The sequence below is a fragment of the Anolis sagrei genome, chromosome 3 (assembly GCF_037176765.1).
Source record: "Anolis sagrei isolate rAnoSag1 chromosome 3, rAnoSag1.mat, whole genome shotgun sequence".
Classification (NCBI taxonomy): Eukaryota; Metazoa; Chordata; class Lepidosauria; order Squamata; family Dactyloidae; genus Anolis; species Anolis sagrei.
Window position 1 is genome coordinate 102,030,137 of NC_090023.1, and position 128,598 is coordinate 102,158,734.

Below are 128,598 nucleotides of genomic sequence, written 5' to 3' on the forward strand. Positions count from 1 at the left end.
ACAAACAGTCCTCGGCGAATCACCTCCCAACAAAGGATTCCCCCAGGCAGTAAGAAGCCAGACCTTGAACCTGCTAGGCCATTACATGCTAATCAAGGTGGCCAATTGAAACATTCACACCTACTTCAGACAAATTATTATTATTATTATTATTATTATTATTATTTACCTTTACTGGCACAAGCCTGTAAAGGTGGTCCCAGTGGTGATCAGCACACAGGATGCAGTCCCTAAAGACCTTGGCCTGCACTTAAACACAATTGGCACTGACAAAATTCCCATCTGCCAGCTGCAGAAGGCCACCTTGCTGGGATCTGCACACAACATTCGCCAATACATCACACATCGTAGATACTTGGGAAATGTCCAACCTGTGATCCAATACAACAGCCAGCAGAGTGATCTTGTCTGCTGTGGACTCATCTTGTGGTGTTTCAAATAAGATATATATATATATATATATATATATTCACATGCTTCAATTATATTTTCTTTAAGCTGATATATATAATGTACCTGTTTCAACTTACAAACAAATTCGATTTAAAATCAAATCTACAGAGTCTATCTTGTTTGTAACTTGGGGGCTGCCTGTATTTCACTTCTGATACTTTTTAAACACAGCTCTAAATGGATTCTATCACACGACATTTGTCCCATTGCATCAGTAATTCATAGGAATGAGGCAGAAGGGAGGTGCATTTTCCAAATAGAAAAAGGCCATTCCACACATTGTGGAGGAAAACCAGCTTATAGATGTGTCACCAAAAGTTTACTACTCAACTAGAAAGTGTCCCCAAGCATGTTTCCTGGGGATGACCTGAATAGTGCTATATTTGCAAACACTGGATTCTATTTATTTATTGCCCTAGGCAGTCATATTTTTAAAATATACAGGCATTTTAAGGTGCTCACTTGAAATCCTCTTTGCGTACACTTTCATAGTGTAATTGTGAACCAATCCTTCATTTATTTTCCTTTGCATCAGCAGTTGATTGGGAGGTGCCATAGTTATCCCTGAATGGAAAGCTGTCTTGCCTCAAAATTCCAGCAACCAGGTTGGTGGTGGTTGCAAGTTTCCTGTTTCCTGCACCCCAGAAAAAAAGGCCAGTTTGAAACAGTTCAGCTTTCTTCTAGTTCTATTTGTTCATATTTATACCACAGAGCTAAACACAACCAAGCCTGCTTAGTACATGGACAGCAGACCCCCCAACAATTGAATTCTCCAGTTAGAGTCAGGAAAGTGTGTGTATATATGTGTTTTTAAGTAGCTCGTTGATTTATGGTGGCCTCACCAATTTCATAGGGTTTTCTTAGGCAAGGCACACTTAGAAGTGATTTTGTTAATTTCTTCCTCTGAAATGTAGCCAACAGCAGTTGGTATTCACCAGCAGACACCCATCTATAAAGATCTTTAAAGAATAATGTTAGGAAATAACATCATTTGGGAGGTGTAGCATGGCAGGGTGACCCAGTCTTTTCTCATTGCCCTTTGTAGTCCCCTACAGTTACCATGTGGCTGACAATGGAGTTGCCTTCCATTTCAAGGGCCAGGGTACACACACACAAAAGGACTTATTGCCTTCTTTGAGATGGCTTTGATTTTGTCCTTTAAAATTACCTCCCACTCCATGATTCAAACAACTCAGCACCATATCACTGAAAACCTAAGGCCCAATACTAGTAAAGGAAATACGCTTCTAAAGCAAACCTGAAGCACAAGCTACTTAACCTTCTTGCAAGGATTGCAGACCCCTCTTTCAAATGCTTTGGTAGTCCTTTGAGGGGCAGTTGGCTTTCTCCCCAAGATAATAGCTTGTTATTATTCTCTTGCTTCTTTTGTATTTGTGCTGATCTTTGTTGTACTCACATCCGTTCATGACTCCAGGCGACATAGTAACTCAGTGCTGACACCAGTGTCGCTCTCTTCACATTTCTGGTTGCCCATGGGGCTCTCAGGCTCACGTGTCCTAAATTAAAAAGCCGCTGCAGGTGCTGAGTGAAGGAGGCTAGAAAAGCACTAGAGATAAACACACTCTAGTAAGCTATTTTTGGCCAGCAGGTCAGAAGTCTTTATTCTAAATCCCAACAGTATCTGTGTCATATATTTGATTTTCCTTCTTCTGAAGTGTGCAGAGCTCCTCGCCAGATCTTTCAGAAGTATTTAAAAGTGGTGCTACACCAGACTGCTGTGAAAGATGTGACTTGTGATCAGAGCACTAGGAGGGAAACTGTTTTTGTTACCTTGAAAAATGGAAATGTACTCAGAGTCAATATGATGCTGAATTTCTCCCCACGTTCTTTCTTGGACACCATTCTTTTTCAAGTTAGGAGTGGCTCAGATACTTAGCAGTTCTTTTCTGTTCTTCATGCTTTATTGAGATGCCATAGGCAACTCAGTTTTGGAGTATTTGGATTACTTTGTTGATGCTTGTTTTATATTTTGTATAATGTTGTTTTATGTTGTTTTAAATTGCTGTGATGCACTCTAATGTGCTATGTTTTAACTCTGTTATTTGGGCTTGGTTCCATGTAAGCTGCCCCAAGTCCCTTTGGGGAGATGGAGGCAGGGTATAAAAATAAAGTTATCATTATTGCTGTTATTATTAGTGTTTAGACAACAGCTAATTTTTAGAGAAGATGCCTGGGAAAACCAAGGCCCTCCTGATATTATTGGATGCCTGGCTAGAAATTATGTAAATCTACAAAAAAATTAAAGACACGCAGGTCAGCTCCACCCAGACCTGTAGCTGGGGGGGGGGGGGGTATGAGTTCAACCCCCCCTACAATTTTTGAGGTTAAAATGCTTGGTTTATTCATGCATTTTAACTGGTTAACCAAATCCTCATGCTAAGTCTATAAGAAGCAAACTCAACTCTACTACTCATTTCCACCAAACGCCAAGAAAGCAACGCAGACCCTGAACAGGTGCCTGTCAACTATTGTGGACTGGATGAGGACAAACACATTGAAATTGAATCCAGACAAGATTGATATCTTTCTGGTTCAGTCATAAGGCAGATAAGGGTATAGAGTGGCAACCTGTGTTAGATGTGGTCACACTTCCTCTGAAGACACAGGTCCAGAGTCTGAGGGTCCTCCTGGACTCATTGATAAGTCTGGAGACCCAGGTGTCAGCGGTGGCCAGGAGGGCCTTTGCACAATTCGCACAATTAAAACTTCTACACCAGCTGTAACTGTGCCTTGAGAAGCCAGACTTGGCCATGTTGGTCCATGCCTGAAGAGTGTTTGGAAACTTCAATTAGTTCAGAAATCTGCAGCCAGATTATTGATAGGTGCTGGATCCACCACCACCACCACTCCTTAAAGCACCCGTACTGGCTGCCAATCTGTTTCCGGGCCCGATTCAAGGTGTTGGTTTTAACCTTTAAAGCCTTAAATGGCTCAGGTCCCACTTACCTATTTGACTGCACCTCCTCGTGCCAACCTGCCCGAACATTAATGTTCAGCGAGTTCTGCAAAGTTTACCACCTGCATCGATGAGTCTCCTGCAATAACTCTATTTGCTAAATGTTTGTATATATGTTTATTTATGCCTTATTGTAAACCTGGTTTTATAGGTTATTGTTATATGTATGTTTGAACTGTATTGTTTTTAAAATGTTGTGAGATGCTTTGTGTGCCATTTAGGGAGAAAAGCAGGATACAAATGAAGATTTATTATTATTTATAAATTAAATAAGGCCCTCCAGAACTGCAAGCACTTTCTCAAGCAAATGTTGACAAATTATTCACACTGTCATTACTTGCAGCAATAGCAAATATAGTGGATGCAACCAAGTTGGCCCACCCCCTAACTGGCAGGCAAAGCCTAAGGCATGGGGCTGGGGCAGGGGCAGGGGCAGGGGGGATTTGACGGTCCTAAGGAAGGAGACCAGATTTGGTGGGGTGGAGCTGCAGGCTATTTAAGGCTGCTGTGCTCTTTGCTTCAGCCTGAGGTAGGAGGCGGGTTCCTAATGGAGAATTAGACCTTTTCCTCCTTGCTCCCTCCCCTCCCCTTCCCTTGCTCTCCCCCCCCCCAAAAAATTTTCTTATCAGGAATATCAGAGATAGATCTGGAAATTAATAAAGAAAACTTTCCAATTATCTTACAACAGCAGCCAGAATCTGCTACGCGAGGTTTTGGAGATCCAAGAAAATCCCAACACAAGAACAGTGGTTGACTAAGATAACAGACATGAATATGGATAGACTAACACAGCAGATGAAGGCTGCTTTATTATGAAGATAATAAAAAGAGATTGGTCCCCGGTTAAAAACTATTTAATTCAGGAAAATTACAAATGGATGATAAATACATAATTACAACTTAAAACAACCGGAAAAGAAGTAAGAGGGTTTGCCGCCCTTTTCAAACATCAACAAAAGAGACTGTGAGGCCAGATACAGAGACAACTGAAAGTTGAAACTACCCCCTTCTATCCCCAACCCCTCACCCTTCCCCCTCCCTGGACTACCCCCTTCTTCCCAATACCCTACTCCCACCCCCGATACCTCCCCTTTCCAACCCTCACTCTCTCCTACACAAATCTAACTTACCCCCCCCCCTTTTTTTTTAACCTTCGCTGTAAAATGCTTAATAAAAATATATTTTAAAATGCTCCCTGTTTTTCCTTCTGTATGCAGAATCGGAGAATGTTTTACTGAGGGTGGTATCAAAAGTTAGAAATGGATCGGGGATTTAAGTAAGGAAAGTAGATGTGATCAATGATCAAGCTGACTTTTATGTAATGATGTTGGGTGTCAGGTTTTGTATATAGTGAGACAGTTTTTAAAATGATGCTTGGTGCCATAAATGTTGAAATTTCTTCATTTAGTCCAAAATAAAGTCAGACAAATCTGGTCTGAAATCAAACTGAATTTAAATAAATTTGTCTAGCAGCTAGTTTAAGCTGGATCTTTGAATTTTAATCTGTTCTGGAAATTATTACACATTTCTGATTCAGAGGCTGAGAATTCTTGATTCTCTGCAGTACTTCTTATTGCTATAGAGTCAGAATGGTTGAATGCTTTGCTGTTTTATTTCTGGTTTTGTGAGGATTGTTGACCTGATTCTGTTGGAAATAGCAGCCTTCCAAGCCTCCACTAGCTGTTTGTTAATACAATTGTTAGCCTGTATTCTATGTGTATGTTGATTTGCCAGTTTGACTTATCTCTTTGATGTGGGAGGAGTTATAGATGTGATTGTACTGAGCATGTGCAAACTCAGGACTCCATTTGTGTGCTCAGTTTACTTTTGAGGTAGATGTATGTTCATGGACTTCAGTGTAGTAAGTTTGCTTAGCACTTCAATGGGGATGGATGTTTGTGCTCATAGACTTTAGTGAGTACAGATAACATTAAAGGCATTTTAAAAAACTATGTGCCTGTATACTGAATATATATACATGTTTGTTAGTAAACAAGGAGACAACTCCTTTTTTTGTCTCTTGAGTGCATGATTTTAAGGGAGCATATATCTTTTGGGCAACTGCAAATTCTACTTCAAACAACCATCCCCTGCTAACCAGATATATTTTTTTAGTAGCCTGTCTTTATTCTTGCCCGTTTAAAGATATGGTTCCTCAGTTTAACAGCTGATCTATCTGTGGTGCTATTACATTAATACTTTATGTATATCACTTGTCTTAAGGTTTGACTTCCAGCAAGGTCACACCATTCTTGACTTGTGGTTTTCAAGCGGTATCTATGTTCATGGAGATTCATATTTTGCCAAACTGAGGTGACATGATTTTTACCTTTGAAATAAGTTTATTGTACTGGAATTTCCAATAGATTATGGACTTTCCAACAGACTAAACTGTGAAAGGTGTTGGTGGAGCCAAGGCCATAGCCAGAAGCAGCTAAATGCTAAATTCAGAGGTTTTACTATAAGATGAATGCAGTGGTCTTTGCTGTAGATTCTGTTTCACAATATGGCAAATCTATCCATGTATGAGAACCTTCCATAATTCATTATTTTCTCAATAAGAAAACACCAAATGAAAAACAAAGAGCTAGTGTGAAAGCTGACTACATTTCAGCATCTTCACCATGTACTTCAGTCAGTCAATGCTGTGCCAAATTCATTGACCTCAAGCCTGTGACGGACATGACTGGAAAACACTCTTTCTGATTTAGAGAGATGAATCATGCCTTTACATGCAAACTCAATCTAATTCAGAATAAAATTGCCATAAGATATGAGTACTGTATTGCTGAAAATGAAATAGATACTTATCATTGTCCACAGCTTCACTACAATCCCATACTTACTTATTCAGACACAAGTTTCAGTTTCATTTTTACTAATTTTATCACCATTAACCATTCACAAAAATATCAATCCAATCCTAAATATGTTTGTTGAGTAGCAGGCTGCACTGTGATCAAAGGATCTTATGCCCTAGTAAAATTATTTAGGATTGATTCAGTAGTAAGTGTGCTAGGTGTTCAACCTAATATAGGTAAATGGTGAATAAAGGATTAATTATAAATGCTATGTAAAAAATCATTATGTATTTAAATTATTGACAGTTACAGGATCTCACACATTTAACATGAATTTATTGATTCTGATAGCAAAAATATGTTCACCACAACACCACAACACCTTTATCACATTAGTGTCAAAATATATCTGACATGGTTTTCGTTTTGCTAAAGTAAAGTAGCTGCTTTTTATTACTGCAAATAAGAATTTAGGATTTGTGAGCTAATTACTTTTGGAGTTGTTTGCTATTTCTAAACACCGTCTTTGCAAAGATACTGCAAATGTACATAGCAACATGGAAATAGTCACAACCTCCTCAGAGGTTGTGAACTCAAAACCTCTGAGGATGCCTGTCATAGATGCAGGTGAAACGTCAGGAGAGAATGCTTCAAGAACATGGCCATACAGCCCGAAAAACCTACAACAACCCAATGTTACAGAAAACCTTTGCACTGCAGGGAAACTCTCTCACTCTCTCTTTGGATAAATTCTGCAAATTTGAGGTCAAACCAGCCCTGATGTAGAAAAATACTGATTAAGGAAGAGCAAGCCTTTTCCCTGCTCAGACATTATGCCCACTGGATGACCCCGAGGCAGTTGCTATCTCTCAGTACAGAGTTTCTCAAACAGTGCTCCTCCAGATGGTTTGGACTTCAGCTCCCACAATTCCTAACAGCTGGTAAAATGGCTGGGATTTCTGAGAGCGCGAAGTACAAAACTCCTGGAGGAACACAGTTTGAGAAACAGTCTTAGGGCTCTTCCATACAGCTCTATATCCCAGAATATCAAGGCCCAAATCAATATCTGCTTTGAACCAGATTATCTGAGTCCATACTGCCATATAATCCAGTTCAATGTGGATTTTATACAGCTGTGTGTAAGGGGCCTTAGTATGGGCCCTTCCACACAGCCATATAACCCAGAATATCAAGGCAGATAATCCACAATATCGGTTTTGAATTGTGTTACCTGACTCCACACTGCCATATAACCCAGTTCAAAGCAGATAATGTGGGATTTTATTCAGCTGTGTGGAAATGTCATCCAGTTGTTGTGAGAACAAAACTGTATAACTTCCTTAGCTTCTAGGGGCCATTCCACACCGCCCCATATCCCAGAATATCAAAGCAGAAACCCCCACAATATCTGCTTTGAACTGGGTTATCTGAGTCCACACTGCTATATATTCCATTTCAAAGCAAATAATGTAAGATTTTCTTCAACTGTGTGAAAGGGGCCTAGGAGGAACGTGCAGGATAGAATTGTAATTAATTAATGATCAAAACAGATTGAATTCCACCGCTCTCATGAAATATCCATGTTCCCTTGTTATTAAAGTGGGAAATAAGTTGTTTTTCATTGTCACCAACATCCGAATAATAAACATTAGAGATAACCTCATAATGCCTCAGATGAAATACTATATGATTTATTAATCTAATTAACTTCAATTAAAGTTGCTGCTACGGCAAATTAGCCCTACGTGGGATATGAAAAAAATGAATAAAATGCTGTAGCTGACATCCCCTACTCCTATGCTGACCAAGAAGCAATATTTCTTTTATGTGTTTGTTTTTTAAAGGAAAACACACACAATCTCAGCCCCCCCCCCCTTAACTTTTTAAAATAGAATCAGCTGTTTGTTTAAAACATTTTTATAATGAGACTTTCACCGCAATCCTATTTACCCATTGCATACCATACTACACAGCACTGTAACAATATTGCTACATAGTGCATTCTGGTTTAACTACCCCAAACGCCATTTGCAGGTTTTGTATCAAGCTGCTATGCAGAGTGACCAGGATATCAAAAATCACTGGTGTAAGAAGTGCATTCTGATGATATCATACAGGATTCTGGGGCAGGAATTGGAGCAATTCACAACTTTGGTTAATCTGGGTCAAGGCCGTGTTAAGGTGGCCTCGTCCCACATTACCCAGCATCAGCTCCATATGGTGTTTGGCCACCATGGAGCAGATTCAGGTGCCCTTCGCAGTAAATGGTCAGTGTAGATATAACCTATAACTTAATAAATTCATTAGGGCTTACTTTTGAGAAAACCAGAGCTTTGGAAAGTAACTTTTTGGATAACAATTCCCAGAATCCTCCAACAATCATGACTGTTGACCATAATGGCTGTGGGATTCTAGGAGCTCCGAGGGTAACTGGCCCAAGCTCTTGACTAAAACTGCATAGGTTTGCACTATGTACATAGGATTGTTGTGAGTTTTTTGGGCTGTATGGCGATGTTCAAGAATGCTTCTGGAATATGGCCATACAGCTCGAAAAACTTACAACAATCCAGTGATTCCAGCCATGAAAGCCTTCAACAATAGTATGTACATACTTTAAAATTTATTTCTGAAAGTGAAGAAAATCAGTGATTAAGAAGTGGTTGGTACTTGTTTAATAAGGCCATAGATTTTAACAAAATCTAATTGGAATCAGATGGACAATAGTGTGACACCTGCAATGGCACATAGAGATACTAGTGTCATAATAATAAAAAAACAGGTACAGCTTAGCTAATGAACTATGACAGACAGCAAAAACTGTCTTTTAAAATAGTATTTATTTTAAAATAGTATTTCTGAAACAATTTCTCTGTAGCTCCATGCACCATTGCTCTACAAGTGTTCAGTTAATAGATTGCCCTGACAGTAAATTATGTTCCGTGATTATAATAAAGCATGAGTCCTTGATACAATAGTACAAGAGCTGCAAAGGAAACAAGAAGCAGAAAATATATTATGCTTATTGCAATGGCAAGAGTTCGCAATCTAACTTAATATAATCTTCCTCCCCTCCCAACCCAAAAAGGCGGGACATAGGCAACCTACAAGATAAATGCATGCACTTCCAAAGATAAAAGAAAATTGCTCTCAGGCTGATGAATGTCGCTGACAAGCAGATTAACATAAATATATCTCATGAATAGACATTCAGACCCAATACATCTCAGAAATAAAACGTTCTAACTACATTATGTCAAAGTAGCACATCACGTTAGTACAACCCCACATTTTTATGGAACAGAATATTATTACCCATAAGGTAGGATGAATAATGGAAAAATGCCTTGTCTCAGAATGTATGCATGGGTGTTTTGATATGCAAACAGCCTTTTTAAGGAAAATGCACTGCCCATGAAATCCTAAAGGACAGAGAAACTTATTTTTCAAATATGATTGTTTTGCTTTATCAAGTTCATTCCAGAGAAGTATTCGTGTTTGTTCCACATGACTCACTCCCCAGGGAAACTGTAGCAAAAATGAACATTTTCCTCCCCTGTACTTATCATCCTAAAACGTATATAACCCTTTTAAATTGCAATTTATTTTATAATTGTTCATTGCAGTCGAGAAGCCTATGAGTTCCTGCAAATGTAAGGGGGTGCATTCATAAGGGATACTAAAAGTCATCTAATCCTACCCCATGCAACTGCAAGAATCTATAGCTAAACCGCCACTGAGAAATAGGATTCAAAGGCCCCTTCCACACAGCTGAATAAATCCCACATTATATGCTTTGAACTGGGATATATGGCAGCGTGGATAACCCAGATAACCCAGAACAAAGCAGATATTGTGGGAGTTTCTGCCTTGATATTCTGAGAAATAGGGCTGTGTGGGATGGCTCTAACTTTGGCTGAAAAGCCATTAGTGATTGAGAGCCAAACACCTTCAAAGCCAATCTATTTTTAAAGTTCTTCCTAATGTTTTGGCAGAATCCTATTTGATCTTATTTGAATTCAGAAAAACGAGCTTGCTCCATCTTCTTCATAAAAGTCCTTCAGATGACAACAATATCAATTGTTAAGTTTTCTGTTTTCCAAATAATGTGATTATACATTTCATTTGTAATCTCTTTTAAAACTGATCATTATAGCCCAAAATTTCTTTCTGAAAATGCAGGCAAAATGCAAGTATCAATAAGCATTGTTTGTAGTAAATCAGAGAACCGTAAATCCCTTTTGCAATTCTGTTATCCCCATTTCACTATTAAGAAACAGATATAAGAAATAATTAGACACCCAAAGTCACGCAATGACAAAATGTTTTGCAGGCAGATTAGCTTTCAGTCCCACAAATGGTGACCACAAAGCTAAATGAAGCCTTAAAGTTATCTCCTTCAGATGAGATATACAAAATTCTTAGTTCATGTTAATCATGATGCCTGGTAGTTTAAAAGGTGTGTAAAATGGTTTTAGGTTTATTTCTCAACCCTTTTGAAATAGATCGGGAAACATTTACCTGCCTAAACATTCTTAATGTAATTTATTCTGGAAATGAGAAAATCATGTGTGACTCTGGTCCCTTCCACATAGCTATATAACCCAGAATATCAAGGCAGAAAATCCCACAATATCTGCTTTGATATTCTGGATTATCTGAGTCCACAGTGACATATATTCCAGTTCAAAGCAGGTAATGTGGGATTTTATTCAGCTGTGTGGAATGAGCCTTAGAGTTGGAAGGGATCACAAGGGCCTTCTAGTCCAACCTCCAACTATATGCAGCCAGAGCACTCCTAAAGATGATAATTCAGTGTCAGTTTAGAGACCTCCACTACATTTTGGGGCAATTTATTCCTGCAGATTCTGCAGCCTTCATCATGTTTTTGGACCGCAACTTTTAGCAACCTTAGCAAGCGTAGCTGATGGTGAGGAATACTGGGGGCTGAAATCCCGCAACATCTACTGTAAATAATGGGCACAGGGAACAGTGGTCTTGAGTCAAATAAATGAAGCTTTAAAATCTATCCATGCAATTGCTAATTCTAAGAAACTGGTTACAGAAAAGTCGTGGACAGAATGAATAAGCTGACATTTGTCATAAAAGGAACACTCTGCATGATACTAATTAGAATTCACTCTTTGTACCTAGTTCTCCTTGTGTGAAATAACCACAGCAAAGAATTGCTGGACTCCTATAGAAAAATGTGTGTCTCAGCAAGAAATGAGAATTATACCAACATTGTGAGTGTATATAAAACAAAACAAAATGATAAACCACTCTGGAATAGCAAATGTCAACATTTTGTATCAAGAAAAGGAAAAATGAATTTAACCCCATAACTCTTCTTTGGATATGCCATAGCAAAGAAAAAACTGCCCATAACCTTCCTAAAAATTAATTATGATCTCTGACATAAATAGTGGTAGGGCAAAATTCACCTGCTTGTTTCAGTGAGGGAACAATATAGCCATTGATTCTACCTCCTTTTAAGGCTTTACTCCTGTGGTTCAAACTAATACCACATAGGATGGCATTAAAAGAAGACCAGCCTTTCTACCAGAGCCAGTAACCTCATGACCCAGTTTGTTTCTGGACACCTAAGGACATCTTGTGCCCCTCATTGCCTCTAATATTTTTGTTGGGAGGGCTAGCATGACTCACAGCAGGTACATGTGACTTTGGGAATGTACACTAAATTGACCAAACTTCTTTTCTGGCAGCATTTGGGCTAATTGTTGAAATTGCAAACAAGTGGATTCTAGCTGAATACAGTGTTTGTTTTGTTGTTTATTCATTCAGTCACTTCTGTCTCTGCGTGACCTCATGGACCAGCCCACACCAGAGCTCCCTGTCAGCTCTAGCCACCCCCAGCTCCTTCAAGGCCAAGCCAGTCACTTCAAGGATACCATCCACCCATCTTATTATTATTATTATTATTATTATTATTATTATTATTATTACTTTATTTGTACCCCGCTAGCATCTCCCGAAGGATTCGATGCGGCTTACAACAGGCCGAAACCCAACACAATACAGCAATACAGTACCTAGCAAATAAAAACAGTCAAGCAAAAACAAAACAATAACAACAAGACAAGACATTATTAAAAACTGAGTCGGCCGGAGTAGGGGTACAGGGTTAAAAGTGCTGATGTATCGGAGGGGTATGGGATTATAATATAAGTGCGGTGTGCAGTGTGTGGTGATCTTGGTAACTAAAGTGCTTCTGGGATTTGGTCCTGGGAGATTCCTAATCAGAAAAGGCACATTGGAACAGCCAGGTTTTCAAATTCTTTCTGAAGACTGCCAGTGTAGGGGCTTGTCTGAGGTCTTTCGGAAGGGTGTTCCAGAGGCGGGGGGCCACCACGGAGAAGGCCCTGTCTCGCATCCCCACCAAGCACGCTTGTGACGCGGGCGGGATCACGAGCAGGGCCTCTCCAGATGACCGAAGTGAGCGTGTGGGTTCGTAGACAGCGATGCGGTCACGCAGGTAGGGTGGTCCCAAACCGTTCAGGGCTTTGTAGGTAAGCACCTGCACCTTAAATTGGGCTCGGAAAATAAACGGCAGCCAGTGGAGCTCCTTAAACAGGAGGGTTGACCTCTCTCTGTAATGGGCCCCAGTTAACATCCTGGCTGCTGCCCGTTGGACCAATTGGAATTTCCGAGCCGTTTTCAAGGGCAGCCCCACGTAGAGCGCATTGCAGTAATCCAGTCTAGAGGTGACTAAGGCATGGACCACCCCGGCCAGATCAGCCTTAGCGAGGTACGGACGTAGCTGGCGCACGAGTCTCAGTTGTGCAAAAGCCTTCCCAGTCACCGCCGAAGCCTGCCCTTGGTCAGCTTCTCTTCCTTTTTCCTTCCATTTTCCCCAGCATCATTATCTTCTTCAAGCTTTCCTGTCTTCTCATTATGTGGCCAAAGTACTTCATCTTTGCCCCTAATATCCTTCCCTCCAATGAGCATCTGGGCATTATTTCCCGGAGTATGGACTGGTTGGATCTTCCAAGGCACTCTCAGAATTTTCTTCCAACACCACAGTTCAGGAACATCTATCTTTCTTCACTCAGCCTTCCTTATGGTCCAGCTCTCACATCCATGGGTTACTATGGGGAATATCATTGCTTTAACTATGCAGATCTTCATTGCCAGTGTGATGTCTCTACTCTTCACTATTTTACTGAGATTGGTCATTGCTCTCCTCCCAAGAAGTAAACGTCTTCTGATTTCCTGGCTGCAGCCTCCCGCTGCAGTAATCTTTGTGCCTTGAAATACAAAGTCTGTCACTGCCTCCACGTTTTCTCCCTCTATTTGCCAGTTATCAATCAGTCCGGTTGCCATAATCTTGGTTGTTTTTTTATGTTTAACTGCAATCCAGCTTTTGCCCTTTTATCTTGCTTATAAGGCTTCTCAGTTCCTCCTTGCTTTCAGCTATCAAAGTGGTATCATCTGCATACCCCACTTATTATGCAAGCTCACTGAATGTACTTTCCTTTATGTATGAAGAGTTTGAATAACATACAATCATTTGGAAAGCTTAGAAAATTCCTAGAGAAGTTAACCATACAATTGCAGTGAAGGCTAGAAAGAACACTAAGCATTTTGTAGAACCTCCAGAATGGTTATAAGAAAAATTGGGTTCTAGACTATGCAAAACCTGTGTTATGTTAAGGGTCATGGGACTGATCCCTCAAGTAATATGTAGGCCTACTATACTAAGAGGAAGTTCCTAATAATAAAAGCTAGTCAGCTAGGGTGAAAGGAGAATGATTGGATTGGCTGTGGATTTTCATTTGTCAGACAATCATTTTGCAGGAATGCTTTTGTTGCAAGAACCTGCATCAAGCAAAGGGTTGGATGAGATGGCCAGCCGAACATACCTCACTTCACTTAAAAAAACTTCTGACAAGGAAACCCCTTTTTGCAAATCCTTTTTACACCCACCCAGCTTCTTCTCCCTCCTCATTTTTTGTCTAGGGTCTCTTCCACACAGCCCCATATCCCAGAATATCAAGGTAGAAAACCCCACAATAACTGCTGTGAACTGGGTTATCTGAGTCTACAGTCAGATAATGTGAGATTTCCTACCTTGATATTCTGGGATATAGGGCTGTGTGGAAGGGCCATAGCTGAAAGTTACTTCAGCAGCAGCACTGGGAAGAGCATTAAGGAGATCTTGACAGATAGAGACTTTAAAAGTTGAATTGCAGCAGTGTCAACAGAAAACAATACAATAAACAAAGGAAAGAATGGGATTCCACTCTAACCAACCCTACTGCAGACTAGTCTGCTTGACTACATGAGGCAAGCTCAAGAACAGCTGTTTCCAGATCTCTTATTGAGCCTTTGTAAATAGCAAAATGGAGAAGCAGGGAAAGCAAATTAGTCTGCCTCAGCATGTTAGAAACAGAGATCTACAAGTCTGGCTACCAAATTTGAAATCAGAAATCAAAGGAAGCTGATGAACGAAAAAAATCATCCATAGATGGATTTTGGAAAAAACTATCCAATGATCTCTAGATTACAAGGTTGGACTGTTTTGTGCGTATTGTTTAATATTGGATAAAAATTTTGCCGAAATATGTTCAACTGCTCTTTTTTGTGGTGAAGAAATCCTTATTCTTTTCATTTTATTTCTGTCTATAGTACCACACTCTCCGAGAAAGAGCTAATGCTCAGGAAACTGTTTACTTTATAATTTTATGAGCATGCTGTTTATTCTGCCTGGCTCTTAAAAAGTGTTAACTTGAGTGGTTAAAATTTCTTCTCAAATGAATGTGTGAAGATGGTAGAGGGAAAAAAACTGAATGCATCATACTCTTCCCTCTTTTGTTGTTTTCATGTAGGAATGCCTTTCTACCTTTCTGTCAGGGCTTTGAACCATCATAGAATCATAGAATCATAGAATCATAGAATCAAAGAGTTGGAAGAGACCTCATGGGCCATCCAGTCCAACCCCCTGCCAAGAAGCAGGAATATTGCATTCAAATCACCCCTGACAGATGGCCATCCAGCCTCTGCTTAAAAGCTTCCAAAGAAGGAGCCTCCACCACACTCCGGAGCAGAGAGTTCCACTGCTGAACGGCTCTCACAGTCAGGAAGTTCTTCTTAATGTTCAGATGGAATCTCCTCTCTTGTAGTTTGAAGCCATTGTTCCGCGTCCTAGTCTCCAAGGAAGCAGAAAACAAGCTTGCTCCCTCCTCCCTGTGGCTTCCTCTCACATATTTATACATGGCTATCATATCTCCTCTCAGCCTTCTCTTCTTCACTATATGGACTACAACTCTCTTAGGCAGCACTGATGTCAGCCATGGTGGGAATTTGGGAGTTGTAGTCTAAACAGTAGCCATTAAATGTTCTGCATGGGATATACCTTGTGCTCTCATCCTGGCAGCCCCCACGTGTGCATCTGACAAGAACTTCTCATCTGCTAGATTTGAAAAAAAAACAAACCTAATCCAAATCAGTCTGCCCGGAGTTCAACTATCCATATTTCACTAACATAATTTGAAGCTCTGAGTTTCAAACCCCTTTCAGAAGGAGCAGGGTGGCTGTCAGCTGTGTAGTAACAAGCTTCAATGTTAATGAGTTGTGGGAAATCAAAGTAACACACAGTAGTCAAATGTTTCTGTCATCTCACTTCTTCCATGAGTTCACAGATTCCTGGTGTGAAATCTAACCAACAGTCCAAGCAACAGATTGATAGGTAGATCAAGCAGATGGTTGGCACTCCTGTCAAGAGTCCTGGTCTCTCTGTGGAACAAGGAGATGGAAATGCCTGTTGTTGACACAGACACTCAGATGCCAGAGAAAATAGAAACAGAAGAGCTCCTACATTGTGTACTAATATAAGTCCCATCCTAGTTGTGTTGCCCACAGTTTAAGTGGAGACAATTACTCACACAGTAGTTGCTCCATATACTTTATATTATGTTCTAATTCTTGCCTGAGGAAACTGTAAATCCGGGGACCGGCATGAGCTTCCGCTGTCAGCCCCAGCTTCTGCCAACCTAGCAGTTAGAAAAAATGTCAGTGTGAGTAGATCAATAGGTACTGCTCTGGGTAGGAAGGTAATGGTGCTCCATGCAGTCATGCTGGCCACATGACCTTGTAGAGGTGTTTACGAACAATGCCGGCTCTTCGGCTTAGAAATTGAGGTGAGCACCAACCCCCAGAATCAGACATGACTGGACTTAATGTCAGGGGACAACCTTTACCTTTTACCTAGCTACATGTTTTATAGATATTTCTTTTTCTTTCTTTCTTGCAGCCCACAGTGCATCATGTTTTAGGGAAAAGGCAGTGCATAAATGAAGTGATAGAAGATAGAGAATTGCTAGAATCACATTAAAGCCTTGCATCTTCATAACTGGGTTTATGTCTGAAGGAATTAGAATTACGCAGTTGTACAATAGCTATTTCCAATAGAGGGCTACTGCTATGTTGCTATATAGCAGAGTTGGCAAAGTATCCAATGTATATCAATGTTGTGGTGCACAGAGTCCGTGTGTGCACAATGCACATCACTGAACAATATGCATTGATATGTAATACTCCCCAATGCACACCAGTCCCTATGCACTCTTGCCAGTGTCCTGTTACACATCTTCAGAATCAAGTTCAGTATTAACACCTTTGCTCTGTAACTAGGTATATGAAAAGTTGTCTAACATAACAGGACATATAGGATTGCAGTCAGTGTTTGTGTCAGGTATTGGGTCAGGGGATAAGCCAGAGATTCTGCAGATCTACTTGCTTCTCAGCTGAGTATACAGGTTCATTTTATCCCCCTGGTTAGCTAAACATATATAAGAATTTACTGAGTGAGGTAATCCAGGGGATTTGTATTTGGAGTAAAGGGTCATTGGTATGTGGAAGACACTTTGCTCTTAGTCATGCAGTGCTTTGGAATACCACAACACACCTGGACACAGTATACTGGATTTATGAGATAAAGACCAAGGAAATGAAGATGAAAATATTGCAGGGTTGTTGTAGGTTTTACTGGCTGTATGGCCATGTTCTAGAAGCATTCTCTCCTGACATTTCACCTGCATCTATGGCTGGCATCCTCAGATGTTGTATTGCAGGTTAGTAGTTCCCAGGACCAGGGAGATGGTGTGTTACATATTGTGTGCAGCGCCTTACCTCTCCTGAAGAAGCTGGCATCATACAGCTTTGGGATGTCCCTTGACCCAAAATCACCAAGTAGCGCCATTATTTATCTTTAGTTGGATTTCAAAGTCTAGCCATGGTGACTTATTCCCTGGCAACCTTCACATTGGATAAATAATACATGGTGTTCTTGAAAATTGATCAGCAGTTTTCACTACAGCAGAAACTGTCTACTATAATTTCAAGTGGTTTATCTAGGCCAAGGATGGAGAACTGTAGCCCTTCCAAGAGATCTTGAACTGCAACTCACATAATCCCCCATCTACCTAGTTATGCTAGCTAGGGAAGGGAAATGTCATTTCTGTGGTGATCACAAGGAAGTATGCCGAGTGGCAACACTATACTGCCAGCTTACTATAAAGTATTTTTACTCGATCAATTACTTTATTTTTTTTTCTTATAGAGCTTTACTTCCCCCAAATTGTGTTACATTTTCAACACTTGTTGTTTCAACAGTTATGTGTTTCAGATTGTTCCACATGCTTCCACATGCGCCCGTACCTTGAGAAGTCAGATCTGGCCACGGTGGTCCACGCTCTTGTCACATCCCGGTTGGATTACTGCAACGCACTCTACATGGGGTTGCCTTTGAAGACTGCTCGGAAACTTCAACTAGTTCAACGAGAAGCAGCCAGATTGCTCACCGGAGCGGCGTACAGGGAGCATACCACCCCCCTGTTGTGTCAGCTCCGCTGGCTGCCGATCCAATTCCGAGCACAATTCAAAGTGCTGGTTTTGACCTACAAAACCCTATACGGTTCCGGCCCAGTGTATTTGTTCGAACGGATCTCCCTCTACATCCCATCTCGAAGCTTAAGATCTTCTGGGGAGGCCCTGCTCTCGACCCCGCCACTGTCACAAGTGAGGCTGGCAGGGATGAGGAGCAGGGCCTTCTCAGTGGTGGCCCCCCCACTCCCTGGGGAGATTAGATCGGCGACTTCCCTTCTGGCGTTTAGGAAAAAACTGAAGACCTGGGTCTGGGATCAAGCCTTTGGTCATTCTGACAGCTAACTGAAGGATCTGACGATAGACAAGGACAAATGGAATGGAACGGATATATGGACTCTGAACCTCGAGCATGAGATTGTTTTATGATTTTATTATGTACTGATGTTTTAATTAATTGTTGAATTGTTTTGTATTTTGTATTGCTTGTCAATTGATTTGGGCATCTAATTGTACCTCCACTGTAAGCCGCCCTGAGTCCCCCCCGGGGTGAGAAGGGCGGGGTATAAGTAAGTGAAATAAATAAAAATAAATAATAAGATCAGATTTTGGAGATCAATATTAATTGTAATATTTATAATGCAGCATGGCATCTCTTTATTCCCCATATAGGGAAAGAGGCAACAGGTTCAAGAGGGATCCTGGGTGCAAAAGGGCATTTGAGTGATGGGAGCCCATGGGATAGAATGGCAGGGCCAATCTGGATAAAAGTTCCACCACATCTTCCTGGTGACATATAGTGTTGCAAATAGAAAAATGCCATTTTTGATCCTAGGTTATAAATGTCATTTCCTAATTGATTCTATCATAAAAATCATGGAAAGAGTTATGAAATCTTGCAGCACATTTTGTTCTAGTTTTTCAATGACTCTCTCATTGATTTCTCGACCAGTTCAACATAGTTTGTGGTAGCCACAAAAAGTTTCTGGAGTATAGCAATTACTTTCAAAGTAAGTACCAAATAATTAAGTAGGAATAATTTTGTTACATAGTGTTATCATCTTCTCATAAACTGCCAATGAATTGAGACTTTTGTGTGTGTTTCAAATATTCACTAATTTGGCAATTTCATTTTGAAATAATATTGAAACAGACAACTATGACTGCATAACAGAAGAAAAAGAAAAGTATGCTGTAGTCTATGAACAATAAAATAAAAATAAAATACAATAAAATTAAAAGGTGCGTCAGGATTTTTTTTTACCCTTGGTATGTGTATTTTCCTTCAATTCACCTGTTGGTTTATGGCAATTCCTTGAATTTCATTGGATTTTCTTAGCAAAGGAGTACTCAGGTGTTTTGCGATTGCCTTCCTCTAAAATACAGCCTACAATATATTCTTTGGCAAATGAGCATCCAGGTACCATTACTAAGACTATCCCTGCTTCACTTCCAAGGTTAGATGGTATCTGCTGGCATCACAATATTTAGGATGTTGTCGTTGTTGTCATTGTATGCCTTCAAGTTGTTTCCAACTTATAGTGAATAGGAATTCAAATCCAGAGTCACTGTTCAACACTCCATCCACTATGCAATGCTGCCTCTATTTAGATCTAGAGAAGGTGTTCATTTTCATTACACAACCTATTTTTAAAAGATCTCCTTACAAAGATCTTGCGGTGCTGCACAATTTTAATATCAAAAGTTTAATATCAAATTAAATTGTTTATTTAGCATGGATATAATGCAGTTTAGCAACTAGTGGCCATTCCCTGCTGCTCCCCTAACTGCCCTGCACAGTTTCTCATTTACAGTTGGTCGGGTGGCCTTTCCTTTGAGCGATGTGGTACTGCTGAAGCCGCCTTGCCAACTCTTCCACCTTCTCAATGCTGGAAAGGGAGGCCTTGCTAGCACTGCTATTGCTGCTGCTTCGGCTACCACTGCTGCTGCTGCTCAAAGTTTTGCTAACCGGTGGAGGGACACTCTTCTGATGGGAGGAGCAAAGAGTCTTCAGGAGCTTATAGTCAGAAGCATTTGAAGACAACCGCTGCTTTCTACCTCTCTGAGAATTACGATGTGGTGAACCACAAGAAACAAGTGCTGTCAAAGAAGAAGTTAGGAAAGATGGTGAAGGGTTTTGGTGAAATCAAATACAACTAATTTTACACATGGAAAAGCAAAAGAAAACATCAGCAGCTATAAAGCAAAATGTGGCAACAGTTTTTAAAGTCATATTGAGGTCACAATTATATACACACTTACCTGAAACAAGACTCGGTTTCTTGAAACTGAAGACCAAATGAAGTAAAATTGTAACTAACATAAAATAAGACACATTTCTTCATCCCTAATATTATGAAGGTCACATAAATGGCAACAACAGAGATCATCATTCAGTACATCTTTTACGCTTTCTGCCAGTGCAGCTAGAAGACAAAGTAATCGTCACTCATCTTTTCAGACAGTTCAATCAAAATTACATCCAAGCCTGATATTAAATAAGCCAAGAATGAGCAGAGATATCAGATTTAGAAATGAAGGTTTAAAATCATGCATAAAAAATGGTGACAATATCTACCTCCATTCAAAATCAACACAAATTGTGGAAGCAATTTCTTTTTGGGAAGTGTTGACTGATGCATTCAGTTAAACACAGAAATATAATCCCAACAGCAAAACATATCACTGGTCAGACTCTATTGAGTGCATGCTCTTTTTCAGAAGGTACCTGGGCCCTCAGAAAATTTTTTAAATTGTATTACACTTCCTTATCTAGGTTGAAACTGAATTGACCAGATAGATGACTTTGCTCTCAACTAGTTGGTACTTTTCTAAGTGGTTGGTTCCTCAGTAAAGCATCAACAAAAACATACTGCACTATTGCTTTTCAATTTTTTTGCGAATATAGAAAGCATGCTAACAAAGGGGAACATAATCAAAGACAAGCAGAGTCCTATTTTATGCTTTCATTCTAGGGCAGTGGTTCTCAACCTGTGGGTCCCCAGATGTTTTGGCCTACAACTCTCAGAAATCCCAACCAGTTTACCAGCTGTTAGGATTTCTGGGAGTTGAAGGCCAAAACATCTGGGTAACCATTGGTTGAGAACCACTATTCTAGGGCAAAAAAAATAGCTAAAGGCATTAACTCCATTGCAGTTGCCATGAATGGCAAGAGCCAAGTTTAAATAAAGCAGAACCATCTACCCATTTAGGAAACCAGCAGATGAGAATGTTCAGTTATCAGCATGATCACAGCCTTGTTCGAAAGCTAAGAGACCTCTCTCATAAGAAGAAGAAATGAAACTGATCACAGTGCAATTCCATGTTGTTGTTCTTTTTTCTTTCATTACAAAACGTTTCCAACTAACAAAACTATTCATGAGCTAGTAAGAAGGAAGGCTCTAGAGATCAAAATGTTGAGAAACCTCTTTCAACACATGACATGCCTTCCAACATTTCACAGATGAAACCAGGGCACAAGTGGGCAAGCAGCATCATAGTGGAGTGAAGGTGATAAAATAAAAACAAAGACAAGTTATTAACGAGAAAGAATACACAAGCTGAGAGAGGCTTTTGACTGACCCTACTGGGAAGAGCAAAACCCTGGCCCTCCTCTCTTCTCTGCTCTATTTTTGCACATTGAACTCAGTCTGAAGTAGGATAAGGATGAAAATGGAAAGACGGAGGAAAATAGAAAGAAACTGGGATATTTTATAAGCAGTTGAAAAAGTGTGATGACAGAACATTAATTGGAATTGTTCTTGCCAAACTGGTACAGTTGGAGAGAATGCCAGATTTTGTTCATTTTCATGGTTTCTTCCTTTCTGTTGAAGTTGTCCACATGCTTGTGGATTTCAATGGCTTCTCTGTGTAGTCTGACAAGGTGGTTGATAGAGTGGTCTAGCTACCCGTATTTTTAGAAACCTCTAAAATCTGGACAGTAAATAAAGAACAACACTCAGGAAACAGGGAAATTCTAGGTATGAAACAATCAAGGCCAGATAATGCCTCCCAACAAAGGATTCCCCCAGGAAGGGAGCGGCTAGGCTTTGAAGCTTAAATGCTATTCAATGTTAATCGAGGTGGCCATTGCAACATTCATACTTGCCTCAAACAGACAAGAGTTCTTTCTCCCACCTTGGACGTTCCACAGATATATAAACACAATTTGCCTAGTTTCCAACAAACCTCACAACCCCTGAGGATGCCTGCCATAGATCTGGGTGAAACATCAGGAGAGAATGCTTCTGGAATATGTCCATACAGCCCAGAAAACTCACAGCAATCCAAATGTGCATATGTTGCACCTGATTATACACACACACGCACACACATATGTGCACTGAGAGGGAGAGAGGGGTCTTCTAAACCATCCTTTTTGTCTCCCCTTGGCATTCATGAAAAGACAAATTGCTCAAAATAGGTCTACAAAATAATTCAGAGGCATATTAGCTGAGCACCAGAAGAGACAGTGGGCAGCAGGAAGTTGGGGAAATGGATTCCATTAAGCCTAGCTACACATACAGACATATTCAATCTCTCAAATATCCATCATGACAATTGATGCACATTGGATTTTTTTTCCATTTGTTTTATTGAACTTATGTCTTACATTATATAGAATACATACAATTTACACTAACAGAAGAGTCATAAGAAAGATTAACACCAACAGAAATAAGCATGGAAGATGCATAGCTGTTCCAGCACTAACAAGAATAAGGAAAATAGTACGATATAAGGAAACTGTTGTAACAAAAGCCTTGGTAGATATTACTCCTAAATAGAAAATGATAAATCCTTCATATAGGTGGAAACTGTCCGCATTAATTGGAAAGTTTACTTTAAGTAAAACGCAATTGGTTTCTGGTTTCAGACTTTCTCAGCATTTCCACAGAATAATTAAAAAGGATAGTTATTGCTTATCTTGACAAAAGTGACGTTTGTTCATCATAATAAACATGGGAAATCATGTCTTAAGGAGGACAGGGCGAATTAAGGGCACTTTTACACTAACATGATAATTCAGTTTGGAACCAGTTGGGGAAGGAACCAGTTTTGCTGCACAAATGATCAGGTTGCATGGTTAGAACTGGTCTGAGGCCAAGCATTTATCTACTCTATACATATATACTACATTTATCATAGAACCTGGCCTTAAACAACTCTGTAGGGAGTTTTTTTTTTTTTCATTTTCTGCTGGTATGCACATCAGTGCACCAGAGGTGAAAAAGGTGAAAAAGGGGGAAGTGACAATTAATCAATTACCCTTCCCAGAATGCCCATTAGCCCCTTTTCCACAGCCCCCATTCTGGATTCTTCACTGTGCTTCAGCAGGGGCAGGTGCCCACAATGCACTCTGCATTTCATGGACCCAATTTTGCCCTGGATCGGGTATACACTAGCATTTACTGTAATACGTTGTTGGCTGAACTTGGACTTTATTGAGACTTATTCTTAATGCATTGTATACCCTTAGATGTGTGCTGCAGTGCGCATTACTGTTGTGGATTTTGTGACCATTTCAGCCTTGAGTTGGCTTCAAACTGCATTAAATGGTCACTGTAGAGCAGTGGTTCTCAACCTGGGGTCCCCAGATGTTTTTGGCCTACAACTCCAAGAAAGCCCAGCCAGTTTACCAGCTATTAGGATTTCTGGGAGTTGAAGGCCAAAAACATCTGGGGACCCCAGGTTGAGAACTACTGCTGTAGAAGGATCTTTAACTTGGTAAAAAACAGCAAAGACTAAAAACATTCAACATCATCTAAAGCTGTCCCTTCAATCCCATCAGAGGTACCTTCTTATGATTGATTTTAAAGTTTGAAAAATAAGAAGTTAGAAAATACAACCCAAGATATTTCTTTTTTGTGTCAGAAGTGACTTGAGAAACTGCGAGTCACTTCTGGTGTGAGAGAATTGGCCATCTGCAAGGATGCTGCCCAGGGGACGCCCGGATGATTGATGTTTTACCATCCTGTGGGAGGCTACTCTCATGTCCCTGCATGAGAAGCTAGAGCTTGACAGATGGGAGCGTACTCTGCTTCCCAGATTCAAACCGCCAACCTGTCATCGACTAGTCCTGCAGACAGAAGGGTTTAACCCACTGCGCCACCAGGGGTTCCACAACCCAAAATAATTATAAATTATTAGGGATCGTTTGTAAAGGGCTTGAAAGAGTTAAGAGATTAATCATATGACTTTATGAAAAGGAACAGAACATATGACCAAACATTAGCATCAACAATAATTCTCAGGATAATCAACCTTTGGCTTGTGCAACAGTGTACCCAAACAAATGACAGCGTTCTCGGGCCCTATTATACTATATAATCATTGTGCTACAATTCTCTTTTAAAGTGAGATGTTGATTCCACTTTAACTGGATTCCACTTTAGTACCTTACAGAATCCTGAGATTTGTAGTTTATGGAAGGGCTTTTTGGAATGAATTCTCAACCAGAAAACTCCAATACCTCGCAAAATGACACATCCCAGGTTTGCATAGGATGTTGTCAAAGTAATTAAACTAGACTATATAGCAGTATAATTGTGAAATATGAAAGGACTCTGAAAAAGTACTAGATGGCCAGAGCAACAGGAAACACAGAGCAGGTGCTCAATTGACATTAAGAAGGTCTGCTTCCATCTGAGGCAAATCTGATTTCATAACCCCACTAAACTCTTTCTCGGGTTTACCGATTGTACCTGCATTTGCATCTTTGATATGAGGAGGTGGCGAGGAACTACTTTCTCTCCGCTTCAGTGGCCTACTAGGAGCAAACAATTCATCAGAATCCGATGAAGCCCATGCTTTGAGATGTTCCTTCTTGCTTGTAGTTCTCCCTTTTCTGTTCACTTTCTTATAATCCCCTCCTACAGCAATTGTTTTTCTCCCTCTCTCTTCAGCTGGGCCTCCTCTGTGGAAGTGCTTTGCAACCTTTACGTTTGGTCTAGAATTCAAAGTAGAAGCTGAAATGAGGGCTGGAAGATATACTGCATCTTATTTGCTTGTAATATCCTTGTTATCCCCATTTCCCATTCCTATTTTTTTCACCTAGACTCTGTAACACAGAGTCCACTTATACACCACACATAAGACCCATCTACACTGGCCATTTAATGCAGTTCAAAGTTGGCTTCAAACTGTGGTGGCCAGGCAGCAAACTCCCACAAAAGCATGCAAAAGAAAGCCCTTAATGTGCAACAATGCTCTGTGGTTTGTGTAATTAACCATCAGGCCTCAAACTGGTTGCAGGATTTCCTATATAATAATCTGCACAGCAATTATTGCACAATACCGGTTTAAAACTGCACTAAATGGTCAGTATAGACGAGTCCATAGTCTAACAATTCTCACTACAGTAGTACTGCAATCTCATCTGTCTCTTCCTGCCATCACTCCAGTATGTCCTTAAATCTCTATGTCCATTGGGATAGCAAGATAGGTGGGTCACACAACAATCCTGCATGCTTGTACTTACAGTTAAGGACCAAACTAGGTGGAAAAATTAATGTACATGGGAAAGGGAGAGGAAGAAGTACAAAGACTTCTGTTTGGAAAGTCCGATTGGATGTTTGCCTTCCAATATGAATAGAGTTCTGATTAAGGGAAGAGGATACTTTTTGTCAGGAACAGAATTCTAACATCAGTATTATTGCTGGTCCACGGCTAGGATGATATATATAACTCATCCTTCAAATGTATGTGTGTCTCCATATTTATAAAAACAAAAAGGATTTGGCCATACTCACATGAGATAATTCATCATTCGTGTCATGTTTATGTAGCAGCAGGAACAGGTATACCTTCTATAACTGATTTTAATAAGTCCATTTCGTACACAGTGTTCCTGCAACAGCAAAATTGTCATAGTCATATAGCCTTTTAGGTTTTAAACTGCCACACCAATTATGCAAGCAAAACATAGAGAGAGAGAGAGAGAGAGAGAAGGAGGGAGGGAGGGAGGGAGGAAGAAACTTGAGTTTATTAAGCAATTTGTTAAAGTGGCACAGTGGATAAAGTAATAATTTACTATAACAGCAGAAGCCACTGAAAAGACATTTGTGGTACTCAAAGAAAAGTAGATTGACAGAATTTTTGGAGAATAAGGTTTACAGGGAAAGGAACAAAATAATGATGTAGACCTGAATGAAGACAGTAATTACATATCACAGGCTGAGTATCTCTTATCTAGAAATCCAAAATGCTCCAAAATCCAAAATTGTCCACATGAGTGGCTGAGGTAATGACATATTTGCTCTCAACTTTGTTTCATCCAGACAATTATCAAAATATTGCGTATAAAAAAACTCAGTGTCAGGTATATATGAAACATAGATGGATTTCATCTTTAGATTTGGGTTCCATCTCCAAGATATCTCCTTGGGTACATGCACATATTACAAAATCAGAGGAAAAAACCCAAAATCCAAAATACTTCTGATGCCAAGCATTTTGGATAAGGGATATTCAACCTGTATTGATACAGGTTTCCTACACTAATTGCTGTATTTTTCTCATCACCTGGAAAAGAAAAATATATTAGCCTAGCTTTTTATGTTTCCAAGGATTTTATCTAATCAGTGGTTCCCAGCCTGTGGTCTATGGACCACCAGTGGTCTGCAAGAACTGAAATATAGTCCGCAACTTCACTGTTACTACATCATTGCAACAAAAGCAACGGGTCTCACAAAACCCTCTTATAGTGCCAAGGCTTATTAAATATGGTTTTCTGTGGGTGAGCCGAGGGCGACTACTGATGTGGTCTATCCAATGCAAATTTCTGAATCAGCATCCCAAATAACTAAACCAAATTTAAAGTTGACTAAAACAGATTCGTAACCCTTTTGGAACTAATTTTGGGAGAGTGGTCCCTGGTCAAGTGGTCCCAGGTCAAGTGGTCCCTGCTCACAAAAAAGGTTGGGAACCACTGATCTAGATCTTCCAGAATTCCCCACATCAATATGGTCACAGGGGGAATTGTGGAAGCAGTAGTGCAAAATAGCTTTAGTGTCAAGAGTAGAATACATAGCCATTTCACTGGTTAATTGGTCTATCTGCTTACCTTTCTGTTGTTATATTTCAAAACTGTATAAAGCTTATCATCTGCTGCAGTTTTATGGGGTGTTGCTATAACAACACCAGGTGCATAATACTCTTCTCCCAATGTTTTCCTAATTCTGACAAATACATAATCTCCTACCTATAGAAAAAGAGAAAAGAGCTGGTTTGTGCACATCCGTTTTAAACTGAAATGTCCCATGGTCTTATAATTTTAACACTATGTGAGATGACAATGTAATTTTATTCTGTGATACATGCACTCAGCATATTCCAAAATTCATATTAGCATAATATCTTTATTCTGACAATTTAGAGGCAGAAGTAGACTTTATAAGGAGAGGCTGTATATTTGTAATGGTGTTTCTGTGAATTCAAAGATATGGAGTTTACTGTGTCTTCGCAGGTTCTAACAGAAGCTTCCCAAGCTGTGATCTTTCAGATTTTGGTGCTAACCCTGCCCACTTCTCCTCAGGGCATTAAAAGCGCCCTTGGCTCCACGCTCCCCAGTTCCAGAGCCATAGTAGCAGCTAGAAAGGGGGAGATTTGAATGCTGAGGGGAGGAACGGGCAGGTTTGCATGAATTCACAGAGGACCACTCAAAGAAACATGGTTACAGCTAAGCAACCTGTCCTTCTTCTTTGTGGTCTCTGAGAATGCACACATATGGAGACTACCAAGCTACAGTCATGGTCTGTGGGACACATGCCAAACCAATACCAATTAAGTGAATCAAAAAGGTATTTATTGCACGTATTAATAATCATTAGTGCATGAATGAGGTACAAAGTAACATCATGGATCTTACTGAAACAAAGCAAGAGCATGAAAGTGCAATCAAACATTATAAACCTGTTCTGACAGAGCAGAAGTCACATTAGAGTTGGGCTGACCAAGAAAACAAGTCTCTATAGACAAAGTGGGTAGAGAGATAATACCAGAGGAAGGAAAGGTGAGAGAAAAAAATCCCAATATTTTTAGATCAACACGTCTATAAGTTTTTGTGATGATGTGTAAGTTTTATTCTTTGGTTATGTGTAGTTTGGACAGTGGTTTAGGGATGGTAAGTATAGAGACTTAAATCTCTTTGAATTGTTCAAACTTGCTCATAAGTTTAAAGGACTTAATGATATTGTAGGACTGATATATGTAAAAATATTGAGAAGGTATGTCAGTAGAGTCACAGGGAAATTAGCCAAATATGTTGCAAAGGAGATGGGAGGAATGTTAGAGATGTGAGACTTTGATATTGCATATATGAATGATATTGAATAACTGATCAATATATGGTTTGTATATAGTTATATGATGTTGATATTATCCAAATTATTTTTGACCATTCTAGTCGGTAGAAAAGTCAAAAATAATCCCTATGGGTTGGGAGGTGTGACGATGTGTAAGTTTTATTCTTTGGTTATGTGTAGTTTGGACAGTGGTTTAGGGATGGTAAGTATGGGAAATTATATTTTGTTAGAGATGGTGGCTAGTGGCTTGAGCTGAGTTGCCATAGCAACGGGGGCGGAGCCAACTATCACTTCACAATGCAGCTTTTTGAAAGTGGCAGTCTGTGGCCGGTGAGCTACAGGAAGAGACTGATTTCTCTAGTGGGAGAAACAGGGAATTAGTCAGTACGCCAGCGAGCTACTGAGTGAACTGAATCTTTTGGTGGAGATTCAGGAAATGTGTCTGTAGCCAGTGTGCTATAGGGAAAGACTGAATCTCTTGGTGGAGATTCAGGGAATCAATTGGTGACCAAGTGGTTGCAGAGAAGGACCCGGTACAGGGGGTTGTTGATTCTGAATTAAGAATCAACATTTGGCTGGGTTTAAGCCTGTTGTGCCAGCTGTGAAACCTTATGAAGTGTTTGCCTGAGTTTACTCATGAAACCTTTCCAATGTATCCATCAAGATTTGTGCCTCTTTTGAAGAAACAGTTAAACTTATTATACTGCTGTTAAAATAAACTTGTTACTGTTCTCCTCAAGTCTTGCCTGATACAGTTTCTTCTAAGTTGAACAGCCTGCAATAATAAAGTCAGCCAGAAACAGTCCCTTTATAAAATAGTTCCTAGGCTGATATTGATCGTTGCCCGGCTTCCCTCATAGATTAGGTGGCAGTGGGTGTTTTACCACTCGCACCTTCACATTTGGTGGCATTCGGTGGCATTAAAACGGTCATCATTACAATTGGTGGCAGCAGTTTAACTACTCCTTCACAGTTTTCAAATTAAATAATACTTGTTATGCAATCATGTGACCCTCTTGCACAATAAGGCTTTGAAAACAGAAGTAGAGTGCATTGCCTATTGTGTCATTATAACACGGAAAATGTGTGTTTATGTGGCCTGATGGCAGCCAATATTTATGACAAGCAAGAGGACAGAATTGACCAGCCAAACGCAGTGTCCGAGTGAGACCTCGAGTCCAGTCTATAGTGAGACAGAAATGTTAGAGGGTTGGCCCAGATTGCTGCCCTGCAATTGGAGTTCAGTGGGGTTCCATGGAGAAAGGCTGTGGAGATTGCCAGACCCCTCATTGCTGGACCGTGGAGGGGTCAGTGAGTGAGTTCATAACAGATTTCAATTGTCGAGGCAATCCAATGTAAAAGCTGTTGACAGCTGACGGGAGACCCACCTTGTACATGGCATAAGACAGAAACAGTCATGGGGATTTTCTCCCCAACTGAGTCCTGTCCTTGTGGTGGTTAGTGATGAGGAATGAAGCCACAGAAGACCATGAAGAAGAAACTGCATTATAGTTATATAATACAGTTTAACTGCATTGAACTGCATTATATGGCTATATAATGAATTTTCAAACTCCATTTTATAGCAATGTAGATGGGGCTTGAGATAGGTTGCTACCTGAGTTATATACATGGTAATATCACTCCCCCTTTCTCCTAGTTTAGTGCTTTAGTGCTAAACTGGAAACAGGTCAGAACACGCAATGAGGTCTAAGAGGAAGATCATAGGTTGAAAGAAGAAGTTGAGGGGAGGGAAATAACATGCAAATATGGTTGGACTTCAGGGCTCTTCTGCTTTTCATTCAACCACAGCTATTTAGAACCAAATGAGGAAACATCTGAAAGAGGAGGCTAGAGTCCATGTGGCGTCAGAGGCCTACTAAATCAACCCAAACATGTCTGAATACCTTTCTAAGGTCCTACGACATGGCAATAGCGGTGGCACAGAAACTATTTCTTGCTGCCAATATTGCATCCGCAAAGAATCATCCAGCTGAGCTATTCCGAGTCATCAGAGGGCTATAAAATCCGCCTAAGAGCGAGATCCCTGACGACTCGGTGGCTCGCTGTGAAGCATTTGCTCATTTCTTTGCGGATAAAGTTGCGTTGATCCGGTCTGACTTTGACGCCATGTTAACAGCGGTGTCTGAGGAAGTAACATGAACACCTGCTTGTCTGGTTTTATTGGATTCATTTCAATTGGTTCAGCTTGAGGATGTGGACAGGATCCTTGGAGAAGTGAGACCTACCACATGCATCCTAGACCCCTGCCCATCCTGGCTGATAAAAGAAGCCAGAGGGGGATTGACGGAGTGGGTAAAGGTGGTGGTTAATGCCTCCTTAAAGGAAGGAAAGATGTGGTGATGCAGCATGTGAGCAGTGACAGTAACTGTATCCCTACATGATAGGGTTCCAGTGAAATGCCTGTCTCATATTAGCCATTAAAAGGAAACTAGTACCAACAGTAGGGCAACTAGGACCAAGGAAAGAAATATCTGATTAGGAATTTTATTGTATATACCTTTACACCAACTCTAGAAAAAAAATTATCTTGCTATGGTCCCCTTGCACATACACAGATCATTAAAATGGTATGTATTGAAATACAAAGCACATTTCATTACTGGGGATATAATTCTACACTAATTTGCTTCTCAAAAGAAGCAATTACTAGTTTTAGTAATTTTTTTCTCACAGTGAGAAAGTCTTTTCAAATATTCTTTCCATCCCCATCCATTACTTATTTCTAAGGAACAGCCATATTAGTTTCAGCATAAAAAGAAGGAAAGAAAGAAGGAATAAAGGAGACTTGTAGTACCTTTACAACTGATTTTGGTTATCTAAGAGCTGGCTGTGTCCATCTATTTTAGCATAAAAAGAAATAAAGGAATTTGGCATTACCTTTGAGACTGACTGGATAGAAGAAATTTCTAACATATTTTTTTGTGCTAGAAATTTCTATTCCCCAGTTAATTTCAAATGTGCCAGTGGGTTCCATATAGTCTGATTTTTTTTATCAAACACTTTTATGGGATTGCAATCAATTTCCTCAGATGATAAAGTACAATATTCAGGCTGTAGAAATCAAAGTAAAATGGGATACAGAAAAGACCATTATTAAACATGAACATCAACCATGATAGAGCTGGCTTGGCATTACAAAAGCATTACTTACATTTAATGTCTTAAGAAACAGTAAATGTCCTTACCTGTAAGGAAGGACAAGGCATGGCACCACCCACAGCAATAATGAATTTCAGTGGAACAATCTCAGTGTGTCCATGAGCAAAGTCAACAAGTGCATAGAAAGGAGTGATACTTCTTATTGCTGTCCCTAGAACAAAGACAGGCAGGGAAAAGGTGCCATATATTAAATGCTATGTTTTACAGTTTATGAAGAAAACCCAAATATCCCTCAATTTAAATCAGATGTAATATATTTATTTGTTTTAATGTATGCCTTCTAGTCATTTCTGACTTAAAGGGATTATAATGCAAACCTATCAAATAGTTTTCTTGTCAATATTTGTTCAGATGGATTTTGCCTTTCTCGGAGGCTGGCTGGCACCAAATGCAATCCAGTGGGTTTCCATGACCAAATGAAGGGGGGGGGTCCAGTCTCATACCCCTTCTACACAGCTGTATAAAATCCACATTATCTGCTTTGAACTGGATTATATGGTAGTGTAGACTAAGGTCCCTTCTACACTACCCTATATCCCAGGATCTGATCCCAGATTATCTGAGGATATATGGGGAAAATAGAAGAGGGCTATGATAACCCAGTTCAAATCAGATAGTGTGGATTTTCTGATGTGATAACCTGGATTATCTGACAGTACAAAAGGAACCCTAAGAACTAGCCCAACACTCAAACCTGTAGACCACACTGCCATTAAAAATACTTATCTTTGTCACATGCTTTCCAGTCAGTATTTATATCCAGCAGTACATTATATGGTCTTTCAGTTTCCAGAAATATTTTAAAATACAAAAATGTAACAAATAATTTAAATAGATTAAAACCATATTAAACCATTTGAAAAGTTAGATGAAGATAGTTAAAATCAATCCAAATTATCTTCAAACCATAACACATGCAGAGGCCCCAAACCCATTTTTAAAGCCATGTTTTTTCTTGGGACCTTATCAGACGCAGTTGTCTCTGAGTCTTCTCTCCATTTTCAGGTACTGGCAAAATAGAGTCCCACGGGGAGGGGGGGGGGGCATCCCGCTATGCACAGCCACTTCTGATGGCTATCACATGGGAATCCATGCTGCCAGCACCTGAAAACAGAGAGCAGACAGAAAACAGAGGAGTCGGGTGCTACTTGACTCGTACTTGCAGAAAACGGGGAGAAAGTGGGAAAAGCACAAGAAATGATGGGAAATAAGTGTGATGGCCAGCCTTCACAGAAGTCAGGGAGATGGTAGGGAACGAAGGAGGATAGTTCCCTCCACTTTCCCCCTGCCCATCTGATGAGGTCCTAAGTAACAAAATGTCACCAGCATTGGTACTAATCAGGTTTCCAAAGTCAGTGTGTTCTACAACTGAGGTGGCACAACAGCGAAGACTTCCTTCATGTTCTCACACAAACCAATTATATATTTCTGTCCATCCTTTTATCATAAGAGCTCAGGGCAGATAGAACAGTTAAAATGACATAAACCAATTTAATAAATCCAAATTGAAAGCAATGAATATAACACATTAAACTAGTTAAGTAGTAATAATAATTTAAAAGGCATAAAAGAGTTTTTAAAACCATGTGCATGCCTAAACATCCATGAAGTCTCAAATGCTTTAATAAATAAGAGCAATACCTCAACTGGGTTTCCTGCTGTGTGACACAAAGGATGGACTCTCCTGAAAATTTCTTTCAAGTGCCAAAGACCACACCTAGTAGTCAGGCTGGAAACAGAGGGGCAGCCTGTGCAGCTCTTTAAAACTGCTATTATATAATCATTCTATATAATGTCCTGGTCAACAGCCTAGCTCTTACGTTTGCTGTGAGCTGGCCACAGAGACACATGTTGTAGTTACATCCCATTCGCTTTACTGTAACATGTTCTATGTCTTTGAAGAATGTTAAAAAACCAAGCTGGCACAAAGAGCTAAAGGTAGACTAAGGTAAAGGTTTTCCCCTGACATTAAGTCCAGTTGTGTCCAACTCTGTGGGTTGGTGCTCATTTCCCTTTCTAAGCCGAAGAGCCGGCATTGTCCGTAGACACCTCCAAGGTCATGTGGCCAGCATAAGTACATGGAGCACTGTTACCTTCCCACTGGAGCAGTACCTATTAATCTACTCACATTTGCATGTTTTCGAACTGCTAGATTGGTAGAATCTGGGCCTAACAGCAGTAGCTCATGCCACTCCTCAGATTTGAACCTGCAACCTTTCGGTAAGCAAGTTCAGACTACTGACTAGTTATAGGAAGCAAAACATTTCCTTATTACAACAGTTCTGCAGACTGTTTCCGGGAATAATTCAAAGTGCTGGTTATGATGTACAAATCCCGTACACTTTGAGTTCTGGTTTTCTGAAGAACCATATCTCCAACATGAGTTCTGCTCCTATCTTGAAGTACTATGGGGAGGTCTTTTGAAGGTTTGAGTTTTGATGAGTCAATTAAAATCTCTCTAGGCATCTCTAGGTCCTCCAGTGCAATTCTACAGTCAGCTTCCAGTTGAAGTTGATCATAGAGTCATGATTCTGGATGCAGAAATTGCTAGAGAGCTATTCTCTCATTTTTTAAAAAACAGCAATTGTTTTATGCACCTTTTTTTTACTTTTACTGAGTTATGTGACCCCATGAAAATCAAAAACCCCAATGATTGTACATTGTGCTGACAGTACCTAAAAGGGTGCAAGATTGAATTGTTTACCAAGGGGGGTGGGAGGGAAGTTCTTTAAAAATGTGCGAACAGTACTAAGGAAAAAGGAAATGTGACTGGTAATTCCAACGGTAAAAAAGAGGATCTCTGCATTCTGCACACTTTTCAAGTCTCACACAAGGGGCAACTTCAGTACACATATAAAGGCTCTAGAGTACTTATTCATTTTTATACTTGGAGATACAGTGCTGGCACAATCCAGATCTTCTGACCGGGTATTTTGAAGCATTGATGTACTTCAGATGGAATTTCAGACAAAATTAATTCTTGCCCGCCATGCAGGGAATATTTACCTGGATAGTAAAATCCAGTACTTTCTGATCTTGCAATTACTTTTCGGCCCTTGAGAACATCAATAATTTTTCCTTTCGGTTGCTTTTTTACCTGTAGATTTGATAGAAAGGTCTGAGTTATATACAGTACATAATTCTCCCCGACTCCACTACTACTGAAATGCATATCATAAATAGGTAAGGGCATCAGTCTTGTCATTATTTCTGACTAGAGCAGTGCTGCATAAGCTATTGAATTTATCCATGTGTTGCGTACCCTCCAGCATTCCAGGGATAAAAATTAGGGCCTGTGTAAGTAAATAGTATCAGAGTATGGTCAAGATGGCAAAAGTTATTAACGAAGAAAAAAAGGCAAACAGAAACAGGGTGCAGTGGTTTGCTTTTGCCTGAAATGGCTGGGAAGGCAAGACTCTATCCCATATTACTGCTGAGTTATTGAGTACAAACTATCCTTTCCAGTTTAAATTCAGTAATGGAAGTTAACCCTAGAACAAAGAAGGAAACTGAGGGCCCTTCCACACTGCCCTATATTCCAGAATATCAAGGCAGATTTTTTTTTTTTTTTGGCAGATAATCCCACACTATCTGACTGTGGACTCAGATAACCCAGTTCAAAGCAAATATTGTGGGATTTTCTGCCTTGATATTCTAGGATATAGGGCTGTGTGGAAGGGCCCTGTGGGAAGGAGAGAGAAACTGGGGCATGTTAACAGTGGTTTTTCTTTCTTACCCTCGATTTCCCCCTTTTTCAGAGGGTTAGCTGAAAACAGTGAGACATGAGAGAATGAATCAGAACTGTTCCTGCCACAGTGAGATGACTTCACTCACCCTTCAACAATTGGTTCAATGACTCTACCTTAGTTGGGATTAACCAACAGTGTTCTAGCCACTAGCAACAAAATACCCTGAGCCAATATGCACAAACCCAAACACTTTCAGCCTAGGGGGATACTAAAAAGAGCAATTTTCAATGTTCAACACTAATAACGAATTATTCTAAAGGGCTCTTCTCATGTCAGAGAGGGATTCTAGTTCTGTTATAGCATGCATCATTTCTATGCAGGAGACATAATCCTCTTCTCACTTACCTGGAAGCAAATTTTACTGAATATAATAGAACTTGCATCAAAATAGAGATGTATATCTTTGCACTCCAAAATACCCAGCATTTCTAATAACAAAACCTTAGTTAACAGGAAACAGAGACTTAAGGAAGACCTCAGTTGGCAACTCTAAGGAGAAAAGCTTGCAAGTCACTTTTTGGGGCTCTTGGGAGATTTGAAGTCCACAAAAGTCCATAAATTGAAGTCCATAAATATGTGAGAGGAAGCCACAGGGAGGAGGGAGCAAGCTTGTTTTCTGCTTCCTTGGAGACTAGGACGCGGAACAATGGCTTCAAACTACAAGAGAGGAGATTCCATCTGAACATTAGGAAGAACTTCCTGACTGTGAGAGCCGTTCAGCAGTGGAACTCTCTGCCCCGGAGTGTGGTGGAGGCTCCTTCTTTGGAAGCTTTTAAGCAGAGGCTGGATGGCCATTTGTCAGGGGTGATTTGAATGCAATATTACTGCTTCCTGGCAGGGGGTTGGACTGGATGGCCCATGAGGTCTCTTCCAACTCTTTGATTCTATGATTCTATGATTCTATGATAAAAGTAACCTTTTTCTTAGATCTGACAAAGAGAGACAATTTAAAAAAATAGACAATTTGGATGTTTGGCAGCTCTCTATGTTTGTATCGTCTGAAACACAGTCTCGTTTGTTTTGTAGAAATAAAAAGAATTGAAATATTGTTGTCAAAGGCTTTCATGGCTGGAATCACTGCGTTGTTGTAAGTTTTCCGGGCTATGTGGCCATGTTCCAAAAGCATTCTCTACTGATATTTCTATGGCAGGCATCCTTAGAGGATGTGAGGTCTATTGGAAACTAGGCAAGTGACGTTTATATCTCTGTGGAATGTCCAGGGTGGGAGAAATAACTCTTGTCTGTTTGAGGCAAGTGTGAATACAACCTACAAACTATCTACAGAACCACAAAGAAAATCCAACAAATACTATGTTCAGCAAAGGACCGCATACCATGCAGCTGTGTTTGAGGGATCCTCAAATGCAGTGCACAAACATGAATCAATGAACATGAAAGGCACAACAGACTACTTCAACCAGAGAAGTCAGCCATAGCAAAATACCTAATGAACCAACCTGGACACTACATATTATTTGAGAACCCAGAAATACTGGACCACTCTAACAACCACCATGTCAGACTACACAGAGAAGCCCTTGAAATCCACAAGCATGTGAACAATTTCAACTGAAAGAAGGAAACCATGAATATGAACAAAATCTGGCTACTAGTATTGAAAAAACTTTAAAATCAGGACAGTAAATAAAGAACAACACTCAGAAAACTGGGGAATTCCAGGCAGGAAACAATCAGGGCCAGCTAACAACTCCCAACAAAGGATTTCCCCAGGCACCAACCAGCCAGGCTTTGAGCCTACAAGGCCATTAAATGCTAATCAAGGTGGCCAATTGCCACATTCACACCTTCCTCAATCAGACATGAGTTCTTTCTCCCACTCCGGAGATTCCACAGATATATAAACCTCACTGGCCTAGTTTCCAACAGATCTCACGACCTCTGAGGATGCCTACCATAGATGTGGGTGAAATGTCAGGAGAGAATGCTTCTATAGCCTGGATGACTCACAGTAACCCAATTGAAATACTGTTCAGATGTGGAGTGAATGTCAAAGTTGCACTAGAGTAGAGAAAAGTATATGAGACTGGAGAGACAGTTATTAGCCACAATTGTCGTGAGCCATGGGAAAAAGGTATCTCAGTAGAGTTCCTATTTATAGGTAGGCATAGCTAGGATAATGTTATGTGCAGAAGAACAGAAAATCTGACTCTATTTTCAAGCTATTGTTCTGTAGCTGTAATGGCACAACAACTCATGCAGCCTTTTTGCCAGTGCTCCCCATTCATCACTGAAATAAATATGTGTGAAGTGCACTGGCCATTTGAAAATGTGCTATATAAATGCTAAGCATTATTTTTGCCTTTATGATTATGTTTTTGCAATTATGAGAATAATTCATTTTCTTGACAACAAAAATGAAGTGATATTAGACAATTTAACTGGTGTGAAATATGAGCTCTTCCTTTCACTGAATCTGGTTCGTTCCAAAATCAGCAATGGCCCTACACATTTCTTCCTACCGAAAAGAATAAATTGATACCTACTAGACATATATAGCCATGTTTACAAACACTAGCAGTAATTTTCATCTGTCAACAGATTTAGTAATACTATTCTTATTTGTTTTTAACAACCAGCATTAATTTACTATCCAGTTTAAACCAAAAATCCATTACTATGGACATCCCATAAGTCATACTGCTTCTTTGTAAGCAGCAATAAGGAATTGCTGGTTTTAAATCGAGCTTTTTAAAAGCATCAATTGCATAAAAATAGCAAAGAGGCTCTATGTATGCTCATTTAAAGGATGAAATTATGAGAACAAAAACCTCGCAACAATTTTGACACATTTGATTTCTTCATGGTGCTCAAGGCCATTTCAAATGCTGCCTGGCCTTTCTGCCACTTGCTCTTAAAGCTTTACAGTTGCAGATTAGCAATTACTGGAGTTGGTGCTCTGATTAGGCTGCTAAAGCAGGTTGTCTCAGGATAAGTGATTGCCCCGGTGTTAATCACATCATGGGCCACAGCATATGTTGGTATGTCAGTAGGGAGAGCTGCCAAGTGCAAGATTGTAAATACGAAATATTTCTGGTCCAGAATAGAGCATACATCAGTATAAACGGATATCAGAAGAGGCAGCCTTATTTGTTTCATATGTTCAGATAAGTATGTATTAGATTTTAAAAACGATTTTAGGTTCCAGACTTTGATAGACTTATTGGGGGCCCTTGGTAACCACTGTAGTTTAGTTCAGGGGCTCCTCATGGATACCACGATCCATGAATGCCAAGTCCTATTTTATACATTATCCTAGAGAAATGATGTCCTCATATAAAATGGCAAAACCAACGTTTAGTGATTTTGGGGGGAAATGGAAAGTGGGAGAATATACTTCTGGCCACAGGTGGTGGAATCCATGGATGCAGAAACTGTGGATACAGAGGGCTGGCATTATTCTCTGTCCAGTCAGAACTTTTCCTTAGTACTTAACAGCAAAAAATCAGGGAGACCAATCTTAAATTTACTTTAATTTCCTCTATATCAAATACTTGACAACTGTATCCCAATCTACACATTAAAGGACTCTAACTCCCATAAACTTATAATCAACTATCCTAACAACTGTGATATATTTGGACATTGACATGTGCTCACACCTGTTCTAGAAAATCCATTCTGGTGCCCTGCTTCTGGATAAGATCCTTACTGTCTAAACTAGGAATGGACAAAATATGGACTGTTTCTATAATACCTGTGAAAACCCCCTAGACCCATGCATGTCCCCACCTTCACCCCAAAAATGAAGATTTTCTGTTCTTGGAAGGTCTGGGAGCAACAATTTTATATTGAAACTTATAGGGCATTTCCTGCATCATGTTTGCCCCATCTTCCCCAATTCCCACAATTAAATCAGCCGTGGACAGCTTGTCACTTTCAATTTTGACTTGAATTTCTGGGATTAGTGCCACCCACAGTGGATCTTACAGCATGAAGAACTGGACCCAGTCCTCTAAGCCATGTCCACTCATTCTGCAGACATGTAAAGAATATGTAAATAGTAAGATTGGCAAAGCAAATCCTGCAAGCCCTGGTAGGAAATGACACATGCGCAAGAAAATAGGGGTACTGAAATTATGAAATAAACCAGAAAGATAATCACCTGAACTAAGGGGTTAAACCTACAAAGAGAAGTTATGAAGAAATATATAGATAATAATCATGCTTTTCTCAAAGTGCAATGCAATACTCAAAGAAACTGCATGAAATGAGGTGGAAAATATAGCATTCCTCCCAACCATTTAAAGCTTTTCTGTAGCAACCAGCCAAAAGCTTGCCTAAATAAAATGGTCTTTACCTGTAATTGAGAGAAGAAATAGAGCAGACATGGGCAAACTTGGGCCTTTCAGGTGTTTTGGACTTTGACTCCCACAGTTCTAACAGCCTACTGGCTGTTAGGAATTGTGGAAGTCAAAGTCCAAAACACCAGGAGGGCCCAAGTTTGCCCATACCTGAGATAGAGGGACCTTAACAGATTGGGGACAGCCACCAAGAAGGCCCTCCTCAAGTTTTTATCAGATGCGATGATGATAGTGATGAGATATAAAGAGTGCTTGACCACAAAAAATGACAAAATCCAGGCAGTTTCATGTGCTATCTTTTGGAGAGTCTGTACCCAGGGCTTCATAAGTCATAGTGCTTGACTTGTGGTGGTCATAGAATCATAGAATCATAGAAGAGACCTCATGGGCCATCCAGTCCAACCCCCTGCCAAGAAGCAGGATCAGGCTAGTATCTCAAAGGTGCATCAGTCTGATGCTACCCTTTACAAATTCTGTGCCATTTTTTAAAAAACCCGTGCCAACAATGTGTCCTTTCATAATTCCCAGATGCTGGTTTGGGATTATGTGAATTTTAGTCCAATATACTTAGAAGGAGAACAAGAATATGGAACTACCTTATATTCTTTCAACTTAAAGGGGAAAGCTTCGTTCCTAAAGCCTTTTAATTGCCTTTTAATTGTTTGGTTGTTTCTGTGCAACACATTTAAAAATATCACACTTCAGACACTTAGTTTTGAATAGATTTTGTTAAACGGTGGAACTTCTAGGCCAATAGGTACAAGATACATTTTTAAATCCCTCCTCATTTAAATGCAATCACTGTTCAACACATTAGCAAATATAAGAGATTTTTATTTTTGGCAGTCTGAAGAAATGTCCAGTTAGAAACCTCCTCAAACTTTGACATTTCTCTTTTATTTCATGTGTCTTAAGGCCTCTTCTTTTCCCTTAAAAGCAGCTTTATTAGCATTTTAATAACATTCTTCTCAATAATTTCTTTGTTTCTCTGACTGAATGGCAGGTTTAGCATAATCCTTCCAGGCAAACGTTTTCATTTATCAACTGTCCATTTCAATTACATCAGTCAATCACAGCAAGGGCTATCACTTCTTTTCCAAGTAAAAGGTGCCCAATTCCTTCAACTGCATGGTATTTTTCCAATATAGTGGATGATTTTGAATTCCATGCCGAGTAAGGTTCAAACCATGATGTTAAAGCTTGTTCTTTTTTACACACAGGTAAGCCCCTGGTTCTCAGTGGACTGCCCTATATACTCAGAGGACCTAGATAACTACCCTCATAAGTCTACAAATGTTAGCCAAAACTTAACCCAAAACCCTGGGTTGACCTATCCGTGGGCCAGTATGAGTACTGTGTTTTAACTCTTACCAAGAAAAGGGAACCACTCCTCTGAGTAGAGTAGCAAAAGGCAAGAGCGTAGTCCATTCCATGAGAACCTAAAAGAAGCCCCAACCCTCTTGGCTCTCTCTGCCACGGTGCCACTTCTGGCCTTTTTGAATGCCTGATTGGGAAACAACAGTGGAGCCAAGAGTGGCTGGCCCTTGAGGTGGGACTTCCCTTCTTTGTGAAATGTGGAGTGACCCTTGGTTTATCCATGGGTTATATTATCAAAATCCATAATTTTGCCTCCAAAATCTCCCTCAATGTATACATGAGTTTGACTTATACCTAATTATATATGGGAGTACGGCATACTGATTTGAGCATTGGGCTACAACTCTGGAGACTAGGATTCAAATCCCCACTCAGCCATGGAAACCCACTGGATGACCTTGAGCAAGCCACACTCTCTTAGCCTCAGAGGAAGGCAAAGGTAAGCACCCTCTGAACAAATCTTGCCATGAAAACCTGGCATCAACTTGAAGGAAAACAACAATAAGGCCATGCAGCTCCCTTTTTGAATGATTGGAACAAGATGCAGAAGGTTTTCCTACTTTGTGCCAAATGCATTCGCTTTTACCTGAGCCATCGTTTGGACGCCTCAGGTAAAAACATGAGAGCTTGCACATTTTGTGAACTGTCTAGATGCGTCCTTAGTGTATTCAAGTTTACATCTTTGAAAGGTGTAGATGTGTCAGAAAGTACAGCTTATCCAGACAATGCATTTGGACTACAACTCCCAGTCTGGCAATTCAATCTATCTGAGGATACAAAGTTTGGGAAGGCTGCTTAGGAAATTATCATCTCGCAAGTATTACATTTCAGAATTCATTTTTGAGAAGGATAATCAATAGTGTTATTCTAGTTGGATTTAGGTCAAGAACTGGTACAGATACAATACAGGTCACATTTACTTTGTACCTTAAGTGCTGGTGTGCTTGTGTAGTGAGTCACTTTGTGTAGTTCTTATTTTTAAAAAGTAAGAATTAAATATGAATGCCATCTACCTCTTTACGGGGACTGATCCGGAGTGGGCAGATTCTCTGGGGTTCCTCTCTCGAAGCTTCCTGAAGTTCAATGGCCTGCTGTAGGTATGTTAATCCTATCAGAATCTCTTCTTCCAACAGCATCACATCCTCATAGGAGATGGGCCAACCTGCATTTCCTAAGGCCTCTAGTAATGATTCCTTACGATCCACATATGATACTGGCTGGTCCTGTTCAAACCTAAAAACAAAGATAACACTTGAATACTGACTTTATTTAATGTGATTTGCATGCCTTTATCAAATATCACAACAGTTCACAGGGAATCTTTAATCCTGAAGCACAGAAATGCTAAGAGTTGTCTCAATTAGAAATTTTTGTAGCAGACAGACATGTTGCCTATTGGGTTAAGAATTAGTTCACTGTCTTTCCTTCTTGGCAGAGTAGCTCTGTATCTTTAAAAATATGGTTTGCCATGCCAATTGGAAAAACTCTGGCTGATATGTTGCTACCAAAAGCACTGAAATCCTGTGATGAAAATGTAATGGCCAGGTTTTCATCACAAAACAGCATCATAGCAACAAATTCATGGGATCAATTCATGTGTTGTAACCACAGTGGCTAAACCAGTGGTTCTCAGCCTGTGGGTCCCCAGATGTTTTGGCCTTCAACTCCCAGAAATCCTAATAGCTATTAAACTGGCTGGGATTTCTGGGAGTTGTAGGCCAAAACACAGATTGAGAACTACTGGGCTTTTTGTTGTTGTTGTTGTTGTGTCAGGAAAACTTGAGAAACTGCAAGTCGCTTCTGGTGTGAGAGAATTGGCCATCTGCAAGGACGTTGCCCAGGGGATGCCCGGATAATTTGATGTTTTTATCATCCTTGTGGGAGGCTTCTCTCATGTCCCCGCATGAGGAGCTGGAGTTGATAGAGGGAGCTCATCCGCCTCTCCCCGGATTTGAACCTGCGACCTGTCGGTCTTCAGTCCTGCCGGCACAGGGGTTTAACCCACTGCACCACTGGGCTAAACAGAAGTGTTTCTGATTATGTTGTGCTACTCTCTAAAAACAAGAATGAAGAAGTTGTCTCATTAAAAAAGGACATGTTTGGGATCAGGGTTTTGAAAAGGTTGCTTATTTTGGACTACATTTCCGAGAACCTCCCATCTAACATAGACAAGGACACAAAACAGTCTCAGAAAAGGTAAATATTCCATAGGTTCCTAATTTGCTACTGCGGCCATGGGAAGCAATATTCCCTTTTAGCCTAAAGTGTTATCTATTACAGCAAAATTCACCTCACCTTTTTATGATTCAACTTCCAGCTATGGAAGTGAAAGAAAAATTATTTTAGATCTAGAGAATAATTTGGTGGCACTGGCTAACAGTCAGTCATGAAAGTTTTCATGTCAGGGTTGGCGACTTATCTGTAACTGATTTTTCAAATGGCAACCTAAGCATTCATACACGCAGCTTCTGTTTGTGTACAGACTCATTGAAACTATTCTAGAGCCTGCAATGACCACACAAATCCAAAGGCCATGGCTCCCACATTTCCAATCAGAAGAGATAGAAACCCCTGTGTGGGAAGAGCCTCACATTACTCTGAGACACCACATAGATTGCTAAATTCATTGAAGATACACAAAAGTCTGCAATTAGAATGCTTAATACTGAAGGGATACTTCCCGAGAAGAGAAATACTAGGAGAAACAAATTAAAACCAAGAACTGATGAAAAAGAAAGGAATGTCTTACTTTTCTTTTTCTTCCTGTGGTAACACTCTCCAAACAATTTGGTCAAGGCGCCTGTTAATGAAAAGACAACAATGGCATGTGTGAGGTCAATGTGCTTAACAGCATTGGGGAAAATGTAGCTATTCTAAAACATAACTGTAACCATCTGTATCCCAAAATAACACTTTTTTGCTTCTATATATTTGGTAATTCTATAAATGTTATTCAGTAAACATGATCAAACAAGAACTCAAAGGAGCTGACACCGTAATTATCATGTTGTTACTTTCAAATATAATTTCCCATCATTCAAAGAGGCTAATTCCAAACTTTACAATTGTTGGTCTGTCCTCATCTGACAATAAAGTGAAATCGTATTTGAAAGTAACAAAATGATAATAAATGGACACCTTCTCCTTTGAATTCTTGTTAGTTTTAATTGATAAAATCTATATAAAGTAAATAAAACATATAACAAAAATATACTAGAAACTGTAAAAAAAAAAACAGGGGGAAGAGAAATATGAAAATTATCACACACCTACACACAGATATATAACAAAAACCATAATTGATAAAATATAAAAAGAAAAAATATGACTTCAAACTATCTAATCTGTTGTTGCACTTTAAGTTTTAAAACCTATTTCTCTCTACTTTATTTAAAAATTACACTTTACAAATTTAACTCATAATCTCCAGTTTGCTAGGAAAACTGAATTACTGTGTTACCAAATAATGCACATCTAAATAGTGTGTCACCAACAGAAAATATTTGGAAAGCTCTGTCTTAGACAATATCTCTAGTACCATGTACCAACAGTACATTATTTGATAAACATCATTTGATAAACATTGTAACAAAGAGGAAATTTCAAATCTTTCAACTGCATCCTTTCTTACTGATCTATTTGTATGTTAAAGGTAAAGGTTTTCCCCTGATATTAAGTTCAGTCGTGTCCGACTCTGGGGGTTGGTGCTCATCTTCATTTCCAAGCCAAAGAGTTGGCATCACCTATAGATACCTCCAAGGTCATGTGGCCAGCATGACTGCATGGAGTGCCATTACCTTCCCACTGGAGTGGTACCCTATTGATCTATTCACATTAGCATGTTTTTGAACTGCAAGGTTGGCAGAAGCTGGAGCTAACAGTGGGAGCTCATGCCGCTGCCTGGATTCGAGCCTGCGACCTTTCAATCAGAAAGTTCAGCACCTCAGCGGTTTAACCCACTGTGTACTTGAGGCACCAAACAACCAGGAACTGTTTCTAGGTTACACATGGCTTTTCCTATTACCCACCTGTATGACCTTAGCTCTGAGTATTTACATTCCTCTCTAGCACAAAATCTATGTAATCTATGTCCCAACAGCCAGTAGGTAAGTTTTTGCCATAAACTGTACACATGTTAACAGCCTACACCCAATGAGGGACCAACATGTAAAACCCTTGATTTTATCACGGAGAGTAAACTAGCATTTCTGCTAATACGCACCACCCCCTTTATTTTAAGTAGCTGTTGCAGCAAACAAAATAAATTTATCAACAAAGTCTTCACAGTCTATAGGATACAGCATTAAAAGGTACGGAGAATCACCACCTGCAGAACGGACGCTTCCCCGGTGGTCTTTTCCTCTAAACCAGCTCTGGTGAGGTGCCAAAGCCTGCAGGTGCAATAAGACTGAGCCCAATGGAATTTGGCAGAAGATCTGGACGAAATCCAACTTCCTTTGAACCACAAGTGTGTCCCTCTGGAAGCCTGGGGTTAGAGTTACTATAGAATGCCAAAAGTGTCAGGCATTCTAGAGCATAAACACTACAGTATAATTTGTGTCACACATGCGCAAAGCCCTTAATTTATTCACGAGCATAAAGTCCAAGAGTGCTGGACTATTTATTTCTGACAGGCAGATGTTGTCTGTTTAGCACCTGCTCATTTTTGTATGCTTGCAATTACTCTGCATCATAATTTTAGAGTTTCTCTTTTGGGTGGGTTGTCAGGGGATTGTTTGTTGCTCAGCAGAAACATTTTCCTTTTACTGGGCATGAAATTATCATCATCGCATTTTGCTTCATTTATATTTCATGCTAATAGCAATTAGATTATTAATCTAGAGAGCAGGTGTTTATGCCATGCAGTATGCGTGTGAGAGAGAGAAAGAGAGAGAGAGAGGACTTTGGCACGTGAACACAAATTGTGCCATTTAGCGGATGTCAAGAAAATTTTTAACCAATTTCAATTCAGAAACAACTTCTGCTACCCTCGCAAATTCAATTCCCAGAAATATAATGCTCTGTTTGTGGCATAATATGACAAGTCTGAACAGATGCGGCAGAGAGAGAGAAATAGAGTTGCTGCTTGGTCATTTTTAAACTCTTTCATACTGAAACTTGGCCTCTTGACATTCCACTTAGCAGGGCCTTGTAGAGTAAAACAGCAACTGTTCTCAATATGCAGGGCTATTTTGAGGCTGGAGGAATTGAAAATACAAAGTTATCCCACACACTAAAAAGACTTGGCTAAACTCAGTAATAAGTATAGCAGTTATATTTAGGTTATATTTATATTTATATAAATTATATTAAATTATAAATTATATTAAATTATATTTAGGTTAGGCACATGAGTTTTATGGCTGGGCGAAGACTTTGCCATTGAATGTTTACAAACATTATTTGGTTCACAAATGAGTTTTTAAAACTCAAAAAAGAAAATATATGACATAATACTAATGCGAATAAACTGCAAGTTTTGAGGGCTAGCTTTACCTCTTGTGTGGGTTATACAACACCTAACATGATGTTCATATACATAGTGGTCATCCAAGGTTACATGATAGGACCAGAATCTGAATTTGTATATGGTATGCAAGCAGAAACACTATCACAAGACCACGTTTGCTAACTGCTGCACACTGGGCTTGCTTGGTTTTAATCAGGGGTTAGGGAAGGATCACATCCTTTCTACTGCCCCACTCCAAAATAAATCCCTCACTTAGGCAGTTTTCTCCAAGACGCAACTGGAATAATCCGGCTCTGGGAATCAATAAGGAAGGAGATATTGCAATCAAGCACCAGCAAAGTATTTTCACCTCCCTAGAAACCAGAACCAATCTGGAAATGCAGACAAGGTCAGCTAGCATAGAAGGCATCATTTTAGAGATGAATCAGTATATTAAAGTCAATTTGCTACAGATCAGATTATCATTGTGATTGTGTGTGTATTTGTTTAAACACATCACTGCAAACTTTTCCTTTCATATATTTGTGATGGCTATCAGTAGTCCATGGTCCAAGCAGTGGCATGCCCCTCTCTCCACCCTACCCAGTATATGAGCCACCAGTAGTTATGATTTAATAACAATAATAATAATCATAATAATAATAATCATCATCATCATCATCACCCGCTCCTTTTGGATGATCACACTACCCACAACCTGGAGCATCCGACTACGTGTTTGGGGGTTGCAGGTTTCCGTATCTCTCCTCAGGGTCTAAATTGATAGATGAGATCCAATACTATCTGGAGGGGGAACTGACTTCATTCCTGCCTTAATCTGTTATTCTCAGCCATGAGTCAAAATAATTTAAAACAGTGTCCTCACAACAGCCACAATGTATCAATCAGCATGGTATCAACACTGGTGTCCTTCATTTTACCATAACATAATTTTTTCTGCATGACTCTGCACAGTAATGAAACATCTTCAATGTCTTTCATGAATGATGGCAGACTACTTTGCTTTGAAATATGTTAGACCTAGTTAGCCTTCCATATAAACAGATAGTATAACTAACACCATGCCTACCATTGACCATATAATCCTGTATGAAGCCAGCTTCAAACTGCAGCACCAACAAAACACAAACCACTAAAACAAGCTGCAGCATTAATCAAGCCCATAAAGCACATGAAGCAAACTAGCAGGAAAGTCCTAGTTAAGCACCTTAGTAAGTCCCAAATGTAAACGACACTGCATGGTGAAATCAGCTTGGCAGTATGCAAAGTGCTTTAACAACAGCCCCAGCCCCTGCCCCCGCCCCGTGCTGGAGTGCTTTGTAATAGTCAGAACATAGGGGAGGGGAAACTGTCAAAAAACACCTCAAGGGCATAGCTGGGCAGCAGGGGGCTAACTGATCCCCTCTGATGGGGTAATTGATCACCACTGCTAACTGTGATTTTCCCTTTTCCCCCACCTCATATGTCTCCAGAGCACTGGTGAGAATCTCTCCAGGAAATAACAAAAACATTATCACATAATGGTTTGAGGCCAGGTTTGTGGTTAATGTAATCACCCACCTGGCCTCAAGTTTGTTCCAGCCATGTCAGTCTAATAATCCACAAAGAGAAAGCAGTTTATGCCATACTGATTCAAAAATGGTTCGGATCCAGCCTATTTGCGTGACCACGTCTCCCGTTATGAACCAACTCAGACCTTAAGGTCTCACGGTGCTGCCACCCTCACAAGTACGGCTGAGAAAGGGCCTCTCAGTGGTGCCCCCACCCCACTTTGGACTCCTCTCCCTAAAGAAATCAGACAGGCTCCCTCTCTAACTAACTTTAGGAAAGAACTAAAAAACCTGGATGTGGAAGCTGGCTTTCGAAAATGATTGATTACTTTTAATTATGATGATGGTCTTTTAGCCTTGTCAATACTGACTGGTCTTAAACTGGCTTTGCCTCCATGGTGCAATTTGTTTTTAAGCCCACTACAATCTTTAATCTGTGTATTTATTCATTGTGATATCGTTTTGTAAATTTTTGTTTATGATTATTGGTTATATATGATGTCTTGACTTTTTGGTTTCTACTTATGTATGTATTGTCGATTGATTCTGTTGTGAGTCACCCCTAGTCCTTGTGGAGAGGGGTGAGATATAAATAAAGTTTATTATTAAAGTTTATTAAAAACCGACCTAAGTGGTCAGCATACATAAACCATACAACAGGTGGAGAAACCTGTGGGTCCTTCAGATGTTCTTGGAATGCAATTCCCAGTATGCATCACCTTTTATTATGCTAGTTATGGCTGCTGGGGAATGTTATCCAACAACATGTGGAGGCCCAAAAGGATTCCCAACCTTGGTGTACACGATGGAGCCAACTCTCCCTTTTCCAGGAGTACACAATTGAGTCTCTATAAGCCATGCTTACACTCAGATGCTAGGAAAAGCTAAAGCCAGCCACGTTCTGGTGAAATAGATTACAGGCTAAACGGCAGTCCACATGGCTAGGTCCACTCAAGATGAATCCAATTCCTGCTGATCAGACTTGCCTTTCATATGTTTTTATTGCTTCTTGCAGCCTCTTCTTGTAGGCATCCAGATCCACTGCTTGAGGATTAATCAGTGTGACACATTTCTTATCACTGCTCACATGGGCAAAGGGGAGAACCTGAAGCATAGAGAACAAACAAGTCTTCAAAATATTGTAAAACTCTGAACACACACAACCACAGACTCTAACTAAACTGAGTGAGGAGCAAAGCTTTGTGTGAGAATAACTCTTTCTTCCTTTCTCCCACAAAAAATGACATTTATTTACGCATATATACTATGCATTAATAGCATTCTTAGCACAGTTTATAATTTTTAAAAGCCAATAAAAATATTATTTAGCTGAAAATAATAACTCATCAAAACAAACCAGTCAGTAAAATTCAAGCTGAAGAAGAGAACAATAAAGCCATGGGAATTTACATGATTGTGAAAATAACATAATTTTTGCCTGGTGATAAGGTGATAAAATTGAGCACGTCTAGAAGGAGCAAAAGGGAAATGCCAATACTGAGAAGGATCTCCTTCTGACAGTTATCCACCAAGCACTTGGAAAAGTTACTTTTGGGAAAGACAGCTTCTTAAGGCCCACCAGTTAGCATGGCCACTAGGATTTCTGGATATTATTCTCAGAAAAGTAATGTTATCAGGCTGTGGACTCATTCTATCACAGACAGAGGAGTACTTACAGGAGATCTTAGAATAATCTACTAAAGATCTTATGGTACCACTATTTCATACTACAGGTGAATATCATTTTTACAAAATGCTTATGACCAAAAGTGTTTTTGAGTTCATTTTTTTCATATTTTGAATTTCCTATATTTGCATATATGTACATAAAGTGATTTCCTGGAATTAAGACCCAAATGTAAACACAAAAATTATATATGTTTCATATATACCTGAAGGAGATATTTTTTAAATGCACAACCATCTTCAATCACTTGAAGATTAGTGTTTTCCTTGAGGTACACGATGAGAAGAAATCATGTACTTCCATCAAAATTGAGTGAGAATCATTGTTTTTAATGAAAAACCATTTCAGTAAACAGAGTACTTCATAATTACTTTTTAATTAATTATTTTGTTTTAATTTACTTACCTTTGGTTAGTTATTATAAGTTTATATTGATGTTGTTTCATTCATTGGTCTGATTTGTTTTTTGTTTTCATTATAGTATTGAATGTTTACCACTTTTTGTTTGGAAACCACCCCGAGTCTCCTCGGAGAGATAGGGAGGGTTATAAATAAAGCATTATTATTATTATCATCATTATTATGTGTTCGCCAATTGCTTCCCATGATAGGGAAAGGAGGGAGATGGTGACCAACATTAATGCAGAGACCTTCACAGCAAGGCAGGGATTTGAGTCTCATTTGAAAACCAAAATTTCTTCCCTCCAGTAGTTCTGATGGAACTGGATTCCATTTGGCTCTTCCCTTTTTTGTTTTGAGAACTATTTTCTCTCAATGGTGATTCCACTTGGTCACTATAACAGAAACGCCACAAGTTGTATCTGTATGTATTTTTTTCCTATTCCCGCCGTATTTTTCTCTTTTAATATTTTACTTATGAAGGTAATATCTTCACTTTAAGCAACAGACCACTATGAATGAGAATACAATCCAAAGAGTGAGCCTACCTCACACACTTATAGTACTGTCGTTCTATTTGAACTGCCATGGTAACAACCTATGAATTCCCGGGACTTTCAGTTTAGGAAGGGTACTCAGAATTCTTTGCCAGAGGACCCTAGTACATCACCAAACTACAAATCCCAGAATTCTAATAAATGTCTTCATAGCAGTTAATTCGGGATCATCATGTTATAACTGTGCAGTATGAAAGGATCTAGTATCGAAATACAGTAAACAAATAATTGGGGTAATCTACAAAATACATTTATCAGCAGCATTATTGAGTTTTGGTACAGCTTTCACATCTACTGTGTCCTTCGTGGTTATTTAAATGCATTCATTCGCGGTTTTAAAATGATTCTGCTTCCAAGGATTCCATCTTCCATGGCTTGAAACTATCCCCACCCGCAAAAACCTTTGAAAAGGAAACCTTCCTTTTGCCATTTTATATGAGGGACATAATGTACAGTGCTATTGTATATAACGGGACTTGAGCATCCAGGAATTTTGGAACCAAGCTTGAGTAGGTGTAAAAGACCCGCTGTATTTTTAAAAATTTCAAAATGCCTCATTAATAAAAGATGGTCATTAAAGTACTTGAAAGTCTAGCATTCTTAAAAAACTTTAACAGTATGACAGGTGCTGAAGGTCAACCTGAATGCAAAGGCCCTTGCCTGCTGATGGATAGAGAGTTGCAAAGTGGTTAGCCTAGATTATTGGGGGAGGGAGGTTTAGAGTCTGAAAGTGGCCCTATATTTTTTCGACCTTATATTTTTCTCTCTCTTGTACTTACTGAGTACAAATTGTGGCATCCTAGTGTGATCATCCACAACGCACTTTCAGCTATTCATAAAAAACCTTGTCCATTTTTGAACCCACAGCAGCTATATACTGTCAGCTACTGGTCAAAGTGGGAAATGCAATTATTTGTATGGAATGGCATTTGTACAAGTGTGGGTGGGTGTATCTTTAAGTCACCTTGAATTTCACAGGCTTTTCATAGGCAAGGAATATTCACAGGTGATGTACCATTGCCTTTTTACAAAAATACAGTCTACGGCACTTGGTATTCCTTAGCAGTTCTCCTTCCAAAGACTAGCCAAGCCAGAATTTATTTAACATCCAAGTTCAGAAGAAATCCAATTCCTTTAGTGCATTTAGGCTTTACAGAATGGGTGTGTGTGTTAAATACTACAAGTAAAGGTGAAATGCCAAAGAGTCTTGAAAAGTACAGAACTTGGAGAGTTAGCATACAAAAAAATAACAAATTTCCATGTAATTTCAATTTACTGTTTGAAAAAATAAAATATTCCTACCACCCACTACAATGGGTAATTTTTAAGCTCTCCTGGCAGCCAATGGAGGCTGCCAATTTTTGCAGTTGAATGCCGTTTTGGACTAATAGGGCATACTTAGGAAACCAAAATAGGAGCCATTACCTTAGAGAAGCTAGAAAAAGCTCTGGAGAGTTTTACTTAAATATCTCACCCTTAACATTCATGCACAAATAAAGAGAAGTACAATACAGCCCCCATATCTGAAGAAAATGCATTCCTGTGGCAATGGATAACAGCAAACCCTGTTGAAATGAATTATTTTCTCCTGAAATTATTATAAAGTCACTTTAGAAGACCAAGAAAATTCCTGGAGCCATATCCTCTTTAGAAATTTGCTATATCCTCCAGGTGGCAATGCTAACTTCCAACATAAGCATCCCAGAGAATTGCACAGAGGACCTAGAAAACTTCTAAAGAGGACATAATTTTTCAGATGCAGGTAGATGAAACTGCAGGTGATGGTTCCATGAGTATGGGGTCAAATTATAGTTGCACAGAATAAAAATGTATTATATCACTCTTTCAGGCTTCTAGAATTATTATATCATTTTCAAAGAATTTGGTTTATTAAACCCACCATAATAAACTCAGTTGATTTTTCAAAAATATTTTCACCAGCCACACATAAAGGATTTAAATATATTTTCAGCAATGCCTAAAAGAATCATCTCCCTCTCCCCTCTCAATTGCCTTTATTTTGCCCCAATGATGTAATCACAAAGTCAAATGTGATTGGCTACATAGCACCATGACATAATTTTATTCAATATATGGTCCTCGGTTGGTTCAGGCCAGTGTTTCCTAAACTCTAGTTTTCCAGGTGTTTTGGACTTCAATTCCCAGAATCCCTGATCATTGGCAAAGATAGCCGAGGTTTTTGGGAGTTGAAGCACAAAACACTAGAATTTAGGAATCACTGCCTAAGGCCATCCATGACTTATCCAGGAAGAAGACAGGAAAGAAAAGAAAAGAAAAGAAAGAAAGAAAGAAAGAAAGAAAGAAAGAAAGAAAGAAAGAAAGAAAGAAAGGTTATAATTGAGATGGATGCAGGGAAGGGAGACATCCTCTACAACAAAGAGTTTGTGAGGCACTTTTTCTGTGGAGCCTGTAACTGCTATTTCCAGCCCCCAAAATCAAACTGAGTGACAATTCACACATTTCCTAAGTCCACATTGTGATTGCAACAGTTGAGAATACAATTATTAATTGACACATTCAGTTGCTAATTTGCAGTTTGCCTAGAAAAGGCACAAAAAAGACACTTACATCATCAAACACTCTTGAAACTACATGTTTGTCTAGACTCGGGATGTATTTAGTTGTGCGGGGAATAGCTGTGGGAGCCAAGGCGTCCATGATGGTGAGCCTCTTCGCAACCAAGCCATGCGTCCTGAGCCATTGCGCAGAAGAGATATCGAAAAGGCTTTTTAAAGAGAAGAAAGGGAGAAGCAATGAGGAACAGGGGTTCAGAAATAATGAGTTCTTAAATATAAAAGAAATAAAAAAGTATTCTCCATTAACGTCTACTTACTCTTTATTCATCCTTTTGTCCATTTTTTGTGTCTTCTGCTCTGTGGATGAAATTTTAAAATGACATTATGCTGTTTTACATATTGCGGCACTGAAACATGGATAGTCAGGTGAGCCGGAACTTAGAAATACTACTTTTGGGGGAATTACTCCCAGAAAGTCTAGGGAAGTGAAAGATTTAGGGAGGTATAATTAAAAAACAAAATACCAAAAGTATTTTGAACTTAAAAAACAAAAACAAAATGGGAATACTTGTATTTGTATATACAGTATGTACATAATGAGATATCTTATAGATGAGACAAGATTTTTAATATTTTTGTGTATGAAACAAAGATTGTATACATTGAACCATCAGAAAAGCAAAGACATCACTATCTCACCTACGTGGGCAAGTTCAAATTCTGGAATATTTTGGATGTTTTGCAAACAGGCCTTGGAAGAACTAAAAGCAGGAAGACTAGCAAATAGATGGGAAAACTACAGGGATTTGGTATATGCTAAGCACCCCTTATCCTGAATCTCAAAATCCTAAATACTCAAAACAACTGAAGTTGTCCACACAAGTGAAATAATGCCACCTTTGCTTTCTGATAGTTCAATATACACAAACTTGGTTTCACCAACAAAAAGTATTGAAAATACGGTATCAAATTACTTTCAGGCTATTTGTATATGAAACAAAAATGATTTAGGTCCCATCTCCAAGATATGTATGTACATGCAAATACAGATATTCTAAAATTGGGGGGGGGGGGGCAGAACACTTCTAGTTCCAAGCATTTTGGAGAAGGGATACTCAACCTGTAGTTAGAAAGCACTTAAGCCAAAATCTGATTGCTGCCAAGGTAACAGATTCAGACCTGATTCAAAGCATTTATACCTGAGCCAAACCAAAGAGAATCCATAACCTGTAAGGTTATGAGATAATAACCTTGATGTGGTAATTTTTTACAGACTTCACCCTGAAGCCTTGAGTGGCTCACTAGAACACCAAAAAAAAAAAACCTTATGTCTCTCTGGTGCTAAATCTGACATGGATATTGTCCCAAACCTGTGCAGAATTCAAACATGCACCATCATTTTGAACAATGCCTTTTCAGACAACTAAAATTGCCCTCTAAGACAAGGATAACAGTTGGTTTGTGCATAGCATTCCTAATGCACAGCTGGACCATAGTGAATTCAGGATTTACATCACAATGGGGAGCATATTTTATTCTCTTGGGAGTACTGAGTATAATTCAGTGCACAGTGAGATTCTGCCATTTTCTGCAGAGACATTAAATTGAACCAAAGGAGGAAATTAGTGCCCAAAAAAATCAGTAATGAAGGGATGGGTAAAGAGTGGCTCTGTGTGTACACCCTCAAGGTCAGTAAGGTCCTGGAAGCTTCCAAGTGAGACAATTCCTTAACAGGTTACAGATGTCCAAATGCCCCATACTATTTTAGCGTTTTTTTTAAAAAAAAATACTCTTTTTTTGAAACCAGGATTAAATTGCTGAAGTAGTTTTGTTTTGTGACATTTTGCCATGCCATGTAGTTCCCAGACAAATTCAGGAAAAGAAAATTGGCTCCTGAACTCAGGACAGTTGCATGCCTTGAAACAATACAGTGATATGCCCCTGGAGCAGAAGATATATACTAGATGAATGAATGGATTTAATTTAGCATGCCAAATGGTCGGAACTGCTGCCTTTCTATATATAATGTCTCCCCAGCCTCAAAGCTTACCTTTTCGTTCAGGAGATACCCTTCCATTTTGACTGTATTCGGTACATTTTGCTGAATAACGTTGAGATCTAAGCATGCTACTCTTTGTTTGTTCTGTAAAGAGAAATTCACTTATGTCAAAAAAAACTGCCGCAACTCTCAAAACGACAAATTAATTTTAATGCTTACAGCCCATTCAGTAAATATAGTCCCAGGAAGTTTCCCATGGATAAATATACAGGGTTAGTCAAAATGAATAGGCCAATAAGAAAATTAATTGTAGCCGAATGTATGTTTACTGTAACCAAACCACAGCTACGTAGCGACAGATAAACTATCAAAGTTTTTTTTGAGCAACACACATGTACGTTAATGTCGCTAGGAGTCGCTGTTTTCAAAATGGCGGAATCAGGCAAAGAGAAGGCGTTTTGTGTGATGACATTTGCTAAAACAATGTCAGTAATTACGGTCCAGCGAGAATTTCGAGCCAAGTATGGCAAGGAACCACCTCATCGACATTCCATTGCGAGGTGGGTAAAGCAATTTGAGGAGACGGGCTGCTTATGCAAGGGTAAAACCACAGGACGACCACGTGTCTCCGAAGACACAGTGGAATCCATTCGTGCATCCTTTCAACGAAGTCCCCAGAAGTCGACAAATCGTGTTGCCATGGAATTGAACGTTCCGCAAAAAACTGTGTGGCGCGTGTTACGCAAACGTTTGCAGTTCAAGCCGTATAAATTGCAAATGGTGCAGGCTTTGAAAAAAGGTGACTATTCGAAACGACACGATTTTTGCGAATCAATGCAGCGAAGACTAGAGGAGGAAGGCTTTGCCAACAGACTGGTCTTCAGTGACGAGGCAACGTTTCACCTGTGCGGGAAGGTCAATAGGCATAATCTCCGCTTTTGGGGATCTGAAAATCCTCATGCCGTATTGGAACATGTAAGGGATTCGCCGAAGGTAAACGTTTTCTGTGCAATAACCAACCGTCACGTGTTTGGCCCATTCTTTTTCGCGGAGAAAACCGTAACAGGCATAGTGTACGCTGACATGTTGTCTGAATGGTTGATGCCACAGTTAGAAGAGAAAGTGCCCGATTTCGTATTCCAACAGGACGGTGCCCCTCCGCATTGGCACAACAGTGTACACGAGTACCTCAACGAACACCTTCCCAGACGTTGGATTGGCCGTGCTGGAGTGACTGATCTTCCATTCCTCCTGTGGCCCCCCAGGTCCCCCGACCTCACACCATGCGACTTTTCTCTCTGGGGGTATGTGAAAGACACTGTGTTCCGACCTCCATTACCGCTGACCTTGGATGACTTAAAACAGCGCATATGTGCTGCATTCGATGCCATTACGTCGGATGTGCTGCAACGGATGTGGAATGAACTGGACTACCGCTTGGACGTCTGCCGTGTCACACGGGGCGCCCATATCGAACATCTCTGAAGGTGAGACAAAACTTTGATAATTTATTTGTCGATACGTAGCTGTAGTTTGGTTACAATAAACATACATTCGTCTAAAATTAATTTTCTTATTGGCCTATTCATTTTGACTGTACAATTTCTATACTTTTTGTTCCCTACTTTTCCAATTTCATAGTGTTTCATATGGTTGAAAAGTACATACTATTTTCAAGCACTTTAACTGCTGGTTAATATGGCTCATCCAACAGAATTGCAATTAATGATGCAACTGCACAGTTGGCCAGACTGGAATTGTACTTGCATTTGAAAACCTGCCCCTTATACACAGCCATATAAAATTCACATTTTCTGCTTTGAAGTGGATTATATGGTAGTATAGACTAAAATAATCGAGTTCAAATCAGATAATGTGGATTTTATGCTTTGATAACCTGGATTATCTGGCAGTGCAGAAGGGGCCTAAGAATCCCCTAGCTAACCATACTATACTAGCTCTGGGATTCTTGGAATTGTTGTCCAAAATGGTGGCTGGGTGGTCTGAATACTTTTTCAAACACTGTGGGAGAGCAAAATAAAATACACAGCAACTTAACCCTCTATCTCAAACCTCTGAATTAAATAAAGTAGATGCTTCAGGCTACAGTTTAAATCTGAAAATTGCAAACATTTTCATATCTGCAGAAAAAGCATATCAGAGGTACATCAAAGGTCACAGTGTTAGCTTTACTAAATACATGAAGAAGAACCTTTTGAAATGTATCACTCTGAACTCTTTTTTTCCATCCTTGTTTTGTCCTTCCATGGTATACTGCAGGCATTTCAGAAATACTAGGACTGCAGTATCTTGCATGCTGTTGGTGTGAAATAATGTGAAGTATGAAGGAGTTTGATTTGACCATATATTGATCAGATATGGGGAATGTTTTACTGAGTAATCTCCACAGTCCCTTTTACCTGCATGCAAAGCTTTCTTCTTTCTGCCTGGACTCTCAAAGCGTGCCTGCCATCCATCCATAATAGGTTGTGGTGAAGCTGAAGCAGGCTCTTCAGAGGCACAATGTGGCCTATTTAGGGATGGGGGATTCATTCCCTCAACTCGTGGGGTTACAGTGACATGCTGCCTGCGATGTCTGTTTAAGAAACAGACAAGTCACCATCTGTGCCAAAGTGCACACACATATATATCAGGGAGAAGCCATTCTGAGAAGTGTGAGGACAGAAACGCTGCATAGTGAAATATGCTGACTATGTTTGAACATGGCGTGCAATAGATAACCAGTGCTTGATGTTCAAAAAGAAGTGTACAATGCTAGATCCTGGATAACCCAACAGTACCTGGACAAACATCCAACCAAAAAAGAGAAATCTCCTTAAGAGCAACCACAGGTATTTCCATTTGGAGTTAAAAGAATATGCTCAAACATTATTTCTGGCAATATGTGTTTCCATGTGCAACCATAAGTATTAAACACATTATGCCAGTACTTCTCGCAGTGACATACCAAAGATGTGCATGTATTTGTCAGAAGAGTAACTTCTCCATGAGGAAAACAACTAATAGTGCCATGTTGCTTTAGATCCTTTGGACATAAGACTCTCTCCTTGTGGCAAAAAAAGATTCTGACCAGCTCAGCAAGAGAAAACATTTCCACAGAATTCCTCAAAACACATTTTCAATGTGGAGACAGGAAGATTGTGCTTATGAGGAGTTAGCTAAATTACAACCCGAGAATCACCCAGCACTAACTAGGAGAAAAGCAATAGAGAGAGACTAGCTTGAAATTGCAGTAAATGAAATTATAGCACTGACAAACAATATATACAGAAGGGCACAATATATTCCATCCTAAACTGGAAGCTTTCCCGTCTTTTTTTTTTTCCTGAGATGACTGCTATTTTCCAATTCACTATTCTTTTACAGTAAGGCTCCTAAGTAATATCAACAAAGAAACCTTTTATTTTTTCATTTTCACCCATAAAAATGAAGTATTTTGTTCCAAGCACAGCAGTGATTTTTTTCTCCCAAATCTCTTGAGTTCAGAGCATAATATCTCTTACTTGCAATTTAGCCCTTCTTGTCCAATTTTCAGTTCAAACAAAAGTTGTTAACAGTCAGAAGATCAGTGCAAGAAGGAAAAGCAATCTGAGTACATACTTATCATGAGGATCTTTTGCTCCATTAAACAAATCCATCAATACTTTGCCAGCGCGGAAGGTTTGTATTTTCTTCAGTTCCTTTTCTCCTTGTTCAATTTCTTTTTTAAGTAGATATATATCCTCACACTGCCAAAACGAGAAAAAATGGGTCATGGAAATAAAATTGGAAACACATTTATCCCCGAAATGAACCCATTCTTTAAAAAACAAATCTGAACTGTAATTTTATAAAGGAAAAACAACTACTTCTGAAATGTATCTCTCCTGCATCCCAAAGTGTGAGTCTTTGTTTTTAGTGCCTATTTTTGCTTACGTTTCTTTTTTGGCATTCATTACATTTCATGTCTAGGAAGATCTTCTCAGTATTTTACTAGTAAAAGTTTCCCCAAGTGCAATTTTAACTCATTCAGGAAGCCATAAAAACAAATACTGCAGAGCAGAAAATTCTTGTCTGAAAACGTAATGCATTTTAGCTTTCACCAAAGTTATAGTGGACAACAATAGATCCAATTTTTGAAGAACAAAAGATAAACAAAACAACAGCAATGTAGCTTATTGGGTCTGCAGTCTGGGGGTCCTCCTGGACTCAGCACTGACACTTGAACCTCAGATTGCGGCGGTGACTGGGAGGGTTTTCGCACAGTTTAAACTGGTGCACCAGCTGCAACCATACCTCAAAAAGCCAGACTTGGCCACAGTGGTTCATGGTGGGCCAAATCAATTTGCTTCTTCTGCCAGTATCTTTTTAGACTGAGTGATTCTCCACAGGGTGGATGTGTTTGCCTTCAAGTTGCCTGTTAAATTATGGTAGCCCCATGAATTTCACAGGGTTTTCTTGCCAACAAATATTCAGAGGTGGATTCCTCTAAAAAGATACCTTACAGCATCCGGTGTTCATTGTCAGTCTCCCATGCAAATACTAAGCAGGACTGGCTCAGGTTAGCTTTCAAGATCTGATGGGGTATGGTGCCTTTGGGGTCATTAGGACATATCCACATGGAGGGACCCCTAGTGGTGCAGCAAGTTAAACCACTGAGCTACTGAACTTGCTGACCAAAAGGTTGGTGGTTCGAATCTAGGGAGCGGGGGTGAGCTCCCACTGTTAGCCCCAGCTTCTGCCAACCTAGCAGTTCAAAAACATGCAAATGTGAGTAGATCAATAGGTACCATTCCAGTGGGATGGTAGCAGTGCTCCATGCAGACCGTAGAGCCGGTCTGAGACCTTCTACGAAGGTGATGGCAACCTGGTATGTTTTACTTTATTTTTAAGGTTTTTCAAGAGGGGTTAGGTGGCTCGATACCATCCCAAAAGTTTTTGGGATGACATAGGACAACCAATGGGCAAAGCCAATTTTCCCCTGGGGTATGGGGACTTAAACCTGTTTTGGAGCGGGTTTCTTAAATCAACTCCGAAGCAGGTTTAGCTTATATCTAGAAACATCCTCAGTGCTTCTGAGGGTGCTTCTAGACATAATGCTGAATGGGAGTGATATAAGTTGTAGAGCAAAATAGGGGGAAGGAAAATTCTAATGTCTTGAAATAAATTTTAAAGACTTGCCTCAAAAGGTTTTGGAGCATCAGGGTCCCTCAAACGAATATGATAGTAATGAAACCGTCCACCTGTCTCACTAGACAGCTCATGTAGAAATTTATTAGCTCTGGTATCATCACAGTTAAAGGAAATGGTGTGAACTGGAATATGTCGTTGAAGTTTCAATTGAGCTAAAATTGTATTTGGAGGCTGCAAGCAAGACAGAGAGAGAGAGGAATGTATTAAGACAGATGTTTTGTTTGCTTGCTTTTTTGCTTTCTTTACATGCCAACTTTCTCTCATAATGGGACACAAAGTAGCTTACAGTATAAATGGAAACAAAATGTATAAAGGCAATATGTAGGTCAACGTTTAAAGTACATTAAACAACAAGCATACAAGAACCAGAAATACTGACACTGTCTAACACAGAAACCCCCCAAAAAGGTTAAAGCCTTAAGTCAAGTATTAACTCCTAACAACAACTATCACCAAAAATAAAGAGCACTTCTTATTATAGAGAATTATATTATATATCTGACTCTATATATTTGCATTCAGCATCTTCCAGCTGCCCATCTCCATTGATGTTTTGTAGAACTGGCATAATGTTATGGTATCATGATCTTCTGTTTCCCCATTTGCCCATATGTCACTAACTCCCACAAATAAAAGGCAGGAATATGAGGAACATCATGCAGATACTGTGGTTCAAAGGCAGAGCATAGATTTTGCATTCATCAAGTCATAGGCTCAAGCCCTGGCATCTCCAGGACCTCTGTCAGCACCGACAATACTGGGCTATATGGCTTTACATAAGCCAGTGTTTGCTGTTCCTATGGTAACACACATGAGGCCAGTTGTACTTGACATTAGAAGAGGAGACGTAAATGCATATGAGCTGTTTTTAGCTGCCCTCTTCCATTTTGTAGAATATCTAAGCTTCAGCTCCCACCCTCCTCCATAACACACTGAAATCTGTTGTGCTTGCAGCTTCTATATCCTGAAAGGGAATCATGCAGCATTTCAGAATTTGTTGGACTGAAGCTCCCAGCATCCTTATCCAGTACAGTCAAAAGGGAGAGGGGGAAGGTTACAGTTTCAGTCCAACCACATCTGGAAGATCACATGATTCCTATCCCTGTTCTGTGTCTTTCTTCTACAATACCATATCTTTTTGGCTGAACACCAGCCAACTAGTCCCTACATACGTTCCTTGTGTTAGTTCCTCTCCTTTTCCTGCTTTAGATGTCTCTTCTTCTCCCTATTTAGACATCTCCCAGGATCCACACTCTTGTTGCTTCCGCTTCCCAAAATAATCCTGATGCCCACTGATGACTCTCTTGTCCCATCACCACTGTTCCTTTCTTCAACTAGCTGAAGCATCTCAACTCTGTTTCTTCTCTCCTCCCAGCCATTTTTTGTTGGTGGGTTTTTTTTTTGTTTTTTAAAAAAGCTTCTTACTTTGGAGGCAGAGAGATCATGCCTCCTCTGCTATCTCCACCATCACTACATCCTTCTCCCAACCTCTCATGGTTCCAATCGGAGGCTGGAATAGAAGTTGAGGAGGAGTCAAAGGCAGTTGTCTTCCTTGAACTGTCAGCTTAGCCCCAGTTTGGCCACCTATGATCTATTTCAAGGCTCTGCTTTGTCATATTGCCAGTGTTACATCATCATACTGCCCTGGCATGATTTACTTCTTCCATAGATACCTGGTCAGGTCTCCCATCAGTAAGAAGGTAAATGGCTTGAGTGTCATAATCACAAAGGGCAACTTGAAGTGCTTGCAGTGTATTTGTAGAGCCTCCAACCTAAACATTAGACAAAGGAAAATGGACAAATTAGTACCAACAAAAGTATAGAGTAGACTGTGAAATCTAGTTGTCAAGTGCGCTGATGAGAGGAACTACATAACTTGTTCAGAGGAACATCAGATCCATTCTTCATACAGTCTACATAACATTATGGGTAAAGAATGGTTGTTTCCTCAAAACCAGTTTAATTGATTACAGCTACAGTAGAGTCTTATTTATCCAACCTTCACTCATCCAACATTCTTTATTATCCAGCGCAGTATGCCTCCTGCCTGAAATAATGTCTAGGGTAGGAGAAAGAAAGAACCCTTGTCTGTTTTGGTGCTAAATTTGTAAATACAGCAATTACTACATAACATTGCTGTGTATTGAACTGCTTTTTCTGTCGATTTGTTGTAAAACATGATGTTTTGGTGTTTAATTTGTAAAGTAATAACATAATTTGATGTTTAATAGGCTTTTCCTTAATTCTTCCTTATTATCCAACATTTTCACTTATCCAATGTTCTGGCAGTCCGTTTATGTTGGATAAGTGAGATTCTACTGTATTTAATTTCTGAGCTAAAACTAAAGTCATTATCACATTTTACATTAAAAGTTATTTGACATTAAGAATTCGTGGCCTGGCTTAATCAAACCATGGTAGTCCTTGCTTCATGGATTTGACTTAGTAAGATTTCCTGGTTCCTTAAACCACAGTTTATTGTTGCATAACAACTGGAAACTGTGGTTTGAACATTCTTACAAAACAGAAGCAAAGTGTGCTTGGCAGTTCTGATTTTGTAGGGATCATTCCGTCCAATTTCCTAGTTCAGAAACTGCTAAAACTTATCATTATAACCAAGCCTGTGGACCTAAGAATAATTAGCAAAGTTATATTTTAAGTTTCTTACCTGCAGTTCTTTTATCCAATTTAAAGCATCCTCCAGATTATGTTCATTAACTTCAGCCAGTTCCTCTTTCCAAGCTACTGCCTCAACATCAAATTTAACAAGGTTAAATTTTGTTTTGTATTGTAGTTGTTCCTGCAAGACATTATCAATTGAATTCTTGGCCACATAAGGAATGCTGACAAGCAATAACTGCAGGAATATATTTCACATCAGCAGTGATATTTGGTTTCCCAGGTACTTTGCCTACAACTTTCATAATCTCTTACCATTCTCTATGCTGGATATAAGTTGTAGAGCAAAATATCTAGAAAGACAAAAATTCCACATCCCTCTTCAAACTAAATTATAATAATACTAAAAAATATATATTTACAGGGATTTTAATTCTGCCTCACTATTTCTTGGAAACATTTGATCTACTTAATAATGTGTCCCAAACATTAAAATTGGAGATAGCTTCTACATTTGGGAGAAAGGCCATAGTTTAGTGGTAAATATAGATTTTGCATGGAGAGCTGCTTCCAGTGACTATACTCAATACCAAGCCAGATGGGCCAGTTGTAGGATACAGCTTCTTACTGGTAGAAATAAATCCTGTTTTGATGCATTCATTTTGCACTCACTTCAATGAGCTGGAATAGTTTCTGTTTCACTACTGGCAGTTTCTCCATCATGGACTGAGATGTATCAATGAGAATATAGATGTGATCTTCTTTAATGTCTCCAAAGAGCGCTCGGCTCCCTTTCTTCAGTTCCTGAAGTCTATACAAAAAAAAAACCTGAAGGTTTCTTGTTCACATACACACACACCATGGCTCATAGAAAGCATTTTTATTCTGATTTAGGAGTCAAATAGGCCCCAGTTATGTCCGTTTTTTAAAAGTTACTACTCGAAAAACTTTCATATATCAACAGTATTTAAAATGCCTGGGGAATACCTATATACAAATAATGCAAACTCCCCATCTCCATGTCAACATAGTAAGAATGTCATGGACCAGAACCGGGAATACCTGGGCTTTACAGCCCCAAACAATCAATAAACCCTTTGTAGTAAAGGGGAGGTGTATTGTATTAATTGAATAAATAAATATAGTAGTAGTTTCTCTACAATTCACAACTCTCATGATAAATTATTCATCTATCTTTGCCCTTCAGAATCTCCAGAATTGTTTTAAAAACATATATAGGTAACTTGAATGCTTAACCTTTCCAACCAAAACATCTCCTGAGCTAAATCCAGGGTTGTGTTGATGTAACTTTGAGAAAATTCTTCCTCTCTCCTCCTCTGTAACCCTTCGCACCATTCAAAACAACAGTATTAGAGGATTTTCCACCCCTTCTCTTTTCAGACATGGGTGCAGAGAAAAGAAATAACTCCTCCCATTCCCAACTCTAATTCCGCTGGATTCCACTATTCCAGCCCTAAAAGTCCACTATATTAACTGGTATGTTTCAGCATGATGAGGTCATCGGTCTAAATGTGAGCAATTCAAATTCTTTTTTTACATGGGATAAACATTGCTGGGGACTGTTGTTGAAGGCTTTCATGGCGGGAATCACTGGGTTGCTGTGAGTTTTCCAGACTGTATGGCCATGTTCCAGAAGCATTCTCTGCTGATATTTCAATCTGATTTATGGCAGGCATCCTCAGAGGTTGAGGAGTCTGCTGGAAACTAAGTAAGGTTTATATATCTGTGGAATGTCCAGGGTGGGAGAAAGAACTCTTGTCTGCTTGAGGCAAGTGTTAATGTTGCAATTCGCCACCTTGATTATCATTTAATGACCTTGCAGCTTCAAAGCCTGGCTGATTCCTGCCTGGGGGAATACTTTGTTGGGAGGTGTTAGTTGGCCCTGCTTGATTCTTGTCTGGAATTCCTCTGCTTTTTTAGTCTTGCTCTTCATTTACTGTTCTGATTTTGAAACCTCACTTACTTCATTTCCAACAGACCCTTCAACTTCTGAGGATGCTTGCCATAGATGTGGGTGAAATGTCAGGAGAGAATGCTTCTGGAGCATAGACATACAGCCAGGAAAACTCACAGCAACCCATGTGGGTGGGATTTTTTTTGAAGGTTTGTGTGCTTTAAAATGCATTTTAATTGCATTTATTGTATTTTAATTGTATGTATAACATAACACACAATACTGTTTAATTGGTTTTTTAAACATTTTTGTATTTGCTTTGTTTTAAATTGATCAAAATTGATGACTGTTAACTGCCTTGAGTCCCCTCGGGGGAAAAGGAGGGGTATAACTAAATTTAATAATAATAATAATAATAATAATAATAATAATAATAATAATAATATGTTTTGATTTACTATCCAGTAATTAATTTAATAGATCCAGTCTAGGTGAAGACATTTCTTGCCCATGGACTATGAATAGCGCTTTTGAATATTGAAGAATGCCTTGAAAATTGAGAAGTTTGAATCTTGGGTGAAATACCTATATCTGGATTTTATTCTAAACCCAACTGCAAATACTGGCAAAGTGATGTCTTTTAAAAAAAATATGCAATTAAACTGTATTGGTCATATGAAGGAAGGAATATACTAGTTCTATACTTATTATCCACTTAATTATTACTTGTACTGCATCTTTTCAAATGTTTATGAAAAGATTTTTAAAAATCAAAATTAGAATACCTGATGGTAGTTTGCAATGCCACCTGGGTATTTTGCAATGACATAATTATGCATGGGATACCTTTTTCATTGCAAAACATACGTTTTGAAAATATTTCATTAGAAACCAAGCCAACCTTCCTTCCATTTGATTGAGAGCATTCTTCATTTGCTCTTCATACTGCTTGCAACGTTCATCATCCAAATGTATGTGAATTATTGAACCATCCTCCAAGACCGTGTGGAGGAAACTGTTACAGTATTTTGCATGGATTATCTTTTTATTGGTCTCCTAAAATGACAAAAGATTGCAGTGAAGAATTCACATTACATGATTTTTATAGGCAAAGTACCAATAGAGAAATAACCTTCATGAATTCAATTTGCCAAAGGAATCAAGGAGAAGCCTACCCTTTCAAAGTAACATATTAACACTGGGGCTTAGGATAATAATAATAATAATAATAATAATAATAATAATAATAATAATAATCTTTATTTAATACCCTGCCACCATCTCCCCAATGGGGACTCAGGTTGGCTTACATGAGGCCAAGCCCAGCAACATATTACAATAAAGTAAAACCAAAACACCCTGAGCTTAATCAAACTTTTATAATAGGACTTGATAAGATTAAACCACTGCTTTAAGCCTCTGTAGTCATCACCAATAGGAGAAAGCAAAAGCATAAAGAAAGATAAGCCTCAATCTAAAAGAGGGCTTCTTATTCCAAAATGCTTTCTTTGTTGGATTTCAACAAAAATAGCTGGATCCAAACTTAGTGCCCTTTCACACTGCATAATTATAGCACAATGGTTCCACTTTAGCAGCTATGGCAACATCCTCTGAAATCCTGGGAGTTGCGGCTTATGACGTTTTGACCAGATAGCTGTACTATTTCACCAAACTGCAAGCCCAAAGTTTCAAAGAATGGAGCCATAGCAGTTAGAGCAGTGGATCCCAATCTGTGGTCCGTGGACCACCAATGGTCCCCAAGAACTAAAATATAGTCTGTGGCCTCACCATTACTATACTGTTGCAATAAGAGCGACTGGTCTCACAAAACCCTCTTATAGTGCCAAAGCAATGGAGATGTCATGAGGGAAGAGGATGACTATCCACAAAAGGTATGACAACAAGACTCCTGACTGCTGCTTCTCCTCCTTCCCCCTGAGCAGAGCCGTTCCATGTGGCACCTGGAAGAGGGGGGCTCCTTAGTGCCTTCATTTTTAGACCTGTTCCTGGTGCTATTTGGGGTGCTGATTCAGAAAATTGCATTAGATAGACTACATCAGCTCTAGATTGTTAAATATGGTTTTCTGTGGGTGAGCAGATGGCAGCTACTGGATGCCATATGTTCTGTATCAGAAAACTAGAGCTGATATGGTCTTTCCAATGCAATTTTCTGAATCAGCACCCCAAATAACCAAACTGAATCTAAAGTTGACGAAAAACTGATTCATAACCATTTTGGTACTAATGTTAGAGAGTGGTCTCTGGTCAAAGTGGTGCCTGGTCAAGTGGTCCCTGCTCAAAAAAAGGGTTGGGAACCACTGAGTTAGAGGAGTCTTTATGATCTAATTGTACAATGTGAAAGTGTTAGTTTATCTTCAGTGCCACTGAAATCAATGGGACAAGAGAGTTATGGCTTAAGAACCATGGATTTCAGTAAGAACTAAAGTTAGTCAACTTATTTGAATCCAAGCCAATTCCCTCTCTAGGAAAGACCATTCAAAAGTTCTTCACTTTCAAGATGTATTACTGCAGAGTTCTGGTTCATTCAGGATTCCTTTGCTTTATAAGCTCAAATACATGTTCAAGAGGCCCTGCCATTCCCCAAAGATTTCTATCTGAAAGTTGCCAGGCAGCTTATAACACCTTCTCATTTTCACTATCTAAGAAGGCAAAATTCTGAAGAAAGAATAAGGATTCTATAATGATAACAAACTAGTAAGTGTTAGAATGGCATCCATAACATCTGTAAAATAAATGGGACAAAACTACAGTCAAGAAAATCGAGGAATTAAATAAGTTGGGTTACCTACAGCATCAGTCTGAAAAGATTCATCTCGTGGCTTGGTTTTTATGTCAACAATTCCATCTGCATGACGAAATGCAGAATCACCAAATGCTTTGGAGATGGTCAGTTTCTGTGCCTTCAAACCATTCTTCTGAAGCCACTCCTTGGAATTCACATAAACCTTGACATTTGATTCATGTAATGAGCTGTCACTTTTGGAAACTGATAGAAAAATGTGACTGAATGAACATTTCTTCGATAAATCTGATATAATCAACCCAAAACATATAGAATCATAGAGTTGGAAGAAACCATAATAGGTAATATTTACAGGTTTTGCGTGTGTGTGTGTGTGTGTCAGGAGTGACTTGAGAAACTGCAAGTTACTTCTGGTGGAACAGAATTGGCCATCTGCAAGGCCGTTGCCCAGGAGACACCCAGATGTTTTACCATCCTGTGAGAGGCTTCTCTCATGTCCCCGCATGGGAAGCTGGAGCTGACAGACAGGAGCTCACCCAGCTCCCCGGATTCAAACCGCCAACCTTTTGGTCAGCAGTCCTGCCGGCACAAGGGTTTAATCCATTGCATCACTCGGGGCTCCTATATCTACAGGTAAAACAAAGTGCAACTTGTGGCCTTCAACAGGATTCAAAAAATCCCCATCGATGCCCCCAAATGCCCTTTGAGGAACAGAGACAATTCTACATTTTCAGCCTCCAATCAAAGAAAAGCTTTGTGCGAACTACCACTCCTCCTAATGTTCCCCCAGCAACAGGAAGAGTATCCCTTTGGACAGCTAACCAGGAAATCCCAATTTTATGGCCACCCAGGAGGGTCTGCCTCCAGGGGCAAACCAAGAATGGGCAAATGGAAGCCTCTGAACAGACTCAGAAGTACAGACTCAGGAGTGGAGTGGGCAGATCAAAAGACAACTTCCAAAGTTGCACTACTTAAAAGAATCCACTACCTTGTGCAACTGTGGAGCAGAACAAACAACTCCACATCTGTATGCTTGCCCACAATGTCCTGCCACATGTACAGAAGAAGAATTGTTTAAATGCAGTCACTGTTGCCTGATTTTGGTCTAAAAATATTTAGCTGCTTGTTCTACTTCTATTTTTATCAGTTTTATACTTACTGTACTTATGCAATGCTTTTGATACAAATTTTTATATGGTCTGTTGTTTAAATTATTTTTATAATCTGTCTTTTAATGAAATTTTAAATGGTTTTAACTCTAAAGAATGTTTAATTGTGTTTTAAAACAACTATAGTTTCACTGATGTTTTTGTATATTTATAATCTGTTTTTCTGTATAATTCGAGGACAAATTTTGGTGCCCAAATAATGTATTTCAATATATAAGACGAGGGCCATTCTGGGGAGAAGGGAAAGCAGTCCTGACGTCTCAGGGAGCTAGCCATCCCGAGCACCTGCAACTGCCATTTCCCTGCCCAGAAATCTAAAGAGGTCAAAAGCAGCACCGCTGACGAGAGAGCACGTGGGTTTGGGGCTCGTTTTAGGTTCTCCAGGGACAGACTACGCTCTTGCTTTTTGCCACTCTAGTCAGAGAAGGGGATGGTTACTTTCTGGTCAACCCAAAATCAACAAGGAACACTGCTACCTACTTGTCAGAATGTAAGCATATACACATAGAGTATACAAATGAAATACCTGGAACAGATTCAGCTTGCTCTAACTCTATCAGAATCCTCTGAAGTTGTGTCAATGTATTCCTTGCTTCTTCCAGTTCCTTCCAGATCAGGTATACATCTTCTCTGACACCTGTTCCTGTGTTTGAGGACATGTACAAAAATGGAGGCAAGGCTAGTTGGGCATATATATGCTTTCATATTGCCCATCAACTTATAGCAACCTCATAAATTTCAAAGAGTTTTCTGAACACTCAGGAATACTTTCAGGTTGTTTGCCATCACCTTCCTCAGAAATATAGCCCTGGGAGGTCTAAAAAGACCAAGCAGAATTGTCCTATGTCTCCTAGAGACACAAAGAACATTTTCAAAGAAAAAAATCTGGAGGTTTTGGAGTGATAAGGACAACCATTCATTTCTGTTTGCTCCCCTTTCTGCCTACACAATATGATTACAGTGCTATTTTCCATTTCATCTGCCATTTCTCCATTCTGTAGAATCCTGGGATTTGCAGTTTAGTGAGAGCAATTTAGAATTCTCAGCCAGAGAACTGTACTGTCTCACCATCAGATGGAACCCTGGCAATTACAGCAGCATCGCCATAATATGAAAGGCCCCGGGACACTGTTGCAACACGTGGCCCTCACCAACAGGGATCCTACAAAGAATGCCAATTGCTCACATGAGCATCGCATGCAGGAATGTATCACTTCCCAGAGATAATGATTCTTGAGCCACAAATACTTATGCAGCATCACCCCTGTGTTCACAGGATTAGCACCTGTGATTTTATTTATCAACATCCAATAAAATATGGCCTTGCTCTCCCTCCCTCCCTCTGTGTGTGTGTGTGTGTGTGTGTGTGGACCTTCTGCACAATTCTATGGTTCTCTGGGTCTAGAAATCCTTCATTTCAATAGAGTTTGCTGGTATCTGTGATTTCTCACAGCCATGCCAAGTCTGCAGATACTGAGGCCATGCTGTACCATATAGGAAATCTTGACATTTGCAACAAGGGTGTAATTTGATACTTCTCTAATAATTCTTCACCAACCCCACTCATTCTAATGCTGGACATTTAGCTCATGAAAACAGAGTGCAGTGAATCAAAGCTGGTTAAAGGTGCTCTCGGGATTCTTAATACAGTTACTCAGGAGACAAGGCACATGCAAAGACTGCAAAAACAAAAATCACTCTTACTGTTAAATATTGAAGAGCTTGTGCTATTAAAAATTAAATGCACCTGAAAAGGTACAAATTCGTTATTCCCACAAAGCAGTAATAAGCTGGATCTCCATTATTACATTTCAGGATCAGCTTTATTTGTCTGTAATATTAACTTAACTCAATTCAGAGCCAAGGTAATGTCATAGTTTATGATGCTGCAGTGACACTGCAGTTGCTGTAAACAACATTAAGGATTTATTTTCTGGCACAGCAAATAATAAAATGGCCATATGCCACACAGCCAAGAGCAAAATGTCCCAATTGTGTTCCATTTAAAAAAAACTTATATCAAACACCGAGGGGAAAAGATCCCAAAACTGCTGTAACTGCTGTTCATCTTGGCTCTTTCACACTGCACAGCTGTAGCACTCTGATACCACTTTAACTGCTCACAAAGCCTTGATCTGTCATTCGCTGAGGTCTCTGGCAAAGAATCTTAAATATACCTCCCTAAACTACAAATTCTCTTGCCTAAAATGGAATCACAGCGTTGTAATTCAGTTGTGTGAAAGGGCTCAGAAACCGCACAAGTATATTCATACACAAACACACTGTTTCTAATAATAACAATCACACTGCCTCTGTCTCTCTCTCCTCTTATTGTGCCATTTTTATGTGCTATTGTATACTGCCATCTCCTGGGAATTTTATTTTTCCTGTAGATGAAGAAGAAAACTAACCTACTAAAATTTAACTTAGTCATATACATTTTAAGACAGTAATATACAACGGTTAAAAATATGATGAAATCTCCATCTAGTCTTACTTATAAGCAAGATGTAATTCACTAGCTAACTTGTTACTACCCAGTGATAACATTACATTAATAATGACAATACATTTGTATTCCTTCTCTTGGTTTTTAAGTTCCAAGCACAAGGTACAAAATAGAAACTTAAACAATGCACATTTCATGGACACAACTCCCTATCTGATATTGTACCAAACATTTGGTCAGCAATCGTATGCCCATTTACTCAGGAGCAAACTTCCTGGAATTTCATGAGAAATTTGTTTCTAAGTAAACATAAGTTCAGAATGACTGGGAGGAACCAAAAACTAGTGATAAAGCAATTTACTAATTTAATAATGACATGATACATTTTTAAAAAGTTTATGCCTGGCACCCAGTGAACCTTCTTGAAGAAAGTTTCCAATACATGTGGCAGCACTGCCACATAAAACATCCTTACTATAGGTAGTAATTGGACAGCATATATGACTACTTTCCTTATCTCCAGTGGGGATTTCCCAATTTCTTGACTTCTTTTGATATCCAGCATGGTAATTCTAATTCTTTTCAGGCGCATTTAAGTTAAAATAGGTTAAGCTCTAAGAGAGTGGTTCTCAATCTGTGGGTCCCCAGGTGTTTTGGCCTACTACTCCCAGAAATCCCAGCCAGTTTACCAACTGTTAGGATTTCTGGGACTTGAAAGCCAAAACATCTGGCGACCCACAGATTAAGAATTTTAGAGTTTGATTTCAGTGAGAGGACCTAACTGAGTCCATTGTTCTCTTTTCCCATAGAAGTCCAGAACTACTAACCTTAATTTTTCATTTCAGCAGCCTCATTGGATGCTCAAAACGTTTTTTTGTCAAATAACTGCAAATCAAACCTACCACAAATCCCAAGATTTCTGTGGATAAGGCCAAGTCTGTCCATTGAACAACTCTTTAATAGGAAATTGGCCAAATAAACACATGCAACACAGTTAAATGTTTTCCCGTGACTTAAGATATTGATGGGTCCAATGTTAACCCTCTTTTTATGTATGTATTACAATTAATTAATTTTGTGCTAAAAATATTTAATACATGTAGACATATATGTACTTCCTATAGCTCTATTATGTCCCTGTGGCTTGAAACTTAAGTGATGGTCAGCAAGGCTAGATCTTACATGTCCTTACTGTAGCAAAATAATTTATACTCCATGGCTAGACAGACAAATGCTCACTATCCATTGCTCAGTGGTCAATGGAGATTTATCCACATGTAAAAATTATTTCACTTGGGTTGCCATAGCTTTGACTTGGTTGAGTTTTACCCAAATTCTAGGTATGCCACCTGGCCTTCATTTTTGTGCCCTAGAATGCCCCTATTCCTTTAAGAAGCGCTCCTCAGGAGGTATGATGGGCAAGGAACCAATCTCTGCATCAAATTGCATTCTAGGATTATCATATATCACTTCCTGCAGGTGGACCATTTCACATTGTTAAACTCATTTTTCCATTTTTTGGCTACAATCATACACCTGCTGTTGCCACAACTATGCAATCAATGTGAACTGTGTTTCTTCCTCGACTGCTTAAACTACTCCAGTCGTTGTTGCATGGAGACAAATAACATCATCCGTAACAATTGCTTACAATGTCAATAATCTTCGTTATCCGTCAACACCCATAATCAAACCAGGCTATTATGCAGCTATGGGAAGCAACTTGGAAAGCAGCAAGTTTCTCTCATGTTAGCTATCAAACTATTGATTATCCCTCTAACTTCTAGCATCTTGCCAAGAAGAGGCTGTAAACAAAAACATTATGCTAGAGCTGGCAGGACACCTATTAGCCCATATGCATACACCCTTAGCATGTTTTCTTGGCAGTGACTCCCACCAAGCAACTCATTTTCTCAGAAGCTCAGCTTTATGGTCTATCAAGATACTAGCTGCAAGCTGTGCTTGCCAGAGAATATAGTCACCCAATGTGCATGTTATTCCAATTGGCCTGAAGGATTTCACACAGTACAGCCCATGCTTTTTATAGAGTGGACAAGATTTGCTCTTCCCACTGCTCCCTTGCAAAGCATTGATAAAAACAACAGACTGAAAAGGTTAATTTTATCAGGTCTTAATCGGAGACAGAAAGCGAAATATCACTATCTCATCTCCTTTGGGCATCTGCAGTTTAGCAACAAACAAATCAAACATTGCCCAGAATTAATTGGGTGTGAAAATGGAATGTTTAAACCTCTTTACTGTTTATTTAATCAACTGCATTGTTAGAAGAAAAACACAGAATGTGCAGCATAAGGTACTAGACTTCAATTTTCTTGCACATGCTGGATATGGTAGATCACTAATAAGAATAGTTTTGTCCATGTTTTATACTGTTTTTCCCCACTGTACAAAAAGCCAAATTGCTGGTGAAAAAGGAAATATGTCCTGCATCATGTATTATTTTGCATGTATTATTGTTGCATCCTAGAAAGCGACAAAGGCAGCCTCACCAAGACACTGGCTGAAGATACACTGGCATCATCCTTGAAGTATGAAGTCACTGTGGACTATACAAGCAATGATACAAGCTGTTAAAAAAACTGGTGATAAAAAAGTACTTTGTAGGTGACAGTAAACCCAGGGACGGCCCGTCCATTACTCGAAGTAAGCGGTGGCGGAATACTTTTTTTGCCAGGGGGCGCTGTTCTGTCCTTAGGCCACGCCTCCTCCTGCAGGCCCCATGCGCCCTCCACAGCCTTCTAATGGAGAAGCGCAGGCCCCGCCCACTAGGCGAGAGGGAAGTCCTCCCTCCACGTGCTGCCAGGAGGGAGGGAGGCAGCCAGCCAGCCAGCCAGGCTCTTTCGCTTTCCCTTTCCTTCCCTGCAGCTGAGCCTGGACCCCTCTCAGGGCAGCAAGGAGGCCTGGTCAAAAGGTACTGCAAATGTCATCTTCTGTACATGCCTCCCCCAAACCCCTCTAGTATTTGGTAATGGAAGTCCTATATGCCAAGCTTGGTTCAATTCTATTGTTGGTGGAGCTCAGAATGTTCTTTGGTGCTTGGTAAACTGCAATTCCCAAATGTCAGGGTCTATTTTTCCCAACCCCCTCTCCAGTATTTTCTGTTAGTCATGAAAGTCCTGTATTCCAAGTTTGGTTCAGTTCTATTATTGGTGGAGTTCAGAATGCTCTTTGGTGCTTGGTGAAGCATTCTCACCTGATGTTTCACCCACATCTATGGCAGGCATCCTCAAGAGGCTGTGAGGTCTGTTTGTAACTAGGCAAGTGGGGTTTGTATATCTGTGGAATGTCCAGGGTGGGAAAAAGAACTCATGTCTGCTTGAGGTAAGTGTGAATGTTGCAATTGGTCATCTTGATGAGTATTTAATGGCCTTGCAGCTTCGAAGCCGAGCTAGTTGCTGCCCAGGAATCCTTTGTTGGGAGCGGTTAACTGGCCCTGATTGCTTCATGTCAGGAATTCCCCCCCTTTTTTAGTGTTGCTCTTTATTTATTGTTCTGATTTTAGAGGGTTATTTTAGAGGGTACTGGTAGCCAGATTTTGGGCGAGGGGCGAGCGAGGCATTCTCTCCTGACGTTTTGCCTGCATCTATGGCAAGCAGCATCCTCAGAGGTAGTGAAGTCTATATTTATAAGGGTTTATATTTATGTGGAATAATGACCAGGGTGGGACAAAGGACTCTTGTCTGCTGGAGCGAGGTGTGAATGTTTCAACTGACCACCTTGATTAGCATTTCATGGCCTGGCAGTGCCTGGAGCAATCTTTTGTTGAGAGGTGATTAGATGTCCCTGATTGGGTTGTTGTAGGTTTTTTCAGGCCATATGGCCATGGCCTAGAGGCATTTTCTCCTGACTTTTCGCCTGCATCTATGGCGAGCGAGAGGGGCGAGCGAGGCATTCTCTCCTGACGTTTTGCCTGCATCTATGGCAAGCAGCATCCTCAGAGGTAGTGAAGTCTATATTTATAAGGGTTTATATTTATGTGGAATAATGACCAGGGTGGGACAAAGGACTCTTGTCTGCTGGAGCGAGGTGTGAATGTTTCAACTGACCACCTTGATTAGCATTTGATGGCCTGGCAGTGCCTGGAGCAATCTTTTGTTGAGAGGTGATTACAGATGTCCCTGATTGGGTTGTTGTAGGTTTTTTCAGGCCATATGGCCATGGGCTAGAGGCATTTTCTCCTGACTTTTCGCCTGCATCTATGGCGAGTGAGAGGGGCGAGCGAGCGGCGAGCGAGAGGGGCGAGCGAGGCATTCTCTCCTGACGCTTTGCCTGCATCTATGGCAAGCATCCTCTACTAGTGAGGTCTGTTGGAAGTAGGAAAAAGGGTTTATATATTTATGTGGAATAATGACCAGGGTGGGACAAAGGACTCTTGTCTGCTGGAGCGAGGTGTGAATGTTTCAACTGACCACCTTGATTAGAGGGCCCGCCAGAGTGAGTGCCTGCCTTCCCTCCTTAATAATAATTTAATTTCTCCTCCCTATTCTACTAAATTAATAATTAAATTTAAAAAATATTGAAAAAATATTGAAAAAATATTGAAAAAAAGGGCGCCATCTTTACAAAATGTTTTGTAAATATTTACGAAATTTCGTAAATACCGAACTTTTTTTTTGAAAATTTTGTAATTATTTTAAATATCGAAACAAAAAAAACCCCCAATTACAAAACGATTTTAGAAACAAATTTTTGCGTTGTTACCCAGGCCTAATAGATAGATAGATAGATAGATAGATAGATAGATAGATAGATAGATAGTGATTGGTTTTGGGGGGGGGGGCGCCAAAATACTGTTTGCTTACCATTGAAAATTACCTAGGGCCGCCTCTGAGTAAACCTTACAGCCACAGCATGAAAGGAGTGCTGGATGCAGTTGGCAATGCCTGTAGCAACACAACTAGATCCAAAGAAGCTAGACAGATCTTTATGTATGGCTCCTCTTGATCACAGACAGAGCAGTCAAGAAGTTGGTTCCCATACTATGCAATTAATATAAGGCTATAAAGACTAAAAGGCAAAAAATAAGCATGGAAATTGTTCCTATTTCTCATCTATTTAAGAAATGAACTTGTTTCTGATTAAATTCATATTGCAATTGCACAAGAAATCCTATTTCCTACTGCACATTTTATTTTCCTACTTCACAAAATGTGTATTTGTGCTCACAAGGAGGCTGAAAAAGAAGGTACATTAGAAAGACTTTGTGAAGAGCACAAGAAGTGACATTTAGAGATAGCCATAGTGTCAGTGAGGTAAGGTTGCTCAAGAACATTAACTTTCTGTATCTGTATACGTTTGTGGACACTTAAGGTCAGCAACTGCTACAGAGAAGAAAGGACTTTTCAAGACAGGTGGTCAAGAAGCCCTGCTTTGAGTCAGACCATCACAAATGCTGGATTACTATTCACATATTTGCACTCAGCTTTTTGTGATGTAGGAGATGACCTTACATTAGCATTACCAAACTGAATACCTTCCCTGGAGCCTTAGTAACGAATGCTTTTTGGAGGGATCCACCACTTCTTCTGAAGTCTGCTTTAGTCTGCACTATTCCTGCAGCTCATGTTTGTGCACTTTAAAAATAACACTTTATTTCTCTCTCACACACACACACACACACACACCTTTTCTTGCATGCAAAAACTCAATCACTATTTTAAAATAAAATAATAAAACCATTGGCTCACTACACCCTTTCAAGAAGAATTCTTATCAAAAGCCTTTTTAAAAAAGCAATTCAAACATATCACTCCGGTATCTTTTCTGCGGTCAATAATGCTCTCTTTCTCTCTTAGAGCAGCCTGATGGATTTGGAGCTCTCTAATTGGTTAGCTATGACGTCACATGGCCACCGCTATAAATGCCCAAGACTAATTGTGTTCCCTTTTAATGTGTAAATGCTGCTCTGTAAAAGCAATCAGACACGGCCCACAAAGCATTTCGAGGAGATTACTGCACTTCTGGCCTGATTAAAATCACTCTGCAATTCAGCAGAAGCACGAAGGGCCATCGGCATAATTTGAAGAGCCGCAGCAGCTTTCAGTCTGCCCATTGAAATATAAACAGGATGCCTAGGGAACAGAATAAAGAAAGGTCCCTCCTCACAATGCAACTGAGCGGAGGAGCTGGGTAAGATGTGAGCAATTACTACAATGCAGCTGAACCAAATTAAAGAGTAAGGAATTAAGAGAGCAGCCCTTCTTAGAAACTTCACAGTCTGAGCTGACCCCTGAATAAAAAAAACAAGAGCAACTTCCAAGAAAGGAGGAAATACTGGCATTCTCCTTCTTCCAATATTTCATGCAATTTAGAAAATAATATATTCGTTATTTTCCAGGTTCTGCATGATATTCCTGCAATCCCCCAGTTTCATCTTGACCCCTACTCTGCTTCAAGGGCTTACATTGATTTAGTTAAATATTTGACTGACTTTGAGAGTAATTAAATCAGATTACAATTTAAAGCATTTTTCAGAAACAAAACAATGCAAAACAATGAGGCATGTATTACAAAAAAACAGCAGATTAAAACACACATATAGTACAACACTTGTATCCACAAGATTTAGATTCCTGAACTTATGGAGATGGAAGACTGTGGATGATAGCAAATTCTATTGAAATGAACAACAACGTATCCTTTCTAGGAATTTGCTATGTCCTCCATTGTGACTGTACAATATCTTCCGGCAGATTCATATAATGCAATCGCCTGGAGGGCTAGAAAATTCCTAGACAAGACTTATTTTGTTGGGTGCAGGTAGATGAAAGCACAGATACCAGTACCCAGGAATGGGTGTTGGACTACATAGTCTGGAAATAACAAAAGCTTGGCAGAATAACAACAGATTCAAGACCACAAAGGAAGGTATAACCAGAGTTATTTGAGCTGGAATTCCACCAGTGTGAGGTGCTCTCTCTTCACCTTCCTCTCCACTATAATCCAGAGGATAAACCCAGAGCACCACTATACATGATGATACTCTTTATTATTCATTCAAATATTCACAGAATTCAAGGGTGCATATGGGCCATCTAGTCCAATCCTCTTCCAGTGCAGGAAGAATAAGCAAAAGTAATCTCAGAACCAATTACTATAATTTTGGAGAATTCCTGGAGGAAACGAGACGTCTCACTGGATTAAATGCTACTTCTGGAGAGAAGACACCAGTGGGGTGCCACAAGTCTGTCCTGGGCCACTGCTATTCAACATCTTGATTAATGACTTGGATGAAGATATTGTGGATTATTGGCCTTGATATTCTGGGCTATATGGCTGTGTGGAAGGGCCCTGAGTTCTGCTGGAGATAAGAGCACTAGTAGGAAGTGGAAAGGAATTTGGGAGAGCTGCAATTTAACAACATCCAAAATGTGCTACAGAAAAGTCTGGGGGCTACATGTGATAGGTTATCAAATGGGCATGTAAAACAGATGTACTGATGAGAATGGTAGACAGAACTTTTAATACTTCATGTGAAGACCTCACTTTGTCCTGTTTTCTTAACCAGTGTGGATCTAGATTCCTTTCTTCTAGTTTTTGTAATCTGCCATTTGTAATGTAAGCACTAAACTGTAACAAACTTCAAGTTAGCCTGGATGAAGGTACGGCAATGGCACCTGAAAAATTGCTAATGCATTGATGCTGCTCTTGAAACAAGATCATGTTATCTGGGAGCCTAAGATTCAGATAAAATATCAAACAATAATTCCAAATGGGTTTAAAGCAGGAAAGATTCAGTTGCAGGAAACAAGTTCTAACAAAGATCTTGCTTGAGCACTTCTGCAATCCAGTTGATGCTACAGCCTACAACCATTAGCATTAAGCCATTGAGAGTTATACATTATGCAGAGGAATCTATTATGTGTATGGCTTGGGTTTACATATCCCCCTGTATAAGCCTGGCTAAGTTTTAAGATCTTTAGGAAAATGTTTTATTGGTCTCCAGAGAAGGGCCCCATAGTTGTGGGGCAATTAATATCACTTCCCCATTTCCTCACTCAGAAGGAGCAAGATGTTGTAGATACCAACATAGCACCTTGCTCCTTCTGTCATAACTTTGGCATTCACTCTTTTTCTCCCCCCTAGATGTGTTAAAGAAGTATTTTACCTTTCCATCTTCACTCCAGTTAACTACATACAGTACTAGTTCTCCAATTTCTCCAATGTTTAAAATCAAACCATTGAAATCTTGAATTTTGTAAGGACAGCAAACAGCAATGACATTTTTTTTTGTTTTACCTAGAGGCAGACTTCCTTTCAGTTTTCTTGAATTCTGGGCATTTAAATACTTTTCATCCTCATCAGTTCCTGAAGTTTCCATCACGACCACATAGTCAATTCTTTCAGCAAATGCATGGAACCTGGAGGATAAATATTTTAGAATATAATCTAAGGTGATAACAATCTATCCAGAGTGATATAGTAGTTACCGTTTCCACACCAAGAGCAAGAAGATCGATGTTCCCAGTCCAACTGAGTACTTAGGTCCAATAGATCTTAGACTAATCATTCACCATCTTCCATCCAAACACATGACATAAGGAAAGGGAGATACTGTTGAGCAGATAAAGGGGAAGAAGAACCGTACATCCCATTTTGACCTTCTTGGAAAAAAGTTCATAAATAAATCTAATTCAACCAGTCTTCAAACACCCGCACTATCATGTCACACTGACATTTGTCAGCGTGCTGGAAGAAGCAAAGATCATTGGCATTGAAGCAATGCTCCTATGCCATCAGCTCTGTTGGGCTGGCCACATTGTTCAAATTCCTATTGTCTCCTAAGGCAGTTACTATACTCTCAACTCAAGAACAGGAAATGCAACATTGGTAGACAGGAAACGAGATTTTAAAATGGGCTTAAAGCCAACCTTAAAAACTGTGGCATAGACACCAAGAACTGGAAAGCCCTAGTCCTTGGACACTCTAACATTGCTGCAGAATTCGAAGAGGCATAAATGGAGGACAAAAGGGAGAAATATGCCAAGAGGAAGGTGAATCAAGCCAACTCTGACTGGAACTGCCTTCCACCTGGAAACCAATGCCTTCACTGTGGAAGAACATGCTGATCAAGAAAAGGGCTCAACTGTCACCTACATATCCACCACCAAGACATTACACTTGGAAGGCCATCATACTCTGACAATGAAGGATTGCCTAAGTAAGTAAGTATCATGCCCATATGCATAAAAAGAAACTGTGTTGTGGAATGTCCTAAAATAAGCATGCTAAAATACATGTTGAGTATCTCTTATAAAAAAATGCTTGGGACCAGGTGTATTTTGGATTTTGGAGTATTTGTACTTGCATATATATATATATAGAGAGAGAGAGAGAGAGAGAGAGAGAGAGATCCTGGAGATGAGATCCAAATCTAAACATGGAATTCATTAATGTTTCATATATCTTAAACACATAGCCTGAATTTAAGTTTATACAAAAAGTTTAATACTTATGTGCACAAAATAAAATTTGTATACTTTACAACAGAAAGCAAGAGTGTCTCTATCTCAGTTACCCATGTCGATAATTTTGGGTTTTGGAGTATTTGGGATTTCAGAATTTCAAACAAGAGATTCTCAACCTATAATATTTAGAAAGTCATCTTTACAACATTTTTTCCTTAATTATGTCTGATGTATTAGCAACATGGAACTTCTGAAAATTTTTATAAATTATATGTTGTACAAACACACGGCCTTTGTAACACATGAATGGACATATCTGGCAAAATGTTGGAAATCATTCTTCAGAGATCCCTCCAGCATGTTTTTTTCCCATTCACACAGCCTCCTCCTTGAACTAGAGTTCAGAGGCAGCCTTCTGCAACCTGATACATAGGTTAAAACTGTAATGTCCTCTGTCACTGGCTGAGAATGATGGGAGCTGGAAAGTACCGCAACTGCAGCAGGCTGTTCTAATGATTCACTAGAAAAAAAGGTGTAACAGCTTTAATTCTATAACCAGGGACTCAAATAATTACTACTGTTGTTCATGTACCATAATTATTCCAGGAATGACAAATCACTTGTTACTGTTTTGACGGGAAACCTAAAAAAAGCTTGAGGCCCCATCATTTTAGTTAACATTATTCAGACACACAGAGACATGCATGGACACAAATACCAGATCATCAAGCAAATTTCAAGAAACTTACTTATTTGGAGTGCTGGAATTCCCCAACTAGCAAAGTCAAGGATTCTGGAAGTTCTTTTTTAAAAAGTAACTTTTCCAAGCACTGTGTTGAAGTCATTCTTTGCCACAGTTTGCAGTGTATGTGAACATAATACAAAAAAGTGTGACTGCAAACATTCCTGTATTCATTCTTCAAACAGATTTATAGTTTGAAATTATTACATTTACCTCCTACCTGCCAGCAGTCAGTTGGCTCAGCTCCTTCAAGAAAGTGATGGTGTCTTCCTCTTTAGCATTAAAAGATACGGTATGCACTGGGCATGAGAACTGTGATATCTTCTCCATGAGCAAATGCCTTGTGCATTCCAGCATATCACCCACAACAAAATAGTAGACCGCTTCTGTCTGTGAAGGGAAAGGAAATCAGCCAAAATCACAAGAGGCCTTCAGCCCAAAGGATTGTATAGTGAGTGCCAAACTTCTAGGATCTCCCTCTCTCTTCCTTATATGCCCCCTTCCACACATTGAACTGGATTATATGGCAGTATGCATTCAGATAACATAGTTCAAAGCAGATATTGTGGATTATCTGCCTTGACATTCTGGGTTATATGCCTGCTTGGAAGGGCCCTATGTGGTCATGATAGGCCAGTGATCAAAATGTAAGAAAACTATGGTAGCAGAGGCAAAAGCAAGACAGTGTGTGTGTGTGTGTGTGTGTGTGTGTGTGTGTTCGTGTTCGTGTGTGCGTGTGTGCATGAGTCTGTGCATAAGTTGCCTTGATGTCTAGCTTATTGTGTGTACTTCTGTGGTTGCCCAGCTGCCATAAACACCACAGCTACTACTTGCAACATTCAGCTTACTAAAAATTTCAGCAAGTATCCAGCCTCTAGGCCTGTGCTTTACAAATATGCTTTACAAATATCCCAAAGCTATAAGAAACTGATTCTGCGTGCTAGCAAAAAATATAGGACTATAAGGGCTCTTCCACATAGCCCTATATCCCTGATTATTAAGGCAGAAAATCCCACAATATGTGCTTTGAACTGGGTTATCTGAGGACCCTTCCACACAGCCCTATATCTCAGAATATCAAGGCAGAAAATCCCACATTATCTGAGTGTGGACTCGGATAACCCAGTTCAAAGCAGATAATGTGGGATTTCCTGCCTTGATATTCTGGGATGTAGGGCTGTGTGGAAGGGTCCTCAGAAGAACCATGCTAGAGAAGTCCAAGGACTGAACTGTAAGAATAGCTTTACTAGATACTGATCACAGAATCTTGTCACAAGAGATTAATTCATTCGCTTTATTTTTATCCTACCTTTCTCCTGATATAGAGACACAAGGTGGTTAACAGCAAACGTGACACAATGTAATTAAAATAAAGCAAATGCTTTAAAGTATGAATATAAAAAATAAAAACAATTATATCTTTTGTGTCACAGAGCATCAAGATATTAAATTACTATTAAAACTACATTTTAAAACTACACTGCCCCCCTCCCTCTCACACCATCCCCAGCAGCCTGCCTTTCATCATTTCCTAAATGCCTGATGGCAGAGGTCCTTTTCCCCCTGCCTGCGAAAGGCAAGGAGAGATGGGGGCCATCCTAGGGCCCTTCCACACAGCCCTATATCCCAGAATATCAAGGCAGAAAATCCCACATTATCTGAGTGTGGACTCAGATAACCCATTTCAAAGCAGATATTGTGGGATTTTCTGCCTTGATATTCTGGGATATAGGGCTGTGTGGAAGGGCCCCTGATCTCTCTAGGGAATCTGGGAGCAGCCACCAAAAAAGTCTTCTCCCTTGTTCCCACCAAATGTGCTTGAGAGGTGGGACAGATGCTTTTCTAGTAGGGTCTTTCAGCCTACTAGAATGCAATCACTGAGCATCTTTTAGAACTGAATTTGAACCTTGGGATGAAAAAATATACTCATCCTTTGTGTATATCGCAATCAAGCTAGGAAGTCTGTAATTTTCAACCATATTTTTGAAACCCAAAATATTGAACCAGATTCAACATCCTGTGTGAATAACTGATCCCACCTACCCTCCCAAGCAGATTATAATAGCTTCTTGGCCTTGGTGGACAAAAACATGATTAAGTACAGTTTTACTGGTTTACTTGTAGTTTGTTTGAAGGTAATATCTAAGTATGGAAGAGGCTCATGCAGCGCTCCACTTAAGAAGCTTGCATATGATCATTTGAACCTGGTCTGCTTTTCAAACCATCCCAGGAAGATTGAAGCAACATTTCTGCTTTTGGAATGTGATAATTCTATGCACATATGATATTGGTAAGCACCAGCATGCAGTACGACTTGAAAGAAATTCCTTCTAAAGAATGCCCACATTCTTTTATTAGCATTTAGCACATTCATAATTCATACCCAATAGCATTTGTAACCTCCATTCCCAGTGGGGTATCCTTAATCATAACATAAGACTTCTGAAAATATGCATGAGATTACCGTATCATCAAACAATGCCTCCAACAGAGCTTCTGTGGGGCCAGTGTGGCAAACAGCTGGCACATGGTCCATCATCCAGAGCCACTCAATGGCAGCTTCTATGGTGTCCTGCGTGACAGGAACGGCACTGTCCTGCCACTTCACAAAATCTTGAGCTCCTCTGAAAAAGAGAAGAGCTAAAATACTCATAGGAAATACTATACTGTCTTGTAATGCAACACTTGTGAATTAAGAGGAAGTGCATAACACATACACCCCCACCAACCATCCAAGTAACAACCCGACAGTTCTTGGGATCAGAGAAGAGAGTAGCTTTATCCAGCGTCTAGACTGACATATGATCTGGATGCCAAATGTCCAGAAAATGTCAGCAGACTTTCTCAGACAAAATCACTTGGATACACATTAAATGACAAGGTCCTGCTCATTCTCCCAGTCTAACAGCTGACTATGAAAGATGGAGGGGACTTTAGATCAAACACATTTGTGCTAAAGGGTTTATTCTCAGATAGTTTCTCACAAACTGTAACAGTAGCAATGTTCCCGAGCCACCCCAGGTTTCCTGGAGACCTAAGATGCATCTACACTGTACAATTAATGCCGTTTGACACCACCTTACCTGCCATGGCTCAATGCTACAGAATCTGGGTTTTGTAGGCACCAGCACTATTTGGCAGAAAAGACTAAAGACCTTGTAAAACTATAAGTCATATTATTCCACAACATGGAGCTATGGCAGTTGGTGGTGTCAAACTGCATTAATTCTACATCATGGGACTGTATCTCCCTCCATGAACCTGCCCAATCCCTCCGATCTTCAGGGGAGCCCCTGCCGTTATCTCAGGCCTGCCTTGTGGGAACAAGGGAGAGAGCTTTCTCCTCAGTAGCCCCCCAACTCTGGAATACATTGCCCGGTGAGATTAGGCGAGCCCCCACTTTAGAAAGTTTGAAGAAGAATCTCAAATCTGGCTCTTCTGTTGCACTTTTGAGGATTAACGATACAATCTGATATTGTTGTTACCCCTGAACGTTTGTCCTTAGAGTACACCACCTCCTCTCCTGTACCAAGACCCTTCTCAACCCCACTCCTGAAGAGTTTCTCCCTCACAAATAAATCTGCTCCATCCCTATCTCACCCCGTGTTTTTAGCTTTAGTATTTTATTCTGTACATGTGGCCCGCTCACTGTTACTGTGTTATGATTGATTTTATTTTAATTTTGTATTGTTTGCTGTATTTTTATGCTTTATGTAATTTATCATGTTATTGTTTGGGTTTTGACTTCATTTATTGTATTGTGTTGCTGGGCTTGGCTTCATGTAAGCCTCCCCGAGAACCCATTGGGGAGATGGTGGCGGGGTAAAAATAAAGATTATTATTATTATTATTATTATTATTATTATTATTATTATTTGAAACATAACAAGATGAGTCCACAGTAGACACTCTGCTGGCTGTTGAATTGGATCACACGTCGGACGCTTCCCAAGTGTCTAGGACTGTGTGATGTATCGGCAAATAATGCGTGCAGATCCCAGTAAGGTGGCCTTCTGCAGCTGGCAGATGGTAATTTTGTCAGCACCGATTGTGTTTAAGTGCAGGCCAAGGTCTTTAGGCACTGCACCCAGTATGCCGATCACCACTGGGACCACCTTTACTGGCTTGTGCTGGAGTCTTTGCAGTTCGATTTTTAAACCCTCATATCATATCAGCTTTTCCAGTTGTTTCTCTCCAATCCTGCTGTCACCTGGGATTGCGACACTGACGATCCATACTTTGTTTTTTAACATGATTGTGAGGTCAGGAGTATTATGCTCCAAAACTCTGTCTGTCTGAATCCGAAAGTCCCAGAGGAGTTTGGTGTGTTCATTCTCTGTAACTTTTTCCAGCTTGTGATCCCACCAGTTGTTGCAGGCAGATGGTATTTGTGGCACAAGTTCCAATGAATCATCTGAGCAACAGCGTTATGCCTCAGCTTGTAGTCTGTCTGCACAATCTTCTTGCAGTAGCTGAGGATGTCATCTATTGTTTCATCTGCTTCCTTGCAGAGTCTACATTTGGGATCTGTTGTTGACTTTTCAATTCTGGCTTTGATGGCATTAGTTCCAATGGCTTGTTCTTGGGCTGCCAGAATCAGGCCCTCCATCTCCTTTTTCAGAGTTCCATTTGTGAGCCACAGCCATGTTTTTTCTTTGTCAATTTGGCTCTCAATTTTTATTATTATTATTATTATTATTATTATTATTATTATTATTATTATTAGTTTTACAAGGTCTTCCGTCTTCTCCAGCCTGAGAACTGAGTAAGGATGGACTGCCTAGGTCTGTTTCCACAGCGGGCACCACACTGACATGCTCTTCACATTCCTCATTGAATTGTGGAACTTAAAAGGGGAGGTGGTCCACCTCAGAGAGTCTGAATGGGCATGTGATGCCACCAGTTCCTTCACACCACATCTCATCAAATGTTTAACCTCTTGAGATCTACATGTCATTTTCCTACCCTGCTGAGAGTTCTAATATAGTTTCTATATTAGAACTTGTCAATTTCAGAGTGAAAACATTGATCCAAGTTTTGGGGGTTCTATGGCCCTGCCTCACTTGCTGTGTGTATTTTTTAACCACCTTACCTGTCAAAGAGTTGTGAAGAACCTAAATGTTATCCCACCATTGTGTAACTCCAATTAATCCTAATCGTTCACCTCTGCATTTTGAATGGGAGATGACATTCTTAATGTCTGCTCATATATTATGGAATGCCCTACCCAGGTAGATTAAATGAACCCTGCCACACAGACCATAGTTGTCTTTTCACCTGCAGACAAGTACCTTCCTATTAAGGAAGGTCTTTAATAATTAATAGGATATAAATGGACATGCTAAATGGAGTAGATCAAAATATACACAACATTTCAAGATTTTAACATATTTATTTAAAGGAGCATTTTATGATGGTTTTAAATTAAAGAATTATTCTACATTTATAATTTTATTTTTATTTTTTATTTTAATGTTATAAAAACATCACATTGCATCCTAAGGAGAAGGAGTATACAAACTTACACAGCATGCCTTTCTTCAGGAAACATTACACAGCCCAACACAAAACATTCTTAGTGCCTTGGTTTTTAGGCCAGCTCCTGAGGTTATTTGGGGCACTGATCCAGAAAATTGCACTGGACAGATCACATCAGCACAAGTTTCCAATGAAGCTCCATGTTCCATTATAGATACTTGTGATATTTTACATTTGTTACTTTATGCTCCTCTAGCTTCAAAATATTATCTCACTGGACATCGAGCTTCAAAAGTCAGCAGATCTAAAGAAGGAGTCATCATGTATACGACCAGTACAATACTGTTCCCCCAGTTACTGATCCCACAGTTATTTTCATTAAAAAATGATCATATTCACTCTTGTGTCATAGGTAAAGTATCTCAACCCAAGGCTACACAGTTGTGTCCCAAGCAGTCATGACCATTTCCATACCCTTCAACAGTCCTGATTTAGCAGAGACAATCCCACTTTTGTTGACCCCCCTTTTTCCCCACTTATTGCCCCAAAATTCACTGGTTTTATCTCCTAATCCCACTTTTCTCCTTTGACCTGAGGCTATTTCAATAACTACAAACTGAGTTCAACATGCAAAAGCAGCTGACATTCAATTAACTGAGGAGGGAGAGAAGAGAGGAGGGGATGCAATTTTGCCCTTTCCTGTAGGCTCATGCTGCAATCTCTCCTGGGTTGCGTGTATTCTTCCTTGTTGATAACTTTCAAGAGACACATACTTCTATTGCATTTCCAGATTATTTGTCTCCACTCATTGCTGGTACCCATTGCAGCTTACAGTGTTCTTCAAATTTCACAAATGAAGCATGAAAAACTTACCGAATGAGATTAAATTTGGTGATTTGGGTCACTTGCTGTTTGATGACCATTGAAAGTGCTTCTCTGCACAGATCAAATTCAGCTCTAGAAGCAACACCAAAATCCATAACAATGGTAATGCTCTGCTCTTGAATCACCCCAAATATTTGCCGGCTTTCAGTAGTCAACCACTCCATTCTTTGTTTATATAGTTCAATAGCTCCAGTAAGACATTCAACAAAATCAACAAGTAGATCTTTTTTGGCTGTCAACTGTATGTAAATAAAAACAATTTTAAAAGAATGAGAAGTGTCTATGTTGTACAATCTTTTGATATTTCAAGATGCAGACATCACTGATAAATATACCTAATAGATCAATGGGGGCAGAAGAAATTGTGGCCCTTCAAATGTTGATCTACAGTTTCTGTTAAGCCAAGTTATTTTGACCAATGTCAAGAAATGGTAAAGGGTTGCACTCCAAAGACATCTGGAGTGTCAGTTTCCTAGCCCAGAATAAAAACCCCTCCATATTTCATGTAAATACTGGTGTAGACCATTTTGCTCAAATTTTATTTTCTTAAGCAAAATCCAACAGGGATCATTATTCTGGAAAAAAATTTTTAATAACAATATACCAAAGAAATATCAAGATGGAGACAAGAATGGACAACAGATCTGCAAAATGCTGGAACTGTGATTTCCATCTACCTACCACCTAATCAGTATTTTGATCTAAACCCAAAATAGCCAGAGTGCTTATTCCTATGGAAACCAGCTTTCATCCCAAACAATCATTTAAAATTACAGAAGCAAAAGAATAAGTTTCACTTTGATAAGAATCTTTGGCCACAGTTTTTTTCCTGAATACTTTAAATGTCAGCAAACTAATTTCTGGCACCCCTGCTCACTGAGTCTGCATAAACCAAGTTGCTTATTGTCAATTCCACACCCAGTTTAAACCTGGACTATTCAAAATCCAGAATCAAAAGGTAATTCAATTTTCTCTATGTAGCAATATCAAGAACAACAGTGAGTGGTTGGTTCTGGTTTCTAAATCCTTTGTAGGGGTAAAATTACATTTAAACAAGATATCACACACACCATAGGGGCTTTTAGAGGTGTGATTTGCTATTAGTAAGGTAAGGTTTGGAAAGCTGTACAGGACCATTGTAATATAAACTAAATCCCCATATCTGTAAAACCGGCACCTGTGGTCTTATTTACACACTTCCAACAAAGTATGTCCTCACTAGACATTTTATGTCCTCCAGTGCTGCTCTGTAATGTACCCAAAATTCAAAAACATATCCCACCAGTGAATGTGGAACTCATACTGAATTGCTATACTCCACTCATTCAGTCTGTCAGTGTTATGCTATGTTTCAAAAAAGAAAACTATGACTCTATCATACTTACTTTGTACAGCTTGCCATCTGGTTTTGTCCTGAATTGGTGATACAGTCCATTTGCATATCGTGAAGCCACAAGTTTGCCCAAGATAGATATATAATCTAGAATAGACAGAAGTTTTACATGTGTGACGTATTGGAACAAAAAGTACATGACACAGTACAACCATTTGTCTTATCAGGAGTATTGTAAACCATATGTAAATGGCCATAGCATTTGTTTATTAACAACATGAATGATCATAGGACTCATGTTACGTATTGTGCCTTACAGAAATACTGACTCACACATTTGAATTTTCCACTTTTTGTTATTTTACAACCTGGAAATGAAAATGATTTGACTGTCATTATTAACGTTTGATGTATACAAGATACCCAATACCGTTAATGTAAATTTTTATTGCAGCACAAATATTAAGCAAATAAAAACAAGCAAAGCTATGGGTTGCTGTGAGTTTTCTGGGCTGTATGGCCATGTTTCAGAAGCATTCTCTCCTTATGTTTTGCCCACATCTATGGCAGGTATCCTCAGAGGTTGTGAGGTCAAGGTGGCCAATTGCAAAATTCACACCTTCCTCAAACAGACAAGATATCTTTCTCCCACCCTGGACATTCCACAGATATGTAAACACCACTTGCCTAGTTTCCAACAGACCTCACAACTTCTGAAGATGCCTGCCATAGATGTGGGCAAAACGTCAGGAGAGAATGCTTCTGGAATATACAGCCCAGAAAACTCACAGCAACCCAGTGATTCCAGCCATGAAAGCCATTGTTGTTGTTTATTCGTTCAGTCGTTTCTGACTCTTCGTGACCTCATGGACCAGCATACTCCAGAGCTCCCTGTCGGCCATCACCACCCCCAGCTCCTTCAAGGTCAATCCAGTCACTTCAAGGATGCCATCCATCCATCTTGCCCTTGGTCAGCCCCTCTTCCTTTTTCCTTCCATATGAAAGCCATTAAACAAAGCTATTTCAATCAATTTCAGTTCCAGGTTCTGACTCACCAAAACGTGGACAAATCTGATCCTGAAACATAAATAGAATTAAGTGGTTGATGAGTCGCCCTAAAGGGCTGAGAATGGCGGTTAATAAATGCATCAAATAAATAATAAATGCATCAAATAAAATATCAACCAATGCCAGGTACTGTAGACTATATTTCAGAAGAGGGTAAGATTACTTCTGAAAATTTCCTGCCTCAGGTCAACAGAATTTCAGGTCAACAGAAACCTAGAAGCCACATACAATCACATGTGTGAATGCTTGTAATTGTATATGAAATTTCTCTCTGTGCTTTTTCCAAAAAAATGTATGAATTCCCTATAAGTTAAAAAAAGGGGGGGGGGAAGGAAAATTCAAAGTTTGCATGTACCATCTTCCTTGCATGGCAACTGCATGTTTAAGCGAAACTACAATGCTATGCATATGCTATTTGATCTTATTTTGAAAAAGATCAGGCTACACATTATGCAAAAGGGCCTTCCATCACAGCTTTGCTTGTAACATCACACCTTCTCTGTGATGAAATCCAATCTGGGACAAAATCTGAGAAAAGGTCAGCTTGTTCTTCTTGAGCCCATGGAGCTGAAGCCATTTTACGGAGGAGATAAGAGGCTGCACATCCAAATCCCACTGAAGACGATGAATCATTGTGTCTTTTTCTTCCAAGTTCTTATTGAAGACAACAAGCGAATGAGACTTATTGTGGTCTTTTTTAGGCTTTCCGTCCAAAATAAGTTCTGCCAAGAGAAGACATGATAAGCTTAAATATACAGCAAAACTGCAGCACACTTTCTTCGTCAACTATCTCACCCAAAGTTATTATTGTGTATTAGTGTTTATTGCTTATTGTAAATGTGTTTTTATATGTTGTACACCGCCATGAGTCGCCCTAGGGCTGAGAACGGCGGTCAACAAATGCAGCAAATAAAATAATAAATAATAATACAGTTTTTCCATACACAGGAAAAACTTACAAACCCATATTATATTTTATATTGTATTATATATTTTATATTTTTAAACTTTCAAATATCCAACAAGTAGAGAATATTTTGTAAATATTTTGTAAAATTTTGTAGTGAATATTTTGTAAACAAATATACAGTTAGCTACAATTTCCCATTTTCCGTATATATGGCAACTTTTGGGACACCCTATATATTCATATTACCATTTATTTTTAAACACAAGCACTGAATGGAGTTGTTAATTTGAAGGGGATCCATTGTTACTACCTTCATCTACAGAAGATACCTGAGAAAGCATTCATTACATTTAGGCTGAGAACTTTGTTACAGGATGCTCGAACTTTGCCATTTCTGAATACATCAGTTGGAAGATAGCCCCTCAGCATTTCTATTCGAAGGCTGGGTAAACCATAAAGTGTGTTGCTCTTCCTTAATATCGCCCCTTGAAAATTATGGAAGCTTTTGTGCAGTGTATATAAGGAGAATGATATTTAATAGCAATCTTCATCTACTGACTGGTATAGAAATAAACATGTATCCCGTTTAAGCAAACTCCAGTGTTATTTAATAAATTTTAAGGTTCTCTTGAGAAGTTGGAATCTGCTAATAGATATTCATAGTGCCAAAGAGACTACACAAAATATAGTACAAAATAAATGGAAGGAGTATTGCTTTTCATCATAACTACCTGGCAGAATAAAATAAAAGTGAACACAGCCTTCTCTCCAACATGTCAGCAAGTGACACCATGTGTGCTCTATTTTCCATGTATTTAAGAGGCACCATTAATGAATATACATGTGTTTATTCAAGTGTACTCACATCATCATAGGTATTTGCCCAGCCTCACTTTTTCAATGGCTTTTTCTTTTCAAGCCATGTCTCACCTACTCACTGTTATCTCAAATGTTTGTTTTAAACCCCACTTCTTATTTTGTGTCACTTTCATTAGTCTCGTCTTCCTGCTGTCCTGCTATCTGTCTTCACTTGCTAAGAAACAATGCCTCTCTTGGCTTATAGTCCTCTGCGTGTGGTGAGGTCCTTTAACTGCATCTGTGTTTGTTAACGTGGTCCCAAGTCTACCTAAGTCCTGTGCCCTTTTTTTGTTCAATTCTTTATTTACTCTTCCTTTACAGTCTTGTTTCTACTCTACCACTACTCTTCTTTCAGCCCTCCAAACTATCTGCCCCTTTGATTTCCTTGTACCCAAGACCTCTATCCATTTGACTTCCATTTACTTATCCTACCCTCATATAATTCTTCTTGTAATGTGAAGGCCTGCTTGAAACAATTATCTCTGCCAAACAAACAATCTTTGTCTTAGAGAAGCTGCAAATAAATAAATAGGTTGTTGGCAGCTTCATTCAAGGATTAACTGGAGAATAAAGGCGCATCCCGTGACATCACACATGCTACACAAATATCAATTTATTTTCATCACTGCTGTGGCAAACTACAGAGGTTTTGCTATAATTGCTGTTGTTACTACTACCAGTACTTGCTTTTTACTGAAATAATCCCAAAATATAATAAGAGTTATATATGCCCTAAATAGGAAACAACTGCATTGGAGAGACTGGCAGCATAGCTGTCAAAACACAAACCAGCTTCATCAGAACTTTCAGCTGTAAATTATTTAATGAAATCCCATCATCTTAAAATACTCACGTTCACTCCAGGTGAGCCGCTTACCCACTTTGCCAATCATTCTAAACACATTGATTCTTTGTTTCCTCTTATGTTTTCCTTTAAACAAGAATGAAAAAGTGTTTTGGTTACACTGATAGCATCAACAACTACAATTAGGACTAGACCCAAATAGTTTAGATGCAGGACAAAGAAATGAGAGCTCCATCCATTTTATGAACTAGGAACTAAATCTACAGTACAGAATTAATGAAGTTTGACACCACTTTAACTGCCATGATTGGGTGATGTAGAAACAAGGGAGTTGTGGTTTGGTGTGAAACCAGAACTCTTTGGCAGAGAAGGCTAAAGACCTTGTAAAACTACAAATCCCATGATGTTGTAGCATTGAGCATGGCAGTTAAAGTGATACCAAACTGCATTAACTCTACAATGCAGATGCATCCTCCGTGTGTGTGTGTGTGCGTGCGCACAGGTATGTAGGTAGGTACCGAGAGAGAAAATGAGAATTTCTGCTGATTGACAAATGTCAAGAGAAGGATAATTGTAATCTGCAGTGTACCTGCATCCCTAGGAGAATCTGAACATTAGAAGTTTGGACACAACATGCTGAATGCCATCTCTCTTATACAGTGCTGCATCTACATCCGTGGTTCCCACTGCCAGGCCCGTAGCGAGGGGGGGGGGGGGTTAGGGGTTCACCCCCCTCCCGAAATGTTTCAGATTTTTTAAAAAAACCTGGTTTAACCATGAATTTTAACTGGTTAACAAAATCCCCATGCTAAGTCTATGAGATGCAAAAAATCAAGAGTCCCTTCAAAACTGCAACCACTATCTCAAGCAAATATTAGCAATTTATTCACACTGTCATTACTTGCAGCAATAGCCAATGTAGTTGTTCTGGTACAGCTGTACCAGGAGCTCCAACTTTATTTGCTTTGTATTAAATGTTTGCTTGCAGTCCTAGGTTTCAGGGACTCTGCAGATAGGTGGCTTCTTTGGTTGCAGTCATAGGGCAAGTCACCTGTCCATCATTGTTAAGTTTTGGTCCCGCACCTTGCTCAGGGCAATTGGGAAGCGAAGGGAGCCATTTTTAGTTAGTCTCAGCAAGGTAAGCTTATGTATAGGATGTGTGCAAGCTTCTCCTGTACAAAAGCTTCAACCCTTAAGACCTTCCGGGGGAGAGAACATCTACTGCCTTGCTGGTAGGCCCACAGTTCGACCTGGTAGCGGAGCCCACATCAGTAAGGATTAGATTACAGTCAGCCTGGGAGAAGTTAAAAAGGGGATTTTCCTTTAAAGAAGAAGTTATTGAAGACAGTTGCCTGTCCTTCGTGGGCAAGATTAGGAATTCACCAGTTGCCTAAAAGCTTGGAATCATTTGCTTAACTTTACTGAAGACAAGAGAAGTTTCTGTTTGATTGTTCATTAATAAAAGACTTTGTTGTGCTTCCCAAGCCATCTAAAGACTGTTTGTGGTGGAAACCTCTGAGAACTTCTCTTTAGGCCTCCTGGCTTCTCGCTGGGCAAAGGTTGAACATCCTGTTCTAAAGACAATTATTTACAGTCCCAATGCGTGACAGAACAGTAGTGAAGCAACCAAGTTTGGGGGGGGGGATGTTGAATGCTCTTATTAAAGAGGCCAGACTTGGTGGAGGTGGTTGACAGGGGCGGAGCTGCAGGCTATTGAAGGCTGCTCTGCCCTCTGCTATGCTCTTTGCTTTAGTGTGAGCTAGGAGGCAGGTTTCAACCCCACCCTGCGAAATTTTCAACCTCCCCCCCCCCCCGAAAATTTCAACCCCTCCCGATTTTTTTTTCTGGCTACGGCCCTGCCCACTGCAGTAACAACTAGTAAGTCACTCATTTTGTCTCTAAGGGCCCTTCCACACAGCCCTAAATCCCAGAATATCAAGGCAGAAAATCCCACATTATCTGAGTGTGGGCTCAGATAACTCAGTTCAAAGCAGATATTGTGGGATTTTCTGCCTTGACATTCTGGGATATAGGGCTGCGTGGAAGAGCCCTCAGGAAACAGAGTTACCTCTAAAACACTGATGACAGGTAATAAAGAAAAACTGAATTTACTGCCATTGTGAAAGATTGGACCCTGTGCTGATCAGTGCATGGAAAGGTTGTAGTGTCCATCTAGACAGAGCCAAATCAGATCCAATCCAGCTGTCTAGTGCTGATTTTGTTGGGAAAGTAGGTAAAGGTAAAGGTTTTCCCCTGATGTTAAGTCCAGTCATGTCCGACTCTGGGGGGTGGTGCTCATCTCCATTTCTGTGCCGAAGAGCCGGCATTATCCATAGACACCTCCAAGGTCATGTGGCCGGCATGACTGCATGGCGTGCTGTTACCTTCCCACTGGAGTGGTACCTATTGATCTATTCATATTTGCATGTTTGTGAACTGCTAGGTTGGTTATCAATAAGTATAATAACAATAATATGGTTGGGGGTGGTTTATTAAAAAGAGCTTGTCCGCAGGGGAAAGCAGATGAAGAGGAACATTGTCAAGACCTCTGAAGATGCTATTCTGTCATGAGAGAAAGCATAGGTTTAGCGTGATTATTCTTTTAAAAAATCATTGTTGTGGTCATTTTTTGCACATTAGCATCCATTGCTTGGATCCCTTGTTCCCATCTGTATTCCTCATCTTAGCTATACCTTTTATATCCATTGTCCTTATTCAGTGGGACAATGGAATGCAATATATAACAATCCCACAAAAAAGAAAGAAAAGGTGAAAAATAACTTGTGGATAAAACACTAGAGAAACACTAGAAAAATTGTACATCATGAAAGAAAGGAACATGGACCCAGAGAAGTATTGAAAGAGAATTCAGAATGAAATGGAATAAAACTGCATGAAGCAGTATGGGAGGTCCAGCACACTCTAAAAACTAACAGTGAACAGACTAATCTGAATCCTCACCCGTCTGAATATCAATATAAATAGACAATGTTTTTTTTTAAGGAGTCATTCTCTGAATTCTCTGGAGAGAGAAAAGTCAGGGTGCCAGTTTTTCCCAGATTGGGATGTCTTACTAAATAAACAATGAATTGAAGGTCTATGGTTTGCTTAGCTGCTCACACTCCAAACAGAACTCAACTCTTACTGCAAAGTTGCATCCAAGCTCATCAGACTGGACACACATCTGACATCTAAATACACATAGTACTGTATGTTTACATGGAAAAAGCAAAACCTAGTCCACCTTGGGATATATATATATAGGTCATGTCAGGAGTGACTTGAGAAACTGCAAGTCACTTCTGGTGTGAGAGAATTGGCCATCTGCAAGGACGTTGCCCAGGGGATGCCCGGATGATTTGATGTTTTTATCATCCTTGTGGGAGGCTTCTCTCATGTTCTCGCATGAGGAGCTGGAGCTGATAGAGGGAGCTCATCCGCCTCTCCCCGGATTCAAACCTGCGACCTGTCGGTCTTCAGTCCTGCCAGCGCAGCGGTTTAACCCACTGCACCACCGGAGGCTCCTACCTTGAGATTAACATTGCAAATTAAACAGCATAAAAAGTTGGCTAGTGTAACAAAATGCCACATTACTTTACAGCTGACTACAGTAGCTTGAAGCTAAATTTATGGCAAATGGGGAGAGAGAATGGGGGATATATAATGGTTCTCAAAAGGAACAAAAATTACTAGAAACTCTGAAAGAAAAGCAAACTCCAGAGTTCAACAAAAAGATTTTTTACAAGTATTTATTTATTTATTTACTATATTTGTATACTGCTCTTCTCAACCCTTGGGCGACTCAGAGCAGTTAACAATAGCAAAAATTAATGCTCAAAAACATCATAAAAGAGTTAAAAACAATTAAAACAGTAGCATAACAAACAGACAAAATAAATCAATAAAACATCTCATTGGCGTCTCATAGTTAAAATCAAGATCCAGTCTCATCATCCAATTGTTCCATATTCCTATGTTTGTTACACTGCTTATTCAAATGCCTGCTCAAAAAACCAGGTCTTCACTTTCCTTTGAAATGTCAACAGGGAGTGGGCCGATCTAATATCTATAGGAAGGGCGTCCCACAGCTGAGGGGCCACCACTGTGAAGGCCCTGTCTCTCGTCCTCGCCAAACGTACTTGTGACGTAGGCAGGACCGAGAGTAGGGCCTCCCCAGACAATCTTAACACCCTAGCTGATTCATAGGAGGAGATGCGTTCGGACAGGTAAGTTGGGCCAGAACCGTTTAGGGCTTTATAGGCTAAAACCAGCACTTTGAATTGTGCCCAGTAGCAAACTGGCAGCCAGTGGAGTTGGCACAACAGAGGAGTTGTATGCTCCCTGAGCGCTGCTCCCGTTAGTAACCTGGTTGCCGACCGTTGGACCATTTGAAGCTTCCGGACAGTCTTCAAAGACAACCCCACGAAGAGAGCATTGCAGTAGTCTACACGGGATGTAACCAGAGCATGGACCGCTGTGGCCAAGTCAGACTTCCCATATAAATCTATTAAATCTTGAAAATGCCACTTGACAGTTTGTTGTTTTGCTGCAACATACTAACATGGATATTCTTTTGAAAATAATTAAAAAGTTTATCTTAAGCTTAATAGTTTAAACTACTGTGGATTCACTTGAAAAGTTCAGAAAGAGTTCATCCAGCCAGACTTCTCCTTCGATTTGGGAGAATGCGTACAAATATCCCTTGAGCCTGAATTGTACTGAATGCTAAGATTTTAACAGATGCAGCCATCTGTGCAAGGAAAGCTATATGCCCCATAATAAATGCATGGATTTCTCATAAAGCTTCGAGGCTTAAAGAGTCAAGGCAAGAAACTGGCAAAGGTCCAACCAAAACACTCTGAAACCTGGGAGGTTGCCTACATATAGCTTTCTGCATTTGACTTGGGGGAAGGGGGACCAGCTTAGCTTCATTTCTAGTTTAGCTCAATTTAACAAAGAAAACGATTCCACTATCAAACATTAGCCTTCTCAGAGCTATAATGGATGTAACACTAACCCCATCCAATTCTCTGCTGTAAAGTTGCATACTTTGTCTTATAGGGGGATATATCAACATCTCCTCACGCTTTAATCTAGAAGGGAACATGATCAGACCTGACAGACTGTGCATAACTACATTTCTGCCTGATGCACTTGTGAATGAATAGGAGACATAGGGATCAGTGGGAAGCACAACACTTTGCCTCCAAGATACCCCCGTTTCCTCTGGATACACCTAAACCAGACCATAAGATATTGCTACCTGAGGCGAGGAAAAGATGGCACCCTCCTCCTCTCCGTGTATAAAGTCCATCCTGATTAGCAGCTCAGTCTTTTGATGTTGGTAGATGCCTTCAAGTCAACTAAGTAATAGTGACCCTATCATCGCCTTTTCTTGCCAAGACTTATTACTGAAGGGGGGGGGGGTCCATTGCCTCCCTCCAAAGATGAGAGAGAGTGACTTGCTTAAGATCATCCAGTGGTTTGAAACCTGTGTTTATTTGTTTATTTATTTATTTATTTGCTGTATTTATATTATCCTCTTCCTTCCTTTTTTCTCCTCCTCCTGAGAAATGCAGGGAAATTAAAAGTTTGGAGCTGTTGAAACAGCAACATCCTCCCAAAGCACAGACCCTCCCCACTGCCCCGGGCTCCCTTGCTACCCAGACTCTTTTTCTCACCTCCCTTCTTTACTTCCAAAACCCCACTTCCCTCCCATAGCTCAGGGAGTGCTTTGGTTGTGCTTTTCCTACATAGCAGAAGGGGGTTGAACTGTATGCCTCCTGGGGTTTCTGCTATTATTGCTGTTGTGGTGGGTGTTATTACTGCTGCTACTACTACTATTACAAAGGCTGGATGGCCATCTGTTAGGGTGCTTTGATTTGTGCTTTTACTGCACAACAGGAGTGGGCTGGATGGGATGGCCCCTGGGGTTGTTCCTATTATTATTATTATTATTATTATTATTGCTGCTGCTGTTGTTATTCTTATTATGATTACAAAGGCTGGATGGCCATCTGTTGAGGTGCTTTGATTTGTACTTTTACTTCATGGCAGAAGAAGCTTGGACTGAATGCTCTCTGGGGTCTTCCACTGAAATACTGTTAAGTTTGTGTTGGTTAAAGGTAAAGGTTTTCCCTTGACATTAAGTCTAGTCACGTCTGACTCTGAGGGGTAGTGCTCATCTCCATTTCTAAGCCAAAGAGCCGGCTTTGTCTGTAGACACCTTTAAGGTCATGTGGCCATTGTAAATATTTTAATTTTAAATATTGTGTTGTTCTTTTTTTTTTCTTTTTAGCACTACAAATGTATCAACGCATAAGCAGAATGTATGCATTTTTCACTTCAGAGGAAAAGTGTGATTAATAACAATAACATAAGGGGCCCCATGGTGGCGCAGTGGGTTAAACCGCTGAGCTGCTGAACTTGCTGACCAAAAGCTTGGCGGTTCGAATCCAGGGTGAACTCCTGCTGCTAGCCCCAGCTTCTGCCAACCTAGCAGTTTGAAACCAGGCAAATGTGAGTAGATCAATAAGTGCCGTTCCAGAGGAAAGGTAATAGCGCTCCATGTAGTCATGCAGGCCACATGACCTTGGAGGTGTCTATGGACAACGTCAGCTCTTTGGCTTAGAAATGGAGATGAGCACCTCCCCCCAGATTGGACACAACTAGACTTAATGTCAGGGGAAACCTTTACCTTTAAGTATAAAGTGCTATAATTGACATTATATTTTAGTTATGTAATAATTGTTTTATATCATGATCATGATGATAAGAAGGGGAGGAAGAGAAAAGGAAGAACAGAAGAGGAGGGGGAGGGGTAAGAAGAGGAGGGAGAAGAAAAAAGGGAGGAGAGAGCAGACTGAATGTTTTTATACTGTGTTTATACTGTTTTTATTTAAATTGTATAGTTATGCTTTTGGTTGTGGGCACCATGGTGTGCCAGTTGTTAACTGCCCTGAGTCCCTCTGCAGAGGTCAAGATAGGACAAGATACAAATGTCCGAAATAAATAAATAAATAAATAAATAAAGGAGGATGAGGAAGAAATAGGAGAAGGAAAGTGGAAAAGGGAGAAGAGGAGAAAGAGGAAAAGAAAAAGGAAGAAAAGAGGAGGAGGTGAGAGAAGGAAGCAATGGGAGGAAGATAAGGAAGAAGGAAGGATTCGAGGAGGATAAGAAGGATAAAAAGAGGAGGAGGAAGAATGGAAGGAGGAAGAAGAGGAGGAGGAAGAGAAAGAGGAAAAGAAAAAGGAAGAAAAGAGGAGGCAGGAGGTGGGACAAGGAAGAAATGGGAGGAGGATAAGGAAGGAGGAAGGAAGAGGAGGAGGATGAAAAAGAGGAGGAGGAAGAATGGAAGGAGGAAGAAGAGGAGGAGAAAGAGGAAAAGTAAAAGGAAGAAAAGAGGAGGAGACAGGAAGTGGGAAAAGGAAGAAATGGGAGGAGGATAAGGAAGGAGAAAGGAAGAGGAGGAGGGATGGGAAGGATGAAATAGAGGAGGAGGAAGAATGGAAGGAGGAAGAAGAGTTGAGGAAGAGAAAGAGGAAAAGAAAAAGGAAGAGGAGAAGGAGGGGGTAGAACAAAGGGATGAAAATGAGGAAGAAGAAGGAAAGGAAGAGGAGGAGGAGGAAAGAAGAGAAGAGGAGGAGAGAAGAAAAAGAGGAAGATGTAAAAAAGGAAGAATGGGAGGAGGAAGAGGAAGGAAGAGGAGGGCTGATGGTAGCAATATTGGTAACAATCTCACTCATTTTTGCAGTGTGGGTGTAGAGGGTGCTCTGCCCTCTCCGTCCTGCCGCTTGGCCCAGGTGCCAGCCAAGTCCTCCCAGAAGCCCCAACCTGGAGTCTGGAGAGCAAGAAGGATCAGCGGGGCTGGCAGTGGGGCCCCAATCCCATCGACGGGACAGCGACGAGGGCCCCTTGGCGCCCCCTGCAGGACAAGCCAAGCCAGGCGCCCCTTCCTCCTCCTCCCCTCCCCCCCCCCCTCACCTGGTTCGACCCGCTCTGGGCTTCCATCACCCCATTGTGTCTCAACAGAGGCGCCGGTTCCGCTGCTTTGGCTCCATCCAAGGCCCTGGCTTTTGTTGACGCTGGAGACGGCGGGGTTGCTAAGCCCAGGAGAGGAGCGCCTCCCTCTAGGGAGGAGGAGGAGGAGGAGGAGGAGGAGGAGGAAGGGGGCGAGCGCAGGGGAGGAAGGCGATCTGGATGTAGTTCAGCCTCGGCTGGGGGCCTTCAAGGCATTGCTCACTCATGGCGTGGGAACCAACGGATGCAACGACAGTGGGAGGAAGAGCAGAACTCTTGACTCAAGTCTAATAGGAAAAGGTGGCAGCACTCCATGGGCTCCTGTGTGTTTTAATCTTGTGAAGTTTGGGGTGTCAAAGTTTGTGTGACCTGAATCACATCTCCTCATCCAGATGCAAACCAACCAAACACTGCGATTCAAGTGCCACATCAGCACTCTAAACAATGAAAAACTATTGGGATAACATAAGCTTAAAGGAGTGGTGCAGTGGGTTAAAGCGCTGAGCTGCTGAACTTGCTGGCAGTTCGAATCTGGGGAGTGGGGTAAGCTCCCACTGTTAGCCCCAGTTCCTGCCAACCTAGCAGTTTGAGGTGATAGTATGATAGCTGGGTCCAAAAATGCTGAGTGTTATGCACATTCTGCAACGGCGGCTGTGAATAAGGGAAGGGGAGAGTGGCACACTGAGGAGGGCGGGAATATACTTCCATTTGGTGGTAGGATAGAAAGGAGGGGAGGGTTAGGATAAAGTTTAGGGTAAGGTTTAGGGCTTGGGGTAGGGTAAGCATAAGGATTAGGTTTAGAGGTTAGGGTTACGGTAAGGTTTAGGGTTTGGGCTAGGTTTAGGGTTTGGGTTACTATTAGGGTTAAGGGTTAGGCTTAGGATAAGGCTTAGGATTCGAGTAAGGCTTAGGATTTTACCATTAAAGAATTCTTACATTCCTTTTATATCTGTGTTCCGTTCTGCATTGCACAAACAGCGCTCTCAAAGGAGCAAAGCGGAAACAGCGTAAGGCTCAGAGCTTCTGGACCCAGCTTTCATACTATTGCCCAGTTTGAAAACATGCAAATGTGAGTAGATGAATAGGTACTGCTTCAGCAGGAAGCTCTCCGTGCAGTCATGCTGGCCACATGACTTTGGAGGCATCTACAGACAATGCCAGCTCTTCGTCTTAGAAGTGGAGATGAGCGACACCACCCAGACTTAATGTCAAGGGGAAACCTTGACATTTTAAGCTTAAAGGAAGTCTATCCTAGGGTGCATCTACACTGTAGAATAAAAGCAGTGTGACACCACTTTAACTACCATGGTTCAATGCTGTGGAATCCTGGGAGTTGTAGTTTTACAACCTCCTCTAACAAAATGTGCTGGGGTCTCATCAGTTACAAACCCAGGATTCCATTGCACTGAGCCACGACCATTAAAGTGTGTCAAATTGCATTTATTCTTCAGTGTAGATGCATCTCCAGATTCCTGAAAGAGCAGTAGAAAATGATCTTTTACATACCAGTACAGGCAGTCCTCAAGTTGCGAACAAGATAGGTTCTGTAGGTTTGTTCTTAAGTTGAATTTGTATATAAGTCAAAACAGGTATATTTTCTTAGTATAATTCCAGCCAAAATCTATATATGTAAGGGTTATCTGGAAAATAAGGTTACAATATTTTAAAAAAATACAAATAATGAATATATTTTAATAAAACTTACATGGATTACAGCATAGGTATTCCATTATTTTTCTACATAATCATCATTCAGTTCAATACATTTTGTCATCCATGGGATGAGTTTTTGATACCTGTGTCATAGAAGTTTCCCTCCATCTTTTTCAGCCAGTTCATCACTTCGATTTCTACCTTGTCATCGTCAGAAAAGTGTTTACCCAGGTGTTGCTTCAATTTAGTGAACAGATGATAGTCACTGGGTGCAAGATCGGGGCTGAGAGGGGTAGTTTAAAACATCCCTACCAAATGAAGGCAACAACTCTTGTGTTGCATTAGTGGTGTGCGGACCCGCCGTCAGCATCCCACGACGTTTGTTTTGCATGGCTCTGTGAAGTTGCTTTGTGGTCTCACAATATATTCCATACTCATTATGCCACATGCTATCTTGACATTACGTCCTCTCCATAAACTGAAACGATCTTGCAATGAATCACAGCAACGTTCATGCCCTTAGCATTTAGGTAGCATATTACTGCACAAACTTTGCACTTGGAGGGAAACAGAATGAGGACACTCATCTCTAATCTTCACAATGCCAGTCGATGAGCGCCTGATGACTGGTACTTCTCGTTCGCTTCTGCTGGCTTCCCACTACATGGCAATGATACCAACTTTCCCTGCAAAAATTCCCTGCAAGAGCCTTGTAACCTTACTTTCCAGACAACCCTCATATTAGCTTTGGATATCATAGGGAAGGGTTAACACCTCTGTGCGGTTTGTTTTGCTGCCTGTGCTTTTCCTGTTCAGAAGATTTCACCTCATTTTCTGTCCCTGTGATAGTTAGATTTTGAAAAATTTGGCTTGCTGTAGAAACAAGGATTGGCGAGAAAGCTTCCGTGGAGTCACCTTTTCCCTAGGATAACTCTTCCAGGAGCGAACTTCCCTTCCAAGGGATAGATTTCTCTTATTTCCTGTTGTCTCACCTCCATTCTTAATTATGAGTCATTTGTAAGTCGGATGCTTGCAACTTGAGGACTGCCTGTTGCATATTGCCACACATGGGAGGGGCCATAGCTCAGTAGTAGAGCTTTATGTGCAAAATACAGTACTTCCTTGTTTTTGCGTGCCTTTAGGTTGTTTCAGAATAACAATAACTCTGGATTTTGGACTTTTTCAGATTTTGGAACATAAGGAATATTTTAGAGATGGGACCCAAGGCTAAACAAGAACTTCATTTGTATTCCAAATACACATTATAGACACAGCTTGAAGGTAATTTTATTGTTGTCTCTTCACGTCATTTCTGACTTATTACTACTCTGAGGAAAATCTATCACAGGCTGAGATTGTGTGGCTCGCCCAAGATCCCCCAGTGAGTTTCCATGATTGAGTAGGGAAACTCCAGAGTTATAGTCCACTTCTCAAATCACCACACTATGCTGATTATAATTGTATACACAATATTTTTAATAATTGTGTACCTGCAACAGAGTTACTGGGGGCTATGATGGTACAGTGGGTTAAACCTCTAAGCTGTAGAACTTGCTGACCGGAAGGTTGGCGGTTCGAATCTTCAGGATGGAATGAGCTCCCATTGTTAGCCCCAGCTTCTGCCAACTTAGCAGTTCGAAAACATGCAAATGTGAGTAGATCAGTAGATATCACTTTGGCTGGAAGATAATGGTGCTCCATGTAGTCATGCTGGCCACATTACCTTAGAGGTGTCTACGGCGTCTCTTCAGCTTAGAAATGGAGATGAGCACTACCCCCCGGAGTTAGACTCAACTAGACTTAATGTCTAGGAGAAACTTTACCTTAACATAGTTAGTATTCATTGAACCTTCAGAAAGCAATATTAGCCACACATATGGACAGTCTTGGGTTTTGAAAGATTTTAGATTTTGGAATTCCAGATAAGGTCTGCTCAACCAGTATCAACCAGAGGAAGAGGAAACAAACTTAGCACAATGAGTGTCGCAACCCTATCAATATCAATGCAGTTTGGTCAGTAGTTCTAACATTGAATTTACTGATCCAGCTACAAGTTTCTTGATGGCTTGCCAACAAGTGAACTTTATTTGTAGGAGAATGAACCTTATATAATCAACATGACTTGTTTTTTTACTAAGAACGTAATAATATCAAAGAGTACCATTGTTTTTCCCCATAAATAGCAGCCCAGGAAACACAATGGGATTCTATATCACTCTTGGAAATCTAAACAGATAAATAACATCATGTCAGCCCAGCAGTTAATTATGGTACAATAAATATAGCAGGGAAAAATATAGCTCAGTCCAATTGTAAATCGAAACAGCCAAGTGAGAAAAAGAGCATTGAGCATTTAGCTAAACCTAAAATTAAAAAGCTTGTGACTGGGTCACAGATTGGGCGTGGAGAGGAGGAGAGATTTGTAGTCATTCTGATTAGGGAAAGAACTTTCCCTAAATTTAACTCCTTGATCTTTTGAGTTTTATTTTCTCTTTCAGCACAGCAGGCAGGTTGTCTTACTTGAAAAAGCTTTCATGGCTGGAACATTTCTGGGAAATGCAATGAGAAAACTGAAACTGTGTCGTGCTCAGCAAATTTCATATGGGCAACTTCTTCATTTCTCTGTTTGTATTCCAGTATGACCTCCATGGTGTGTAAAGCTTTGTTGCAACACAGCACTTAGTTTCAATTTCCACTTCGGTCTTTTCATCCCTAATTCATTCATTTTTTAATTAAACCAGTTCAAAACACAAAAATTGAAATCCTCTGAATGCTTATTTTGAACTTTGAGCTGCAGGGTAGAACCAGTCAGGTGTACTCAAATCCCATTGGTCTTGATGGATCAAAATGTTTAAATCTGACTCTATTCTATTGTGTTCTGGGTAAAGTAAGGTGCATTTGGACTTTGGTTTCCAGTGCCAGTGGAGAAACAATTTGAGATCTGAGTATGTCAGCACACAAACCATGGCTTTGCTCCTGTTGTTTTATGTTTCTCTGCAAGCATTTACAGAGGACACCAGCAATGGCATCACTAGGGATGGTTGACCCAGTATAATATCCATAGTCTCAGTCTCATGCTGTCCAGAACCTGGGATTTGGGGGTCTCAAACCCCTTTTACACCGCCATATAAAATCTGGTGCGCACTCATATAATCCAGTTCAAAGCAGATAATGTGGCTATATGGCAGTGTAGAAGAAGCCTCAGTGTACCACAATGAAGACCTAGACCATGTAGCTCCACATGATGCTTGACCAGGTGACACTCATATAATCCAGTTCAAAGCAAATAATGTGGATTATCTGATTTGATAATCTGGACTATATGGCAGCATAGAAGGAGCCTCAGTGTACCACCATCAAGCTCCACATGAGGCTTGACCAGGTAAGTGCACAAAAAAAATTATAGACTGTCATTTAGGTGCCACCTCCATGGACATTTTTCTGTACAGAAACATCTCAGCCTACCTGCCTGGCTTCCCATGCACAAAACCAACAAGTCTGGGTGAGATACTGCACACATGTTTATAAAGTGTCATTTTAGTGTTGCCCCTTTTAATTGTGCCACCCTGTGTGGACTGCCCCTGTCTCAGGCCCCAGTGACACCACAGGATGATCATTTTTTCATTATGTTGATATTTCTAACAGATGGTGCCATCTTTTTGACTGAGTCTATCTGCTACAGATCATAAGGAAGGCTGAGCAAAGGAAGCTTTTGAACTCTGATGTTGGAGGAAAATTCTGAGAGTGCCTTGAACTGCAAGAAGATCCAACCAGTCCATACTTCAGGAAATAAAGCCTGATTGCTCACTGGAGGGAAAGATATTAGAGGCAAAGATGAAGTACTTTGGCCACATAATGAGAAGACAGAAAAGCTTTGAAAAGATAATAGTTGGAAAAATTGAAAGAAAAAGGAAGAGTGGCCGACCAAGGGCAAGATAGATGGTATCCTTGAAGTGACTGGCTTGACCTTGAAGGATCTGGGGGTGGCAACCGCTGACAGGGAGCTTTGGCATGGGCTAGTCCATGAGGTCACAAAGAGTCAGAAGTGACTGAATGAATAACCAACAAAATCTGCCATAATGAAGACATCCCAAAAACAGGACATACAACCAATTTGCTAACCAGTCCTGCAGGCTATCTGACACCAGGGCATGGCAACACCTCCCCCCCCCCCCCCCGGTGCAAGGGACAAGCAATCTTTGTCCTGATCCATTAACTGCAACTGGACTTCTTTGTTTTTTTCTGAAACTACATAAGGTACCAGAAGCCAATGACTGAGGGACCTGCACCAATCCTGAAAACACCACTTTGAGCAAAAATGCTGTAAACCGAGTGTATCGAATTAATTGAATTGGACTAAGGACTATCAAATCCTCAAGAATTGCAGAAGTTTCCAGGCAAGCAATCATTTTGTCATGCAAACTCAGCCCATGGCTTCCCCTCTGCAACCCTCTTGTATTGTTGAAATATGTGTGGTGGTGGGGGTTTTTTTGTTTTGTTTTTTGCTCCCAGCTATGTTTATCAGTCTCATCATCCATATATTAACAGACTAGAGTGCTTAAAGACTAGCTTGGACATAATATATCTTCTTTGATTACCTAGAAATTTCCCCAGAGGGAAAGAAAAGACATATAAACTCAGCCACGAAATATTTCCCCATTATATCATGTTTAAAAGCAAGAAGTGAATGTACGATGGCCCACTGCAAACATAAAATTAGCTACAACAGTGCAGCTTAGAAAGTGAGGAAGGAGGACAGACTATTTCAGAGATTTGTTGTAGTCCTGAATATGTCTGTCTGTAACTTACAAACAGGTTAAAGGGAAAAAATGAAAGATTTTATTTGTTTTTGTTATTTTCTCTCAACAAAACTAGAAAACCAAAGGCTTTCTTATTTGGAATTAACAAAAACTACAGGTAAAACTAAGTAGCAATAGTCAGGCAGACTGTTGTAACATATTGTATATTGGTTGGTGGAAAGTGTTTTTTTCCAACAACTAGAATCCCCCAAATCTTCCAGATGGTGTAGAGATTTTTATAGCCATACCTCAGTTAACAAAGTCTTTGACAGAGAAGTTCCTTTTTACAAAGTATTGTTATGCCCTTATGATCCCCGTCAGTTTTGTCCTCTGTCTAGCTGTGAAAAAAATTGTCACAAGTTTCAGTACTGCGAGAATGGTAAAGGGAAGGCGGAGAAATGCAGGCTTTCTGTGTCAGATTTCAGGAACATATCTGTAATAATGCAATGAGGCATAAGCTGGGAAAATGGGATTCTGCTCCATCCAGTACTCCTGTTGCTCTGCAAAATAAACAGCAGCTGACTCCAGAGAAATAGAGAAAAGAAGAAAGCAGATGCACTGCCTCACCAGTTACTCCCAGCACATTAATGAAGTGTAAGTCTGTAAATGTGAGCACTAAAATTGAAATGATGTGAAAAGTGGATAAAATTTGCAATGTCATCCTGGGATAAATTTTGGAAGAAGCTTTTAAGTGCTCTCTAGAAAGTTCAAAGTGTTGTTTGCTTCTGCAAAAATCTGGCCTGTTTCATTTACTTTCTCCAAAGTTCTAAATGTGTTTACACATTCTGCAAAAAGATCTCTAAACTGCTCTTAACTGTTTTTATTTTTGTGGTTATGGTGTAGGATACTATTCTTTCTATGTTTATTTATTTATTTACTATATTTATACCCTGCCCTTCTCACCCTGAAGGAGACTCAGAGCAGCTTATAAGTAGGCAACAATTCAATGCCGCATGTACAGACGTAGAATAAAAATAAACACGTGCATCAAAAACGATAAAATTAAAACATCTGAACAATAAAACCAATTATTAAAACTGCATAATCCAAAATCATAGTCCAGGAGCCATTCCGGTCATAATTGCACTTATTCCATATCACTTATTGCACTGAGTTTACTGTCCAAAGGCTTGGTCCCATAGCCACATTTCTACTTTCTAAAGGTCAGGAGGGAGGGAGCTGATCTGATTTCACTGGGGAGGAAGTTCCATAGCTGAGGGGCCACCACTGAGAAGGCCCTGTTTATAAGAAGCCCAACGTATTTTATCCTTTGCTGAAAATCTCTTTCAGTATTGCTGGACTGTTACATAATAAAAATGGCCAAGTGTATGGAGATTCCAGCAACTCCAGAATTTTCTGCTGTGGTTAAATGAAATGTGTGTTGACCTTCAAGAAAGCCCATTGATAATATATGGTTTGAAATTATAATATTGTTTGATAATAATAAAGAAATATTAGATTGCCTGGAATAAGAAATAGTGCAGGAGTTAAGGGATGGTAATTAACTTTTTATTTATGTTTATATGGTCCAGTTGTGTTCAACTCTGGGAGTTGGTGCTTATCTCCATTTCTCAGTTGAAGAGCTGATGTTGTCCGTAGACACGTCCAAAGTCATGTGGCTGGAATGACTGCATGGAGCACCGTTACCTTCCCACCGGAGCGGTACCTATTGATCTACTCACATTTGCATGTTTTTGAGCTACTAGGTTGGCAGAAGCTGGAGCTAACAGTAGGAGCTTACTTTGCTCCCCGGATTTGAACCAGTGACCTTTCAGTCAGCAAGTTCAGCAGCTCAGTGATTTAACCCACTGTGCCACTGGGGGCTCCTCAGTGGAGATATTTCTCCTTTATTATAGTCTACCTAACTCCAGACTATGAAGTCTTTTACAGAAGTGATGTTTATTAGACCTTTTACATTACAAGAAAAATGGGTGTCTTCCTCATTGAGAACCACTAGTAAACAAAAACCTGAGCAGCTGTAGTTCCTTACTCAAGGCATGTCTAGACCCCTCTAATTTAGGGACTGTATTCTCTATGTTTTCACATTTCTATCCCTCATCTGACCAGACATGAGGAATGTCTCAGCTGTGCTAATTTCCTGCCAGTACAGGCAGCTGTTGAATGACATGGAGTGAACCCGATAGTACTATTTTTATTTACATTCAATGTTTGTATCATTGAGGTGTTTCCTCCCCCAGATTCGAGCCTGAAGAGGCAACAGGAACCCTGCATCCTACAATTCTGTCTCTATTCTCGTTTTGTCTGGCATATACTTGCTCAACTTTTGCAGACATTCAGAAGAATAGCAGGATAGCAGTAGCTACTACGTGAATGCTGCCCCCATGTAAGGGATGCTAGTGCAGGGACAGAGTCTACAGCAGCTGCAGCATGTTGAAGATACAGACAAGCTTGCACTAGGTAAGCATTTCAAATGAGCTTGAAAAAGCTACTACTTTGCATTGCTGACTGGAAGATTCTGCAAGTTGTCATCCAAATGTAACTTTTCCAAACTCTGTACATCAATCTGCCTGAACATCACCACTGACTTGAAAGCCTATTCAACAAAACTCTTTCCAAAGGAGACTGTGGCATGTCTGAATTCATATGTAGATAGGATAGTGCCAGACTATAGCTTCTTAAAGACTCTATATAAGCTCAAGGAAATGGGATCAAGGGTCCTTATTAGTTCCAGTTCAGCTATTTCCTGCTGAGAGACTAAGCCCTGATAAGGGGAGTGTATTGTCATCAATTACCAGAACTGTGAAGGTCCTTCTTTTGCATTACCTTTAATTGCTTTCTGAATTTCATTACAGACAGCCCTCCATATCCATGGATTCTGCATCCAGAGATTTAACCATCCACAGCTTGAAAATTTCCTGCCTGCCACCTCTAAATAAACATCCAGGACACATATATACAATTTTGCTTAAAATAATTGTGATGATTTTCACTAACTAGAAGTTAAGTCAATATTCCTTTGGGAAAAGCAATCTTCAAGAAAGTGAAGGTTATGGTGTTGATGTTGAGTCTCCATGTCTTCCTGGAGGAAGACTTGCAGCAGCCGCCAGCTGAAAAGCAAATGAATCCCTTTAATAAACGGACACCCCGGTGTCCTTTTGTCCACATACTTGTTTCACTGTAGCCTTCACTATCTCCTTTTTGCTTTCCTTTTTGCTTTCCCCACCTGCCCCGGTTACCTTGTGCTCCCCCTGTGCCAGAAAGGGCTTCTCTCCCCTCTCTTTCCCCATTTCCACTTCCTCTTTCCATCCGCTAACCCTGGGTCAAATTCCATACCCCAAAGACTTATCCACTTATTAGGCGATATGGGACCCTGTGTGTGTGTGTGTGTGGGTGTGGGTGTGGGTGTGGGTGTGGGTGTGTGGGTGTGCTGTGATATTTTGTGTTTTATAATTTCATTAAATATATTTGGAGCCCTAAAGCCACTGCCACGACCTTGGTGACTTTTCACCGACACTCCTTGTGCTGGGATTCCCCTTGTGTCTCCCTGGTCTTCACCTCATAGGACTCAAGCACCTATCATCTTTGGAATCAATCCATTTCTATTGATTCCAGGTTGGACTGACTACACAGTGGATGAACGGACCCTGAATAGGGCTAACCTTCTTTTGCGCTGTCATATGGACAGAAAGGACTCATAATTACCTGGCACCTTTCCTGGAGTTTGGGAGGTCCTGCTACCATTTTTCCTAAATGCCATTTCCCTGGAACAGATGCTTTAATCTCATCATTCTAGAAAGTTTGTAAGGTCAACAATGGACACAGGCGTGTTGGTGCCAGATCCACCTGATGGGTCATTCACTGGACAATCACTGAAACAATAATCCTCAGGGACCTGATGGCTCAACTTTAGAATCATAGAGTTGGAAGAGACCTCGTGGGCCATCCAGTCCAACCCCCTACCAAGAAGCAGGAAAATCACATTCAAAGTTTTTTTAGTCTTGAGGTTGAAACACAGTGACTCATTCAAAAAACTATATTCGCCTTTGTTTTTCCTGACCATCACACCCCTTGCATACCATTGGAGAGCCAATATATGCATTGGAAGTGGGAAAGCTCTCTGATTGGCTGCCAGGTGCTGCAGCCTCTCCACATGGAGGAAATCTTCCCAGCTGCTTGTGACATCAGAGACAGCTCTGCCAATCAGCACAAAGCCAGCCCAGTTGGGTGTGCGCATAAAAAACAAAAGACAGAAATGTATAAAATGTGTGTTTTGTCTGTACAATGCATGTCAGCTTCTTTGAGTGGCTTACTGCTGGCTGTCATCCTTTCTGGCCGGATTGAATAAATTACCTCAGTGGCTTCTGGTTCAACTGGTAAGACTTCCTTGTTTGGGGAACATTGGCTTTTAGCTTTGGGTCTCACCAGGCATGGACTCTGCAACCTGGTGCCGGATCTCGTTACTTGATTGTTGGATCTCATTATCCATGTATTGGGTCTTACTATCCACGGTCCAGATCTCATTATCTGCGAACTGCTCTGAATTGCTCAATTTTAATGTTAACCAGAAAACCAAAGGTAGCATCATTGTGCACCTTTAAAACAAACCTATCCCAGGGCTTTATTTGTGAGATTTGTTCAGAAGACGCAATATATTCACTAGGATATGAACTAAGAAAATTACCACATCATGGTCTAATAGCATGTTAAAGCATCGCAGACTCTATCTCATACAAAGCTGGAACATGCCAGCATAGCCCTTCTTTCTATCATACACTCCCCCGAATAGTATTGTATGAACACAGATTGTGCTATTTGATGGCTGAACCATCTCGTAATTACTCAACCTATGATTTATGCTGCCTAGCCTATGCCCCCTTTTTTGACTAAAAGGACTACAAGTTCAAGATTTGAGGAGTTATTACAAAATTCTGCCATTATTATTTTTTGTTTAAATTACTGTGTCATTTCACAATTGTGTAGTAATGCAGTTCTGGATTGCCACGTACCTATAAATCACTTTGTACCACCCCACCCCCCAAATCAAAACAAGTATGGATGACATAGACTTTAATTTATGCTGCGAAGGGTTGGTGTAGTTATCAATGGAAACCTAGTTTTGGGGTTCTAGTGCCAGCAGTACTCTGGGGGTAGCAATTGATGACAAATGTTAGTCTATTTGAATCCAGCACACCATATCACAATTAAAGGTGTATGTCCACATTCAAAGGGCAATCCTAGTTAACAAAGCAATACTGATAGTACCTTCATGAATGTTGCTGAACACACAAAACCAAAAATACCTCAGTAGAATATCTCCCATGAAGGGAATGCTTATACAACAAAGAGGAACTGCAATTGTTCCAAGAAAGAACTGGAAGATTGTGCAGTTTGTGCAGTGAATTTCTTTTAAAAAAATTAAAGGACACAAAAAGGAGAAGTAATGGCTATGCAGCCAGGGGGCCTCTCCATTTGCTCCCTGGAAGTTGAATGGATGCAGCTCAAGAACAGGGAGTACTGTAAACCATGTAGATTCCTCCAGTCTCAGTGTGACACAGTGCTAGTGACTTAGCACATTAGTCTCAATGCTGGAATGAAGTGCTTTCAGAAGACTGTTCATATGTTTCCCCCGTGAATTCAAAGGCACAACTAAGCAATGAGGAGAAAACTGGAATGTCCCTGTTTTGAAAAAAAAATCATGTGATAATCAGTGTTAATCAACCACAAACACACATCCCAACCCTCGTATGATAATATCCTAAGTCAGAAAGGGTCAATGGCCCTGAAAATGAACTCCCGAATGCCCTCCGCACCCTTCTGTGACTTTCTGCAAACAAATACAAAGTTTTTGGTAAAAGATTCCTAAAGAGAAATGTTCCAGGCACACCATGAGGCTTTTCCTTTTTTGCACAACTAGGTATCTAACAGTCAGATCTTATGCAGAGATAAAATGTGAAAGGGGCAGGGGAAACATTATGTCTCATTTCTGAGAAGTTGTGAAAGATGTATCAACAGCAAGCACAATCATTCCAAAGCTAAGAAGGACAAATGTTTTCGTCATAGGTTCTCAAGAATTCCCTCAGTCCCCTTGAAAAAGGAAGTTTTGTTCATCCACTCTTACGCAATCCACAAAGGATGGTGTTAGTATCTTGTAAGGCTAGTTTTAAAAGACAACACACCCCATCAAACCTTTTCAGAGGATTTATCACCAAAAGTAGCCCCTAACCAAGCATAAATACTACAAAATGGTGGCAATTTTCCTCCTTCTATTCCTAAGTCTCCCAAATCTCTAAAAATAGATCTAAACCCAATCTTGACATGGCATCATATCAACTACTCTTCTAGAAAAATGTACAAATGCGGCCCACCAGGGATTTGCTGAAAGAAATATTTTCCTATCTCCAGCACAATTGATTAACTATTTTATTATAAAGTATTTGTTTTACTGAAATTTGTTTCCAGACCTGCATCTCCTACTTTGAGTTCCATAGCTGAAAATATTTATTATTTTATTTATTTATTTTATTTCTACCCCGCCTATCTCTACCCCAAAGGGGACTTAAGGTGGCTTACAAATCCGGCAAAAATCAATGCCACAAAGGTAAACAATAAACACATCTCATCAAAACATGAACAATTTAAACATTTAAGCAATTGAGCAATTAAAACACATATCAATCAATTAAACAGATTAAAACCTATAAAATGCCAAGTCATAATCGCATGTCTCAGTAAAACATATTCACAGTCTGCTTCTGATTTTGCACTGCAAGAAAAGCATTGTTATCGGAAATGGAAAGTCTTGGAAACATTTTCCTAGATGTAGATGTCAGTCACAAAACAGAACCTCTCGTATCTTTTTAGGGAGAGCTTATCTGTGGAAAATTAAAAAATGTACATAATTGGGCTTACAAAATCTACCTTTCAATGCTCTGTCCTGAGTATAGAGCTTGAGAACCACCTAATTTCCCATTGAATTGTTTCAGATCAGAGCTACTCAGGTTGAGAGATGGTCTAAATATCTCAGGATTGGGCCACCTGAGCTCAGAATTTAAACTTTCTCCAAAACAGCTGCATATGCCCCCAGTAGCTCACGTTTCAGCTTTACTGCCAGGATGCCTTGCTCTGCACTGAGTAATTCCATTGATTGTAGCAAGGATGTTCACTGTGCATTATAATTTGTCATAGGTGTCTGAACAGCCAAACTCCTGCTGTTTACCTCTTGGATATCAACAGGAAGTTGTAATCAGAAACAGCAGGTGTTCAGTTTTATCACATTCCACTTGCTGGTGTACTTAGATTTCAAGAGCTAATTGAAGGGCATAGATAGAACTTGCAACACTTGTAAAGCTCAGCAAGTAAGAAATTGCCACTTGACTAATATGTGCATCCTTAGTTTTCTGAACAGGTATTAATGGTTTGTAAAGTATTTATTTTGAAAAGATTCTGTTTTGGCTTCAAACAACTGAAACAGGATAAATATTCTGTATGAAGAACTCAACTTTAATGCAATAATTTATGCCAAGTATTCCAGGCTTTGAGCCAAGAAACTTGTCATTACATAAACAAACACATATACACCCTGGATTTCATGCTTGATCAGTTCTATAAGAGGCAGTCCTTCCATCCAGGAGCTTGTATTTGCTCTGTGTTCTGTGTGGCATACATGCAAATTTCAGATAATTGCTGATATATTTTTCCAGTACAGTCAAAAATATAAGTATTTTGTATCTGTTTCTTTTTCTGCAGCATGATCATTTTGGGAAATGATTCTGTGTAAATGTTTCTCGTGCTATTAAAATTCATGCATTTTACCATCATTGTTTTAAAGTCATTGCAATGTAGGATGTTGATAATACAATAGTTCTGGTGGATGGTTTTCATCATTTCCTCTGCAATTTTCTTGCATATCATTATCATTATCTTGTTATACTAATACCTGTACTAATTATATTAATACCAAATTTACATGTATATGCATTAGATGCCTGGATTATTTCTGTTGATATGTGAATACTATGTGTATACCAAATGTAATCATGTAGGTATCTTCTATTGCATTTATATTTTCAGTGATCTCAGTGGGATGAATAGAGCTTCCCCCACCTCCCATATTACCTTCACCATAACTTTCACAGGAGAATTACCAGCTCAGGGTCACCCAATGACTTTCATGAGCAAGTAGGGATTTGAAGCAGCATTTCCCAATTTCAGACTGGCAACCCGAATATTACTGAAAATGTTACTGAAATTGTTTGGCGTTCTTTATGTCAGCACAGTTCATATCATCAAAGCGTTAACCTGCTGGGAACACAGAGGAAGTCCCCAGTGCATCTGTTTTCACTTCCTCTTAGAGTCTGTGAAAACCTAGACTTTTATTTAAAAGTGACTGGGGGTTAGAATCTTCCGTTTGTGAGTCCCAGCTTCTTCTACTACTCCTTTCTTCAGCACAGTGGGTCCTCTGTACTTGCAAATTCAATCATCTACATCTTGAATATACAGTAGAGTCTCATTTATCCAACATAAATGGTCTGGCAGAATGCTGGATAAGCGAAAATGTTGGATAATAAGGAGGGATTAAGGAAAACCTGTTAAATGACAGATTATGGTTTTACAAATTAAGCACCAAAACATCATGTTTTGCAACAAATAGACAGAAAAAGCCATTCAATACATAGTAACATTATGTAGTAATTACTGTATTAACAAATTTTGCACCAAAACATCACAATGTATTGAAACAGCTGTGGATCCGGGCAGGACACAGACTGCTTTGGATAATACAGAATGTTGGATGAGCAAAGGTTGGATAAGCAAGACTCTACTGTATATATATTTTTAATCCAAAAAAGCAAAGCTTGATTTTACCATTTAATATAAGGGACACCATTTTACTGCACCATTACATATCATGGGACTTCAGCATCCATGGATTTTGCTATCCACGGCAGGAGAGGGGGTACTGGAAACAAATCCCAGTGGATACCAAGAGCCCATTGTATATCTTTGACTTTCTGCTTTTATTCTTTATCCATATCTCCTGCCTATTCATTTCCTAGCAACAGCAAAACTTCACTCCTTTCCTCATGCCCACTCTGTTAATTTTTTTTCCAAATCTTCCTCAAATTGTTCTTTAATGAACACTTTGGAAGCTTCAGCCCATCTTAACTGTGGAACCACAGAATGCGTCCAACCTTGCCACAGGATAGCCTGTTGTAGAGCAGAATGGTGTTAATTGTGGTCATCCTCAAATAAAACAATTGTGCCATGGCTTCCTTCAACACTGGAAGGCTTTCCTCAATCATCATTTCTCAAAAAGCATAAAGATTTATTTCAAAGGTGACAAAACTCCTATCACACACTACGAGAAGCAAATACTATACCTCAGGAACAAACAGTACATATGTAATAACCACAATATGGCATGTCAAATTATCTGAGCAGTGACTACAGTTTTTCCCAGTGTACTCATTCCTTCCATCACAAACTACTGTGGCTTCTATAATGACAGGACATTAGTTAATGCTACCGTTGACAATTCATACATTAGGACTGCACATTCATTAAATTAGACACTTAACAATCATTATGCCAAGGAATGGTTGTACAGTTAATTCCAGTCATGTGTGACAAACCTGCTTCCTCCCAACAGCCTTTGCTTCATTTGTCAACACAATGTGACTTCATGTGTGCTGTCAAGTTATGCATAACCCTGCATTACATCAGTCCTGCTGAAACAAAGGCAGCTTTCACCTGAACATGTGCTCAAACAAATACCTTAGACTCGGATGTGGAAATACCGGCTGCAGAATGCCTTTCTGTGAGGATGGCACTGTTTGCTGAATGATTCACCATCAGTGTAACTGTAGGCATTTGTGGGCATTTAGAGAAAAAAATAACTGCCATGGCTCAATGCTGTGGAATCATGAGAGTTGCAGTTTTTGAAAGATCTTTGGCCAAAGAGTGCTGGTGCATCACCAAACTACAAATCCAGCATTCTGTGGCATTAAGTCATGGCAATTAAAGCATTAATTTGACAACATAGATGCACCCGAGAAGAATTATACAAGAGACAAATTCCTATACAGTAAAGGCAGCTAGTGGTTTCAGTTTCAGTGGGATAATGAATGCACTCCTTTTGTTAACCCTTAGATAGTTTAACTAAGCTATCTAAGGCTGGATCTAGACTGCCATATAATCCATTTTCAGAATACAGATAATACGCATTTTGAAACTGCATTATATGGCTGCGTAGATCCTGCCTAAGTTATCACCCCAAAATAGGTTCAGCACCTTGGATAGTTTATTTAAAGTGAGACTAAAACCTAGAATGAACTTTTCCATGGATATCTGAGCCACCATTACTTATGCCTCCAAATCCATTAATTTCATCTGTGACTTATTTAAGTTTATATAGCATTGGCATTGTACATGATGTTTTGAAGAGTAATACACGCAAAACAGAAGGTCCTATCATGCCCCAATCTAAAATTCAATAATGGGAGGGACAAAGTGAACAAGCAACACAGGAGTAAATGAGGCAAGCATCAATAGAAAACATGTGAGCAAATTACAAGTTACATAACGTACTTAATTTTGTTTTCTTTCAGAATGAGTTGCTTGGAGGTGGGGATGTGTAATTATTTTGAGTCCAAGGACTACATTTTTGCCTGAGTCCTCCAAGACTGTACAGATTGTTAAAAATAAAAACAAAAAGTACTTCCAGATGACTGCTGCTTTAGAAAAGTAGGTATTTATTATGTTAAACAGCATGAAGAGCTCTGCAACCTATATAAAAGCTGATTTGCTTTCCAGGAGAAACAACACACATTTTCAGACTTTTGTTCCCTTTCCACACTCCTCCTGACTCTTCCTTTTCTCCCTCTCCCTCAAACTTTCTTTTCTGTCCCACGTCATCTCTACCTTTCAGACAGATCACTCTTGCCTTGTCAAAGTTGTGACCTCCATACATAAACAAGGACTTTTGGAATCAGAGTGGGGATAGCAGGAAGTCACCGACTTTTCATTCATGAAGTATCCATGGGATTCCCCAGAAAAAGAACAGCCCAGGGAATCTGGAGAAGTCTGGCTCTGCAAAACCAGAGTGAACTGAAGCCTCAGATTTTACAGACAGGATTAATTTTCTGGCATTATGAGGCTATAGGGAAAGATGGTGTTATAGCACTGGAGAACACTGTGACCATAAGAAATAGGAATAAGAATACATATTCATTTATTACGGTCAATGACTAGCACAAAAAAATGAACTAACGTTAGAATAGGAACATATACATTTAGGTATTAAGAAACACTGTCAAAAGCAAAGTTAAAACCCAATTGTGAATATGATAGTGAAAATGGTATTAAACATTTATATGCTAAGCTGACAATGGTAAATACTAAAACCCAGAACCTCAATCAGTAGCAGATGCCAAATGAGAGACTCCCTCCTGGGCACACAGAAAAATGGGCGACTTGGAAAGCGCTGAACAGACTGTGTCTGGCACCACGAGATGCAGAGCCAACCCTAAGAAATGGGGCTACAAAGTGGAATCCATGACATGCAAGTATGGAGAAGAACAAACCACAGACCACCTACTGCAATGCAACCTGAGCCCTGCTACATGCACAATGGAGGACCTTCGTATAACAACATCAGAGGCACTCCAAGTGGCCAGCTACTGGTCAAAGGACATTTAATAAACTACCAAGTTTGCAAACTTTGTGTTTTGTTTGGTTGGTTTTTTAATGCAATACAACTGTTTGGTTCGCTCCTGACATGATAAATAAATAAATGGTAAATACTGACATAAATATTAAAAGCTTTCTAAGACTGTGACAGCATCTTGCGCCAACAAGCTATTGCTGCTGCACAAAAGCTAGCGACGTTGGCAGTAATTTTAGGATTTTAGTCAGCAAAAATATAATCAACATAAAACCTTACAGAATAAGAATGGAACCAGCTCCAACACTCCAAAATAGAAACTTAATATCATGCTTTTGACCACTGCAAGATCTGAAGCTGCCAAAAATTAGAAACCAATGAATATATTTTATTTATTTATTTATTTCCCATATTTATACCTCGCCCTTCTCCCCCTGAAGGGAGACTCAGGGCGGCTTAACAAAAGCATCATATGATGCTAGCATCATAAAAACAACCATAGTACAATCAAAATATTAAAAATTAAAACAACAATTAAAACAATTAATTAAGACACATCCACCAAAATTGAAATCCAAAAACCAGTCCGGGTCAATTCGTTGCCATAAGTTGTGTGATCTTCTTCCACTTGCTGCTCACTGATCAAATGCTTGGTCCCATAACCAGGTCTTGATTTTCCTTCTAAAAGACAAGAGGGAGGTGGCCAATCTGATATCTCTAGGGAGGGGATTCCATAGGCGGGGGGCCACTGCTGAGAAAGCCTTGACTCTCGTCCCCATCAACTGTGTTTGCGATAGTGGTGGGATCGAAAGCAGGACCTCTTTCGAGAGAGAGAGAGGATCCACCTTAAGAGCACATATCTTAATGTCAGTAAACATTAATCACAAACCATTTGGATTGCGCATTGCTGACTTCAGCAGCAGTGAAATAATTTTGGCTCAGATCACTGTGATGTTGCAATTGTCATTACTATCAGAGCGTCACTATGTACTCTGTGCATTCTATAGCGTTTGCCAAACAGTTCGTGTTCTTTGAATGGTGAGGCTGAATAGATAAAGCAGCTTGTTTCTACAGATTCAAACTTCCAAACGCATGCTTCTTTTAAAGGGCTGGCTGTCATTCCAGAGCATGGCAGCTATTTATTTAAATATTTCTGTATTATTTTCCATTCCAAAAATCCTCAAGTATTTTGGAATTATGCATTTGAGGAATGGGATTATAATCCACAAAAAGGTATGCTAGAATAAATGTTATCTTTAAAGATACGGCAAGATCATTTCCCTTTCCTTTTTAATGTACAAAAATGCAAAATACCAAAATAAGAACTGGGTCTTAAAACAATAAAATATTTCATTATTTCTATCCACTGTACTAAAAAGGATAATGGTACTATGCCATTTTTCTTTCCCTTTCTTCATTTCTTTTGGGTTTTTTATTGTCAGACCTAATATTTTCATATCTTCCATTGAGGAGAATTCCTATACCTTCGTAACAAAGCACTGGCTTAGGAAAAAAAAACACGTTCAGTTCCTCAGAACTGCAGATAGAGTAGGAATATCTATTGGAAATCCTGGAAAATTTGTCAATGTAGACCAAAGTCATCTATCTATTTTTGGAGAGTTAACACATTTAGATATTGAAGGAGATATCATGAACTCCTTACAAAAAAAAAAAAAAGGCTGTCATTGGGGGAATTCACAAAATGACTGTCATTGTGCATGTGGCCAGCCACAAAAAGGAAAACTGTGACTAAAAAAAAAAACCATTTTAAGAATTTCTCATATTGTGTTTGTGCCATTTATGATGTGACCTACCTTTCTGTTAAATGAGGATTCATAACTGTATGACTGGTATAACTGTACGAGCGCAGACAAATCAAAGGATACATAACTTGCCTATTATTCATAGGTTTCCAATTGGTTAATGCATTAATTTTGTTTCACAGGTCAAAATCTTTGCAGAGCAATGCTTATGCAATGTGTAGGTACATGAAAGTAATGCAAATCATATGATAAACATCTGTCTGGTGACTGGACTAGTCTCCTTACTCCATAGCATACTTCTTGGAGTACAAATGACTCAATATGAATGGCACTCAAGTGAGTGAGTAGGCAGAATTGTTCATCCTTAGATCAGATTACTTCAAAGCTTCCCAGTGAATGAGCAAACATTAAAGATCCAATGTGCTAAATAAAAAATCTTGACCTGAAGAGCTGCTTTGTACATTTCTTTCATTCCTTATTGATTTATTAAATTGACAACTTGATTTCTGCTCAAAAAAGCCTATCCATGAAACACCTGCAATGGAGATGCATTGTCATATGTGAACATATGAAAACAATTATTTTATTTCAATATTTTGCAGTCTTCACATTGCATCTGTGTGTGCTCTTTTTGTTGTCAAAGGCTTTCATGGCCAGAATCATTGGGTTGCTGTGAGTTTTCCATGTTCCAGGAGCATTCTCTCCTGATGTTTCACCCACATCAGTGACAGGCAACCTCAGAAGTTGTGAGGTCTCTTGGAAACTAGGCAAGTGAGTTTTATATATCTGTGGAATGTCCAGGGTGGGAGAAAGAACTCTTGTCTGTTCAAGGAAAGTGTGAATGTTGCAATTGGCCACCTTGATTAGTCAATCATGGTGGCCAGTTATGGTCCTTTTCTCACCACTGTTCTCAGGAAGCTCGTCTATTTAGAAAATACTTTGTGTGTTTCTAAGATTGATGATAACAGAGGAAGAACAGGACACGATGACCCCTTCCACATAGCTGTACAAAATCCACATTGAACTGGATTATATCGCAGGGTAGACTCAGACAATCCAGTTCAAAGCCGATACTGTGCATTATCTGCCTTGATATTCTGGGCTATGTGGCTGTGTGGAAAGGCCCCAACATTGACAGGTTTCAGCATTTTAATTCTTCATTCACATGGCCAACATACACATTCAACATCTTGTCAAATACTTTCATGGCCGGAATCACTGGGATGTTGTGAGTTTTTCAGGAGATAATGCTGCTGGAACATGGCTATATAGTCCAAAAAACTCACAGCAACCCACATTCAAAGTAATGAGTAACGATTCCTAGCTCTTGCACTACCCCCTGCACTTTTTGACTGTCAACAGCAAATATGACAAAAATGTTGCCTATTTCAGTTGCTTCTTTGGGGCCATGTGTTTCGCTGCACTGCAAATGAATTTGGTTTTGACTTCCTCCAATACTGGTATATTTCTGATCATATTTGTAAAGTCCACCCACTCCATCACAATTTCTGGCCATTTTCTTTTGTTGTTGGCCACAATGGATGTGTACATTGCCAAGCTCTCCACAAGTAATTTAATTAAAACCTGGCCTAATGAATCCTTAATGCTTCTGAAGCCATCCCTTGGGGGGTGGGGAGAAGGGAGGCAGGTGAAGGGACTAGAATGGGTTGAACAAAAGGCAGGAGATAAGGTTATGAAGTGTGTATGGTAGGAGTACAGAACTAAGCTGACAAATATGCCAATCCAATTGCATGACTTTTATTTCTCCAAAGTGAAGACCCGTTACATTGTAGGACATCTTATTCCCCAGTGGATTTTGGATGGTAGCACAGTGACAAGGGAGTAAGACCCACATACTTACAAGGATGCCACATTTACAAGGCACATGAACATATACCTATACAAACATAGTTCTGTGGATCTTCTAAATACCAGTGAATTCTTATCTGTCAAAACTGACAAGATTTATTCAGCATAAGGATTTATGAACTGTATCCTAATTCATGAAGTGGACCAGGCAACATTGTGCCAAATAACACGTGTGTCCTGAGTGGTGTGCTGCCTTGAACTCATGGTAAGCATGAGTTCTTTAGTTCCAATTTGATTCCACTTCCCTATTTTCCTGGAAAAGTGGTGTCATTTTCCACCCAAGGAATCTTCTAAGACAACCATTCCTTTGAGGAGGTGGCTGAGATCTCTGGTTAGTTTCGCGAAGGCAGAACTGGAGAAATGAGCAACTAAAGGGAGCATGCTCACAAACATTTCATTTTTTTCACCTGCAAGAGAAGGAATGTGGACCACTTCTTTAAAGGATTGGAAAGTCCCTTTTTCTGTCTTAGAACAACAGAACATCTAGGGAAAGAGTGATGGTCTAGCTAATGGGTTGTACTACTACAATTATTGAAAAATTGCTCTCCTCCCCTCTAATAATAATAACTATAAATGTATAACATATTTTTATATCTTGGCTGGGTCCTACCCTGCTTTTAGGGGTTTGCAAAAAAAAATTCAGAGCCTTTCCTATGTCTTGATTCAGGTTTATGCCCTAGGAGGAGAGAGAAGAGGAGAGAGGACTCATATATATACACAAAAACTGTGGTACAACCATAGACATATTCTTGGGCACCCAAAGAAACTTGATATAATATATGCTTGTGAAACCTTTGGGATGAAAGGTTGAACATCCAGAGATCCAGTTCGATATCCGGCTGAGAGGGAATCCCCTCAGGAAGCAAAGCCTCTTTAGAGATGTAATTAAGGTCAGGTTCCAAGACAGACATCCAGGTGTTTCAGAAATATTAAATGGGAGACGTGCCTCAATGAAATCTGCACTGTGTTATGTTTTTTATTCAGTATATATTTACACAAGCTTTGTTCTGTTTCTGAGGCTGGCTCCTATTGTAAACCACATATAGTGTTCCCTTGCTACTTCACGGTTTGCTTTTCACGGAATCGCTATTTCATGAGTTTTTGCCTCCCAGTTTATGAATGGTTGCCGTTGCTCAGAGCGGCGTTCTAATCCCGCCTCCTGGCAGTGATGGAGTGTGGAAGGGGGTTTCACCCTCCTTCTTGTAAGAGAGGCAGCCAATCAAGAGAGATTGCAAAGCAAAGCAGAGATAGCTAGCCAAAAAAAAAAAAAAAAAAAAGGTGTGCAGTGCCTTAAAATTTCTCTTTACTTCTGCCTCACCCTCAGAACTTGATATACATATATAGTGTCCCTACTTTTTTCACTTTTTGCAGGTCGTCCTAGAACATAACACCTGTGATAAGTGAGGGAACACTGTAATCCCATCCTGGACTATTTCAGACCATTTCCCTTTTTCCTCCTGGGAGGATCTTCCACATGGCTCCAGCTTCAAATGGACAAATAGACGCTCTCCATTTTTCCCATGACAAGGGAGACTCCATCCATCTCTGACATCACAGGGAGTCCCCAGCCAATGACAGCTCAGATCCCAACTCCACTATTCCTGAGCCAAGTCCTAGCTGAAACCACTACATTGTTAGTAGTACTACTAGTACTGCTACTAGTTCCTGTTTGTTCCCTGCAACTTCTTTCTGTCTTTTTCAGCTGTGAGAAATATTATCTTGATTTTATAGGGGAAATGAGCTCTGTGGATCTGAGCAATCAAAACACAAAAGAAGCTCAACACATAGGTATGGATATTAAGTGTTTATTCTAAATAGAAAAAATACATCTGGCTAGTAAGGTATTGAACAGCAGGGACATCATGACAATTGGAGGAGGTGTGACATGGTGACATTCCCATGGGATTATTCATGTTTTCATCTCTTCCCCTTTGAGAGAACAAAAAATGAAAGTGTGTGTGAAAGATTGAAAACCATATGCTGTGGGAGCAAAGGGAAATTTTCTGAAAAGTTGTGAGTAGACAGATTCAACATAGAAGATTGGTACATTCACAGAGAGTGGATATTTGTCTATCCATCACTCTTTGTTCATCTCTTTTTGTGCAGATGAAAAAAATATTGAAGTTACGACTGGAAAATATTTTAGAACTCAAATGTTTGAAGTGAACAATGTTCAATTTTTACCATTCCTGTATGAGGGAAAAGAATTTTCCACACACAAAAAGCCATTCAACTATTACTGTATCATCTCCTGCTCTGAAGTAACAAAAAGGAGAAGAGTATGTTGACCTTAGGTCTTGTTAAACAGGAATAATATTCACACTATTACCAAGAACCCATACTATTTCTTCATGTAGTCCTTCAAAATGCAGTCAGGCAGTCATTGTTCTGGTCTTCACCTTGAAATCAGCTTGTCAGACACACAGCCATCCTGGAAGTACACAGCACCCAATGCAAACTTGCATTTTAGTGCCAATTATGGAGAATTTGTCCAAGAAGGAACTAGTATTCTGGGAGCAATAATCCACATTTGAAGCATATGTATTGTATGTGTTTGAAATATTCCATTTGAAGTATAAGCTCTGCCTATACTCCAAATGGATTCGCATTCTCCATGTGTGAGGTATTGTACAAGGGACAAATGACTCTATCAGGGATGTTGCCAGAGGAAGGAAAACACAGTACAGCCATAGAGATATGGGGACCTTTTGAGGAATGAATTAAGGTAGGAGAATGATATAAGTGTTGTTAGTTATGGGCATGTGATAGAATAGAGGCATAAAGAAAGAAGCTCATGTGTAGGGCTAGAAATTGTAGTCAAAAATCAACCCAAAATATTTGAGTCAACTTATCCACTGGTCAATGTGAGTATTCTACATTAACTGTTTATATATATATATATGTGTGTGTGTGTGTGTGTGCGTATGTGTGTGTGTGTATATATATATATATATATATATATATATATATATATAGATCCATCTCCTCTGAGTAGAATGGTGAGATAAGTCCATCCTAGGAAAGCCTCAAAGAAACACCAACCCCTGCCATTTTCTCTACCATGGTGCTGCTTCTGAACTCCTTGAATGGCAGTGGCAGCCAGGGCAGCAGCCCCCCTAAGCAGCATTGGTGCTTTCCCCTCTAAATTTACCCATATGCCATATCAAAATCCACAATTTTGGCCCCCATACCTGTTCTCAACTTATCCTTGAGGTCAACTTATATATGAGCATATACAATAAGTCAAAGTATATGATAAAAAGTGTTTGGAGTACAAGGGAAGTTGAAGTGACTCTGTCTGGCAAGCTGGGTCAGGGGATAGAAGGAAGATCTTGAATTTTCCCTTCTTCATAGGTGGTGGTGAGTGTGCATTCTGCTGCCAACAGACAGCAATTATGTAACATCACATAACTTCAGCCAATTCCTAGATTGTATCATGACATAATTTCATTGAGCATTACAGAATGCAATTGTCTGTTTCTAGTTTTTCTATTCAGATGATTTATTTTCACATGACACAAAATCCCATCCAATCATCTGACTCCATAAGTTAGCTAAGTCTGACAAAAGTGTTCTAAATCCCCTTTCATATATACTAATTAATCTTTGAATAAGGCCTGAGAGTCAGGATTACAATGTACAATAACATGGTGGGCACTCACCATGATATGCAGAAGCAGTTGCTACAGCATATGTTTTCAGTGGGCTCCTTGTTTCTTTTCTTTCTTTTTAATTGCTTTTAGAAAGGTAAATTGGAAACCATCCTGGGTAAACATAATGCCTCACAACCTTCTGCAGCATTTTTGTTACTAAGGCAACAACAATACCAAGGCTACAACCTACCTACTGCTTACACAAATCAGCCAAAGCCTTGATGTTCCAGTTAATATAACAGCACAAAAGAACGCCTACCTTCTATTCATAGCTTCTGGGCAGTGTTCAACTGCAAACTTTGATTCATACACCTCTTTATTGACTATTTCAATGTAGTTTCTCCACACATAGAGTTTGACCTTTGGTCTCTAACTTGCCGAATTACAAGGTGAACTGGCTGCATTGTCAAATTCCTGCAGCTCCTCTTTCTGTTCTTTGTCCTTTTCAAGGAGTGATAGTATCTTGGGTTACCTGACTGGGTCTTCATTCAACTTTCTCAGAGTTAAGTTGCTGTGGCATTTTTGACTAGTATTATAGAATAGCTAGCTTACTTTGTTGTTGTTGTTGTGTGCCTTCATGTCATTTCTGACCTATGGGGACCGCAAGGCAAAATGAGCATTTTTTTATGGCAATATTTGCTCAGAAGAGGTTTGCCATCACCTTCTCTTGAGCTTGAGAGAGTGTGCCCTGTCTAAAGTTGCCCTGTGGATTTCGTTGCCAAGTGGGGATTCAAACTCTAGTCTCCAAGGTTGTAGACTAAGGCTCAAACCACATTGACTCTAGCCAACTTGCCCATTTTATAATACATTTTTATCATTCATGTAAACCTCTTATGATAAGAGCTTCTTTACATGAAAGCACCCTTTGTTTCGAATGTGCAGCCTATAGCCCATGTACGCAAACATAAGGCTGTTCTTACAATCCCTATCAGGATCCCCATTATGTAAATCAGCAATTTTGCCAGAGTAGTAGCAAACTAGACACTTTTTACAGGAAAAGAAGGAACACAGGTTTCCAAGAAGTTAAGGAATGCTTATTTACATTGGGTTCAGTCCAAACCCAGCTCAAAGATAAAGAACCATAAGGAGGAAGATCTGGAGCCTGATTTACCCATCAGCTATTAGTACGTGGGCAGCAGGGCAGAGCAGAGCAGGTATATAGCTCCCATGAGCACAGTCTTTGGCTCTATGGGGACATGTCTTTCCATTTGATTCTTTCTAAACTTGCATTATGGTTGTTGTGTGCCTTCAAATTATTTGTAGTGACTCTATCAAGACTAAAGAGGGATGCCATTGCTTTCCCTCTGAGGCTGAAAGAGTGTGACTTGCTTAAGGGCACTCAATAGATTTCCATGGCTGAGCATGGATTTGAACCCTGGTTTTCTAGAATCCTAGTCCAACAGCATTTCCATCCGTTCCAGTTTCTATCAGGGTTGCCTCCAAAAAAATTGTGCAAATCTTTTGGGAAGACAGTGAACAAATGTCAACATGCTGGAAGAAGCAGAGACCACCAGAATTGAAGCAATGCTCCTCGCCATCAGCTCTGCTGGACTGGTCACATTGTCCAAATGCCCGATCACCGTCTCCCAAAGAAGTTACTCTACTCCCAACTCAAGAATGGAAAAGGGAATGTCAGAGGACAGGAAAAGAAATTTAAAGAACTAACCTTAAAATCCGTGGCATAGACACCGAGAACTGGGAAGCCCTGGCCCTTAAGTGCTCTAGCTGGAGGTCAGCTGTGACCAGCAGTGTTGCAGAATTCAAAGACGCACAAATGGAGGGCGAAATGGATAAATGTGCCGAGATGAAGGCGCATCAAGCCAACCCTGATCAGGACTGTCTTCTACCTCGAAACTGATGCCCTCATTGTGGAAGAACATGCGGATCAAGAATAGGACTCCATGGTCACCTATGTACCCACTGCCAAGACATGACACTTGGAAGGCCATCACATTCAGAGAAGGAGGGATCACCTAACAACACTCCAACTTTCAAACCACTACTACACAGCACTGGCTCATTTATGGATCTAATTTGGTATTAGCACATTTTAATGCAATGTTAGATTATTTTTTGTTTATTCATTTCTTCTTTGGGGAGAGCATGGTTAAATGATATTGTGAAAGTTTTTCTACATTGCTTGAAATTGTAATGCTTTCTGTGGGAAAAAGCAAGGCATTAAAGAAGCTGTGAAAGGACTGAAGAATTGTTGCGTGCCTTCAAGTCATTTTTGACTTATGCCAACCCTAAAGCAAACATATCACAGGGTTTTCTTGACAAGATTTGTTCAGAGTGAAAATACATATTTGAACATTCTGTTGCTAGGTCAGGAAATAACAGATAAATGGATGGTGGAAGAAAGAAAAATTATTAGGACAAGTCAAATAGAAATAGAT

The 128,598-nt window shown here is 39.9% G+C and overlaps 1 protein-coding gene across 1 annotated transcript; it reads right to left on the bottom strand.

Moving 5' to 3' along the window:
* Window positions 1–19,491: 19,491 nt before the first annotated feature.
* On the bottom strand, window positions 19,492–100,877 carry VWA3B (von Willebrand factor A domain containing 3B). The gene is made up of 29 exons (XM_060769797.2): window positions 100,807–100,877; window positions 92,871–92,948; window positions 90,744–90,971; window positions 89,234–89,328; window positions 87,837–88,087; window positions 83,950–84,109; window positions 81,706–81,875; window positions 79,575–79,696; window positions 69,393–69,509; window positions 67,744–67,940; window positions 65,835–65,989; window positions 63,691–63,829; window positions 63,068–63,199; window positions 62,073–62,171; window positions 60,388–60,570; window positions 58,828–58,955; window positions 57,627–57,802; window positions 55,258–55,350; window positions 53,525–53,564; window positions 53,260–53,416; window positions 49,014–49,132; window positions 43,757–43,807; window positions 42,021–42,240; window positions 34,566–34,656; window positions 31,586–31,710; window positions 27,137–27,274; window positions 25,824–25,921; window positions 24,777–25,021; window positions 19,492–20,172 (listed from the first exon to the last, which is right to left on the bottom strand). The coding sequence occupies exons 2-29, from the start codon at window positions 92,908–92,910 to the stop codon at window positions 19,877–19,879; spliced, it is 4,065 nt and encodes a 1,354-aa protein (XP_060625780.2). The 5' UTR covers window positions 92,911–92,948; window positions 100,807–100,877; the 3' UTR covers window positions 19,492–19,876.
* Between the last annotated feature and the right edge of the window lie 27,721 nt (window positions 100,878–128,598).

Coding starts and splice junctions, on each gene's coding strand:
- VWA3B (XM_060769797.2), bottom strand. CDS start 92,910: ATGATTGGCAAAGTGGGTAAGCGGCTCACCTGGAGTGAAC. Junction 63,200..63,690: donor AACTATTCCAGCTCATTGAA/GTGAGTGCAAAA, acceptor AATGTCTTGCAG/GAACAACTACAATACAAAAC. Junction 42,241..43,756: donor CCACAGGAAGAAAAAGAAAA/GTAAGACATTCC, acceptor CTTTGTTTTTAG/GTTTGAACAGGACCAGCCAG.